The sequence below is a fragment of the Phalacrocorax aristotelis genome, chromosome Z, assembly GCF_949628215.1.
Source record: "Phalacrocorax aristotelis chromosome Z, bGulAri2.1, whole genome shotgun sequence".
NCBI classification, from domain to species: domain Eukaryota; kingdom Metazoa; phylum Chordata; class Aves; order Suliformes; family Phalacrocoracidae; genus Phalacrocorax; species Phalacrocorax aristotelis.
In genome coordinates, this window is record NC_134311.1 from 13,693,782 (window position 1) to 13,837,960 (window position 144,179).

General features: G+C 42.9%; 3 protein-coding genes and 2 long non-coding RNA genes across 5 annotated transcripts; 3 read left to right on the top strand and 2 right to left on the bottom strand.

The window, feature by feature from the left end:
• The first annotated feature begins 22,137 nt into the window (after positions 1 to 22,137).
• LOC142050445 (cyclin-dependent kinase 4 inhibitor B-like) lies at positions 22,138 to 26,125 on the top strand. The gene is made up of 2 exons (XM_075079095.1): positions 22,138 to 22,537; positions 24,111 to 26,125. The coding sequence occupies exons 1-2, from the start codon at positions 22,400 to 22,402 to the stop codon at positions 24,372 to 24,374; spliced, it is 402 nt and encodes a 133-aa protein (XP_074935196.1). The 5' UTR covers positions 22,138 to 22,399; the 3' UTR covers positions 24,375 to 26,125.
• Positions 26,126 to 35,141: 9,016 nt separating this feature from the next.
• Positions 35,142 to 38,892, top strand: LOC142050074 (cyclin-dependent kinase 4 inhibitor B-like). The gene is made up of 2 exons (XM_075078402.1): positions 35,142 to 35,285; positions 37,421 to 38,892. Exons 1-2 carry the CDS (start codon positions 35,142 to 35,144, stop codon positions 37,727 to 37,729), a joined length of 453 nt encoding a protein of 150 aa, XP_074934503.1. The 3' UTR covers positions 37,730 to 38,892.
• Positions 38,893 to 46,710: 7,818 nt separating this feature from the next.
• MTAP (methylthioadenosine phosphorylase) lies at positions 46,711 to 82,644 on the bottom strand. Its single transcript, XM_075078311.1, has 8 exons — positions 82,524 to 82,644; positions 77,765 to 77,851; positions 70,895 to 70,953; positions 68,376 to 68,543; positions 59,645 to 59,747; positions 55,792 to 56,031; positions 54,526 to 54,648; positions 46,711 to 49,144 (listed from the first exon to the last, which is right to left on the bottom strand). Exons 1-8 carry the CDS (start codon positions 82,539 to 82,541, stop codon positions 49,106 to 49,108), a joined length of 837 nt encoding a protein of 278 aa, XP_074934412.1. The 5' UTR covers positions 82,542 to 82,644; the 3' UTR covers positions 46,711 to 49,105.
• A 32-nt stretch (positions 82,645 to 82,676) lies between these two features.
• On the top strand, positions 82,677 to 86,434 carry LOC142050016 (uncharacterized). Its single transcript, XR_012657887.1, has 3 exons — positions 82,677 to 83,509; positions 84,758 to 84,876; positions 84,971 to 86,434. It is a non-coding gene; the product is annotated as an uncharacterized LOC142050016 (long non-coding RNA).
• An 8,648-nt stretch (positions 86,435 to 95,082) lies between these two features.
• Positions 95,083 to 109,694, bottom strand: LOC142050794 (uncharacterized). The gene is made up of 3 exons (XR_012658134.1): positions 109,638 to 109,694; positions 108,267 to 108,326; positions 95,083 to 95,477 (listed from the first exon to the last, which is right to left on the bottom strand). It is a non-coding gene; the product is annotated as an uncharacterized LOC142050794 (long non-coding RNA).
• Between the last annotated feature and the right edge of the window lie 34,485 nt (positions 109,695 to 144,179).

The following is a 144,179-nucleotide window of genomic DNA, read 5'->3' on the forward strand; positions in this document are numbered from 1 at the left end:
TACAAGTAAAACGACCTAGGTGCAGACACTGAATGCTGCTGTTCACAGAAAAGGTGGTTATGTATCCATCCCTAAGCACCCATCAGATATGAGCATCTGATCTCAGCAGACAAGTTTGCCATAAACATCCCCAAATCTTCTGACAGAAACACCTGGAATCCTGTAAACTGACAGACTATTTTCTAATTTGTAGTAAGGACTTAATAAGAAATTGCCTGAAGACTGATGACCTGGCATGGTGACCTAGCTATGGTATGAAAAAAGCCAGAGTACTAATAAATCAATGAACTTCAGGAACCTGGTCAGAAACTGCTAATGTTTTGATTACTTCTCCAGTGCTGTTTGGAGACTTTCCAATAGACCAGAAAACTGGGGAAGGTTGTGATTTCCTCCTGGCCAATGGAAGTTTACAAAAACAGTATCTTGAGATAGGACTCTCTTGTCTCTGACCAGAATCATGTCTTTCATCACAGTGAAAGAGAGAGCAAAGATAATTATAAATTCCTTGTTAATCCTTCCACAACAACTCCTCTGAAATGAGAATAAGCACATGCAACTAATGGAAAAAATTCAAACTGAGCAATTTGTTCAATGCCACACAACAAGGAATAGCCAAACTAGAACTTGATCCCATCCCTTTTTGTCTTACCTGACACAGACAGTTAAACTAATAGTGTTTGTTTATTTCACAGGAACTGTTGATTACAATATCTCTATTGCTTGAATACAGTGAGCATGGAGTACCTGTCTACAACATTATCCAGCAAAAACTGTTGCAAAATTAAACAAGGAGGTCTACAGAATGTACTTTTTTAATGGATTCTCTAGCTTTTAATAAACTGAAAAAGTCTCTAATTCTTCAGTCCCTCTGTTTCTGCTGTGACAGAAACCCTTACAAGTTCTTGTAATTTTAAGCACTTATTCTTCAGAATTCCCCTCAATCCCCATTTCCGATTTAACTTCGTCGATTTTATGTTCCGTTGTATTCTTCTATCATGCATTAAATTTTATTTTCTGGAAGAGAATTCTTTAGGCTCTAGGGATATCTGAGAAGCTATTTCAGCCCAAGCTCTCCCATGCTGAGCCTCATGTTGTTCATATCCCTCCTATAGGGCACCAGTGTCTTCTTGTTGTCAATCCTCTCATTGTTTCAGCTTACAAATCATAACCACAGCTCTAAGCACATAAAGATCCTTAAAACATGTAAAAAATTCTACAAATTTTTTCACAAATCAGAGCCAGAGTTAGAGGTGAAAGAGTCTGGGACATTTCAACGTCTCCCATTGAAGCTGCTCCGCTTTGTGAAGACAGGACAGGAACCTAAGCCCTGCCTCCTTTCCTGATGATACCTTTCCTTTCAGTACCAGAGATGTTGGCTGTGGTGTCACTGAACTAGGGGCTGAGAGAGAGCAACTGGAGAGTTGGCTGTTGCCCAGTGGTCAGAATACTCATCTGGAAATGAAAGCTGTGGTCAAACCCCTTGAAGAAATGAGAGAGGTATTCAAGTTCAGGTTAATGAACAGGTCTCTGACTCCATCACATCATACAGCTGTTTTTCTGTGAAATTCCTACATTAGTAACAATGCTGTGATAGTTCCTACTGCATCCACGAAGCACAGAAATGCCTAGTTTATTCCAGCAGGGATCAGTCATGGCTGACACATCTGACTCTCCAGTGTGTTTTAAGCTACAGATTGATCTGGTAATGTACCTAAAGAGCTTCAGAAATGCAAATTTGTGCATTGAGGTCCTCAGATATCTCTAAGGCTAAACAATAACTAAGCAAGGATTACCAGAACGTAAATTTGGCTGTCAAATAACCATGCCATCTTACTGTGGTCATTTAGAAATGACACCCAGCTGGTGGGAAATATGGAAACAGGAACACAATGGGCTGTGTCAAGACGACCTACACCTCCCATGTGTACACACAGCATGTGTGTTATTGCTTAAGGAAGTCTGATAACATTTCCAAATTCACAGAACTGTAGTTTTCACCAGGTTACAGAAGACTAATGACTAGCCTGCAAGAGCTGGACTTCAACCAGCAACTGGTGGACTTTGTTTCGTTATTATCTAATTGCTATCTCCTTTTACGGCAAAATCAAGCAGAATGACCCACAAGTAATAATGACCTAAGCACCTATGCTCTACGTAATATTTGAAGATTTCTTATTCCATTCAAGCTGCTTTTCAGACACATAGAGATCTGCCAACAGTACTTTAAAAATTAATAAAATAGAAATGAGAATGTAGGCACTGTAACATCATTAACTTTATGCATTAGCAGGTGATGGATAAAATCTTTAGGGAGGAAACAGTAGACTGGATCCATAGCTAGGGCCCGTCAGCTTAGGTCTGAGTTAATCTCCACCACAGTTTACAGCAACTGGGGATCTGTGCAGTGTTCTGCAGTGACACAGCCACTTCTACTTTGCCCACAAGCACAGCCTTGACACATTTTACTCACCACCGTGAGTAATATTTCTTGGCATGTAGAAGCATCAAAATTTATCATTGAGAACAAGATTGTCACAGTATTTACTCAGCTGTGATTGCAAAGCCAGCTGCCAACAGAGACAAGAAGAGGTGCTAATTCCTCTCTCTCCGATATAGGTACAGGAGCCAGCAAGGCAGACAAAGCTGCAAAAAAAAGTAACATTCCTCTCTCTGGAGCAACCAAAAGGGAGAAGAAAGTGTTTCTGGCCCAAGTGATGACATCTTCCCACTGAATTATGCATGTTCTAACAATCCTCACTGTGTTATTGGTGTATCTGAAATGGGTGGAGGAAAACAGTCTAAGCTGGACTGGAGGACTTTCACAGCAGCTAGTAAAGATGTTTCTCTGGAAAGAATAGCCAAAACTTGTTATTCCAGCCCATCCTTTAGGGCTAACTGGATCTATAATCTGGTTTCTAGTTTCTGAAGGTCCTCTTCTTCCAGCTGTACCACCAAATGTCCCACATAATGAAACAATAACAGCAAAAGGAAGAAGGATAAGAAGTTATAAGAGAGAAAACAAGAAGTTTCAGAAAAAGACTGTGTGAGAAGAAAGCTTTAAAAAAGGAAAAAGGCTTTAATACATTGCTTAGAAGCATATATTTTCTCTTAAGTGATTGTTTTCAAAGCAAGCATGCAAAAAGCATCTTCTTTCTTGTTTGCCACTCATTGTGACAAAATTTGTTATGGGGTGTTTTACAGAGCATGAATGAGCAAAAGTAAGAAAGCCTCTTGTGCTGGGGAATAAGGAGCAAAATTTGTACATGCAAGTTTCCAAAAGCAGCCAGTGAATTTGGACATTCTTCCCAGTACTCGCAAGATCTGATTTTGCTGGAGCCCTAAGCATGTACAAGTCATCAAAGAATGAGGAAATACAGTGGGATCTAACCATTGGTAGAGAGAAGACAACAGCCCATGTTGTGTGACCACTTGACAAAAAGGGAGCTCTCAAATCTAGAGGTGGAACCTGTTACGCAGTTTTGTAGTGTACAGTATCTGACCTCAATATCTTGCACACTAAAGACATTTTTTATGAGAATATCAGCAGACGGGGTGGTAGGTCCAGGCATTCAGAAAAAAATAATAAATTTCATCTCTCCCATACCAAATCACATCACTGTTATTGCCCTAAATTAGAAAGGTGTTTGTTATGATTCCAGCTCCCCTGCTGTCAAATCCTTTGCTCCTCCTTCAGCTGAAACCCACCAAGGGCTAAATCCAAGAATGACTGCTGAATAAAGCCATTTTGTGCACACACAATGAGGATTTTGTTCAAGCCATTTAAGACATATTTTACAATAAATCTTTTCATTATCAGAGGCATTTTTAAAATGTTTCACCTTTGGTCACAGTTTACAGATTCACTGTGTACAGTACTGAGTCTGGTATTTGATGCACAACATGTTCTTTTTTTTTTTTTTTTGATGCTTAATCATTTTTAAACCACGCCATGTTTCTAGAGAGGGGCAACCAGGGGTAAGTAAACATTTTTGTCCACAGCATGTTTTCATATTTAATCTTATTTCAGTATGCAATAGGTTCTTTCTCAGAATAGAAAGTGAGATGACAATATCTATATGGATACAACTGCTTTGTAACATTGGTTTCTTTATGGCATTTCCCTGTGAGTTTTTTTTTTTAAAAAAGATCAGTCATTGTGTATTCTAAAAGGGATCTGTGACTCCTCCTCGGAAACATTTTTCTTTAATACATATTCAACTAAAAAAATAGAGTTTTGAGATGGGCACAGACCTATAACTGATCATGACACTGATCTTGAAAAAAATATTTCCTGCACGGTGTTTCATTTTTCACAGTCATACAATGTCCCACTCACCTTGCTTGCAGAAGCAAGATTGGCTTGCTGGAACCAATGTTGGCTCATTTTGTTGAATGTTTCACCATTGTTGAATGTAACACCATTGTACAAACAGAAACCCTTCCTTAGACTTCAGAACAAATGTAATGTCAGCATACCTCTCTGCTGAGCTTTGTTTCTCTTGTTACTGCAAATCACAATAAAAACAAACTCCAAACTGAGCTCCTACTGAGCAACTCCTCAGGACTGCAAAACTACATGACCTCCCCGGGAGTCTGCTTGGAACTAATGAAATTAACTGACCAGTAGCAAAACTGTCTCCTCTTCAGGAAGATCTAGCATCAAAGTGACTCAGTTGAAAACTCTGCCTGCTGATGGGTTAGTAGAAGAACCACATTCCCCTGTGTGGGAAGCCTCTTGTATGTTAAAAAGAGAAGGGGACTCCCCACAACATCTCGTTTTTTATATTAAACCTGACACAGCAATGACTTCCTCAACAAAGGCATCTGACCCAAAGGTGCTGGGAAGGAATACAAGGTTACAGCCACCTCCTCATCTGCTTATGACTTCTTTACACATTACTTTACCCCTCATTCTCTAAGAAGTGAATTTATGCTTTATTCAATTCTAAGAAGTGAATCTATCACCATGTCATACTGGGGAGGCTGTATTTTTCTTCCTCCCTGCAGTGGGAAGCTGAACATTACCTCTCCTCTACACACAACACAAAAGGCTAGTGAGTTTCATCACACCAGAAAAACAGCAGACCCTGTGCTGCACACAGGGAAGAAACAACAGGGAGGCACCACTGCAGTGAGTACAGGCTCTGAGACTTGTTTTAGATTATTTTAGCTCATGTGGGTTCAGGAAATAATGAATTTGCTGCAGCATAATGCTGAGTACTTAGCAGCTGACAGCACTTTCACCCTGACTTCAATAACCAGGCCAGGTAGCTCAAAAGTACTGCGAGTACGTCACTCTGTGTATGTCTTCTGACACTGTGCAGAGATGGCCTGAAATGCCTGATGCTGCCATGAGGTACCTGCTTTTGCTAGCACATCTGCCCAGCATTGCTCCTCGCTGTTGTGCAACATCCCAGGTACAGAACCTTTTGCTGCTGCACAGGGTGGTACTTATCAGCCACAGATCTGGCCAAACTCAGCGGGCAGCGACCTCGATAAATAGCGCAAAGTAAATGAGGGGGTGAGGCTGCCTGTCCCTCTTCCACAGAGGGTGGCTTCATCACATTTACACCAGTTAGTGTAATGCAGTAGGAGACAAGCCACAAGTTGTCATCTGACCTCGCCCCACTGTGTTTGTACCTTCCTCAGCTTCTGCCAGAGAGAAAGTGCCTAGAGGCCAAAGTACTTCCCATTCATTGTTCGTTGGTTTGTAATTTGCAGTGAACACTTGGAGATCCATGGTGTCAAAGAGTTAATAGACGTTATAGAGTTTCCTTTTGAGTGAGGCCCTTGTGTGAGAGGTTGATGTCACCAAATGAGGTCACTGAAAAAAGCCAGGTCAGATATACTCTGACTTTGTTTAGTCATCCCCTAATATTAGTCACTTATCAGAGAAATCATGAAAGGTTTCAAAACATGGACAGAGCGTACTGTTTATTAACTGTTATTCCAAATTATTTTGTAAGCAATGTGACAATGAGCTTTGGGGAAAATTTTCAGTTCTTTAAAGCCATTTTCAGTCACTATAGCTTCTATTTAGAAATCTTCAAATCAGGGTTCAACACCTTTTAGTACAACAAAATCAGGGGAAAGTTAGCAAACGTGACAAGGTGGCCTTTGTTGTGGTTGAGCCCCAGTCAGCAACCAAGCACCACGCAGCCGCTCATTTCCTCTCCCCTGGTGGGATGGGGGAGAGACTCAGAACAGTAAAAGTGAGGAAACTTATGGGTTGAGATAAAGACAGTTGAACAGGTAAAGCAAAGGCCACATGCACAAGGAAAGCAAAACAAGGAATTCATTCACAGCTTCCCATGGGCAGGCAGGTGTTCAGCCAACTCCAGGAAAGCAGGGCTCCATCACACGTAACGGTGACTTGGGAAGATAAATGCCATCACTCCAAATGTGCCCCCTCCCTCCCTGCCCCCCCCCGCCCCGCCCCAGCTTTATATACTGAGCATAATGTCATATGGTTTGGAATATCCGTTTGGTCAGTCACGGTCAGCTGTCCCAGGTGTGTCCCCTCCCAGCTTCTTGTGCACTCAGCAGAGCACGGGAAGCTAAAAAAGTCCTTGACTAGTGTGAGCACTACTTAGCAACAACCAAAACATCTCCACATTATCAATGCTGTTTTCAGCATAAATCCAAAATGCAGCTTCATACTAGTTACTGCAAAGATAATTTACTATCCCAGCCAAAACAGGACACCCTGCATCACTGTCTACATTTTGCAGCAGCAGTCACGGAGTATTTTGCTCGGTTTCAGCTTGTACATGTCTCCAAGAAGCAAGTGTTCAGTAGATCTCCAATTAACAAGATCTACCTTCCCCTCTGCTCCTTCAGCTTGAACCTATGGCCCAGGGATGGTCCTGTTTCCTTTAACTAGGTCAGTTCACTAAAACACATCATCTGAAACCAGGGAACTGACCTTGTCAGGAAATGACTGCTGCACTGAAACCCTGCTTTGTGGTTCCAGCAGTGCTTGCAGATTCATGCCTGCAAATAGTTGAGGATGTCTTACCCACAAGAAACTTTGTGCACATGACTCCATGCAGAATCATCTCCTTGCTAGCTTAGGTCCTACTTGAACAAGTATTTATGGCATGGGGTTGTTCAGCCACACTTGAGGCTCTATATTTATGCAAAATAGAGTTTAGTCATCCCCCAAAATCTCACTACTGGAACTGCAGTGAATGGAAAGGAAAGGATCCAATCTCAGACACGGATTTTCCGCTACATTGCAAGATCTAGGGAGCAGGGAATGAAGTTATGAGGTTCTGCTTCTTGCTCCCAAGCTGCTAGCACACTTACAACCAACCATTAATAAATTAATTAATTAATGCAGGTGTTCCTGCATTCCCAACTTCACAAAGGGACAGGCATAGTAGAAATAAGCATTGCAAACAGAAATTTGAAAGAACAAGTTAAATGTCCTTACTGAAATCAGTCCTGTTCAGAGGTCAGTTCCTTGTGAGCAAAGTCCTGTTATGTAAACCACAATTTATGTAAGAGACCATCTGGATGCCTGTGACCCTGGTTCAGGAGTTGCTTTGTGTTTTAATAAAATCAGATATACTACAAGGAACTACATGAACAACATCCATCACAGCTGCCTTCTCTTGGGGAAGCTGTTTAGCAAAGGATGAATGAAGCTGCAGGAATAAAAGGCAATCACATTTGCCCGGTGAATTTCTTTGCTTTCACTGCCCTTTTTCTAGTATTTGCTCTTTTGCATTTGTAATTCCCATTCTTCCCTTTTTGATCTATTTTTTCCTCTCTTCCACTGTCTTATGTTTCCCATTCCTCACAGCAACCACTCTCATTTCCATCTGCTCCTCCCTGTGTGGCCTCATCCTGAACGGGAGAGCTCCTGAACTTTCTGTCAGCTGATCTTAGCTGGTACATGCCAGAAGCATCAGATCATGCAAGGTTCAAAAAACAAGGAGACACAAATTAAAGCTGAAGGTTCTAGCAAGAGGGAAGGATTAATTCTGGGTTTTGCCAGGTCAGAGCTGTTGCTTTCTGCATCTTTGGAACTAGACAGCAGTAACAAATGTCAGGACTGTTAAAATATGCAAACAAAGGCATTATCTCTTTTACTGGAACAGAAAAGAGCGCTGAGGCTGACCTCAGCCTCCTTTCCAGGGATATGCAAAACCTTTGCAAACACAGAGCCACAGAACTCCATTCACTGGTATTTTCTAAGGGAATTCAGTCATTGCTGGGTGTTTGGGGCTTTTTGCAGATCCCCCATAGGCATCGAACTTCAGGCCGACGTTTCAGGTTGCTCCATACCCGCCGGAGGCGGGCGGTGGGAGCACGAAGCGGGGTGCAACCCCCCCACCGCTCCCCGCCCTCCCTCAGCCCCGAAACTGCCGCACTTCCTCTAGGTGGCACAAACACCTCTCCTAAAATTCACACTGAGGCGGGCACCCGCCTCCGACATTGCATTTGGCAGCTTTCCTACGCGTTACTGCAATTAAAAAAAAAAAAAAAAAGGCAGGTCCGCTGCCCCGGCGGGGAGTGGGGCTAGGGGCTGCGCAGGGGCAAGGCAGGGCGGCAGGTGGGAGGTGGGGTATCGTGTTTGCCATCCCCAATAAAAACGATGAGTGCAAAGAGTAGATAGAGGTCGTCATCAAGCAGAATGCTCCTGAAAAAGTGCCGTTGGCTTTGAAACCTGTGGTAGCGCATGGAAACTGTGGGAATAGTTAAAGTCACACTTACAGAAAATTAATATTCAAATATAGCAACTGTGTGGAGAGTACAGGAAAGCCTAATACTGCCCCAGACCAGCCTGCCGGCTCCCACAGACAAGGTACCATTAACCCCAAATGCAGGAGTCGGGTCTGCTGGGGCTGGAGTGTGCCTCACAACTTTGTGTGTGCTGCCCCTGCCTGGCCTGTTTTTGCAGCCCTCGTGGTCAGGGGCTACATCTGTCACAGGTATGACCTCCATCCGCTACTCATAATAAAAGTGGTATCTCATTGCTTGCAGGCATTACCCACTGATGAATGGCACGTTCACACACATGTCCCGTTTCTCCACCACTGTGTGCTGCTGTCTTGCAGTAGTCTTGTTAACTAATTCATCACAGGACTCTTCCCTCTGTGTTCAGAGGTCCTGGTTCTTACTCCTGACCCTTGAATACAAGCTGTTAAAGATCTTTTCTGGGGGAAAGGAAAAACAAATAAGCAAAGACCCATATTATATTTATTGTTAAAGGCCTTATTCATACAGCAGTCAGAGTAGAGGTGCTCTGCTTTGCTGTCACCTCTAAGCATCACCACAGATTTAATTAACAACATATAAACCTAGGATTGCCACAGACCATGACCCAACATTTGTCATACAGATATGTATACAACCTGAAAATGCAAAAGGATAAAGTTAAGACGGTAAGAAGCAATTATCTGAGTTTTCCAAGATTGTCCAGTTTCTAAGTGCTGACCATTAAACAACCATTTCTTGATCTTTTAAAATTTGCTTTCAAAAACCACATAAAACTTTGCTAACCAGAAGCCCTCCCCATTCAGCTGAACAAATGGAGAAGCTACATCCAGCACATGTGGAGGAAATCACATGGCTGGTACGCACTGTAGACACCTGAAAATGCCACCAGCCAACATTAACCTGCTCTTGGGAGGCCAGCACTCCACCAGCTGCGGCAGCTGGCACACCCCTGCGCCCAGGGCTTTCTGCCTCTCTGTTTGGTACAGTCTCTGCTTTGGAGCCCAACCAGGAGGGCTGCTGCATACCTGATGAAAGATGTGACGAGCTGGCTCAGGCTGTGATATTAATGGTCTGTCTCTGCAAAGGAGGCTGTGCTGCCAGCTGCAGAAACCCTGTCACTCTTCACTGAGGTGTCAGACAGGGACCTGCCCCTCAAATAACAAAATTTTGCTGTGGGAATAACAGCAGAAGGGCTTCTGAGCTGTAAACTGTTAGACTTTAAAGGAGGCAGCCAGCATCGGGGGTATGATCAAGCACATGTGCTGCATTAGTACGTTAAGGATCATTGCAAGATTACACAGAGTCTTGAAGGTGTATTGAACACAGCAACAATCACTTACTGAAAGAAAAAAAAATCAACTCAGCTTTCCCTTACTGTAAATAAAGACTTTTTTTTTCAGTAGAAGCCAGTATTTCCAATCGCATTCCACTGCTAAATAAAACCTGGAGGTAAATAAATGCAGCTTTATAGAGGACTGCACAGTATTTAGAGGTATCTGAGACTATAGGAATGGTAACTCATGTATGTGTGGGCATAGTGCCATTCCAGAGGCAACAGAAAGTGAAACACCTGTGTTTCCTAGGCAATCGCCTCTTTCATGGATACATAACTTCAAAACAAACACATGCCCAAATGTGCTTGATAGCAGCCACCATATGCTGTCCCAAAAAAAAAACCAGAAAGGTGTGTGATAACTCATTGTTGTACACACTTGCAGTTTGCACTGCTGCATCAGCAGGTACACCAAAAACAAGCAGATTAGCCGCAGCCTCCCTCCATGCATGATAACTGCTTCTGCTGACTACTCAGCCTCTGCAAGAAAGCAATGAGGGAATCAGAAGTTATCCCTGTCCCTGAAAGGGATGCCACTAACCTGTTGTTCAGCACCACAAATCACTCTGAGCTGCTTTTGTTCACAGAAAAAAACATGCACACCCGTGCAGCGTGCCAAACGTATCATCTTCTCCCTGCTTTGAGCACCCACTGTGACTTATAGCCAGGAAAAACAGCTTTAGTGAGATTAATTTTACAAAAGGCAGAGGTGCTGTAGAGTAATGGCTGTATCTAACTGAGCTAATTGGAAAACTGTAGCAGCATGGGAAACAAGGCCAGTCAGTTAACTCTATTTTTAAGAGAGTATCTTAAGGTTGCAGTCAGTGAGGAGTCTGCTATCACCCCACAGATAGGATCCCCAGAGTCACAGTGCCTCTTCCACCATGAGAAGACTACACTTGCTGATAAAGAGAGACATCCTAAGACACATTTCTTAACAGGATTGTTCTTTGATAGTCTTATCAACCCTTTTGTAGGAAACACTGCATGAGAAGTTTCAAATGCAATGCGACATGAGTTTAATGTGCTTTACCACTGAAATAAAATATACATTTAAAAAAAAGAAAAATCTGCCAAAGTGAAGTTTTAATGACAGAAATGTTAACAGATAGCAGGGATCTCCTCAGGTAGGAACAGCTTCATTCTAAACCATACAACATCCTCTCTTTATTTATTGCTTAAAATGACCTAAGCTATACATGTATTATAAAATACCCCATTTCATTTTGTGAGCTCATACATACATTATTTAAATCACAAGAATCCCAGCATTGCCAAATTATAAATTTGAAGTTATTTTAAAACATTTTTTGTCAAGACACTCTGATTTTGCTGAGCTTGTCTTTGAATATTTGATACTAAAACACACATTTTTCCATCTACTCACATTTCACTGACCTTTGATAAATTACAAGGCAAATCTCTTCCATTATTCTATTAACAGAAAGCATCTGTGTTCTCATGCTAAAAATAAACCTACTATATCTTAAGTCCAAGGTCATGGGCTTTTAGAAACCAACAGAGTATCAAGGTAGGCCTTTGCTGACCACACAGTGTCTCCTTGCCTATCCATAATTGCGACAGCTTAGAACAATAGAAGTGTTTTTATAATTGAATCTTGGATTTAGAGATTCTTGTATAGAAAACTCTGTCAGTGAGGGTTAAAATATTTGTACACGTATAACACCAGATTTGATTGCCTGATTAGTCTTATTTTACTGGAGGAGATGATAACTTTCGCTATCAGATGCATCTACAGTCCTAATTATAACACAAGTATCCCCTGAAATTATTTAAACAGAAAAGAGTCTTACCAATAAAGCAGGGCATTTTACTATTTCCAAACCTGTAGAAAGGGTATAGTTCGGGTCACAAGGCATGAACCAGAAACACCAGTAAACCCAAAGTGGCGCACAGAGAGAGAATAAACTATGTCTTACAAATGCAGCAGGACTTAACAGTACCTGATTCACCCAGGATAAATATTTCAGCAGTAAGACAGACCTCTACAAAGCACATGTTGTAAGGACAGATAGTGCATGCATAATATAAGCTCAACATTTTACTGAAGGTTATTTTACTTGTGTGAACACTTTGCAAACAAGATAACTGAATAATAGGTCTTATCGGGTATTGTATATAAAAACTGCAAAACAATAAAGGAGTCCAAAAGCCAAACACCATCTCCCTGACAGTGATACAGAAATGCTGAATGCCTTCCATCGGGTCTACTATGTTGCCCTCCCCCACAGTTTTGGCCTTGGTCAGACTTAGACACAAAACTCATCCCTCGGCCTTCGACTTGGCCTCTCAAGCCGCCTCAATCTTTGTTTTGGCAGCACTCCCTGCAGCTATAATACAAACATTTTATCAAACTTATTAAGAAAGAATGAGACAAACAGTTCATAATCAAAAGTGGAATGCAAGCTAGTCAGAAGCAAAAGCTTCACCCTCTGCTTTTTTCTCTCCTGTACCATCCCTTCTGCAGCACAGAAACCTATGTTTCTGCATGCCTAACAGTGAGGTCTGAACAAAGCCTCAGATATCATCTCCATCTGCATCTTCATGGTTCTGCCTTCTAGCCATTACAAATAGGCTTTGAAAGACAAATAGCAGAAGACAAAGCCAATGGGCAAACTTATTTCTGATGTTTAAAAGACATCAGGTGAAGTTGGAAAGTAAGTTACTTTCCAATTACTTTTCAGAATGCACATCCCCTTTATTTCAGAAGGCTATAGGAAGCCTGGAGAATGGGGGGAAATTATGACACTCCAAGAAGGAAGGAACTGAAAGTTCAACATTTGGAACGAAACTGCTTGAGGAATTGAAAATATTATTCTAGTTTTCAGCTAAACATTTACTTCTAACATTTCATGAATGCTCTAGAGAAAGAATGCTGTGGTTAGAGTCAAACCATTGCTCACCATTCTGATGAACTTCTGAGTACTTTGGTGTGGCCAGTCTGGGGAGCAATGTTATCCTATTTCCTGCTTTTTTGACAGTCCCAATATCCAGACTTACTAGATTAGGTAAAAGAAAGATCTTAGCTTTGTGCAATAGGTTTGAAAATATGACCCCAGGAATGGATATAATTAATAGACAAGCTAAAGATCACCAAAATGTCTGGGGTTTATAGTGTGATAATTTAATGTGTTGTATGGCAACTCATACCTTGGGCTTTACAGTAGTATATAGACTCTTCATATCCTCAGGGGTCTGGCAGCCAGCTTGGGAAGATCAGGTTTGGTATTCTTAATAACTAATTTTCAAGATCATCTATCTACAAAGGAGAGTGGGCTAGAGGGAGAGAAAACTCCTAATGCTTTTCTTTTTCTTAAAAGTTCATGGGCTTCCAAAAGCAAGACAAAACTGATTTAATCCAAATTCTTTGCAGGTCAGCTTTTAAAAGATGTCTGACCTCCTCCCTGTGTTCCTTACTTAAAGGTAAGACAGGCACAGCTGCCAAGTGAAAAAAATCAGAAACATTCACTAAACTGTCAACTAGCAAAGCTTACTTTGCAATCAGCTGACAAGAGGTATGAATAAAAACCGAAAAAAAGTAATTAGTCCTTGAAATCCATGAGCTCAGGTAAATGAAAATTTCATATTTCAAGATTTCTGTATGTTGAAAGAGTACACCAAATTGCACTGCCTCCAAGACCCCAACCCTATTTGGAATAATTCACATCCTTCAGAATATGGGTTGACTGTAACTAGGAAATCTTTCTCCTTTGTTTCCTGCGGACATATAAATACATAGCTATAAAGGCACAGCAATTGATAAGGATAATTTACTGCAAGATGAGACTGAACTTACAGATTTCCAGCATGTCTTTATATGCAGCTAAACTGTAGTGGGAAAGTCAGTAACTTTTAGCAGCTAAACTCAACCACTGCAGAATGTGACTGATTCTCCAATTCATTTTGATAGATGCATGTTGTGGTTTAGCCGGCAGCTCAGCCCCACACAGCTGCTCGCTCACTCCCCCACTGGTAGATGGGGGAGAGAATCAGAAGGGAAATGCTCGTGGGTTGGGATAAGAACAGTTTAATAATGAAAATTAAAAGAAACAACAACAGAAATGCAATGTAAAGGAGAACAACGAGTGGCGCAAAACCCCGGGGTGGGGAGGGGGGGAAGGGAGGGGGGAGAGGAACGAACCACCGAAACAAACTGCACGCGATGCAGCCACCCACCGCACGCCACCAGTGAACAGGGCATACTGCTTTTCATCTTCTGGCAGTTTGTTATACAGTGGGGCTTCTTCAGCACGTGTCACCTCCTCCTCTGGTGATAATCCAAAGTCTTTGCCTCCTGGCCAGCCCCTGATCACTTCCAAGATTCCTGGGCGACTGGGGTTTCCTACTCGAGCCCACTGGGTAATCAGTGCAACCCATTTACTCCACGTAGCATCAGCTGCATGGTGTGTAGAGGGGATGTTTCCTTTGAACATCCAGCCCAGCACGGGCAGTCGGGGTGCCAGGAGCAGCTGTGCCTCAGTACCAACCACTTCTGAAGCAGCTCGAACCCTTCATATGCTGCCAATATCTCTTTTTCAGCTGGAGTATAGCGGGCTTCGGACCCTCTGTATCCCCGACTCCAAAACCCTAGGAGTCGACCCTGGGTCTCCCCTGGCGCTTTCTACCAGAGGCTCCAGGTAGGGCCATTCTCCCTGGCTGAGATGTAGCGCACACTCTTTACATCTTGTCCTGCCAGGGCTGGCCCAAGGGCTACTGCATGAACTATCTCCTGTTTAATCTGTCCAAAGGCTTGTCATTGCTCAGGGCCCCATTTGAAATCATTCTTCTTCGGGGTCACTTGGTAGAGAGGGCTTACGATCAGACACTAATTTGGAATATGCATTCTCCAAAAACCCACAACACCTAAAAACTCTTGTGTTTCCTTTTTGCTAGTTGGTGGAGACATAGCTGCTATTTTGTTGATCACATCCATTGGGATCTGACAACGTCCATCTTGCCATTTGATTCCTAAGAATCGATTCTCTTGTGTGGGTCACATCATCTTACTTTGTTTTATGGCAAAACCAGGTTTCAGAAGGTTTGGCTTCTTTTCCCTCTAATTCCAGGCTACTGGCCCTGTTAGCCCAGCATCGGAGCAGCCAGGTGGCAATTTGTTCACCTAGACAATGTCTGAAATCTTTTCGCATATCTTGCAACTCACTCAAGGACAGGGATCGGGTGGTCTCTATTTAATTTATGACTTCTTCCTCTTCTTCTTGTGATGGCCCTGCTTTTTCAACATCCCGTTCTAAACGAGTTGACGTCCACTAGCAGTATTTCATCTTGTGTATGGGGGCAACTGATACTGGTACGGGTTGATTCTCTGAGCCAGCTCCAGTACTTGTCGTGGGGGTTTGAGTGGCTGCAATGCCTGCCATCAGGGCTGGAGTGACCACAGTGCCAGTCACTTTGCATTTCAATCCAGAGACCTTCTCTTCCCCTCGGAGCACTGAATACTGTTGAGCAGGGCTCGGTACACATGGGCCCCAGCACATCCCAGTGATCTGTGTCTCTCTGGAGTTCCCAGTGTAACAACATACTTTCTCCAAATATTTTACTAGTTTTTCAGGATTCTGCACTTGTTCGGGGGTGCCCACTGCCCTAGGTATTTGCCCATGCTATCCCACATGCCCTGCCACTCGTAACTATCAGGCCTCAGGGCAGATTTCTGGGTGATATTCTTAAGTTGCTTAGTCAAAACCAAAACAACGTCCCCAAAAACTAACAATAAGTGCACCTTAACCACCCAAGGATGTTCAAGATACAAAAAGGTTGTTATAATAGAGGCAGAGACATCACAGAAAAAAATTGCAGATACTATTCTGTATTTACTCCATATAAAGTCTCTCAGAGGAGGAGGTATAACTGCTAATTGCCTCAACAAGGTGCTAGCCAAAGTACAGCAATGGTTTCAGCAAAAACCCCAAATACCAGATAAAGCTGAAAACGAGTGTTTGTGTAACAAATCTCGTAGGCAAAACATTACTAATCGCAGCAGAACACAGCAGACTAAACAAACCAACACCGATCTTTAACACCAACTGGAAAAAGGACAACATGGTGCTGTGACCAGCAGCTGTTGTTATCTCCTACCCTTGAGCCCCACGTTGGGCGCCAAAAAGACTGTCGTGGTTTAGCGGCAGCTCAGCCCCACACAGCCGCTCGCTCACTCCCCACCGGTAGATGGGGGAGAGAATCAGAAGGGTAACGCTCGTGGGTTGGGGTAAGATCAGTTTAATAATTAAAATTAAAATTAAAAGAAACAACAGAAATGCAATGTAAAGGAGAACAACGGGAGGCACAAAACCCGGGGGGGGGGGGGACGGACAGATGGACGGACAGACAGACGGATGGATGGATGGATGGATGGATGGATGGATGGACGGATGGATGGACGGACGAAAGAAACAAACTGCCCGCGACGCAGCCGCTCGCCGCCCGCCGACCCGACGCCGCGCCCGAACCGCAGCTGCCCCCCCTCCATATACTGGTCACGGTGTCACGTGGTACGGAATGAACCTGCCATTGGCCAGTCGGGGTCAGCCGCCCCCACCGTGGCCCTGCCCCTCCGCGCCCCCCCCCGCCCCGCAGCAGAGCTCGGGAAGCTGGAAAGGTAGCCGACCTCTCCCCCACGGTGAGGAGAATTAATCCCTTCTCAGCCAAAACCAGCACAATGCATTACAGCTTAAGCAAAAGAGTTGTCATCAACAATATAAATCCATGAACACACACCAGAGGACTGGATTAAATGTTTAATTAAAGACCTGCTCTTTGTGCATTTTAGGTAATTCAGTAGCATAGTCATTGATGGTAGAAAATGCCTGACATCTGCCCGACACGTTAAGCACTTCTTAGCTCTCAGACAGCATATTACCTGACTCATTACCTTCTTCAGACAGTCCAAAGATGACAGTTGCCTGCAACTGCAGAATCACAAAGCCCATGAACAGGGTGCACAGTAGCTTTTACCACTTGTCTTTATGTATTGAAAATGTCTCAAGTTCACTAGCCTTTCTCCTGCTGTCCCACAGGCCTATGAGAACTATCCTTACATGTGTAAGTGAGCCAAAAAGACAGAGTGATTTGCTCAGCACTGGACAGTTAAATGATGGGGACATGAGAATTACTACTTAGATTCCAAGTCATTTTGCTACACAGGTGCCACAAAAGCAAGCTGGGTCTGTGCTAGACTTTGTGAACTGGAGAATGTGTCCTAGATTCTGCGTTCATATCCTTGAAGTCAGCTAAACCTATGGATATGACAGCATCTGAAACAAAATTTAAAAAAAAAAATCAAGTACCTAGATCTAGAGACGACTTTTTCTGATGCTGTGGTTTATCAGCATTTCGATAGTACAAACCACAGGACCAAACCACTGGGCCATATATGGATCAGATTACTCTTTCTGGTGGAACAAAACGACGCCCCAAGTAACAAAATCAGGGATAGCTTACTGAGCAGATGGTCTGCTATCATCTGCTTGCGTTTTGGTAGCTTACAGCTCTCTGTCATTCTTTTGCTTTCTAGTTTGAGTGCTTCCTCTACCACTGATTCAGCTATTCTGGGAGAATATTTTGTCAAAGAGCCCCAAGGAAGCAAATGGCATATCTAACGTGGTAACCAAACATGGAAGCAAGTTTCAAGGTCTCTCTCACTGAATCTGCAATGCTTATACCTTCAGTAAGAGTAGTAAGAGTAACAGTGCACATAGAGAGCTCACTGCGAACACAGCTAGGCAAATAGCCATAAAATTGCCAGAAGTGTGTCTATGCAGTGTTTTGTAGTGCTCGTGCCCACATTGTTTGAAAGAAGACATGAAGAACAACCGGGTAGAAGAGAAAATCCACTTCCAAAATAGTGTCAGTACTATTAAAAAGAGGGACCACTAAATTTGAGTTAGTGTTTATACTTCCACTTGAAAGAAACCCAAAACCAGCATGTTTTCCTGTTCTGATTTTTTTGCATATTTATTTTGATCCAGACAAGGAGTATGAGGTCACCAATGCTGTCTATCTTCCTCCTTCCAAAAGAAAGAGACACAGCTAAGGGAAGAACAGAACTTCCTATGCCACATAATTCCCTAAAGGGTGTTAGCTGGAAGAAAACACATATGTGACAAACCTGCCAATAACTTTTTCCTGCCCAGTGATATCTAGCCTAATTTCTTGCCTGGCCAAGCAGAAGAAATCAAGGAAGAAACAGACTTTTTCACAAAGGCAGATTCTCCCCTGCTAAGGCTGATTCTCCCTGATATAAGCAATTAGTGTTTGAGGGGAGCACCAAATGACCACCTTTCACTTACAGGTAAGCAGACTGGCAGAGCTGGCACATGACTACTGTGAGGTGCAGGCAGTAGGAGAACTGGCTGGGGAACAGCTGATGTTTTTGGCGACTGGAAGCCTGCTGCTCTTGCAGTTATGTTACCACCCAACTTGATGATTTTAAAATCTTTCTGCCTCTTTTGCTTGTTTATATGATTTTGTTTTATTTTCAAATCCTTACCACTGTATCCCCAAATATTCCTGTTATCCTATGATACTCCATTCTTCTTGACTGACACCCCTGGTGATTTCCTACAGGAGTCAATGACATCTAATCTCCCCAGTGAAAGCAGTAAAATAACCGCCGATGGGGAATTTTACTAACATCTGCACCTACTTTATCAGAACATGATATGTAAAGATTATTCTGCAGAAAAAAAGAATTTATTGACAGGTTTTTCACAATCCAAAGCTCTTTAACCTGAGCTAAATTACATTTCATTGTGGCACTGAGTTGTTTTTTTCTAGCTGTCAAACAGTGTTTTGGAAGAACGTCCATTTCTCTGGAGTCAAATCAGTGAAAACTAAGAAAATCTGCTGTGAGTGACGTTTTCCTTTGTGGTGAGCTGCATTTGAGTAATATTGAGCTCATTACACATTATGCATACTAACAGTTATCTTCCTGAATCTCCTGACATTTCTCTTTTCTCCTTTTGACTATAGAAATTGGTATTATTGCTATGCTTGTAAAGTCTATCTCCTTGCCAAGCAATTTGTATTTATTTGGTGTTTTGTCATTGTCTATGTGCATATTTAATAGGCCTGCAGCACACATTTGTAATACAGTTATGAAAGGCGTGATGCATCCCTAAATGAGTGTTTTAAGGTCATGATTGCACAACTCATCCTTTTGCGATTAACTTTTAAACTGGAAGAAGTCACTTCCAACTGTGTAACGGCTTCTTTAAAGTTACCATCACCTGGACAGTGAAACTGTCCTTCAGCCAGCAGCTTCATATTCAGAGCAAAAGGGAAACACTGCCTAAGATTCCAGCTCCAAAGCAAGCAGTTTTCAGCTTAAATACTTTATTTTCTCTCATTGGTGGGTTTTCAGTTCTTGGTTGGGAGAATAAGCATTTATGAATTTGTAAAGGCAGCCTTTTTGAGGCAGCCTTCTTTTCCCTAATAGCACAGTGTGGGTTTTTCTGAACTGCAGAAGTCAGGAAGGACTCCTTACTTTGTCATTCCTGTAGGCTTGACAGTGCTACTTCTTGAGGTTTGTAAGGAACGCCCACCCCTTCTGAAAGCAGTGTGATTTTGGGGTTTGATTATCTTATTTACCACATAGCCTTGGAGTAACAAGTGAGTTAAACAAATAAGTAGAAAGCCTGTCTTTCTTCAGATATTATTTTCATGCTTTTCATTTGTTAAAATAGCATGGCCTGCTTAAAACCTCCACACAGTTCCAGTAGACACAGGCTGGTTTTGTTTACCTTGGGGATATATCATTGGCACCAAAGCCCTGTCAGACTCTTTTTCTATGACTAGTGCATTGATGTCCTGTAGCTGAGAATCAGGATTAGTATGCTATCTCTGCTGAACTGATTCTGCAGTATTGCTATTTACTCCAGCTGCTGTAGAAATTAGCTTTGAGCTTTTTTAATACTTAGCTATACCTTTCACTACTTGGATATTTCTGCTGTATAGTGGTCTACATACCAAGGTATATAGATTTAACTCTTCCTCTTGTTTCCTTTTTTTTTACTACAGAGGTCTGAAGTATCTTTATTGTCTCATTTTTATAGCACACGGTGCTTGAATAGCAAATTCATTAATAAAGAAAGAAGAAAAAAAACCAGCAACAGCAACAACAATAACAAAAAACCCAAAACAGTACACTAGGAAATCACCAGATTGTGTATAAATTCTCAATTATTTAACCAGAAGCAACTATTTATATCAAGAAGCTCCTTATCATGAGAGGAATTCAACCCATTTCTATGTATCTGAGCATAGAAATAGTACCAGTGTGAGTGAAGGAGCAGGATTTTGCACTAGGCAGATTCAATTACAGGAACATGCCAAGCATTGCAAATAAAACCACACTTTAACCATTACACAGTCTTCATTGGCCATGCCAGTTAGCATTCTTTTGTTTGCTGCTGGTGGAAATTGCCCGCACCATTTGGTACTGAAAACAGAGAGCTTTCTTGTTGGTATAGCTGTGCCTTTCTGAAGTATGAGGCCAAGAAAGTAATTTGATTGTGTTGACGATACGTGCTAAGATGCAGGCAAACGCACGGACAGCATGATTGGCAACGGATTAAAAAGCAGAGAATGGCGGTATGAGGTAGGACTATGACTGCAAGCTTCCCAAGAGAATAGCTCAGAGATCCCATGTATCTGTCAACGGTCACATCCATGTGCTAAGGTGAGGAAAAAAGCCACTTTCATGACACTTGACAGTGAAAGAACCAAGGGCGCTTACAAACCTCGAGAAGCAATGTTGCGAAACATACCTGAGTGAAAAAGTGGGGAGCTTTTATTTCCTCGGAGGCTTTGCACAACACCATGCACAGTAAGACCCGAGAAACCTCTAAGGCCCGTTGTAACGCGAGCACTCCCCATTATCGACAGTTACAGCGAGATCCGCACGCCGGTCTTAGGGGCGAAGGGGAGGATCGCCCGCCGCCACCCTTCACCGGCCGCTGGTCGGGCGGTTTCAGCGACGGCTGCTGTGCCAGCCGGCCCCGGGACGCTTGTGCCCCCCGGGGCAGGGGATGGAAAAAGGCGACGGCGGCGGGGGCCGGGGGTGCTCGGGGCGGCGGCGGAGGTGGCGGGAGAGCGGTGTGGGGGGCCGCTCAGTGGGGCGGCAGCGGCGGAGGGGTGGCTGGGGGAGGCGGCGGCGGCGGCGGCGGGGGGAGGGGGGGAGCTGTCCGTGGTGCTGCCACCGCCCAGCCCCGCCCCCATCCCCACGCCCCACCCCAGCCCCGCGGGCGGGGCCGCGCAAGCAGCGCGCCCTGCCGACGGAGGGCTCGCCCGTCCTCCCGGCCTTTGTTTGGAGGAAGGGTTCAAAGTCTCGACCGGTTGCACTCTTTTTGTTACAAAAAAGAAACGAAAAAACCCAGCCGGGTCAGGCGGAGGGTGGAGGCGTCGCAGCCGCGGCTCGTACCTCCGTGCCGGCTCGCTGCGCCCATTGCCTGCTACGAAGTGTCTGTGCCAACTAAAAAAGCTGGGAAGAGCTCGCAGTTCTCCCCAGGAAAAGGGGGAGGAAGGACGGCCACCGCCGCCTCCTGCGCCTCGGGTGCTTGTGGGTGTCCTGGTAGGGCGGGGGGCAGCGCCGGGGCGAGGGTGCCCGCCGGGAGGGGAGAGGAACCCAGCCGGGGTCTTGGGACCGCTCTCGTCCTTAAATCGCGCTCTCGTTAAATGCAGCCTTTTGCTCCCTTTGTTCCTACCCTTCCCCGGGCCTCTTCTCCTCTCGGGGCGGTCTCTTCTCGGGGCTGAGAAGCTGCTGCCCTTAAGAGAGGACCGGGGAAAAAAAAAAAAAAAAGTTAGACCGCCCGCCGCCGGCGGCCCGTCCTGGGGCCCGGCTCTCCCGGCCGGCAGAGTGCCGAGCAGGGCGCTCCGCCCCGTTGGGGCAAGGCCGGGGACCGGCCGCGTCTGCTGCCCCCCGCCGCGGTGACGGCGACATAGGCGCGGAGGCGAGGCGGGGCCCGCGGGCGGACCGGGGCGGACCGGGGCGGAGCGGCACCAGCTGCGCGGAGAAAACAAGCGGCGGGAGCCTCCGCCGCGTCGTCGCAGGTGGAGGCGGCCCGGCGGTAGCACCGCGCAGGCGCCTCCGGCCGGGAGCGAGACCGGGAGCGGGACCGGGACGTGCCGCGCCGCCGAGGGGTGCCGGGGGCGCGGAGCGGCGGGATCGGACGCTCCCATGGACAGGGTGCCCCCCGCGGGCCGGGATCTCTGCCAGCCCAGGGAAGAGCGGGGCAGCCGAGCGGCGACTGCAGCGCTCCGCGGCGCCCGACCACCGGCCGGAGTGACGCCGGTGCAGGCCGAGGCATGGCGCGGGCGGGCGGCACGACGGCGGACGAGCTGGCCAACGCCGCCGCCCGCGGCGACCTGCAGCGCCTGAGGGAGATGCTGGATGGCGCGGCGGACCCCAACGCCGTCAATTCCTACGGCCGGACGCCCATCCAGGTAGGAGGGATGGGGAGGAGGGGGGACGGGTGGGCTGCGGGGCGGAGGCAGCGGCCCCTCCGTGCCCGAGGAGCGGCGGTCCCCGGGACAGTCCCCCGGCGCCGGCCGCTCCCCGACGGCCGCGCTCGAAGGCTGTGAGAGCCGAGCGGCGCGGTGGTTCCTCTCGCCTTTCTGGAAAGGCGAAAGTCTGTGACGGCCGCAACAGAGAGGTTTTAGTCTTAGCAACCCTTGACTTTATTTTAACCAACTGGGATGGGATGACTCAAACCCGAGAACTTTAATGCTCATCTCGCAATAAACGCGCAATAAAAAGTAACGAGTCACCTTTTCAGAAAGAATTACCCTTCCATCATACCTCGTCTTCTCCTTTGTACATCGATTAGTATTTCTCCTCTCCCGTGAAAAAAAGTATATTCGCTGATTCTCACGACATAATCGCTGACCTTTACGGGCTCGCCGGGTGCCGATACCCATGCCATGCTACTCGATAGCCTTGCCCAGCAGACCCTGCAGGTACACAGCTAGCAATCCCTGCCCACATTTTGCAGTCGCGTGAACGTGTAGATAGATGAGGTGCCCGCAGGAGTTGTAAATACTAGATTTATAAAGCTAGGTTAATTTCCAAGGTAGGTAGGTCCAGCAAGATTCTTCTTAAAATTTCAAAATAAAACGAAACGGGGATAACCTGAGAAACATATATGTAAGTTTTACTGACAGTGCTTGCGAAACTCTCTCCTACAAAATGTCGGTGCAGCATTTTACCCGAAACACCAATCTGTTCCCGTCCTCCGACATGTTTGGTTTTTCGTTTTTTTTTTTTTTTTTTTCTCCCCTGCATCCTTGCGCAGCCGGGATTTTGCCTGTGCGCTGAACACACTACCGGGCGCGGTGGAGGAAATGCAGATCAGAAAAAGGCGAGCCTGAGAGAAGGGGTGCTCCCGGGCATTTTGGTGCTGCACTGGGCAGGGAGAGTCGGGCTAAAAGTACGTTTTCAGTCTCTACGGAGGGCGGGGAGAGCGGAGGAGCCGCGCTGCTTGGGGGGGGTGGGTGCGTGGGGGGGTGGGTGTGAGATTCCCTGCACACTAGTGTCCCCTTGCCAAGGACCTCCTGGAAATGTGTCCCAGGTGAGAGCGGGAGGGCAGCAGCCCCCTGAAGCCGCTCCGCCTTTACAAAGCGGTTCGGGTCTTGCCTTCGGTCCCGCCGGGGTGACCCGGGAGAAGGACGAGCCCCTTCCCCCAGTCCCCCGCCTCTGCCGCCCGCCACTCCGCCACCCCGCGGACTCCAGTGGCGGAGCAGCCCCTATGGGGTCCCGCACGCCCCGGCCCCGATGGGGCTCCCGCTCTGCCCCACCTGTGTCCCGCGGCGCAGAAGAGGAGGGTTTCCCAGGCTGCGAAACGTTCCCGCCGGCTCCGCGCTCTCCACCCTCCGCGGCGCCTCGGGGGTTGATCTCTACGCCGGCCTCACCCACGGATTTTCCGCGCCTTCCCGCGGGCGGTCCCGGCTTCTGCAGGGCCGAAGAAGAGCTCTTGAGCGGCGTGATCGTGCGCGGCGCTGACGCTGTCTCTCCCCGCAGGTGATGATGCTGGGCAGCCCGCGGGTGGCCGAGCTGCTGCTGCAGCGCGGAGCCGACCCCAACCGCCCCGACCCGCGCACCGGCTGCCTCCCGGCGCACGACGCCGCCCGCGCCGGCTTCCTGGAGACGCTGGCGGCGCTGCACCGCGCCGGGGCGCGCCTCGATCTGCCCGACGGCCGCGGCCGCCTCCCTCTCGACGTGGCGGCGGGGGGTCCCCACGGCCCCGTGGGGCGCTTCCTGCGCCACCCGCCGCCCCACGCCTAGCCTCACACTTGCCATCCTCCCCCTCCTCTAATTTATTACCCGCGCCTGCCTCGGAAGACGCGAAGTCGGGCGGCGTTCAGGCGTTGTAAATAACGCCCGGATCGCGTCTCCCCCCCACGTCGGAGGCACGAAGGAACAGCGGGGTTACGTATTGTTCTGTACGCTTTACTTTGCACGTGTCTGTATCTTATCTTGCACTTGAAACCCCACTCCCCTCAACGCCCCCCTCTTTTCATGCGAGAGGCCAAACACCATGAAAAGAGATCAATATGAAGGAAAACCCCCACACGGAGAACGCACAATAAACCCCTCCTGTTTTGACGGGACCGCGTCTGGGTTTTCTGTTACTCTCCTCCTTGGGGCTCCCCACAACCACCACTTCCCAGCCCCGTGTCCAGAGGGGACGGGAGAGGCTGCGGCCTCTCCCGGGCCCCAGACAACTGCTCCCCATCTGAATTCAGACTCGAGCTAAATCGGACTTAAGGGGCGCTGAAGAAGATCTCTGCCTCTCCCTAGCAAAACCTGCCGGGACAGCGGGGAATTGAGGCTTCCTGGTGCGATTGCGGCTTTTGTAAATACCTTCTTAAAACCACGTAAGATGCTGTGCATGTCTGTGCATGGGCCCGTGGCGCATCCGTGGCTCTTCTCATGAAGGTTGTAAACATGGGACCTGGAAGGAGAAAGTAAAGAGCGATTTGTGTCTCTGCAAGCCCGGTACCGCCCTCACTTGAAGTAATAGGTGCTTAACCGACTGGTAGGTGACCTTTCCTGAGTTACTGTAAGTTTATCAGTATTTTAAAGAAATCGTGACGGTTGCAAAACGAAAGCAGTGTGGAACGAAAAATTTTTAAATGTACGTCTAAGCTCTGCCCTAGGGTTTCCCAAGCTGCTCGAAGGTGGAATGTTTGCTAAAGCAAAGAACAAACCGTTGTAACATCGAGGGGTTGTAATGGCTGCGCTACTGGAGGAGGAACGGGGCGGGGGGTAGATTTAATTATCATACAGGGGATCCCTACTTCACTAACTGCCCCACTGGATCGAGCACCCCTCGATAAAGGCGCGGCGGCAGCCCAGTCTCTGCCGTGGGGAAGCCGGGGAGACCCGTTCCCGCCGCGGCGGTTCCCAAACCTCCGCGCGCAGCGGCGGGCAGGGCTCTGGGGCAGGTGACGAGGAGGGTGCTTCTAGTCGCCGTCTCCCACGAGTGGTAGACCCTGCCTTCCTCCCTCCCTCTCTCCCCGGACCCCACGCGGGGCTGTGCTCATACATCCCGCGCGTTAGGGACGGGGAAGGGGTAGCAAGGCGGGGCGGCAGGAGAGCTCCCGTCTCCTTCCCCAGCGCAAATCCTGGGCACTTTGCAGAGCTACCGGTAGGGAGTTGAAAGGGAAAAGATTTATTTTCGTTTTGCATTCTTACTGAGTGTCCAGTTCCTAGACATTTCATACGTAGACAACAAATATAATATATATACTTTTATATAACCTATTGGAATATGCAATCCATTCCAACACTATTTCGTACAATGTGTGCTTTACAATTACTTCTTTGTATATATTGGCACACTATTAATATGTAGTGTTGCCCGTTATGTATGTAATACATCTATGTAATACCAATATAAAAATATTAAAAACCCTGTTCTTATATATGTATCAAGCCTACCTATTTGCTTATCGATTATTTTTATATGTAATATGCTGGTGTTTAATTATAACTACACTGTATACGTATAAAATGTGGTTTTAAAAAATCGCATTACATGTGGTCTATTTCATCCTTGTTTACTATAAGGATGCCTAGAATATATATTTAAAATATCTCTTTAAATAGAAAACACATAGAATTACAATATGCGATGAGAACACCTTATGAAATTGTACCGTATTCTATCTCAGCGTGTGGCATAGCCATAAGCGAGCCAGGGACAACACTGCAGACACAGCAGCCAAGCACCTGCATCCCATGCCTGAGGGAACCCGTATGGAGCTGGGACCAGACACAAAGATCGGGTAAGGCTAGAGCTTGACCACCCTCTTTGCAGAAAAGTGAGGGTCTAATAAACAGTGCTTCCAACCTCAGAACTGGATTTAAGATTTTGAGTATTTCCACTAGGGTTTATGAAACAACACCACGAGCAACAACAAAACCAACAAAACCACCACAACCACTAATAATAATGATAGTGCATAATATCGGCAGGGGAATAGCAGGCTTTCCTAGGCTGACCGCACCCAATGAGCAGAATGTGCCTTCAAAACCCATCAGGGCTACATGCCTAACTGTGCTAAATCTGCCTCACGCCGTAGGTCGGGACCCCTGCCCGGCCAGGCCCATGGCGGGGGCTACTCACCCCGTGGGAGAATGGGGGTCACCGGCATTATCCCGCCCGGCCGCGGGAGCTTCCCGTGCGCTTCTGGCAGCAGCGTCGGCTCCAGGGCTTGTAGTCCTCCCTGAAAAGCACAGTAATTGTTTTAACAACAAACAGCAGCAGCGATACGCATTTCGAGAAAGCCCTAGAAGCATAACGTTTAATGTGGCAGATAACTGGCACTTTTTATTTTTAATATCGCAGCTATAGTTGCGCGCACCCGTGTGCGCACAGGCGCACAGGAACCCTCTGCAGCGGCGGGGTTCGCGCCCCGTGCGCGGCGCGGCGCTCCTCGGGCCCGGCTCGGCCATGCGTTCAGCGTTGGTGGGTATTTGGTTTCTATTGCCAAAACTGCCAGTTCATCCTCCCACCGCCCCCCGGCACCTGCATCGTGCACACGGGCAGGCATTAATTTATCTCAGTTTTGCCTTGCCTGTCGGGGAGGAGTCGCCGCGGCAGGGCAAAAGAAAAAGAAGGGGGGGGTGTGTGGAAACAAAACCAAAAAACCAAACAACCCCAACAAAACATATCTGGAAGAGCTGCTTTCATTTCGAAATGGCTGTTTTCACTCACCCATTTCCCAGGCTTGACATCGGACTCGGTCCAGGAGAAACCATTACAGGCTTTGCTTTATTAGCATTGTTGTTACGGTTACTCCGTGCCCAGGCAGCAGAAGGAAAAGTCTAATGACATCGGTGTTATTGTTTGTCCAGCCGAGAGAAGGAGGTGTTTGTTATGGGGGGGGTGTTGCACAGTCGTACATTCACCATTTTTCCCAGGGACTGTCGCGCTGCCTCCCCTGCTTGGAGCCTTCCCCGCCGGCTCCCTGCAGTCCCTGCGCACCCCGAGCTCCGCGTCCAGCCGTGCCAAGCCGAGCAGGGCCCCGCCGCTCCCGGTCCCGGGGAGGGCGACGATGCGCCCGCAGGACCGGTACCCTCCCTGCCCATCACCCTTCCCCGCTCCTCGCAAGGAGGTACCCCGCACGCGGGGAGGGGGGGAGGAGTGCGCAGGCAGGCTGGCTCCCGGGGAGGGGGGCGGGATGGGGGGAGGGGAGCGGGACACCCCCTGCCGCCCAGAGACTATCCGCCGGGCGGCCGGGCGTCGCCGCGCACCGTCTGTCGGGGGGCTCAGCACCCCTCCGGCGGTCCCCGCGGCAGCGCCTGCCGCAGGCCCGAGTAGGGGGGGAGCGCCGGCAGGTTGCTGCGGGCTTCCCTGCGCTCCTCCGCTGCTCCCCCCCGCCCCGCTCCCAAATCTCACCCTTCAAACGGAAAACAAAGCGGTCCGGCACCGCGGAGCACGACCGGAGAAGGAGGGCGGGGGCGAGGGAAGAGTTAATTACCCGTTTCGGTTACCGGCGGGGGGAGACGAGATCCGCTTTTTTTTTTTTTTTCGCTTTTTTTTTTTTCGCTCCTCTACGCAACGGCCCCGCGTCGCGTTCAAATGACCATGTGACGAGGAAATAACTGCTCGCCCGGGCCAATATTGGCCTGCGTTTTTAAAGCGGCAGGGATCCGCTAGCCGCCCCCTTGCCTCCTCCGGGGCACCAACGCGGCCCCCAGGGGAACGGGCGGGGGTCGCGGTGCAGCCGGGCCGCCGCAGCCCCCGCCCCGCCGAGTGGCTCCGAGGGGAGCGGCGTCCAAAACCAGCTCAACAACAAGGGGAAAAAACCCAACCCAAACCAAACCAAACAAAACAAAATAACTCCCCCCCTAAACGGAGCGGGAGGCGGTGTGTTTGGAGGGGACAGATGGGGGGGGAGGGCAAGGACATGTCGTCAAAGCTTTATTTGAAACCAGGGGAGCGCCTTGCGATTGGCCGGCCTCCACGCCCGTTCGGTGGTGGTGCTCCTCGGGGCGAGCCGGTGGGAGGGGAGAGGAGCCGACGGCCTCCCCCGTCCCCATCCCCCGCCGCCGGTCCTCCTTCGCCCGCTTTCGAGGCGGGAGCCATCATCATGGGAGGCGTTTAAGGGCGGGGGGGGTAGGGGAGAGGGGGGAGGGAGGTAAGGCGAAATGGGGAGTCGAAATTAGTCAAACGGAAAAGAAGAAAAAAAAAAAGAAGAAGAAGAAAAAAAAGAAAATCCTCTCCAATGAATGGAGGGTGAGAGGGCCGAATCACCGGTGGGGCCCCGCCAGAGAGGTATTTCTACCGCGGCACGCCCGGCGCTCCCCTGCACCCATGGCCCCCCGGATAAGGTGCACCGTCCGCTTTCGCCGCGCCCGCAGCCTGCGGCGGGCCCGGGCGCTGGGCTGGCGCATCCTCCGCGGCGTCGTCGGGGCGCTGGGGCGGCGCTGGCCGCAGCGCCTCGCTCTGCTGCTGGTCCTGCGGAGGAGGCGCCGCGGGAGGCCCGGGCACAGGTAGGGCCCCGGGGAGCGGGACTGCGCGGGGGGCGGCGGGGACTGCCCGACGGGGCGGCGGCGGCGGCCCGGGGCCGGGGGGTGCCGTCTCCTCGGCAGCCCGGCCCCGGTCGCTCAGCGCCGCGGAGCCCGCTCCGCGCCAAATGCTCAGATTGCAGCGGGAGCACGTGAGGTTCGCAGAGGCGTGGGGGTTTTTCTTTTTTTTTTTCTTTTTTTTTTTTTTTTTTTTTTTAAATGCAGTAGAAAACGACAGGTCCTTGAAAAGTTTCTGTAGCTTATTTCTGCCCTTTCCCCTTCCCCTCCCCCACTTGAGTTTTTCTTTTCGTTTTCTCCGTGGCTAACTTAATAAAACCACCACCCCTTACCAACATTTGCAGACAGTTCTTTGCCAACAAGGAACATAACTATTGCTCGGAAGAGAGAAAATGGCCACTGTTTTCCGAGCGTGTATTACTTTCCACTGTTGTATATGACAGCAAAATACAGTGGCTTACTTTGCCACCTCTTAGTGTTATATAAATGTGCGCAATGACGGTCAGAGCGGCCGAGCAGCGCCAGAAAGAGTAAAATACACACGTATAAAAGACCTTTAGAGACACCCGAAGTTCTGGCACCTTCCGAGACTTTTTGCTGATAGCAGAATGCAAAATCGTGTGATTGTGTATCTGCATGGCACAGCTTAGGCCTTGGTCGTCACACATAATCATACACAAAATGAAAAATAAAGCGAATATTAATTTTTATGAGTCTTTGAGGATTGTTCTGCAAAATCCTAATAGGAGGTCGTTAGAAGGGTCCATACGTTCTCTAATCCAGAGCACGGGCTGGAAAAGAACAGAGGTGAAAGAAAGAGAAGACAGAAATATTTGCCTGAATATATCTACAAAAATAGTGATTATGTATTTTTTATATATATAAAAATTTATATTTAAAAAATCAAGCCCTGTAAGCTATAGGACTCGAGGTGTAGAGACAAAGCAATTTACACTTTGCCTCCTCCAGCCTTTGATTAGATCACTTTCGGTGCTTTTTAAATAACAAGTGTGGGGAGATAGACACAAACACATATGTATGTGTGTATATATGTAAATATATATAAATAAGAAACAATATCCAGCTGTTTTCCTTATGACTTTCAAATCCCTGTTTCTTGCATTAGTAGTAGGCCTAATTTCTTCATCTTACACTAAATGGGGGAAAAAGAAACTATAAACTCTGGCTGACCTGAAATGCACATATCTCAAATATAAAACATAAATATGAAGGTGCTGATTATCTCGAAGTAAATTTACTGTAGTAAGGACAAAACCCTCTTACTGATCAGGCAGCGTGGCATTTTTTTTCTTTCAATTTCCACACTTGCTGTAAATACTGCTTCCCCTCCCCCCCGCCCCGCTCCCCGAGCTTTTCATCGGGTAAATCGAGGAGTTCTAAAATGTCAATTAGGTCTAAAATAGTCTCCCAAAAGTGCTGAAAATCTGATTCTGAAGAGGCTGGGAGGGGTAAAACAAGGGTGTGTGTTTAATCTAAAAAAATATGGGATTTTTCCCTTTTGCCTAACCTTACTCCTTTTTTAACAGGATGTAATAAAATTATAGTCATAAAAGTAATGCATAAATATTTTAGCAGCTCAGAGACAGCGAGCCCCGTACCCACAGCATTTGGGGACACAGTTTGCAGGAAGAGGGTGACTTTGTATTGGATTAGATGGAAATCTATTTCAGGGAGAAAATAAGTTTGGAAATAAAGAGAAAGCAGCTCTTTTTGCCCTCACTTGCTATTTAGAGAGGCAGGTTCTATTCTCCAGCTTTGTTCAAAATTACATTGCTTAATTAAATAGATGGATCAAAGACAATTTTAACGCCCCTCGAGCAGTGTTGGAGGGAGTCTTTCGCTGAAACTGCGTCCACGAAGCTGCTCCTGAACCCCGAGAGGGTGTGACATGGGGACGGACACACAGAAAATGGTAATCGGAGAGATACCCACTTGGGCAGAAAATCGAACACGCCATGATCCATTTTTCGTGCAACATCTAAATCTATTTGTGTCCAAGGAAGATGAGAGGGATTTTATTTGGTTTGTTTTTTGCGTGTGCTTGTGTGTGTGTGTGTGTGTGGTATTTGTTATTTGCTCTTGCTTTGCTATTTTTTTTAAGGAAGGGAATATTTTGTCTGATGAATGCTTTATCACTTTTTGTAAACGATAAGGTGGTTACCCAGAGCCATTAGGTCGTTTTAATTTCCGATTACTCCATAGAAAAAAATGAGGGGCCGAAATAATATGCATCTAAAATTTTCTAAGGAAAATGTGAAAATATCTAGGGATATTTTCACAGCTATTTAGTGCAGCATATTACATTCAGAAATGTGCTCTGCACAAGTTTCTATCACTCCACTCGGAAAACAGAAACCGAAGTATTTATTCTTTATTATTGCAGGTTGTTGGTTTTGTTTCGTTGGTTTTGTTTGTTTTATTTGTTTGGTATGGGGTTTTTTTTGGGGGTGGTGGTGTTTGGGTGGGGTTTTTTAGGGTTTTTGTTTGTTTGTTTTGGGAGGGGGGTTCGTGAGGTTTATTGTCATAATTTTTTTGTTCAGAAGAAACTTCTGTGGCACAACTTCTAGAGGTCTAAAATTGAGGAGCTAAATTTTCCTGTTTACCCAATATGTGTAATGAGGATAATTATCTTTGCAAATATACTGACATTTTAAGCTGAAGAGCAGAAAGATATTGTTCAACTATTTCTATTCATCACTTTTGCTTCATTTTTACCGTAACTCCAAACAACTGGTTGCCCCCCTGCCCCCTTAACTGTAAATCAGGTCACTTCCATGCAACCTCTCCATTGCACACACACCCCCCACCACCCACCCCGCTTTTTTTTTCTTCCTATTTACAGGCGAGGAAACACTAATATTATGTTCTCTATACTGTGTCTCTTTGTAGTATTTAACGCCTAAACTTATTACAGAAATACTTTTTAGATGATAAAATAATTCACATGAACGTTTTTAAATACTTCCCCCCCCCCCGTTTAAAAGTGTAGTACTCGCTAAGACTTAACCAGGACATAAGATGGCTCTTTTGGATAACTGAAAATTACCTTTTCTGTCCTGTATGCTATTATGAAACCATCTCAGGACTATTTGCAGGATTGCTATACTGTAGTATTAAAATCGATCTGTTTTCAGTGTCAAAGATTTGTATTGTCGAACAGTGACTGTAAAAAGAAAAAAAAGAGAAATATGGAACGGGGAGGCTGCTTAACGGGCATGGATTTTTTTTCTTCCTTCAGGAAAATATCTTTGCAGTAAGGTTTGTTGAGAAGGTTGTTTCTCCTCCCTTCCCCCAAGATACAATTGTAATATAAGTGTCGTTTTCAAAACACATTAGCGTGCTCGGCTATTATTTCCTCGACTTCAGATATGACAGTGCCTTGTTATGTTTCGATTAATTTAAGGTCTTTTGTCGGTACCAGAATAGTGCAAAATAGGATTTGCATTTGTGGGGGAAAATTTGTAGGACTTCAATAACAAAACTTGAAATTGTGTCGTTTAAATGGTCCAGTAGCTTGATACGTGATTTTGGAGGTTCAGTAATAGCTAGCATGGGATGGTATTTGCTGGTTTACACCATTCTGCAACTTAGTCACTTTTAACAGACTTTTAGAAGGCCCTCTCACTCCTCTAGTAACGTCTTCACTTATAAATACGTTGACGTGTGAGTGTATAATTTTTTAAACTTCTTTATTCACAAAAAGACACCTGTGCATATATTTATACACACACACCCAGATGCACAAAATCTACTATCAATTCTGCTTCACGGAAAGCAGAATTAGCCAGCCATAATACGCAACCCTGCCTCCCCTCAACATTGATCTGAAGCTTTAAGACACCTGACACACGTAGCCAAGGGGGTTTTGCCCTTGGATATATCTCTGCATGGCACAGAGAGCACGAAGGACCGGAGGGCACTTTGCTTGTTGGGTGGGGGATCCTTTCCTCTTAATTTCTCGGACTTTACGGACATAAAAAACCCCAGCTTTTAAACTTTGTTGATTTTTTTTTAAATCACCCACCAGCCCTGGGGTCCGCTCTGCAACACGTGCTGCAGCAAAACCCCGGTGCGTGGGAGCCCGCCGCGAGTCCCTGCGGAGAGGATGTCTCACCCCACCCAAAACCCCTTCAAATGCTGCACCCTGCTCCTGCGACGCCACTGTCCCCAGAAACTTGGCGAGGGAGGCTCAGAAAGCTCCCAGGTGATGACATTTCAGTGAGCCTCTGACTTGTCTCGCCAGGGATAAATTTGTGTTTATTTCTCCTTATCCAGGGATGCCTCTGCCTTTTGGCCGTCGGTACATGTAGACAAAAAATCGCCTTTTTTCCCCTTTTGCCACGCAGGGCTCTTCGTACGCCCGAGCGGCGCGGGAGAGTTTAATGCCGGGGGGAACAAAGGTGCATCTGCACGGCAGAGGCTGCTTCTGTGGCAATCGCATCGGGTTTCTGCTATTAAAAAGAGGAGTTTAGGGAAATTACATTGGGGAGCGGGAAAAAAAACCCCAAACGCATCCTCCCAAAAAAACCCCAACACCCAACCTAGAAACCTGTTTTCTCTATTTGCTCATTTCACCGCCCGGCCTCGGCGGTGGCTCCCAAACGCCCGGCTCTCCGGATCGCTCTGCGGGAATGCAGGAGCCCTAACCCCCCCCACCCCCCGCTCCCGCCTCCTCCTTGCCTCTTACACAGCTCTGCCGGTAGCTTTGAGGTGGCGGAACAGAGCGGCCGAGCCGCGGCCGTGGGCGCCGCGCAGCCCCGTGGGCGCTGGGCCCAATCCCGCGCTCCCCTCGAAGGGGCAGGGTGTGGGAGTAGTGTAGCTGAGGGGGGCTGTGAGGGTCTCTTGGGGCCCGCAGCCGAGAGCCGCTTTGTCCAGAAGGGGTGAGTGGGAGGACGGAGAGCAGGGGGAGGAGCCAGGTGCTTGTTTTTTAGAGACCTCCACGGAGGCCCTGCCCGGTGCCCGGGCTGCAGCCGTGCCTCATCCCGGCTGGGTCTCGCCGCGGTTTTCCTGCCCACCAGAGGCTCCCTCCGGGCCGGGGCGAAGCCGTCCTCCCCTGCCGGGTGCCATTAGGTGGATCGCAGACTTCCTGCGGGCATCGGTCTCTTCCTCATCCGGGCCGCCTGCTCCCGGCCGGCGGCGGGGCGGGGGGACAGACCCCAGACCCACGGCTCGAAGAGGCTCGGGACAGGGCAGGGCCTCCCCGCCGGAGGGAGAAGCCAAACCTACCCCTCGCACAGGAGTCCCTCTCTGCCCCGGGAAGGCTCTAGTGTGTCCCCGTGCCCCATCACCCGACCCTCCCCCCCCTCCCCCCCTCCCAGGCAAGTTAACCGCGGGGCGCGTTCCACCTGCCCGGGCCGGGGCGGCTGCGGCCAGCCCCGGCAGCCCGGAGGAGCCCTTTGCCTTTGGGGCTGCGTCCCACTCCCCTGCTTCACACCCCCTCCCTAATGGGGGAGGGCGGGCGGCGCGGGGCCGCAACCCCCATCCCCTTCCTTCTCCCGCACCGACGGCGCCCCCGGAGGGAGGCAACCCACTCGGGAGTCGCCCCGCGCTCTCGCGGGGGTGTGAAATCGCCCCTCCCCCACCCTCCTCCGCGGGGGTGCCGAGCCGCTTCCCCCAACTTTCAGCTTGCGGAGCAGCCTGCGGGCACCCCGCGCTCCTCCGCCGTGCCCCGTCGGGGAGGGTACGCGGGTTTTACCGCAGCCGCCGGCACCGCGCTGCCCCCGCCCTCCCCACCGCCCGGCCTGAATGAGGGGGGCTGCTGCAGCGCTCTGCCCCGCCCGGGGTGTGCGCGGGGGAGGGGGGACACGCAGGACCGCCTGCCTCGGAGATGGGGGGGGGGGCGGGGGACCGCCTGCCCCCGGCTTGGGTGGGAGCCGGGGGGCGGCCTCTCCCGAGAGGAGGAGAAGGAGGAGCTGAGGCGCCGCGGCCGGCGAGGTCCCGGCTAGGGGAGACGGAAAGGCACGGGCAGCCGTCCGGGTCGGGCCGGCGGGGGCGATGGAGGGGTTCCGCCGGGGCGACGGCTCCGGCGACCGGCTGTGCAGCGCCGCCGCCCGTGGGGACCGGGAGGAGGTGCGAAAGCTCCTGGACGCGGGCGCGGATCCCAACGGGACCAACTGCTTTGGGAGGACCCCGCTCCAGGTACGGAGCACCGCGGGGTGGGGTCGACGGGTGGGGTGAGCTGTCCTCTGACACGCTGGTTGGGGGTGGGGGGGCGGATTTCACGTTTTGAATGAATTTTTATTGTTATTACCCGACCCGGGCTCCAGCCGCAGCTGCCTGGCTGCAAGTGGGAGCTTTTCTGAACCCGCGCCCTTCTGTAAATACTGGATGGAGTTTAGAGGGGCATAACAAGCAGAAAACGAATTATGCCAGAGGGTACTTAAAAAGAGAAGTGAGACTGCAAAATCCTCTTTCAGATGGGTTCAGGGAATTGACTGCGCTTCGATCAACTTTTTCTTGTTTGTTTTAAATAAAGCCTTAATGGGTCTTTTTCCCAAGTGGAGTCCGTTACTAGTATTTGAATGTGAAACAGCGGCACAGAAGACGGTGTAGAAATTGTCTCTGTGTAGAAATTGTAACTTGAAACTAGGTATTCAGTAGTAATCTTCGCTATTATTGGTAGTATTTTTAATATTCACTATTCATCAACAGTGGTCGTATTCATTGATAGACATTGTAAGTACTGGTGTGTAGTGGAGTTGCTTTCCAGGCATTTTGAGAGCTAGAAGCGTGTTGTATTAATCGATATATTTAAACTGAAAGTTTTTAAATGCTCAGTGAACGATTACTCTACTGTGATTTAAACTGGAGTTTCGTGTTTCATGAAAAGCTTTTCTCGAGTTGTCATTTGAAGCTATATGTTTAATGATTCACCAGCTAAAGCTGAACAGCCATTTTGGTCATTGCACTTTACATAGAAAAGGAAATATTTTTCTCAAGTAAATCACTGAGAAAGGCAACGAGAAACTTATTCGTTTTGTTTCTGTTGTAGGTTTAAATTCTAGTTGAAAAGGGTCTCCAAATTGCTGTAAATTTTCTCTTTCCTCCCCTCATTTCAGAATGAGACTAAGCTGTTTCCCTTACCAGCACTCTGCAAAATGGCTGCCACTCTGATATGTGGGCTCTCTTTATCTTTCTGAAAAACTTAACCCCTGTTAAGTTAATCCCTGTTAAGGAGTTAATAAATGATTAAATTTATAAGCATTTTCGCACTTGAATTATAAATAAAACCAAATATTTGTAGTCCATAACCAAATTCTCCCAAGAAATAAAACAATGAGAAAACCTGCTCTCTCAGGTATTTTCTACAGTGTTAAGACTCAAACTATGGAGGTTAGAATTCCACTGGAAATGACCAGGACTATGCGGGAAGCAAAACCTAAAATGTAATTTTCTTTTGGTTGGCTGGTTGTTATTTTTGTTTGGCTGGTTTTGTTTTGGTTTTGTTCCATCGTTCACGATCAGACTTTGCCAGAAGCTTCTGCTCTTGGTCCAGCTGCAGAGTGGCATTAGGGTTCAGCAGGAAAGTTTCATGCGTTACCCTGGAGCGCTCAACAACTTTCCTTGCTCCTGTGAGAAGCAGCACGGGTTTAGCCGGATCTGAGAGAGAGAGAAACGGCTCCATGCAGGACTCAGGCGGGGGGAAATCCTTACCGGGCACCGAAAAGAGCCGAACCACTCTCGGGGCCGTTACACCCCCCGGGTGCCCGGCCGCGGTTGGTGTGCTGCAGCTGTGCTCTTCATCGATAGACCAGTCCTAGGCACGTCCTACGTGCCAGGAGGCTTAATGCAAGGCTCTTCAGGGCTGTCACAGAATACCTAGTGGGCGTGCATATATATATGTGTATATATATATACAAGCATATATGTACACCCACACTATTTATGGTATAATAAATGGTTCGTATAAATGGTATATATAAATGGTACGTGTAAATGGGGTATATATTGTGCAAGTGTGTGTGTGTATATATATTTGCGTGTGGGTGGGTATATATACACGGTATAAGATGTGGAACAGAGCCACACATATGTGGTGCCTAGTCTGGAGATCACAGACACCGTAGCTGGTATTTTAATTTACGACAGAATATCTCAGGCTGGAAAAGACCCGTAAGGATCATCAGCAGTGTGTATTTACCCCCGCCACAGCTACAAGCGGCTGACATGGGAAAATTGTCCCCAAGAGTCACCCGAGCCGCGCAGTCCCTCAGCCGTCGCCCCCCGGCTCCGCTCCGCTCCGTGCGCGGCGCTGACGCTGTCTCTCCCCGCAGGTGATGATGCTGGGCAGCCCGCGGGTGGCCGAGCTGCTGCTGCAGCGCGGAGCCGACCCCAACCGCCCCGACCCGCGCACCGGCTGCCTCCCGGCGCACGACGCCGCCCGCGCCGGCTTCCTGGAGACGCTGGCGGCGCTGCACCGCGCCGGGGCGCGCCTCGATCTGCCCGACGGCCGCGGCCGCCTCCCTCTCGACGTGGCGGCGGGGGGTCCCCACGGCCCCGTGGGGCGCTTCCTGCGCCACCCGCCGACCCTCCCCGCCGCCGCACCGGGAGCCGGGACGGCCGCGGAGGGGGCTGCGCGCTGACATCCCCCCCCTCCGCTGACCGCCGCCCTTCGCCGCACGCCCGAAGCCCCGGCGGAGGCCGCCCCCCGCCCCGCCGGGACCCGCCCCCCTCCTCTCCTGCGCTCATCTCCGCGGCTGGCACCGGGCGGCCCCCCCGCCGTCGAGCGCTCACGGCTGGGGGTGTTCCCGGGAGCCCGGCGGCTGGGAAGGGGCTTCCTCTTCCCCCCAGCCCCACACACCTCGGACGCTCCCTGTCCTGCTTCTGCGAGGCGACGCACGCTGCTGAATTTTCTAAGAAAAAGCGGAAAGAACCAACTCACGGCCGCGGGGAGGGCTTCTAGTCCTGCTCCCACGGCCGGGTCCCCGGTGGGCGGAGGACAAGCAGCAAACAACTCTCCGGTGCTCCGGGGGGAGGAGGAAAAAAAAACCAATCCAAAACCCATTCAACCCCCGCCCCGTCTATTTTTTTGTCAAACTGATGCCGTTTACAGAAGTGAGAACACTCCTTTTCCCTGAGCGGCTTGCTCGCTGCCCTGCAAGCCACTGCCTTGATCTCCATCAGACAGGTGTCTTATTCACGATGGTGCCGATTTCATTCATTGTCGCGCAGTTCTGGAGAGCTTTGCATTTTAGTGACACCTTGACATTCTTTTATACAGCACTCCGAGATAATGACCACCTTAGCCATCCCGTTTACAAATATAATCCGTCCTCAAATCTTCTCCCCTCATCACTCAGCTCAATTTAGAAAGTCTCAAAATATTTGACACTGATCGAGAGTACAATTTGGGAACAACTACAGATATTTTGTATAGATGTATTCAGAGAAGGCTATTCGTGTGAGAAACCAATTGGTAACCGTTCAGCTACTGCGTAGTTTTGACGTTTGGAGATACCCCGTTTATTCAGGAGATCTGGGCATCGAGCTCAGTATTTTAAAGACAGCTTTCCTGGTTTCTAAACAGGCTTTTGGACACACACAGAAAAAAAAAGAACCGATCTTCGTTATAAATCTCAATCTCTTCACGTGCATTGCCTCTGTTTTTCCAACGCGATTTCCATCGTCTACCCAGTGTTCATACAACTTATGCGAGACGAAATACCTGTTATTCAACAGCAAAATACCAAAAGGGTTGGCTTAAAAAAAACCCAGTCCTTGTGTTCAGCTATTAAACGGTTCTGTACGCAGCACTACTCAGTGTTGGGCGGTATTATTTATTTCGCCTTTGTTCGCCGCTTACATTTTTTTGTGCCTGTGCACAAATGCGTGCAGAGGCACAGGACGCATTCGCGCAGGTCGAACGCAGAGGGCTTACAGGCAGATGTGTGTTGCTCACACACATACATGCTCAAGTTAAAAACATCCATGAAACTCGTTGATTTCCTTATTTAGAGCAACCCTTACAAAGCAACAGGGAAGTTCAACTGCACTTTGTACTTTTGCGTGGCTTTACGAGCTTTTTGAAAAGCGGAAGACTTTTTTTTTTTTTTCTTTTCCTGCGAAAAGACCGATGGAGAGGGTTCACTGCAGAATAAGGCACCACGGGCGCATACTATGCCCGGAGACTATTTTTATTTCCGGTTCCCTCAGACACGTTGGTTTTTTGTCCTGCCTGTCCTGAGGAGCCTGCACTTTGCTGAGGGCACAGATCGCGGCGGAAGAAGCAGAGCTCCGATGCTCCCTCGTTTCTCCTCTGACTTACTAAGGAACGCCTGTCCGCCGCTGATTTCTTTAAATTGAAGGGTGAGAGGGGTTAAAAAAAATCACTCTCCCCTCAAACAAAAGGTAATTTCCCAGCTCTTTGGGGGCAAAACCGAGAGCGACCCCCGCCCCAGACGGGGTTTGGCTACCTGGTCATCAAATCTATCTGGGGCGGGGGCGCGGCGGCTGGGACGAACGCGGTTTTCGTTTTCTCCCCCTATCTCCCCCATTCCCCGGGTCGCCTGCAGGCAGGAGCCCAGCTCAGCCTAGCAATGCTTGGGCCTGAGGGCGGGTGAGGGTCGCGCCCGCCCAAGCTGCCGGTGGGCTCCGTGGGGCGCGGCGTGGAGCGGAGCACCACCTGCCACCCGGATCCCCGCCGCGCCGCAGCCCCCACCGCCCTGCACGCAGGCTGCCCAACGAGGGAGCCCCCTTCCCCGTGGGACGGAGGGGCTGAGCCCTGCGAGTCCCTTTGGAAACATTGCAGGGAAGCGGCATTCACGGTGGGATGCTCACGGTGCTTCCACGCAGCCTCTCCCTACCCGGGAAAGCCGTGCCGAAGGAGCATGACTTTCTCACGGGCTTTGGCCTCGGAGCTGTAGGGAGCCCAAAACGGCTTTGGGAAGTCGTCTGAAGAGAAAAGGATGAGGAGTTTTTGGGATGGAGTTGCATGCAGGGTGATTTCAGAGGTGGTGTGAGTGCGGTGCGTAACCAGACAGACAAAGCATTCACCGGACGGAGCACCGCTCCTTTTATTGCTGCCACCGTGAGCAGGGACGCAAAGGAAGAATTCGCACTGGTTAGGAAAGTATGGAAAAAGGTCTTCCCTCCAAGTGCCCAGCGCAACCTCTGTGAAAAAGCATTCACAACTTTTTTGTATCTATAAAAACTCTTTAGAAAGATAGGTTCATCACATCGAGGTAGCAGCTTTATGCTGCTTTCCTTTCTCTTGTAAATGTTCGCTCTTTGGACAAGGAGCCAGCAGCACTATGTGCCACAAAACATGCCTTCAATTGCGTCTGAACCACAGCATCTGACTAGGTATTTTCCATTGAGGTGTCCTCTGTCAAGCTTTTATTTCTTTAATAAAAATACCCTCAGGTGTAACGGCACTTAGAAACCCAGAGTGTTCTCTATTACACATTTTGGCAATTTACTCTTTGAGGACATGACTCCCAAGCAATACAACAGGCTCATTCCCTTTAAATCCACCTACATTTACTGAAGTTTATTGTGTCTGAGGGTCCATAGGCTTTGCATATTTTGTTCACAGTCTCTGAAAGCTTCATAGAGGTGAAAAAAAAAAAGCATTTTAGGAAAGAAGGTCATCACCTGACCTTGCCTGGGCCAACGGTATGGAAATACATTAACCACACTGCCTACTTACATAGAAAATGAGCTTCAAGCACTGTGAGTCTCAGGAGGAAAACGGAAATGCTCAGAGCCCTCGTAGAAGAAAGTGAGGAAATTGAAGATGGGGCAGGTAAGCCACAGGGACTGTTGCTGGAGAAAGGACCTCTGAAGACATTAATATCTTACAAGAGCTCTGGTGGAGCAATCGCCCAGCAGTACAGATGAGGGATGATCTACCTAGTGGTTCTAGATTATTATTATTTTTTTAATCAGGTCTCAGTCAATCCTAATCTGACACTCACTGAAGTACACTGAAGTAATTTGCTATTTCTTTCTTCCCCCGCCTCTCTCTCCTCTCCCCTGCCCCTTACTGGAAGAAGAGGTAGGAATACTTTAATACACTGTACGAACAAAAGTTAAGACAGGAGGCTTTTTCTCTGTGGAAAACAGACCAGAGGACAAATTTCTGCGCATTCCCCTCTCTTTTTATTACCATGTATTCGTAAGTACCTGCATACTTTTGTAGAAACACTTGCTAAGAAAGCGTTTCTGTGCTGGAGAAACCCCAGCAAGGGGAAGTGAAATTAGAAGTGGTCCTTAGGAGTTGAAACTCAAGAATCTTGCAGTTGCAGGCTTCAGGTTGCTTCACAGAAAGGTACACAGATGTTTGCCACTAGACCCAGCATCGTTCTGGGTAGTGAGTGTAAGCTCAGGACTGAGGGCGGGCTGTGAGAAGACCCGTTTGCACCTACTGGTCCAGGCAGGGGCTGTGTGACCAGGGAGAGGATTTCCACAAAAGACCAAAAGTACACTGTCAGCAGAGGTCATGGTATTAGAAATACCCTACTTCCTGCCACCCAGCTAGGTATCCCATGCTGCCATTGATGTAGTCACTCTTCCCAGGAAGCAGCCTCCCACATGTGATTTCTGAACAATCCAAAGTTTGATTTTTTTTCAGCCTAAAGTTTTTCTTATAGAATAGGGTCAATTCCAGAATCAGTTCAAGACTGCTGAAAACTAAATTGCTTTTCTTTTGGAATGCAGTTCCAGGGCAGCTGCTAGACTTAATTTTTCACAGGTACTATACGGAAAAGCCCTTTCCTCCTGCCACTTGGCCATGCAGCACTATTGTGATGATACCACAATGCACCTTTTGATGACCTGTTTTAAGTCCCTAATATGGTGGAAGCTGTTCCATTTGGGGAAAGGACTACTTTTTTTTTTTTTTTTTTTTTTTTTTTTTTAATGGTTCTGTGAACTGATGAAACCTAAAGAGGAGTTTGATGTGCATAGGAGCCAGAACAAAAATAAGCAGCAGGGAGGGGTAGGAGACATAGGGAACAGTGGATGCACTCTAGGGAACTGAAAAATCCCACCAATACCTGTGAATAATCCTAGATGGGGGTCTTTGTAATCTCCTAGATTCATGCAGCTGGGCCTCCTCTGTGACACCCTGATATTCAGACAGAAAATGTATTTCTAAGTATGTCTAGTCACACGTGGCTTTGCACCACAAATTGCCTGAACCAATACATAGCAAAGGTGGTGGAGAATTTCACGATTATCTAAAAAAACAATTGCAAACTTTTGCAAAAGGGTGATTAAATGTTAATTTCAATTCTCTTCAATGTCCTGCTTCAGTCAGTGCTGCAATGACAGTGGGGAGAGGAAGCAGTCGTTAAAACAGTTAAGCCAGAGTTTCCGCCTTAGAGGGCTGATCCTGCCCAGTGCTGTGCACCTCCTGAATTAATTCCTCTCCTTACTCATACTCAGCTGGTTTCAGTAAACAAAATACTCTCTTGCTGGTTACTATTCTGGGAACCTCAACTGCTCTCAGGTCTGTTTTGAATACTAATATAAGAGCTAAATTCTGATGTCACATGCCACCTGTGCTGATGCTGAGAGATGTTTTGAATGTTGTTAGTATGAACCAGTGCAAAGCATTAGCTAAGTGAAAATGAGATATGAGTGGGCAATCTTACATTAGCAAGATCAATGCTGGGCTGCCCAGAATGATTTAGAGGAAACAGAAAAGGGAGAAAAAGGGTAAATCTAATGGCCTGCCTCACAGCCTAGTTTGTACCATATTTGAACCTGCAATATTGCATTGGCATCAGTACATTACACCGTTATCACACATGCTGGAGGATGCACTGAGCAGATCTCCTCCAAGAGAAAAGGACTTTAAAAATGTTGGACAGCTGCGGTAGGCAAAACACAACATCCAAACAATCAGTGAGAAGCAGGGTAGGACACAATAGCAACTCCACAGTCAGAGAGAGCAAATGCTCATGATACAAGTAATTGTGGGGTGCTGGCTTGGAATATAGACAAGGACTGTTTGGGTCTGAATGCTACCGAGTCCAGATCTAGAAGTCTCTTCAGTCAAAGCGGAAGGAGAGCTGTGCCTGTGACGTGTGTCAAGATGAAGCAGAACTCCTAATGAATGCCACTGGACGGATGATCAGACAAAAGGTCCTGTGAGTGGGCGTATGTCTTCCTCTTGCATTTGTTATTTGCATGTTGAACTTATTCTGCAGTGACACTTCTGCTTGTGGTCTGCATGGATCTAGACACTTCATGTAGTTCCAAGCTCTGGCATTTCCTCTGGAGCCCAGTGGAAAATTTTACAAGGAATCAGTTGGCTGATACCGATTCTGTATTTCGCAGTCCTTGGCTAATACTGGCAGGCCTCCTGCTTTGTGCATCTGTGCTATTTACAGTCACTAACTTCCATTCAGCCTCCCCTCCATATACACAGGCAAGAAAACTAGGCTTTCAGCATTTATTTCTAATATACCCAGTGTTTCACAGCTGCATTTTTCTATTCACCCAGGGTAAATGCCACACAGGCGCATGAGAGACTGACCTGTTCTTCAGCAGCTCCTGCTAGCTCTAGGGGTGATCTCTTTCCCCCAAAAGGCATGAAAGCATTCAGGCCATACAAATCAATGAGTTAGTTTAGGACAATTCCACTGGAGAATGAGAAGTAGGCTTGAAAAACGTAAGGTTGAATTTCATTAGGTAGTAACTTTCCTAGGCTTTCGATGGTTCTAATCCATCTTGCATGAGACATGCAATTTACTCACAGTGAAGTTCCTTCATTTGCTTCAGTGCTCACTATTTAAGTACCTGTGTTGAACGAGTCACTGTTTAAATGAGGCTTTAAAATGTAGTGGTTCGGGAAACATACAGAGAAAGCAGTCAGATCCTGAAAGGTCCTGCTGAAAGCTTTGCTAATTTTTGTAAGAGACAATATTTGGTATAAGAGTTGCCAGTGTAAAACTGTAGCAGTAGGTGTATAACAGATTATGTTTAACACCTGGAAGACACAAGTTTTCTGTAAGAGGAGCAATGACAGCAGACAACCTTGACAGGCATTCATTTTGGAGTCTGAGGTTTTTGAAAACTAGGCAACAGCAACAATTTAAGGTCCTATTTCCTGGTAAGCTGTTTACCAAGCCAAGATGTGATTTTCCAAGAACCTCAGGTTAGTATTTAGCACTGATTCTGATGTTATGTTATAGGAGCAGTTTAAATACTATGCACCAGAAGGCACTCCAAATCCATCACGGCAAATGGACTGGATAATGGTCGTAAAAACCAAAATGTCACGGAGAGACAGTCAGAGGAGAGGTAATTTCCATCAGTGAAGTCCTCTGCATGTCACTGTCTCACTCTTGTCAAACCAGAGACATTCTGATTCTAAGAAGAGCCACTGTTCTCTGCTAGAATGTTTACTTGGTTTTAGCAATTACATTTGTAAGTACATTATATTTGTATTTTCTTGTTCTATATCATAGCTGCAGTACTTCCTACAAGAAATTTGATACCTTTCTTAGGACAGTTTAGAAATACAATTAAAACCAGTTATTTTGCCTGTCTTGATGTAATTAAACATTACCTATGCTTTTCTTGCCAGTTACCATCTTCATCATGTAGTCTGCTGGATCAGCATCTCCCAATAAATTTCAAACAGTATAAAATATATGCTAAACTTTGCAAAAACACACTATGCAACTACCACGTTACTGACTTTATATTAATTATGCATGAGACACCTTCAGATACCAAGCCTATATTGACAGAGCAAATAGGTATCATAGAATCATAGGATGGTTTGGGTTGGAAGGGACCTTCAAAGCTCATCTGACCCAATCCCCCTGCCATGGACATTTTTCACTAAATCAGGTTGATCAAAGCCCCATCCAACCTGACTTTGAACACTTTTAGTGATGGGGCATCCACAACCTGTCTGGGCAACCTGTTCCAGTGTCGAACCACATTAATCGTAAAAAATTCATGTCCAAACTAAATCCACCATCTTTAAATTTAAAACTGTTGTCCCTTGCTGCATCACTACAGACCCTGGTGAAAAGTCTCCCTCCATCTTATTGAGAATGGCTTTAAGTACTGCAAGGCCACAATAAGGTCTCCCCGCAGCCTTCTCTTCTCCAGGCTGAACAACCAAAACTCTCTCAGCCTGTCCTCGTAGCACAGGTGCTCCAGCCCTCAGATCATTTTTGTGGCCTCCTCTGGACCCGCTCCAACAGTTCCACGTCCTTCTTGTGCTGAGGGCTCCAGAGCTGGATGAAGGGCTCCAGGTGGGGTCTCACCAGAGGGGAGCAGAGGGGCAGAATCACCTTCCTCGGCCTGCTGGTCATGCTGCTTCTGATGCAGCCCAAGATACAGTTGGTCTTTTGGGCTACAAGCACACACTGCTGGGTCATGTCCAGCTTTTCATCCACCAGTACCCACAAGTCCTTCTCCGCAGGGCTGCTCTCAATCTATTCATCCCCCAGCCTGTACTGGTATCAGGGGTTGCCCTGACCCAGGTGCAGGATCTGGCACTTGGCCTGTTGAACCTCATGAGGCTCACATGGGCTCACTTCCTGGGCTTGTCCAGGCCCCTCTGGAGAGCATCCATCCTTCTGGTGTGTCAACCGCACTGCTCAGCTTGGTGTCATCCCACTAAATCTCACTATTTTATGTCATTGATGAAAATTTTACATAGATCAGTCCCAGCACAGACCCTTGAGGGACACCACTTTTTACTGGTCTCCACCTGGACATTAAGCTATTGACTGCAACTCTTTGGACACAGCCATCCAGTGAATTTCTTACCCTTACCTAGCATTATCATTTAGCCTTGTATGCAGATGAAGAATTTAAAACAGAAATGTCTTAACAGAAAACACTAATGATGGACCCGCTCTGTGCCATACTGTCCTGTGACATTAAGTACTCAGTATGTAAAACAAGGAAATTATCATAATTATCTTTATATGTCAGTACAGACTGTAAAAAAATAAAATCCAAGGGGGACTGAAAACGGAACCCAGAAAAAACTTTCCCTTGGAACATCCAAATACGAACTCCATGCCTCCAATCCATTTCACTAATACTGTCCAATGGGCAAAGATAACCACAATGAAAAGCATTTTTGAGGCCAGCCATCTTGTTTGGTAGTGAAGATAATAAAAGGCATGTTAGATTTGTAGCCTTCTTTCTGTCAAGCTTCAAGCTCTGACTCCTGCAATCTAAGTTCTTTAAAAAAACACCAGGAAGTATGGGAAGGTAGTTAAGGTATTTTCCCCAGTATCTGAAAAGAACCGGTACTGGTTTTGGTAGGGAGAATACATCCAAATCTAAAGGCTGGGTGTCTAACCAAACAAGACTAGCAAGCTAGTCTTGTACAGTGCAAGAATCTGTACATTCCATGTTTCTGAACTTTCACTTGCTTGGCTTTGATTGCATTCTGATCCACATCTCAGCAACCCCTGTTGTTTCAGGGACTTAGAGCCTTAAGTTCTACGCAGCACAGAATTTTATAAAGGTGATGTTTTCAAGGTATTACTATCAACCTGCTCCATGATTGGCAAAAGTCATTGTCAGACAATATTCATTCACTAATTACTAGAAGTAAATAAAAAAATAAATTTTCACACAGTTTGTAGAAGCATAGGTTTCATTTATTTACTAGACAAAAAGCAGATTATCATTTTATTGAAGTTAAATTATATTTAAAAAAATGAAATTCATACAAAGTGCTTCACAGCATCACAGAATGGCAGGGGTTGGAAGGGACCTCTAGAGATCATCTCATCCAACTGCCCTGTTTGAGCAGGCACACCTAGAGCAGGGGGCACAGGAACACCTCCAGGCGGGTTTTGAATGTCTCCAGGGAAGGGACTCCACAGCCTCTCTGGGCAGCCTGTGCCCCTGCTCTGGCACCCTCACAGGAAAGTAGTTTTTTCCTCATATTCGGGTGGAACTTCCTGTGTTCCAGTTTATGCCCATTGCCCCTTGTCCTGTTGTTGGGCACCTCTGAAAAAAGCCTGGCCCCATCCTCTTGACACCCACCCATCAGATATTTATATGCATTGATAAGATTTCCCCCTCAGTCTTCTCTTCTCCAGGCTGAACAAACCCAGGTGCCTCAGCCTTTCCTCATAAGAGAGATGCTCCAGTCTCCTGATCACCTTTGTGGCTCTCTGCTGGAGTGCCTCCAGCGCTTCCCTGTCTTTCATGAACTGGAGAGCCCAGCACTGGACACAGTACTCCAGATGTGGTCTCACTAGGGCAGAGCAGAGGGGGTCAATAACCTCCCTCGACCTGCTGGACACACTCCTTTTAATGCAGCCCAGGATACTGTTGGCCTTCTTGGCCACAAGGGCACATCGCTGGCTCAGGGTCACCTTGCTGTCCACCAGCACGGCCAGGTCCTTCTCAACAGAGCTGCTTTCCAGTAGTTCAGCCCCCAGCATGTACCCGTGCATGGGGCTGTTCCTCCCCAGGTGCAGGACCTTGCACTTGCTCTTGTTGAATTTCATGACGTTCCTCTGGGCCCAGCTCTCCAGCCTGTCCAGGTCTTGCTGCATGGCAACACAGCCTGCTGGTGTATCAGCCCCTCCTCTCAGCTTGGTATCATCAGCAAACTTGCTGAGGTAACACTATCCCATCGTCCCCGTCATTGATTAATATATTAAACAGGACTGGATCCAGCACAGACCCCTGGGGAACACCACTAGTGACAGGCCTCTATCCACACTCTGCCCCGTTGATCATAACCCTCTGAGCTCTGCCGTTCAGCCAGTTCTCTGTCCACCTCACTGTTCACTCATCCAACCCACACTTCCTTATCTTGTCTATATGGATGCTGTGGGAGACAGTGTCAAAGGCTTTGCTGAAGTTGAGGTAAACAACATCCACTGCTCTCCCTTCATCAACCCAGCCAGCCACGCCATCATAGAAAGCGTCAGTTTGGCCAAGCATGACCTCCCCTTGGTGAATCCACGTTGACTACTTCTGATAACCTTCTTGTCCTCTACATGCCTGGAGATGACCTCCAGGATGAACTGCTCCATCACCTTTCTGGGGATGGAGGTGAGGCTGACTGGCCTATAGTTTCCTGGGTCCTCCTTCTTGCCCTTTCTGAAAATTGGAGTGACATTGACTACCCTCCAGTCCTCGGGCACCTCTCCTGTCCTCCATGACCTTTCAAAGATGATGGAGAGTCAATACACTTGAGCATATTCATCACTTAAAACAGAAACTAAACACTGTTGAAATCAGTGAAGCAGCAAAAGGCCAGCAGAGTGTTCAGGACACTGGCAGCAAGGTACTTTGCTGCACAGTTCTGTAAGTGACAAAAGTACATCTTCAGGCACAAATTTGTCTCAGTCATTAGCTATATTTTTTTAATGGAAACATTAATTACAAAACTGCTGCTGAAAGAGTACCAATATAATTATTAAACCATGTTTTCTAGCACACAAAGAAAACCCACTGCTTTTAAAAAAAAAACACTGAAATAAAAAATATGGACAATGTATAAAAAAAGCAAAACTTCATATTTAAATTGCCAGTCAGTTTTTCTGGTATGTTTCTGAAGTGAACTGTAACCATTTGCCTTGTCAAAGGAAAAGACGGGAGGCAGAAATAGTAAACCAAATAGTGTATCTCTGAATTTGCTTTCTTAGACCTTATTTCATTTCTGCAACAGATTATTACCTAACCTTTCCTTTCTCCCGTCACTTAAAAGGCATCCCTGAATAGAGGATGACAACTTGCTACTGACTTTTTTCTTTTTTCTTTGGCCACTGTCTGATCGAGTTTCGAAGTAAAGCTATTCCAAGTTTAAAACATAGTAAAAATCTAACTTTAGATATTTTAACATTACCAAGCATGATAAGAATTACAAAAGCTGCATTACACATTATGATCTATTAATGTTTACTCCATTCTTTTATGGTTATAACAATTTTTTATTGTTAACATTTGGAAGTTCAAAAGTGATACACTCTTCCTTGCGAGTATGCAAAATTCAAGGTCCATGCAGGCTGCTACTGCTTTGGCAGGATGACCGAACACTGCACTGTTGTCTGAAATACAAAGTCAAAGTAGATGAATGCTTCCTCTGCCAACGCAGAGCAGAATTATTTTTCAATGTAAAGGCAGACTACATAGCTTCCGTTTGGATTACAAACCTGTAACTCCTTCCATGTACACAGTATCTCCAACTTCCTCCAACACCACAAAAGTTAAAAGAATTACAGCGAGGGCATACTCTACAACAGTTCATGGACTTGTCATTACAACTTTTTGAACTTATGTAACAGGTTTGTTAGTATTGAGAACAACAATCATATTGCAGAAACACTAAATTAAGGACTTTAGGCTCACAGGCTACAAATGAAAAATTGTGCAGCTTGCTTTTCGTTTTTAAGGTTAGCATACTGGATTACGTGCATCACATTCACAGAAAGCTCGTTATAAATATAATCAGAATGCTCTGAAAATGAGGTTCCTTAAAAACTCCAGTGATTTCTACATGTTTCTTCATCAGTTTTGAAGTCCAGCTATCAAGAACAGAAATCTTCCTCTAAAGGTGCAATGATTAGAAGTGAATTAAATACTCAAGTTACACAGGGACAGGCAACTTTAAGATCAGCCACATTCAAGGGTCTGAGAAACACTTCAGTCTCAGCTTTCTTGAGAGATCCTTAGTCTGCAAGGACCACAGTATGCAGACCAATGCAACTACAGTTGAATGCAACTACAAGTGAAGCCTTGATGAATTTTCCCCCTCCAACTTATTCACCTGAGCCAATTCACTCTAGTCACATAAGTACAATTGCTGATTTCACTGAGATATTTTTTGAAAAACATAATTACTCACGAATATTTACAAGATCAGATCTCTACACACATAAGTTACGAATGCCAGCTTCAGTTTGTGATAGACTAGAAAAAATGACTGAAATATGTTAACTTTTAGTCCTTCAACTTGTTAGCTATCAAACACATACAAGTATGTCAATGATGAAACATACCTACAGGTACCTTACTCAATCTAAACTATTCCACAGTATTCACTAACCACAGCTCTCTTACTGAAGTACAACACCAGTCCTTGTGCCAGCAGTCTGACAAATCTTTCACACAGGCTAGTACAGAAGCTCAAAAAAGGCAGGTAATATCAGCAGGTCTTCTCACAGAGTCAAGAAGTTTATCTGCAGAGCATTCACTGACACCTTACCACAAGCTGATTTTCTTACACCTATGCTGTATGAAAAATCAGTTCTAACATGACACTCCTTTTACCATTCCAGTACAGATTCTCTCCTGATCTTCATGTGATTGAACCTAACTGTAATACAGCTATAGAGCTCAATTCCCAGTTGTTATGAGTTAAAACTATTTTTAACAAGACAGTCTTTCCTCTCTCACCAATACTTCTCCTAATAGATAAAAAATAATCTACTATATTTGTTCCCCTTTGAAATTGTCTGATATCCCTAATTTATTTACTTAATTCAGCAATGAGCCCACATTTTACTTGATCAGCCTTTGATATCGGTGCAGTGGCTGAAGTTCTTGTTGCCTTTGATGTCCCTTCCAAGCATCAGCTATAGGCAAGACTTGTTTTTCCTGAAACCACCCCTACATGCCTGCTCTTGCTTCTGGATTCCTTCTTTGAGGCTTGTCCCTGCTTCCAACCCTTGAATGCTGCATTTTTGCACTGGAGCTCTACTTCCTGTTTAGCCAAGTCAGTCTCCCAGTTTATTCTGTGGATCACTCCTGTGCTTGGAGAAGGCCTTTGAAGACCTGCCAGCTTTCTGGAGTTCCTTGCCCCTTCAGAGCTGCCTCCCATAAGATGACACCTACTAGTTCACTGGTTAAACCCAAGTATGCTCACCTCCAGCATCAGTACTCTGCTAGTTGCCTTCCTCGCTCCCAAAAGGATGCTGGATGCCACTATTTCATGAGCATTACAGCAACTGCCAGTGATTATCACCTTGCTACACAACTCTTCTCAGTGAACAGCAGATTCAGCTGTACATCACCCATCATCCAGAAATTTCCCTGACACCAGCCTGACATCACTTGGACCACTGTGATCAATAGCATCACCTATGTTTTCTGATCCATGACAAAAATACGTTGTCATACCCTGTCCTGAAAAAGGGCTTTGTCCCCTGGCTGTGCCTCAAAATGACATGCTGTAGAAGATGCTGTGCCTGCAGAAAAGTTTGCTCCAAACTTTTTTTCCAAGCTCATGTAACCTGAGCTTACAAAATTATCTCTTTTTACAGCAGCAGAGCCAGGAAATACTGGCCTAAAGACAACTCATGCAGTTAAAAAATAGTAACTTTCAAACTACACTTAAACTCACCAGTGTATCATGGACGAAAAGCCACACAAAAAGGAACAGATGGCAGGCAGCCTATTGTTTAGCAGAAAAACAGTCCCTGGACATTCTTGCTTCAACACTTCATGATTTCCCAAAGACTACAGTGAAATTCAGAGCTGACACCCCACATATGTGGGGGATGCATACCTCCATGGGAGGGGTACAGGTAAGGGAAGCTGGGCAAGGAGACTGGCAGCATATTTTCTCCTGCCTGGTGAAGTTCCTCCAGTCATAGCAGCCAGATTACAGAGCTCAGCAGAGAAAAAGTCATGTCCATGTAGAGCTTTATGTTTTTCACATGCTTCCCCAACACTAGAAAGAGAGACTGGCAAATGCCCATTTGAGATGCGCAGCTGAGGCCTGGCCATAGGCTGGCACGGCTTTACACCATCACTGATAACAGAGTACCAGTGGCACTTTTGCTCAGCTCCTCCCTTGTCTGTGTTTCTTACTGCATTACCACAGGGCAGGCAAGAGGCGGTGCCCTCAATCTCTGGGAAAAAGTGCTGCTGAAAAAGATAAGTTCAAAAAAACCCATCATCTGACCTTCAAAATTCCCGAAGTAAAATATACAGAAGAAGACTTCACATCTACAAAGAGAATAGCTTTTTTAAACTCTTTACGGTTCAGCTATACTACTGAGGCACGCACATACATAGCTTTTTGCTGTATTGCATAATTGCCCATCTTCTTATTCACTAACACAGAAGCGTAGGACCAATCCATCTACTTTATGACCATTTAATGCGTCAAACAGAAGGTTTTTTAGTCTTTCCTGCCCTTCCTAAGTAAAATCAGAGGCAGCCTCCAAAGCCTCAGACTTTCCTGTCACTTTTCCAAAGTACTCAGTTGTGTTAAATCAGAAACAATTGTGACTCCCTACTCTCCTGACATAAAATCCCAAGCCCCACTGCCAATACCTAGTTCCCGTTTCCAGCTCTCCTAATGCCCTCAGATCAACTCCCTTTCTCAGTATATTATCACTCAAACCATGCCACTATCAGCAAAGAGCATAAACACATGAGAATTGCCAAGCCCAAGTGCAACTATCCCAGTATCCATCACTGATACCAGGTGGTAGAAGATGCTTAAGAGAAACAGTGTAAGAAACTACATTAAAATGTCATGACCCTTCCTCTGGTGCATCACAGTTTCTTTTTTCAGCGAACAGTAGTTCAGGGACGACTGAGCTGGAGGTAGCACCGGAATCAGTGTTTTAAACAGCTGACAATTAACTGAAAGAAGGGTTGGTGTTCATTAAAGGGGAACCTTGCAAACTTAGTGCCAGCTCTTTCTAGTCACCTGCTCTTTCAATCACGATAAAGAATCAAGAAAATTATGCAAGTGAAAGCAACAAGGCACTGCTTACTGAAGTACACCTACCAGAATTGAAGGCAGATCCTCAGTACCTAAGCAGTGTATACATGGGAAATTTCCTTGCATGCCAGCACGATCAAAGTAACTGAGGAACTATCTAGCACATTTTTTAGATTGTTTGTTCAAACTCTGAGTTTTTTTGCATAGCTAGGCATCTGTATTAAACAAAAAGTATGACCCAGTCCTCTGAAAATGTTTTCTGTGGATTAGAGGGGAGAAGGAATACTGATTCTGTTGTCTCCCTTATCCACCCATGACACAACTTCCTAAGGACTGCAAAGGGAAAAGTCGGTTACCTCTCACAAATACACAGAGGGGACATTAAATAGCTGTTTCAGATAACTGGGTGAGGAAGAGTCAAACATAATCCAAGGCCTCCTAACAAAAAGTAGTTTTCTGGTGAAGAATCATCAAAAGACTAATTTTGAGGATTTGTGTTGGAATTCCATGAGCCTGACCTGGTCAAGTATGCTGAAAAGTATCTGGGGTGAATTTTGCTTAATATGTGTTTCCTTTAGCACACTGACTAAACTAGAGATAAGAGTCACTGACAAGTGAACCGTATTGGAAATAAAACTGAAAATTTGATCCCAAAAGACATAGAAGATTTTTACAGCACATATAGTTGTATTTATAGTTGCATTTCAGGGACACACTTTCAGGTATATGAAGGTAAGACTTATGTCTGTGTTCATCTTTTTTACCCATTCAAATTTCAGTCAACACAGTGATTTTCAGAAAAGAGAAAGAATGAACCTACAGTGGAGAGAGTCATCAGAGACTGGACTCTCTCAAAAGTTTCCTCAGCGGACTTCCTCCTCAGAGTGCTGCTGCTTCCCCGAACAGAGATCCTTGTGGCCCCCTTCTGTCTGCTCTGTCTTTCACATTCCAGTTCTTTTGCCCTGTCTCCCACACCATCTCAGTGTAATCCTCAGTTGCTCTTGCACTTCATGCTCTTGTACTCTTGGAAGTGGCTAGCTGTCACAAAAAGCTTGTTGAGAAGTTGGATAGACATCCAAACTATTTTAACATTGTTATTTCCCTCTATGCTACAACCAGAAATGAATCTTAAGCATGCCTGTGAAATAAAGGTGATGTAAAACAAGTAAACTCTTGTCTAAAAAAATTCTGCTTAAAAATTCTGTCACCGATATATTTTGAAATATTCTTTTCCTTTTTTTTTCCCATGCACCGTAGATCTGTAACCTGTGGGAGTACACAGTTCTAATAATTTGAAACTGGTTATTACCCGTATCTTGTAACAGACTCCTCTGCTTCTACGTATTAAGAGAGCACAATGTTCTTGGTTTGGTTCAGTCTTCTCCGCTTGGCTCTCCGTTATTCTAGGATCTAAGCCAAAGCTGAGTAGGAGGTACAGATTTTTCATTTGGATAGTCACATAGATTTGTATCTTACCTGTGCTATCAAGGATAACACTTCATCAACCACATAGAGATGTCCTTAATTTTTTTACCTTTTGTAATACTTCTTGTAAAACTGAAGCTAGATCTTTGCAATTAAGCTTGTGAGAGCCTTAACAAATTTGTTGCCTATCTTGAATGGATGTTTTGCTTAAGCACGTAGTCTAAGAAGTTATGATTTAAGCAGAAACATCTTGCAGCATATATCTATATTATGTGTACACACGCATACGCTTTCTCTAGTACTCATCAGCCTCATGCGCATACTTACTTTCAGGGTGTGCAGGGTGTCGGTCCATTCCATGGAACCTATCTGAGGTATAGCAGTAAGGAGTATGCTAGTAGCCTTATTTGCATTCTCTTTCAGTGTCTTTAAAACTTTATCCACTGAAACCTAGAAATAAAATGAAACTGAGTGGTGTCTCTCAATTTTGATGCACAGATTTTAAATACCCAAATAAATTCATTTAACTCATACAACTCTAAGTAAAAAGGTGAAGCCTTAAAACGCCACAACCCTTTTAGCCTTACAAACTTTCCTCTGAGTGTGTGTCTGATTATATTTTACACGAGTAGGAGAACTAAATCAGATACATTGTTTTGCACAGAGCTGCAAAAGAAAAAACACCAGACCAGTTACGGAAAGACAAGCTCATACACAAAGCTCACGAGCTTCACACACACAGACTCCCTGATTCAGACAAGAGGAGACAAAAGGTTTGCTAATAGTGAGGAAAGTTTATGAAAATGAATGAAGTAGCAACAATTTATTCTGTTCTTACTTTCACTATTGTTCATCCAGAATAACTCAGTGATACTGATGTAAGTGAGAACAGATTTAGTTCAGTGTTGCAGTTTAAACCCAGGTGACAACTAAGCACCACACATCCACTTGCTCGCTCCCACCTGGTGGGGAGGGGGAGAGAATTGGAAGGGTAAAAGGGAAATGAGGGAAAACTCATTGGGTTGAGATAAAGACAGTTTAACAGGTAAAGCAAAAGCTGCAGGCACAAACAAAGCAGAACAGAAATTCATTCACTGTCTTCCCATGGGCAGGCAGGTGTTCAGCCATCTCCAGGAAAGCAGGGCTCCATCATATGTAATGGTTACTTGGGGAAAAAAAAAATATAATCACCCCAAACGTCCCTCCCTTCCTTCCTTCTTCCCCCAGCTTTATATGCTGAGCATGACATCATATGGTGTGGAATATCCCTGGCGTCAGTTGGGGTCAGCTGTCCCTGCTGTGTCCCCTCCCAACTTCTTTTGCACCCCAGCCTACTCACTGGTGGGGTGGGGTGAGGGGCAGAAAAGGCCTTGACTCTGTGTAAGCCCTGCTCAGTAGGAATGATAACATCCCTGTGTTATCAGCACTATTTCCACCACAAATCCAAAACATAGCCCCATACTTGTGACTGTAAGGAAAATTAACTCTATCCCAGCCAAAACCAGAGCATTCTGTATATCATCTCTTATCAAAACCTACAGGTTTTCATCCAGACCCCTCAGGACAAGATCCAGAGGAAAAAGTTTCACTCACTGCTTCTTCATGTTCCTTCCAGCAGTCGTAATCTGTTGCCATGGCAATACTAGCATAACTCATTCCAGCTTCTTTCGCAAGAATCACTTCAGGCACTGTGGTCATGTTGATAACATCAGCTCCCCAGCTGCGAAACATCAAGCTTTCTGCTCGAGAACTGAAACGTGGACCTTCGATTGTGATCATTGTCCCCTTGGAATGACACTGGAGCCCAAGCTTCTTGGCAGTCTCAATAAGAACCTGCAAAACATGCCAATATCAGGAAAAGGAAATAATTCCTCTAGTGCCTGGCTTTTGCATACCATCAAAAAACTTACGTACAAAAGAAATCAGTTTTATACAAAGCAGTCAAACTTCATATGGCTACAGCTGTCCAAAACTAAGGATCAGTTTCAATTTTAAAATCCAGCAAGAGAAATTAATGGTCCTACTAACAGGAATGATCCTGAACTCATCTGATTTTGTTAGTATCAGTCGGATTACTGTTTTCAGTGCAGACCAAGAAGTTTGGAAAACAGGAATTTTTGCATGATATTTAGCCTGTGCTTACGTTCAGAACAGAATGGTGAAAACACTCCACGGAGCACTAGATTACCGCATGGTGCAGCTGAGCCGTTGAGAACAGTAAAAGAAAATTTACTTTTTGAAGTAAAACTTTACAAGCATATATTTCAAAGAGTACCCTGGGAATCTGTAGAGGAATTATTACCTCATTTCCCCATGTCAGTGACTGAGCTGTACACTTTACATATACTATGTACTTCACATTAGCCTTTACAGTTCGAACTAGGATCTTGTATATGGCAGAATCATCATGATTTTCTCTCTTGGTAAATGGCCTGGGTAACACCAGGTGATACAGTAGGGATAAGAGAGTACCAGCATATGTAAATGGAACTAGGATGCCATAAATGTCCTGAGTAGGAAGGGGAAAGTAAATATGATGACATCTGTTTAAAATGACCACCAACAGAAAAGTGAAAAGAAAAGTAGCATGAAAAATTGTGACAGGACAGGAGAGGCCTTTGCAAAACAGCAGCAGTGAAAACCTAGTCTGACACCACTAGAAACTGCCTTGTCAGCATCATAAACTTCATGCTGGCGAGGTGGAGCAGCGTCCCTGCAAAATGCTGTGAGAAGCCTGCACTCAGGCTGGACAGTCGACCTGCCATACATGGGTGCAACAAACAGCGATACCTGGAGTGTGCTATATGACCTTGTGGGGTACCGCCTCACTGACATGTACATCAGTGGATTCTGTGGAGCAGCACCAGTACACACAAAGCTGGACCACCCACATCTCCCACTGCAGATGTGTGTAAACAGGTAAACCTGCACCCACAGAAGAGGGTAGGTGTGCGTGTAATCCACATATGCTGGGGAAGAGTATTTGTGCATGCAACTGTGTGAATATGCACACAGGGTAAAGCAGAGCTTCTGGGGATTAGTCATAGAAGGATATTTAGAAAATTGTAGGTGTTTATTAACATGCTGTAAGTTAATCTAATATTAATCACATCTAATACTGTGGTTTAATGCTGATATACATTCTGAATATGTGATTCACTTATTGCCAGTTAATTACATTTTGTTAATAAATCAGACAATTTCAATGGTGATGACTTAAATCACAGTTAAGCAGTATTTCCCCGAAAAGCTCTAAAGTTTCAACTTTACTCCCTATAAGATGTTGCAGTGAGCCCCAGTTTCTGAAAGCAGTAATAACCAAGGTTCCCAATGTTATTCAAAATTTGCAGTTGGAAAAAAGATAAACTCCTTTCAGATTCTTATTTCATTTACAGTGTATAAACCAAATAAAACAGTATTTTCATGTATTTGCAAAAATGTAATATAATATAAAGTTTTCATGCAAAATTCCTTAATTGGTTTATTACATTAATAGTTTTGGCTTTATTATTATTTCATTTATCTATGAAATTCCCTTGAATTTGGATGAATTGGGCTAAAATGATCCCAACAACTTTCAGGGATAGTTCCAGGAAAAAAGTTTATGTCACTTTTAAGCTGTATTTTCAAGTGAAGCAAAAGTATCCCTTTTCAGCCTTGCTAAGTACTCAAAACCACGTGTTCTTTAAAACATCTGTTAGGCTGATTAGAACACATAGGCTAATGAGATAATGATCACATGTGAGATTGGGAAGTACCTAAATTTTTTTTCTTTTTGCAAAGGAGCATTTCTCTGTTGGCTTTTCAAAAAATATAATAGCCAAAGAACATTGTCTCTACCTATTTAACAATTGAATGAAAACTAGCCTTGGTGTACATTTCCTGCAACCGCATATCTATTTACTTTTTTTAAAAAAATGAGAAAGAGGCATAGTGTGCAGTACTGCCAATCACTTCAGTAATAGCACTGTTTTTAATCAGTTTCAGAAACTGTAGAGTTAGCTCTCAATAAACTCCTTTTATCTGTTGTGACATGACATCATGCTCACAGTCATTAAGCAGCTGTATGCCAACTAATCTTTGGTAAGATCATGTGGCTAGGCTCTTGTTGCATGAAAAATGCAAAGTATTTTGCATAATTTGCTGCTCAGTGGAAGAAGGGCAAAAGCATGCACATGTATAATATGTAGTGGTTTGTTTCCTCCTGAGATTTAAAATGTCTTTACATCATTGCAAAACACCTTGATTCCTAGTGCACTGAAGCATTGTTCTACTAACAGTGCTGTGGACCTGCTGGTGGATATCTTGAAACCACACTGTGTCTGGCCAATTAACAAAAATATCCTTTAATGACGCTGAAGTGAACTGGTGACAAGACCAGAATAGCTCAGTAGTACAAATATTTGTACATGCTCTGGGTACAGATTGGGCCACCTGCTTCACAATTCAGCTTTGTCCTGCTCAGTGCAGTAACTGACTGCAGAGAGAACAAGCCTCTTAAATGGATATGACTGATTCTGTAAGCATTCCTGTGCCCCTGGAGAATACACCTCCTTGCAGCTTCTGATCAGAGTGTTCCAAAACAGGGTAAAATACTCAGTTCAATCTTCACCTTCCCTTTTCCTCAGATCTAAGAATACACTAAGATGGTATATTTAATCACAGATATGCTTCTTCCAGAAGCTTATAAAGGTGTTGAAAAACAAAGCAGTGTTTCACACTGCTTAGTCTAGAGCGTTTTGAAGCCTGAAAATCTTGAAGCGACAAAACTAAGAGCAACAGTTAAGGATAAAAGGCTACTGTAATTTGGCTTGTTTAACTAAGCCTTGACTCTTAATGACCATCCACTGCTACAAGGCACAGAAGCACAAATGCAATATTGTAACTTCTGTGAATGCTAAAGTACTATTTATTTAGTTCTTTGTATTAAGTATGTAGACTGCCTCTACCAAAGCTGCAGTTTTATTCAGAACAACAAAAAAACCCTAATTCCTAATTTTATGTTCCTGCTTTGTCCACTTTGTTGCTCTCTTGTAACCTTTGTCCTGTTATTAAGACCCTGGGGAAATCTAGGTTGCCAGCTGTCACCTTCTGCATACCTCCCTTAGGAAGACACCTCCTACAGACACAAGATCTTTTACTTCCCATGCCTTACAAATGTTACATTTTTCCTTAATACAATGATGTACCTGAGAAACAGGAATAAAGAGGTGCAAATTCCCTCCGTATCCTAAGAATGCATAATGCATAGAATGATAGAATCACAGAATACCACGTTGGAAGGGACGTCAGGGATCATCTGGTCCAACCTTTCTTGGCAAAAGCACAGTCTAGGCAAGATGGCAGAGCACCGTGTCCAGCTGAATCTTAACTGTCCAATGTTGGGGAATTAGATCACTATATCATAAATCTAACATTTCTAAATACTGTTATAGAATTTACTAACCTCTCTGGTTTTGGTGCAGAACGGCTCTGCCATTGGAATATGACATACTCCTGAAAGAGCGGAATGCTGCCCATTGTATAAAGTACAATGTCTTCTAGTTGTCCTAGAAAAGCAGAAAACATGCTCAGAAAGCAGAACAGGGAGAAAAGAGAAAGCAAGAAATTTACACAAATCCAAAAAACATAGCATTCATGGGAGGGAACAAAAAATATCAGTACGATATTAACGACCACCTGTAATCCTGTTTTGCCTCTCTTGAGCAAAAGAATTGAGCTCAAGAGCATAAAACTGTTACTCCAGTAGTGCACTGTCAATTAATCAAAGAAAATCTACTGTTAACAAGATGCTGAAATGATGGTTTTTTCCTAAATGACACAAACAGCCACATTATGCTGCGATTGTACCCAAAAGAAATCAGCTAAATTTAATAGCCAGGCAAGTAATCTCTGAAAAAAAGAGCACAGTGAGCTTTCAGGAAGGGAAGGAATCAAGTCTGAATTACCACAAAACTAGTCAAAATAGAGCTTGTTCATATCATCATATTCCTACACTGAAAGGATGATAATTTATAGGAACAGCTTCCTGAATAAAAGAGGTGTGAATCAAACCAGAAGAACTCTGGAACAGAATGTCTTCATATTCTCAGAAAGATTACACACATGCTTTGGCATCTTACAAGTAGAAGAATCCCTCTTCTCCCTTCTTTCAACTGAGAAACTGTTTCCTTGCATGGAAATGGTCAAACATGCTGCAGAAATTACCATCCAGCATGACATTTAGACAACTACTGGAACTGTTACCTCAAGCTAATTCAGCCAACTGGATGGCGAAAACCCTCTGGAATACAATGGAGACACTCCCTTCTTCCCCCCAGTGTGTCACATACTGTACTTTGTAGGAGAAAAGTGAGGCAACAGCCAAATTCAATCCACAGTTAAAAATAACAAAATTTCTGCTGGCAGTACTGCTCACAACAGTTACCCACCCAAGTCACCAACAAATATTTAAAAGAAGGTCTTAAACAGAAGCTACACGTTAGAGTAGATTTGAAGAAAAAAGAACCGATAGGGTAGCCTTAAGGATGAGATTATAAAATAGGAAAAGAGATCAGCAAATTAAAAACATACGCAAAATGGGAAAAAGCTGTTAAAATCAGTTGAAACACTAATATTAATTTTTCCTTTATGGGATACTGAAGAGCTACAATTAGCATGTATCTGATTTTACATACTTTTTTCAGTGTCTGCTAATGAATTATTTAGAATTGGAGGAAATGGGAAAAGTCATAATCTATTTCCTGCATTATAGCATTTCAGATGTTGTTAGTCAAGCCCTTTCACTCAGGAAAGCCCTGAGGAAAGATCACATATGTACAAATATTAATCTGACTTTCAGATACTCTATGTTCTTCGGAGAGAACGGCCACATCACTGTGTGGTCTAATGAAGAAATCCCACTATGTTCAGCGCCATACATACAAACTGCATCAGAATAAGCAGCAATGGTAAGACCTATGACTGCTCTGAGCAAGGGACCACACGTGTTTGTACTCAGAGTGCAACAATTTCTCTTCTGCATGGAAGGCTGCAACTCTGCAAAGGCCACAGCTATTCGATATGTGGCCAGCTGATTTGTCTGTACGTTGCTACGCTTAGGGTGAGAATAAAGGCAGATCTGAACCAATCTCTGATTCTTGCTATCCATGAAGCCATGGCTGGCACAGAGGAATGTCTTTCAGCCTCTCCTTCTTTCCACACCCCTGCGACACAAGTCAGGAGTTGGCCATCCTGATCCGTCCCACTCACCTGCCTGAAGGTATAGGGCAGCAGCATGTAATTTTCACTGCTGCAATATTGTTCCACTGTATCCCTTGCAGACAGAATAAAGGTTACACAATCACAGATGCTTTCCTTGCTTTACTCTCACAAAGAGCCAGAAAGCAAACGACAGTATCTGCCTAAGGCTCCCCTCATTACAGGAATTTCAAGACCTTCCCCACCTACCCTGACAGACTCCTTATGGAGCCAGCAGGAAACAAGAAATAAGGAACTCAACAGCCATTCTTCAAAGACAATCTACTCCTTATATCTCACCGTTTTAAATGCGGAGAAGTCTGCATGCCCTTCATCAAAAGGAGAGCCTGCTTAACAACAGAGCATGACTGAATGTTATACAATAACTGGATTGTTTACATTAGAACAGGAAGAAGTCACCAAGTGCCTGCCTAGAAACTAGCCATGCTATTTGTAGTAGAAGCGCACAATCCAGACGGATCAAGGATAGCATGAAGGGAAAGTACAGAGGTGCCCTACTGGGGGAGATCAGAAGAAGCACCTGAAAGCATTGGAGGTGGTAACTGCAAGCAAACAGCTAAGAGCCAGGGCTGCAAAGCTCCTGCTGTCCATCTGACCTCTGTAGGGCTCTAAGGAGAACCCCCACCAGACCCTCATGCTGCCTCTGTACCAAACAGTGGACAGTGATACAAGGAGAAAAGGGACTTCTTGCCCTAGGAAAGGAGCACATATGTTTTTATGCATAATCACATTATTGTACAGTTTTGCTGTGCCTGCCTTGCCCTTACCGGTTTTTCAAATTCAAAGCTACATGTACTACAATTCTGAAGGTGTGCCCAGAGTTTGTATTCCCCACCCTGCAGCAATAGTCACACTTTTAATCAAACAGTAACATGGCTTTTGCTCCTTCAGTTTGTTTTTATTACAGTAACACTAGATTTTGCTGGCAATGCTGACTACGACTAATGCTAGGAAGCAAAATCCAACTCAAATAAGTGAGCAAACCAATCATTTCCATCTGTGATGAACAGTCGTCTACCACTTGCATCATCACCTTACCCTTTCTTCCAGTAGCGTTGAATTATCAACAAGCTATTAGTATTTAAAGAACAAATGAAAATTCACACTGACATCTGCTGTATAAAAAGCAGTCTCAGCATGCTCGGCCTCTTCAGGGACACTGAAAGAAAATTCTCCCATAAAAAATTTTACAAGAGTGTAACAATACTGTAATAATTATAGTGGTGTATGTGACAGAATTCTAACAATAAAGTTGGCAATTGTTACAATATTTCTTTTATGAAGCTATTTTCTGCATCTTCCTGCCTGAGTTGAGTCACCTAAGTAGTTATGTTCTTACTTTTCTTTTCCTAGCATACATCAGCAGCAAACCAAACAGAAAGCATCAAAAAAAAGCCCCTAATCAGTCTGATATAGCCAGGTGACTAACAGTGCTGTAATAAACTAACAGGAGCCAAAGGAATAAAAAAAAAATTATTCCAGATTTATTTTCAGTCACTTATTTCAAAGATGTGAACAACTGTTGTAGCCTGTAATAGTACCTGTGGTTACTTCTGCATTTGGAAATAGAGAGAACACCATGGAAATATTTTGGTACTTATTTAACAAAATGTATCTTTTATTGTTTACACACACACTAATAGATAAACATGAAAGCAGCAGAGGCTCTATATATGAAATCAAACACTAGGAGTGCTAATGATCTGCAGAATTAAGCTCTCAAACGTTTGGAAATAGTATATAGTTCTAGTTACACCTATTCAGCATTTCTCACTGTAAGTTAAACCTATGCCCTAAATTAGACAGAAGTCCTAAACAACTCTATATATTGAGATATTGTCATTAACGCCACAGTGTGAATGCCCAAGGGGAGCAAATTACAACTGCTGCCTACAGCTTTCTGCTCAATTCTAGCTCTTCTCCCATTCCCATTCACTATTCCTTCTTCTTGCTTCATACCCAAAAGGCGAATCATGATGTGCTCCCTTACTGTGATACCAAAAGGTACCTGAACACTTAGAAGGCACTGATTTTAACAGCAGCTTGAGCAAATCCTTCCCATCTAGACCCAAGCCTCCTTCCTATGTAGTGCCTGGCATAGGTTAATCACTATATAGAACCCAGGTTACCTTTCAACAAAAATTAATCAACTGTTTTTGCAGCTTTAACAAGTGCCTTATTTCCAAGACTACTCACATAGTTTGTTTTCAGGACCCTGACCTTACATTAGAAGTTTTTTCAGAAAAACTGCATCTTTCCAGACTTTGGTGGGCAATTAATCTATTTTGCCCCGTGAAAGTATCTTCCTGTCAGCAGCACTGTTTTCATAAAATCATAGAATGCTTTGGGTTGGAAAGGACCCTTGGAGATCACCTAGTCCAACCCTCCTGCAGTGAGCAGGGACATCTTCAACTAGACCAGGTGGCTCAGAGCCCCGTCCAACCTGACCTTGAATGTTTCTAGGGATGCGGCATCTACCACCTCTGGGCAGCCTGTGCCAGTGTTTCACCACACTTATTGTAAAAAATTTTTTCTTTATATCCAGTCTAAATCTACCCTCCTTCAGTTTAAAACCATTACCCCTTGTCCTGTCGCAACAGGCCTTCTTAAAGAGATTGTCCTCTTCCTTCCTATAGTCCCCCTTCAAGTACTGAAAGGCTGCAGTAAAGTCTCCCTGCAGCCTTCTCTTCTCCAGGCTGAACAACCAAAACTCTCTCAGCCTGTCCTCATAGCAGAGGTGCTCCAGCCCTCAGATCATTTTTGTGGCCTCCTCTAGACCCGCTCCAACAGTTCCATGTCCTTCTTGTGCTGAGGGCTCCAGGCTCGATGCAGCACCCCAGGTGGGGTCTCATGAGAGCAGGGTAGAGGGACAGAATCAACTCCCTCAACCTGCTGGCCATGCTGCTTCTGATGCAGCCCAGGATATGGTTCACTTTCTGGGCTGCAAGCGCACATTGTTGGCTCATGTCCAGCTTTTCACCCACCAGTACCCCCAAGTCCTTCTCCACAGGGCTGCTCTCAATCCCTTCATTCCCCACCCTGTATTGATATTGGGGGTTGCCCCAGCCCAGGAGCAGGACTTCACACTTGGCTTTCCTGAACCTCATAAGGTTCTTACAGGCCCACCTCCCCAGGTTGTCAAGGTCACTTTGGATGGCATACCATCCCTCAGGCATGTCAGCTGCACCGCTCAGCTTGGTGTCATCTGGAAACTTGCTTAGGGTGCACTCAATCCCACTATGTCATTGATGAAGACATTAAACAGTACTGGTCCCAGTACGCACCCCTGAAGGACACCACTTGTCACCAGTCTCCATCTGGATATCAAGCTGTTGACCACTACCCTCTGGATGTGACCATACAGCCAATTCCTTATCCACTGAACAGTCCACCCATAAAATCCGTATCTCTCTAATTTAGAGAGAAGGATGCTGTGGAGGACTATGTCAAAGGCCAGAGAGATGACACCTGTTGCTTTTCCCTTGTCCCCTGATGTAGTCACTCCATCATAGAAAGTCACTAGGTTGGTCAGGCAGGACTTGCCCTTGCGGAAGCCATGCTAGCTGTCTTGAGTCACCTCCCTGTCCTCCATGTGCCTCAGCGTAGCTTCTAGGATGATCTGTTCTATGATCTTCCCAGGCACAGATGCGAGGCTGACAGGACGGTAGCTCCCAGGGTCCTCCTTTCTACCCTTTTTAAAGGTGGGCACAATGTTTGCCTTCTTCCAGTCCCCCGGGACTTCACCTGACTGCCACGACTTTTCAAATATCATGGAGAGTGGCTTGGCAACTACATCAGCCAATTCCCTCAGGACTCTGCAATGCATCTCATCAGGTCCCACAGACTTGTGTATGTTCAGGTTCCTCAGGTGGTAACAAACCTGATCTTCCCTTACAGTATGAGGGGCTTTAACCCCAGCTCCCACAGTCCCATCTTGTGGTCCATCGACTCACAAGGGATGAGAAGAAAGGTTATCTTCTCACCCCTGCAAGACTGAGGCCAAGAAGTTGTTGATTACCTCAGCCTTCTCCTCATCTGTTGATGCTAGGTTGCCATTCTTGTTCATCTGAGGGGTATGCTTTCTTTAACCTTCCTTTTCTGGTTGACATACTGTAGAAGCCCATAATGATTCATAATTCTCAATGATTTATGATATATAATGCAATCAGTCTTACACATGATACACCCTTGTGAAAGGTAAAAATGCAGACCCTACGTCCAAAGAACCAGCAGTCTAACACTCACCGGCAAAGACATCAGGGAAAAGGACTTATCACCGAAATCAAATTGTCAAATGAAACAGACTATTATGACTTGTCAGTTTTCTGAATTAAAGGGCAAACTAGTAATGATTTTAAAAATTCATATTACATATTGTTTTCCACACTGATACATTCTCACATGCTTTTCTGAGAAGCTTCTTCGTTTCCTGGAGCCATGAAACAAGTCCCTACAAGTTCCCATTCTTCTACATCAAAATGAAAACTTACTTGCCCATATGAAACACTGCTCATATACAAGCTATGCCATTACTACTGGTGACCATCTGAACAAACTCTAAATGAAAACACAGATCACAGAATCACAGAATGGCTGAGGTTGGAAGGGACCTGTGGAGGTTGTCTGGTCCAACGCCCTGCTCAAGCAGGGCCACCTAGAACTAGTTGCCCAGGACCATGTCCAGGTGACTTCTGAATATCTCCAAGCAGGTAGACTCCACTACCTCTTTGGGCAACCTGTACCAGTGCTCAGTCATCCTCACAGCAAAAAAGTGTTCCCTACTGTTCAGAGGGAACCTCCTGTGTTTCAGTTTGTGCCCACTGCCTCTGGTCCTGCCACTGGTCACCACTGGAAAGGGCCTGGCTCTGTCTCTTTGCACCCTCCCTTCAATATTTGTATGGATTGATGAGATCCCCCTTGAGTCTTCTTTTCTCCAGGCTGAACAGCCCCAGATCTCTCAGCCTTTCCACATAGGAGAGATGCTCCAGTCCCTTCAGCACCATCGTGACCCTTTGCTGGACCCTCTCCAGTATGTCCATGTTCCTCTTGCACTGGGGAAGCTGGAACCCGTCACAGTACTCCAGGTGTGGCCTGACCAGTGCTGGGTAGAGGGGAAGGTGGATCACCTCGACCTGCTGGTAACACCTGTACTAATGCAGCCCAGGATACTATTTGCCTTCTTTGTTTCAACGTACATGATCCCTGTCCTTTCAGTCATCTTCACATCAGATAAATATACTGATTTGTTCTATAACCTTTTTTTCCCCTTCTTCTTGAAAGGGACATGTTCTTAAAACCCAAACTTAACCAAGCTGATTATTTCCCTTCCAGCATAGAATTTATGATGCAGGCTGGCAAGTGCTGGGAAATTTAAAGCTGTGGGAAGAGATTAGGTAGCTTCAAAATGAATTGTTCATTTTGGTAATGACAGTTTGGATGAGAGGTGGTCTCAGATTTCATATCTTGGTTCATTTCCTGGCTCTGTTAATGTCTTTCTGCCTGACCTGTGCATGAGTTAGTTCCTCCATACTTCCACCCCTCATCCATAGCAGATAATAAATGCAATCGTTCCAACTGTTTCTTTTTTAAAACTGCAGGCTCTCTGGGCCAGAGGGTACTTCTTACCATGCATGCAATTCACAGCGCAGCACAGTTAGGGTCCCCTCACCTACCTGCTAGATGATAATGCTGTCAAAATAACTAGTGCTTTACTCGCAGTCATCAAAACCATGTTCCCAAGTATGTTTAATATCTTTCCTACATAAATCAATATTCATTCTAAAATTATTCATTTCCAAGTACTACTGGCAGAATAAGGATGATTATGATTTAACATGTATAAACAAAGTGATCAGCCTAAATACTTTTCGACTTAAAAAAAAAAAAAAAAGACAACCATTGTCAGTGGTACAGCTGCTCTCCACCCATAAATCAACTCTAGTAAAACAGGAAGCAGTTTATATAGGGCTTGCTTCTGCAGGGTACTTAAAACATACTCTCTTAAAAGAAAAAAAGCATTTCAATTACACAAAACATGTCAGTAAGTCAAAACTTGAATAGCACTGCACTACAGAGAACAAACCTAGGTATACATGTTCAGTTGGCGATGAAATATTTCCAGCAGCCTCACGAAAGCACAAAAAGGCCACGTAAACCATTCCAAACACTTAAAATTGGGTGGAACAACAATATGACTTCTAGATATAGTACACCTGTAAGTAGTAATAATAAATTTACCTCTTAAAATGTGTAACTGTATTTTTGAAATATTTGGTGTAGTTGGTGATCATTAAATGTAGCACTTTTTTCCTCCCCCTTTGCTTGAATTTTTCTGAACATCAGATAATCAAGGAGGGGAGGACTGACTGGAATACAGAATCTATGGAGAAATTTTACTTCCTTATGATTCTTAGCAATTCAAAAATGTTAGCATCTCTCCTTGTTTCAAAACCACCTCCTCTCTTTTCCCACTGTGTTACATTTTGTCTGTCTTCTGTAGAGCCTCACTATTACTGCATATATTTTCCTACCTGGCTCCTACTACAGTTTCTTGCACCTCTCCATCTCATTACAGATTCTTCTTAAAACTTAGAACAGCCTGTGCTCTTATCCATGTTTCTCCCCCACATCTGAGTGTAGATCTCTTCAGAAAAGTCTTCCCAAGGAGTTATACTTCCATTCATTCAAGGCTGTTCTTCAAAGGCTGGTATTTCTTCTATGGCTGTTAGAGCCGAACTTCTTGTAATCTCATTCCTGTTTCCTATCACGACTTGTATGAATCTCACTTTTTGCCATAAGAAGTGAGGCTATTGCCCCATTTCACAAAAACTTTATTTAACATTATGAGGTTATGATATGGTTTAACCCCACTTGTCCCCTTTTTATTCCCCCAAAACTAAGAACACAATGTTACTTACCTGTCTATGAACTGGTCAATTATGACAAGATCACCAGGTTGTATTTCCTCTTGTAATGAGCCACAGGCAGTAGTCACTAACACATGCGAACAATTTTCTTCTTTTAATGCCCAGATATTGGCACGGTAATTGACGTTCGATGGCATAATTGTATGATGTCTTCCATGTCTGCACAGATGTATGTTGCAAGAGAGTAAAATAAATCACACTGAAATTGCCTCCCTTCTCCCAGATAAAGAGAATTCCAGGAGATGTAATTTCCCTAACAACATTGTAAATGGAACTGATCAGTTCTGCTGCTTCCAGTGTAGCTTGTTTTCCTAACTGTATTAAGGTTCTCTTAGTATTTGATTTGAGAAGAAGTGATGTAGTTTCTTTTTAAATGTAAAATTTTTAAGTTCAAGACTGCAATGAAAAGAATCTTGAAAATACAATCCAAATATACGTTAGCAGCTTCAAGAGTATAAAAAGCATGCATTTTTCTCTGAATTTTGTAAGTCAGTTTCACAGATTCTGAAAACTCAGGTGTGGTAAGTTAAATATTTCATACACTACAACAAATTTGTGAGATTATATAAACCTCTACAAATTTTCTGCTCAGAAGTGCTGTTTGTATTCTCCTACCCAGAAAAGAACAGCACACCACAGGAAATTAAAAACAGAAAGAACACAGTTTTAAGCTGTCATCTTCCCAAAGAAAACAGCAGAATCATCACATTTTTCTCTTTGCTCTTAAAATCTGACAGCTTTCATAAATTAGAAGAATGACTTTATACTGTTGCAGTATGTTTGTTCTCTACAGGAAATACTTAGCCTTATAAGCATAAGCTTTAGCGTTATCTCAGTCATTGATACAGAGGTACATCACTCACATAATGATTAAACACATTTGAAAATTATTTTCAACTACTTAAGAAGTAAGGAGGAACTTAATTTCCCAACTGTTCTTTCACAGAGACCAAAAGGTCTTAAGAATTTGATCAACTGGAAACTGGTAGCTGCACACAACATGCTCATGCACTGTCAGGTAGGATCCCCATGTCGTCATTAGCATTTCTGATAAACTACTAGGCATCTAGATTTATTGTTTAATGTTGCAGCTGTTGTCATAATCATCTTCTAGAATATACATGCTTTTTTTTTTTTTAATCTGGCAATCACGAGCAACTCTTATTTTTCCCAAAACACAAAATGAATTGCAGGTATCTTAGCCCCAACAGTAAACTCATGGGGGTTGTATAGTAAGTGGTCATAAATCTCAGTGAGGAGGTAAATCGGAGCCAAGTTGCTCAGCCAACTGTAGATCAAGGCCTACCTTGATACAGCACAGCTATGAGACCTCAACTTAGCATTTAAGAAAATAAGAATAATATTGTCCAGGTGTAATAAAACACACGACCAAACTCCATGAAAGAGAAGAAAAGTAAAACCACAGATAAAAGTGTAGTTGCAGAGATGGTAGCAGTCACCAGCTTAATGGAAAAATACTGGCATGAAAAGAGCAGGGCCCCATGTATATCACTGGGTTGTAATTGCCCTGGTCAGACTAACCCATGGCCCCCACCCAAACACCCAGTGCCCACGAGCCTAGGTGCTCCCACTGCCAAGCTCAGACCCCAGCCTTTACTCCTGGCCTGAGCTATGTCACAGGTATGCCTGTCCCCAGCCCTGTCTCCTGGATGGCCTTCAGTATATGGCTATAGTTTGTCCCCAGACCTGTTTTCTGGATGGACTTTGGACACATGTTGCAGCCTTGCCTCCAGCCCTGTCACGTGCACCATCTCCTACTGCTCCTGCCTGGACTCAATTCATCATCCTGACTTGTCTGCGACTGCTGATGGACCCTCTTATCAGCACCTGGCTCTGCCCATGCTGTTCTGATGCTGAGAAGTGTTAGTGTTCTTAATCTAGTAGCACACTGGTCCTAGATATCCACTGTTACATCGGTGTGAAATTTCTATGCACTCATTTGTCAATCCTGCTTCCAGAGTCTCTTCTGAGTATACTAAGAGATGTCTGAATAAAAATCATCCAGGGAGGAAGAATTGCATGGAATGTAGCCTCCTAAGCCATAAAGGTAATAGCCAGAGGACTCAGTAATTAAAAGGAATGATCTGGAAGAGTCTGCAGCAGTACCAGAGGTAGAGTTCATCTGGAAGCAGGCAATTTCCCAGTTTCACAAAAGAAATTTGGAAACACAGGGAGCAGATGGATTACTGAGGTTATCAGGCACAACCCACCTACCGCCAGACCGGGCAACCTTGCAGTTTGCCGTTCCTCCTAGGGCAGCACCCCCTACTGGATTCCTCCTTCCTAACCTAGACAGTATTATCAATACTCTCAGTCCTTGCTGCATCAGATTTGTTCATGGAAAAACCCAGACTTCTGCTAGACTTTGCTAGCAGCCACACAAAGCAAGATGGGTCAGTGTAAAACTTGAGTTCACCTAATGTAAAAAGGAAAACTCTGGAGAGAACTTTAAGACACATAATATAAAACCGCTTAAAATACTCACTTACCTTGCCAAAAGCACACAGTCCACATTTTTAATCTTTCCCAATATCAAAGCATCCGATGGCTGCAAAACAAGCAAATAAGAATGAGTTACAGCCTGACAATCACATTAGAATCCTTAACTGCTACTTAAAAATAAGCAGGATAGTTATACAAGGGAATACTGGTTACCACTGTAGTCTGACATCTTCAGCTTGGAGTAAGTCTGTAATTTGGTATAGCAGATTAGTAAAACAGTCTGAAACAGGAAGATCAAACTTGACATCAAAAGGATTATCACAATTTTTCTGTGTTGGTACTAACACTAATACTGCAACCCTTTAGGGTTTGAAACAGTAATACCTTCAAACACTTTGAAACAGTATTTCAACAGTGCTACACAAACATGAACAAAGAAGCAGGTACATGTTGGCTTGAAATTGGTTAGCAGGTCTTACTCTCTCCTGTAAACTTCTGTTGCTTTTCGCTAAACAGGTGCCATTCCCTACTAAAAGCCTTCTCCCAACAAAGATCACAATTTATCTGTCCCTTTCCATAACACTCCCCATTATCTTCTCTGTCCCCTTTCTACCATGGCCACCCTAGCTCACACTCACGTTCTAGACTCCTCCAACCCACCCTTCGCTCCCTGCCACCTTCCTGATAAAATCCCTCTTCCCTGCTGCTGGGAGTCCTGCGTTTTGGGAAGTGAACTGTGATATGACAGAGAACTTCTGGTACACTAGCGGCAGAAGTAGTGTTGCTTCTGGTCAGCCTAGGGACCGGCAGACAGCATGTGCCCTGCTCTCACAGCTATACAATGAGAAAAGGCATTCCTCCTGACTAACCAACCAGCCAGGAAGCTGGAGCATTTTGTTTTTAGCTGCCCAGCTAGCACATGTGCCCTGCCTTAGAGATGGTCTTATTGCCCACATGGGGCAGCTACCAAGTCATGAACAGCCGCTACAACAAATTAACTGCTCTGTGGACTGTGGTCTGCTCCTGGGATACACGCATCAGGGATCTGAAATACACAATGCTTCTAGCTTGCCTTTTGTTAAAAAAATGTAAGGCCTCTGTTTAATTAGATGCTAAACTGCATTTGTGCTGAACAGTGGTGCAGAATGTGCAACTTCTCCTACCCAGGTCAGAACTGCATGCATTTCACTCTTTTTATTGCAGTGTAGAAGAAACTGTAAATAAGCTGGAAGTCACTCTGTGGCAATCTCTCCTCCTTGTCCTGGGATTTAAAGCTGAAATAGCTACTAACAAAATTATGATTTATTTACTAATCGTAAATTTGCAAGTATCTGGAAGGACTCACACATTTGCATTTAGAAATGTTCTGTTGCCTGCTACTTTATGCAATTTTATTTGTATTTTAATGCTAATTGCATGATTTCAAATATAATTTAGTTTTACACATGAAAACTTGCAGACATCTAGAATAAAGTAAGATGTGAGTCCAATACAATTGCATTTTAGAGATACAATTTCTAATAAAAACACCACTTTCTACTCCCTATTGCACAGCTCTTTTTGGTCATTTTTAGCGTGATATATCTTCAAAGCACCATAATTTACTCAGTCTCCTAGATTTAAGTTCTGCTAGATGCAGATTTACCACTTTTTTTTTCTTAATAAAGGGAACATTCCAAAATATTTATTTTCAGAACTGTAGTGTATTCTGCCTTCTTTTAAAAAGTTCCCATTTAATATTAACCCATTGACATTTAAATGTTCAATCTACTCACCTTACTTTACACATACTCTTCTGAACCAGACACGGCTTTAAAAGTGAAATTTCAAACGGTGAAAACCTTGCTGTCTATTTGCCAAGGCATTTTGATGTTGCAACATTCCATAGCAATGACGGCTCACAATAATTAGCATTTGGGGTTTTGTTTTTTGGGTTTGTTTTGTTTAGAAAGCACACATTTGTGGTGTGAAGTAATAAACATGCAACTTAGCTCACCGCAGGTTACAAAAATACTCTTAAAAACTAAAGAAGACTTCAGCCCAAATTCCTTGCCTCTTATAAAAATGTGAAGTAAAGATCAGAATGTTGAAGACTGGACCCTTTGCTTTACAAGTGACAGACTGAAGTTTATTGCAAGCAATAGATTCAAGTTTCTATCAAGTTCCAGAAGATTTGGGGTAGGAAGGTGCAATTTAACTGCTATTTGATACTCATCCCCACCACAGAACTCCGCTGACTTCTAGCAAACACTGATGACGCAGCAAGAGTGCAATAGCTTTGAAATCCTACAGATTTCAAAACCTAGTTGCAGCAGTCAGGGTTTCCTTCCTGAACTACTGCCATCCTAGTCACTTCAAAAGGCTTCACGGTGGCCATTTGTCATCTTTATACAGGTTTCCACAGAACAGGAAATTCAGGGCATCTTCCAGGTGACTGCTTGAATACCTGTTTGCACATGATTCCTAGAAACATGGCAGAGGAAAAAGAAAGATTTGGAACAAAGAATGCACTGCTAAATGATGAACTGACAGTTTAAGAAAAGAATAAAGATAAATCTGTGTGTACACTTACAAGGAAGCTAAATACACAGAAATTCCAAACTAGGTGTTAACCACTTAACAGAGCTGGTGTATGCTTCTGTTCTGCTCTTTCTCCCACAGGTTCTTTCTAGTGCTGTACCTCTCTACTCTTATCTCAGTTGCAGTCAGGAACTTTGAGATGCTGAAAAAATAATAAAAACTTCCAATGGAACAACCTTATTTTAAAGCTGTAGTACAGTATTTTTAAAGCTGGATTTAATAAAAGGCCAAATACGAAGTTCTCAACCATTAGTAATTCATGTACCTATTTAACTACTTCCCCCCTTCCACAAAATCCAAGTCAGATACATATTACTCAGTGTTGCAAAACAGAAAAGGAAGCAAAGAACCCTGGACAGTTAGCCCTAAATTATGACAGTAACAAAAAACGGACATAAATCCCTTTTGTCTGCAACATAACTATGCATAAAGTATTGTTCCTGTGGTGCTTACAGATTTCATTTTTTTCCACGGTCTCACGTCAGAAGCAAGCTGGAACAGGAAATAGACTGATCAAGCCAAATAACAGTCTAAGGAAAACTTGAGATGGAAAAGTATTTCATAGGTTCCCCAAGCCTTTATCTAACCCGTGATCTAGTTTAGGTCACAGACAATGCACATCGTGCTGAGGAGGCAGAAAAGGAGCTTAAGTGTTACATCACATCGTCTGATTTTCCTGATGCAAGCTTACAAAGCTCATTTACAAGGAGGACACCTCCCTGGCTTTGTCTGCTAGATATACCTATGACCAAAAAAAGAGGGGAGAACCTAAAGTAATTTTCTAGAACAGGAAGATATGTTGCTGATTTGGGCAAAGGGGATTCAGAACCAAGTTCTGTCATCTAGAAAGCAGAACAATCTAACGGAAAGTACATTCTGAATTTTAGTTTTATTAGTTTTTTTAGAAAAGTTTTATTAGTAGCTTCAAAATTCAATGAAGGAGGTATAGGGTAAGGAAATTACTTGCAACAGCATTTAAGACAACAGTATTTTCCACACCTGGAGATGGAATCCCAAAAAGTTTTAGGGTATTTTCCATAGAACACAAAATTTTTTATGCAATGAAAATGGTGGAAGTAGACAAGGGAGAAAAGAAGGCTGAAATATTTACAGCTGTAAGCATATTTATTTTTTTAAAGAAATAATGTATTGCATTTTCACTAGGATTACTAATGTGACTTGAAAGATCATGGAAGTACCAATGCCAATATATAGAATTGCAAAAAATTGTCATACCAATTTCCTTTTGACTTTTCCATATTTCACCCAAAAATAATACCCCCACATTCCCAAATGATGTAAGTTTTGTCATTAAATGATTCTTATGATTCAAGAAGGACAAAGCAGAAGATGCTTGAAGGACTCTATGTGAACAAAATGTAAGCTATTCTGCTTCTAAAAGCAAAGAAACAGCATTAAAGAAACGTCTGTTTTGTTGTTGTCAAATGTCAAAGGTGCCAAGGAACGTCACCACCAGTAAGGTTGTCCAAAAAAGGTTGTGTCCTTGCCAAGAAATCTTAGAATTAAAAACCAAAATTTAAGGAAAGTAGACCTATACACTCTGCATTTTTACAGCATAGAATGAAATGGACATATATTTTTTTAATGCCTTGCATTTTTCTTTTGGCATTCAGGCATTCATTTTCATTCTTCCTAGTTTTCCTTGAACTAAATAGACTTATGTTGCATCTCTGATTCTCTCAGCAATTAAAAGACCACAAAGTTCTGAACAGTTTTTTTAGATTAAGCCCTTTACCTCTTAAAACTTCAGACAGATTCTCTCTCCATTGATGTCACAGCTTTATGAAAAGGCATTTTTATGGCAGACAAATCCCAATTTGGTTTTATTTTCATAAGAATCAAGAACAAGACACTTTCAGAAAAAAATACTAACATAAATCACAAACTTCTAAACTTTTCCAAGCAAACTTGAAAAAGTTCCCATTTGCCCTTATGCATTCAGCAATAGTGGCTTCTCTCACCTCTGTTGTTCTAAAATGAGAGAAACAGGTCATAAAACACCTCCCTCCTGAATGCTAAAAAGTCTTAGCAGCAAAATAACCAAGCATTGATCCACCAAATGATACCAATTAAATTTTTGAGGTTTGTTTCTGCTTCAATTGAAGCCCATCAACTTGAACGACTCAATGCACTTTATGCCACTGTAACTTGTGGTCTAAGCCCCACACATCTTACACTGAGGCTGATTTACCAGTTGCTCAGTGAGAATGAAAACTGCATTCAAACATTGAAGTTAATGCGATTCTATGCAGGAGTGAATCTACATGAAGCAACTATCAGACTGATGGCCTGAATTCTTTGTGAGTTCAGATCTACAGGCAGAGAGAAGAGAGACAGGCCAGCAAGGGTAAAGACAAAAGCTTGCTCTTTGGCTGTGCTCCCTTTCACAGAGACAGAAGACCCATGAAGTTGCAGTTTTCCATACAGCTCAGCTTAACAGTCCAGTTCAGCTCACCGTAGTATGTAGAATCCACTCTTGGGTTCCTACCATGACATTACAATTCTACCACTCCCCTCCACCCATACACAGAGACAGAATACTCACAAGCTTCTTAAGTTGAGCCTATGCTAAATTCATAACAGGCAAGCTCAGCCACAGCCAGTCCATTGATCAAGGTTTCTCACAAACCACAACAGGCAATGAAGATTTATTTTCCCCATCCATGTTGCATTCTGCAGAGAACATGGAAAGACAGTAGCTAAGCTGCTTCCTAAATGAAATTTAAAAAGCCTTCTGCCTTGACCAAAGGTGCATGATTGAGGAAGCTTTTTCCACTCCCTTGTGGAGAAGACATCCTGCAGGTACTCCTACTCTTCTCAGTAATACTACATCCTGCTGTAGGCCACCTACCGCACTGCAGAATTTCAGCCACCCAAATCCTGTTGCATCCCAGAGCTGTGACAGAACAGCCCTCCAAACGCTGTGCTGCCACCATGCCCTTAATTCCAATCTGAAAAGACCACTGTGAGGGAGGAGAAGAGTGTTCATCCTTCCTGGATACGAAGACTTCAGTTAGTATCTACTACAAGAATAATGCTATTTTTGCTTTGTGAGCAGCCTCCAGACACCCAAGCTACAACCATCCATGACTCTTAAAAAATAGGGAATGCATTGGCAACTGGTTTGTTTTAGCCAATGGATTCTACTTCAGAACAACACTGGCTACCATTTGGAGAGCAGGGTACAGAAAATGGAAGAGGCAAGTTCCCTTCATTCGCTTGCAGTTTGTTAACAGATTTTGAAGGATGGTGGAAAAGTCAAATATATTTTTCTGATTGTGTTTCCTCCCCCCTTAATCTTAATCTCTTTCTCCTTCTTGAATGGTGTGCACACAAACTCCTTTTGCTCTTTATGCTCTTCCCCCTGAAATAATTTTGACTGGAGGCATGGATTCAAATTTTCAATCACACACCATAGCGCTGAGCTTTCTGGCAAGCTTCTACCCAGAAACTGGCTCTTGCTACCACATGCCAGATGTTTATTTGTAAGTACACTAGCTTACACTGGTATATTTCATAATTCCAATGGCAACTGTAAAGCACCCAGACTCCCCTGGTCTTATGACATTACAGAATATCTGAGATCCAGTTATTCTATGAACTTCTCTTGTGAACTAGAACCTCTTCCCTCCCTGATTTCCTGCCTACAACACTCTATCATCCTTTGTCTTGCCTGTTCCTACTATAAATGCTTTGGGGCAGGAATTACCTTTCACAACACACTCAGCACTGCATATAGAGCAACACCCCTAGCTTCCACTCCCCTTTGCCGAGGAAAAGGGATGAAGCAATGCGAAGGAGAGTTGGTAAAGAATACCCGTGCCACAAAAACAGTTTCAGAGCTTCAGTTTCAAATCAGTTTCAAATTATGTGGTTATAAACATGACTGTAAGGAGACCATTGGTATCTAAAGCATAATTCAGTGGTTACAGGGAAAGTGGTGGCCTATATACCTCAAAGAACAGTGTTCTGCAATCCAGAAAGGCTCCTGGAGCTATCTGACATATACAACAGGTCACACAGCAGCACATATTTGAAAGACAGGGTTTATCCTTCTTGACTGCAAATTCAGGACCAAGTTTGTAAATTCACCCAATCTACAAACAAAAAGAGGTGTAGTCTCCTTTGCACATCATCTTTGTAACACCTTGTTTCTACAAACTAGGAATCACACAATACATAGCAATTGAAAGGAAATAGTCTTGTGACAGTACCTCCTTTATGCATTCATTTAACAGCCTGAAAATTCTGAAAGCATACAAACATCTTTAAAACCAGCAAAAAGTCTCAGCGATAAAAAAATAGGTTATACAGACCTTGCCATAAGGAGTGTCCACATGTTTTTCTGTTCTTCCTTCTAAGATATCGGGATCATCCAGGCCAGTTCCACCAATAATTCCGATCTCACACAGAAAAGTATATATTAGTATTCTTGAGATGACAATCCATTTAACAGTATGACTGAAAAACAAACTAGGCAACTACAAAATGTATCTTCTGCTTGAGATGGGGCTAGACTACAGATCAATCAAACATAATACGACCAACGCAGTTTCCTAGAAATGAAATTTCAAATGACTGATTTTAAACAACTGTATTTAACTTGCCAATATCTTACACTATGATTCTCCCCATAAAAATACCAAATTTAAAAAGCTATGGAAAATGCACAAAGATGTGCCAATTCATCATTTATTCCCAATATAAAAATGAAGGCTGTTATTTGGGAATGCCTCTAATGAGTGAGAAATGCCTGTATAACGCATATTATGACAAAAGCTACTTGTTTATATGGGGAAAAACGTTCCTGTATGTAACGACCACACTCAATACCAGGCATTATTATACAGTCTTATACATACAAAATAATGAAAACCTTTTTCCAAAAATTGAGAGGTTTTTGTGTTGACACCAAGATCTAAGAGCTTCCACATTCCTCTAAGTTGTCTCTGCACAGCTTCTGTAAAAGGGGAAACTCAACAGCATCTTCACAAGTAAAATGCAAAGGTTTTCACCTGCTGTGAGCACTGCTGGGCTTCTTCACATATTTACAGTTAGGTCTCCTGGTACCTAAGAAGGTGTAAGTGCTCTTTCAAACTTTGCCTGCAGCTGGGTCATTAATTGCTTCCCCTGTAGAGGTACTGGTGTCAGGTTTTATACAACACACAACCTCTCCCTAAGTAGAAACTTAACAGACACTTTCTCCCCCTACATTTTTCCAACTACTTCTTTCCAAAGTTTTTATGAAATTGACTACAGTTTCAAAGCATAATGGGATGGGAAAGGAGAGGGTAAAGCAAAGGGCCACTTAAATAAAGTACATTTTATTTCCTTAGGACATCAGGCTAAAAGTCCTGTGTTGTTTTGATACAACTTGGAGTGAAGAAGCATGAAGTGACTTATAATTATCACCTATCTGTCATGCTTTAGTAATCACTGATTTCTTGTTCTTGCTCACTGCTCATCTGTTCTTTCATAAAAAGAAGCAAAGAAAAAGGTAACTTGAAACTTATATTCTCGCTGAGTCTAAACTCACATGTCATTTAATACTCCAGCTAAAGAAAAATGCATCTGAATTTTCTTGTTTCTAGTTCATCATGGGAAAGTGTCCTGTTTTCCTCTTTCTAGCGATAATTCAATTTTCAATCAAGTTTTCTCCTAAGTTCAGAACACTTCTAGCTCTTTGGATGGAATGGGTACTGTCAGGCCCTTCACTACCTCAAGCTTAGTAATGATATTTAAAAGTAATGTCACAATTTATCACACACTGAGAAAATGCTACTTTTTTTTCCCTTGAATTCCTTGAATGCGACCAGTAGTTTGCAAAGTTGAAGAATTCATATCATAGCTGAGTTGCTTATTATGGAAAAAAAAAATATTTGGAACCACTCTGGCAAGACATATTACTGCATGGTTCCACCATTTTTTAATTACTTTTAAAGACGGAACATCCCCCAGGTAAAACCTCCAGACTTCAACACATACACCTCCCTGACACAACACATGCCCAACTGTCTTACTCTAGCTTTTGCTTAACTTCCACATTCATAGACACCTTATTTGTTCAATTACTATGTTATAACGCTGTCTCATCAAGCATTTTGTTTCACCAAGCAGAGGCCCTGCAGTCTTCATTACACATTAAATAGTTCACTGAGAAAGTTTTCCACACCAGATGGTGTAAACGCTCATACGCTGAAGTGCTTTTAACAGACCTCCTATTTCCTTTTGCTACCCCCGTGTGGACCACGAGGAGTAGTGCAAAGGGAAATACCAGTAAAACTCCAACCCTGAATATACGCAAGCATTAGGGAAGACCTAGATCATTGTCTGCAGTAGTATTGATGGATCTGTTCCTGTGTTATTCATGTTGCTTATTTATCACAAACATTCAGAATATAGATGGCTCATGAAAATCTCGAAAACTATATACATTTTAGGATGAACAATTTTTTGCCTTAAGAATTGTGTAAGAACTATGCAACAGGAGCAATCATAAAACTCAAAGCCAACAAAAGACCACCTTTAACACTGTTCATGCATGTATTCAGTAAACATGGAAGATTACTACATTAACAGAAGCCAGGATCAAAATGGTAACTTTTTTTAATCTATAGGGAAAAAAATGTTTCTTCAGTAACTTAACTAGCTTTAGTTTGGTATAATGCTTGTTTTATTAGTCCCCTATGACTTAAGGTTGAGAATATTCAAAAAGGAATGCTTATCTGTTTGAATTTTTATATCTAGTGAAGTGAAAGTTGTTGGGACTGAGGAAAAGAGTGCAATGGTGGAGATGTCAGCTATGGCTACATGACATAAAAGCTATTTGGAACTGCAATGCTTTAAGGTCCTTATGAACGTACAGAGCCAGCACTGTAACAAACCATTCCTGTACCGGAAAGCAGCACACCTCATCTGTGGCACAGAGCATGTACTGTTCATGGCAGCATAGGCCTGGTGAGGTTGCTTTCACATGTGCTCTTGGGCTCCCTACTCCTGCTGCTGCAGCAGCATAAATATGTCCTTGTGCCACACAGCGCAGTTCCAGAGCAAGCTTTTACACCAATGGCCACGCTGTCAGAAATGGCAGCAGTTCAATGAGCTGGCAAAATATTCACAGCTCCCAGGGTGGAGAACCCATAGCGTGGAGGAAGAGCTAGACTACCTTGAAATTTGCTTTTGCCTTCTTCCTCCTTGCAAAACAGCTCAGCAGCAGTTTGGTCAACCTTCAAGCCACCTTAGGCGACACTGGCTAGAGAAATGTTGGGCTTACTATAATTCACAGCAGAGCTACTACAGTGGAAGGAAAGTTAGGCCAGCAGAGATTTGTTGAAATAGGTGCTTCTGCAACCAATGTAATGACAACTTGGAGCTGGCAGCTCCAATCCTGAAAATAATTTTACTTCTCTGCAAGAGAATAATTTTTCCTCCAATTTACATAATCTCCAGGAATATCTGCTGCATCTAGGGGCTGGAGACCCAAAAATCTGATTGTATATTAAATTCCTCTTTACTGACCTTCTAGTGAATTATCAAAAGGAATGCAGCTGCTCCATGCTCAAGTGGGGAGATACCCTGCCAAGAGAGCTGAGGCCTATTTCCACCTAGCAGCCCAGACACTGAATGCAAGGAATGGCAGAGAGGAGCTGACTCAGGGGTAAAAGTCTCACCTTCCTTCAAAAGGCAGAGACAGCCACATATACCCCATTCTAGACTTTGTACCCTACAAAGGCACATGAAGGACATAACCTGTAAAAATTATGGGAGACTGTAGCTATGGTTATCAAGAATTAAATCTAAAGTAAAATGGCATTGCTGTGGAATGAAACATGACATATTTTACTATGGTATAGTCCACCTCAAACATTGGGATGAAAAGAAACAGAAGTGAAACATAACGAACCACAAAAGTAAAAGCATTTCTCTGTGGAAGTCCAAATAACAATCACACTTAAGTGCATGCCTTACTTCACCTACTGTTTGGTGAAATTCCTCAAATAGGTTCAAGCACAAGACACAGAAGTATCAGTGCAGTAACAGTCTACACTTGTCCATCTGAGGGTCTTAAACAGTAGTACGTTAAGCATTGTCAGGATCAGCTGTGAGGCTTTGTGACAACTAACAATGATTAAATATATCTGCAATCTTTTATTTTGGGGGTGTTAAGGAAGAGGATGGCATTAAAAAAAAAACTTTAACTTCAAAGGAAATAAATAGCAAGCTGCATGCAATTTATAGTTAAGAGAATAAACTTGCTGCCTCTGTAAGTTAAGACAGCTTTCTTACTGTAACCGAATTCTACACACCGAAACAACAGGGAGAGTTACATCACCTCAGAACACTAATTCATATTGCGGTCAAAACACGAACCCAGAGTTTCAGCCTAACTGGCCTGCTCATCCCTGATGCAGGCCCTCACCATTTTAGAGCCATTTTTTAAACCTACGGGACGGACGAGTATTAGGTGAAAACCTTCTGTAGCGGCTCCCTTATGCCGCAGCTTCGGGGTCTGCGCACCCCGCGGTACTACAAACCCGCCCTGGTCCCTCTCACTGACTAATGCCACACACCGCAGCCGGGGCGGAAGCCCTGAGAAGCAGACGCCTCCGGCTAACATTGAAGGGGAAAGAAAAACAAAAACCCAAGAACCTAAAAACATTTCGTCCCTTCCGGGCCGGCTCCGGGGGAGCCAGCGGGGAGAGCCCGGGCAGCCGGCAGCCTGGAGAGAGCAGGGGGGCGGGCGCTCGGCCCAGCACCGCCCGCCATGACGACCCCTCTACCGCCAGGCACCGCTGAGGGCCGCTGCGCTCCCGGCTAGAGGGCGGGGGGGATGGGAAGGAAGTAGGGAAGGAAGGACGCGGCGGCAAGAGACAGCGCCTCCGCCCGCGCACTCGGCGGCACCAAGAGGGCAGCGGAGTGACTGATGCCCTCCCGCTCCACGCTCCGCAGCCAGCCCGGCAAGAAGAGAAGAAGGGAAGGAAGTGGCAGCTAGGGAGCGGTTGAGGGCGGTGGCGGGCGCCGCCGCCGCCGCCTCCTCCTCCTTCCCGCCCTATGGCGGCGCGGATCGCCACTTACCTTCACGGCGGCGGCCATGTTTGGCGGGAAAGGCCGGGGAGGGGCGGGGCTGGCAGCCGGCCAGCCCGTCCGCACGCTGGGGCCTCTCACCGCCTGGCCCGGCCCGGCCCCGCCCCACACCCGCCGGCCCCCCCACACCCGCCGGCCCCCGCTCCCGGCGCCGCGGGCAGGGGTCGGCGGCGCCTCGGCGGCGGGAGCGTAGCCGTCGCCCGCTCTTCGCTAGATGGCAGCGCCCGCCCGCGGTGAGGGGAGGCCGAGGCCGCCGGCGCCGTTGGGGTCCAGTCCCCGGATACTTCTGGCCCGAGAGGACGCGGGGGAGGCCCGGCAGCCCCGCGGCGTGGTGGATCCGTGCCTGCGGCCCGAGTGGGAGCGGCCGAGCGTGCCCGAGACTCCGCTCCCGCCTGAGGGACCGTTTCCGGCTGTGAGCCCGGTACCGGCTGTTTGGCCTAACGCTGGTCACGCAGCTGGAGTTCTTCAGGAAGCGATTAGGAACAACGACGCAGAAGAGCTCCGTGGACTGAAATCTGGTTTATCGTGGTTTTGTGTCACAGCACACGACATAACTGCTTTGGTTTTGCCTTTTTTCCTCAGGATAGCTCCACTCCAGAAGTGGATATCGCAATCCCATTATTTTTGAGTATTTCTGTTAATACGCTGTTCCTACGCTTCACCAGTGGCCTTGTCAGAACTTCTCTAACGTGCTTTTGAAACATCGCCAACGTCTGGTCCGTAAGCTCTGAAACGTTATTACATCCTTGAAATGCATCCTTGGTGAAGGTTTTAATACTTTTTAAAAAAAGCTTACATCTCGGAAGTACTTTCAATAAGTCAGTGAGAATGCTGCTATGTTTAAATACCTCTTGAAGTGGCAGCCAGGGTACCCATCCTGCCTTCTTTTTAATACCATTTCTGATCTGCATATTTACATGTGACTCTCCGGGAGTCTTCACTGACTGCTTGTAAACGGCGCGATGCTGCAGTTGGTGGTATGTAAATACTTTTCGAAGTTATGCTGTAGTTTCAGAAGCAGAAACAAATGTTGTGGTATAATAGAAATAATTTATCTACTCAAATGTGTAAGTATGTGCTAAAAATGATAAGCATTGGCTTGGTCTCTCTGAAAACTAACTTTCAGATGGTCTATATTTCAGCTGGACCACCTACCGTTTCCCTGGAGACACTGATTTATTTGACACACACACACACCCGCCCCCCCCCCCCCCCCCCCCGGTTCCTCAATTTGTCAACAGAGGGTGGAACTAAACAGCACACAATATCCCTGGAGCACCTAAAAAACCAGTGACATGAAGTAAAAAGTACTGGATTAGTCCTGGATTGCCAGAAATGGCAGAACAAGACCAAAATTCCAGCTCTAATCTATGTGAAAATTTGTAATTTATAGTATTTGTAGCTAAGTGGAAGAGGTTTGTTTTAAATTAAAACCCAATTCATTTAGTAGTTTGATATGATTTAAATTAAGGGTGGTCTTTTCAATATCCAGAAATGATTCTGAGAACAAACTGGAGCAAGTTTTGGGGAAAAAAAGGAGAGTTTTGTTTTTTTTCTGAAGTGCACATAGATAGAAAGTATATATATGTAGCTCTCCAAGCTAAATATAGCTTTCAGAGATATGAAAAGGTAAACACTATATCATTATATACTAATAATTACAGTTTTCCTATTAGTGGTATTTTTCTTGTTACCACAACTCCATACGTTTAAGCAGAACATTAATTTTACTATACACCTTACCTTTTGAGAAATATTGATAGTTTTGGTATATTTATGTACTTTATTTCTATGGACAGATATAAATATCAAGTGTAGAGCTTTCAAAACCAGCCAGTGTCTTGTTAATTGGAAGTACTACTTTTAAGAGTATTTGTTGCAGAATTTCTTCCGAGCAGCTTTACTTATCAGAGAGACCTCAGCCATCTAGGCATTACATTTTCATGTGCCTCTCAGTGCTACCTGTCTGTTAAAAATGTCACATATCTGCTAGTAAATGCAAGCTCGGATTCATTGCTGAGCATACGTCCTACATTTTATCGCAGCTGAGAAATCTGCTGGGATCTGTGAGGCAGCTTATTGTATACCAGAAAAAGGATACTCATGATAACTTAAGGCCGTGGCAGCTGGTGCTGAACTTGTGTTGCAACTGGAATTTGCTCTCGGTGCAGCTTTAAACTTTACCCTCTTGTCTTTGGTGTGTTCTAAGAGATCTTCACTCACAGGTGGGATGTTTGTCAGAGAAGCTGAAGACTTTTTACTGCAGTTCAAAATATGAGACTATACTGATGAGAAATGGACTTTGGAAAGTTGTAGTTTAACAAAGGCAGAAAGAAGGATATGGGTAAGATTACATGTTAACTTATTCACTTCGGAGCAGTATAGCCATAAGTATAGCCGCATTAACACTGAAATTTACCCTATTTTTCTCATTCTAGGTTGGCCCTTCTATTGAAGGTGTATGTTCTACTTTCAATGTACAGAATCTTCTAGTGAATAATTTTTGGCAATTCCTTCTGTTTAATTTTACTACAATTTTCCTCCATTGAATCCCTTTAAAAAGCTGTGCCAGTTGTATTGCAGTATTAATCTTCTACCACAACTATGTGCAATCCGTTTGCTTTTCCAGTTCTATTTTTTGCTTCTTTTTGAATATGGGAGCTCACTTTGTTCAAATAGTGTGAAAATATTCACTATTTGAACTCTCAAGGACCATATGAGAGAGTCCTTTCTTACTCCCATTTAAAACCTGTGCTAGCTGCTCCTGCACAGACTGTTCCCATGGGAATTTGATACTGTTGCTGTCCAGAGAGGTACCAGCTTTCCAACTTTGTGCTTATGGACTCTCTGTACTATATGTATTCTGTAGGAGTATTACTCTATATAGAGCTCTATATATATCCAGGGTAAATCTGAACACAGAACAGCAAGTGGAAAAGCCTGCTCACGGCGAATTTTTTGTGACGTAGATGTTTCAAGAAATGTTGAGCTGGAAGCCCAAAATAAAGCTTCATTAGATGGGGTTTCTGAAGATGTCTAGTCTGAGCCACTGTTTTCACACATTCCAGACAGCGGGTGGGAAGCTTATCCTCAGAATCAGAAAAAGGAGCTGAAAAACTGTATTTCTGCATACGAACTAAGTATGTTTTCAAATTTAATACCATGCTAATTGCAATCTAGCAGTTAACTAGTAAGTACAACCTGTATCAAGATGAAATTTTACACTTCTTCAAGTGAGCTCACTGTGTATCAACAGGTAGTGAATCCCCATTACTTAACACCAGCTTATTACTTAGGTTGAGCCATACATGCATTTAAGCCTTCAGGGTTATTTAACTGCTCAGTTAAATGGTAGGAGATAGTGCTTTGTGAAACAAACATTTTAAAATACTTCCATTTCTGAGGATAATACATTCTGGTAACTCAGTTTTGAATAACTTAAAATTAAAATCCTGTAACAGGACTGAGAGATAGAATCCAGTTCACTGGCTGTTAATCAGTAAACCATAATCTAGATATTCTTAATGCAGCATTTGTCAGTGTAGTCAGCTTTTTACAGCAGCCATTTGAAATTGGAAGCAGGTCATCAAACACCACCCCTCCAAAACCACACCATAATACTCCGGAAAACATTGTGACCATGGATGTTCAGGAAGAACGTACACTATTAAAAAGACACTGGTTACAGGATTACTAGAGAGTTTGCAATTTCAGTTCACAATTGCATTTACGACGTTACAGAAAACCTTGAAATAAAATAGTAGCTTTGTATTTTCCCAGAGGGTGCACTTTGTACTTCATATTCTAAATGATGCAATGTAAATCCATTTATCTGAATAAAAATGAGTAATGTACTGGAGTTTCATTTCACTTTTTCAAAAATAAATGCACAATGACTTGTAGTCTCTCTGCTTTGATTTCTCAGTATTTCAGGCAGCTGTGTCTCATGGGCAATGTGTCCCTGGCTTAAGTTAAAATACTACGTAAGAACTGAGTTTTATTTATACCTTACACCTCTCAAAAATACAAAAGACCTTTAGATGAAAATAAGTAATTTATACACCAGGTTAAGGTCCTTTGAACTTAAATGTAAAGTGTCTTTTTTTTTTTTTATGGCCTAAGAGAATTGTGGTGAAAGACCACATGTAGTCAATACCTGAAAACCCTGACCATAGAAGTACTGGCGGGAAGGTCTGACAATTTAAGGTCACTGCAACTATCTGAAAGTTCTGGCCATTTGTCTGACAGAGTTGTGAAATCTGCCAAATGAACGGAAACATTCTTGTTTGTGTAAGAAGCACTTTAATTACACAATGTATTATTTTGTTAAATACAGAAGACAGTCTATGTATAAGAAGGTAATTCTTCACAGTGCAAACCAAGTTTGGGAGAAGAAGGTCTAAAGTTGTGGGCAATAATTAGACATAGTGACCCTTGAGTTTTAATCCCTCTTCTGACATCAAACACTTTTGTGCGTTTAAGTAATTTAAACTGTCCCTCCTGTAAAGTCATAATCATGATGATAATCAACCTTAACTACCTTGAAGAGGTGTTCAGATTAGCTAGAGTGTAGTGAAAATGCTTCAAAGATGAAAAGCCCTGTATCAGGGTAAAAGGTCTTACTATTTTTTATTACAACAAAACTTGCTGTAAAGAAATAATAGTGCTGTGTACACATAGCTGAGCTCTGAAATGATTTTACTAATGCTACTTCAAAGAAACATTCACATTGAAGAGAGGGGGAAATAAAGGCTCAGTCAAGTCATGTTTGCCTTCTGCATTCATCCATGCAGATCTCAGTGTCTAGAGTTCCCACTATGCTGAACTGCTTGTAGACTTCGTTGGTTTAGTCCTACAAATTCACAGACTTTATTTTAATAGTGATAGGGTATTGCACACTTGTTAAAAGAAGAGCATCCTCTGTGTCCTTCTGTATCAACTAAGGCTTGACCTAAAGAGGAAGCCCATAGTTGCCATATGCTCTTACTGTGAAACTACCTCTCTCTTGCACATTGCATGTAAATTTTGTTTTCTCGTGTCTACTGAAAACAATTTGTTGGACCCTGTCCCCAAAGTAATAATTTAAGATTTCAACTGACTTCAAAGAAAAATTAATGTCTGTGTTTGGCATTAGGTCAAATAATTCTTAAGCATAAAAAAACTTCAAGGCTACTGCATGGAATCATCCAAGCATCATGTTCAGTAATATTTGAAAACATAAATTTTCAGCTGTTTATTATGATCCACTAGCTAGAGTTTATTATTTCTACAGCTCTCTTGCGGAGCAGAAAGCTCTGTGAACTCTCAAAAGTGTGCCAGCAAAAGGCTAACTGAGGAAGGTCAAGCAACCTTTATCAATAGCTGTAGTGAAGATGGCTGTCTTTACATTGACTCTGCTATGGGACTGTAACACTTCACATTGCTCCATCCATTTGCAAAATGAACAGTGGGCTTTTCCCTAATTTGCAACATGAGGAATTATCTTCAGGGGGCCGTTTCAGCAAAACAGAAACACCATAAAATCCCTTCTCTAGCATGGTTTTTTCTCAAGGAGAAACCCGTCAAGAAGCTGAGCTGATCAGCTTCAAAGCAGTGATGTGCTCCTTGAGCACTAAATAACCTTAATGAGGTGAAGATTGCCCAGTCCACAGACAGAGCAATTCTGCCAATCACAAGTGAAAGGACAGGTAATTTACTGATGTAGTTTTTTGGAAAGCTTCCATGCAAAGAAACGCACACGATATGAGATCAAGTATATAAAATCTACTACAAGATAAGACAGGCAGGGCCAGAACCTTGACATTTGCTGTTACTGACAAAAGTTACTTCAGAAAATAAAATCCGTACTGTAATTAAGCAGTCATACTTTTCTTCCCAATTGTAGTGTACAGCCTCAAAGTCCCCCTTATCTTCCATGATGCCACAGAGAAAAGGGAAACCCAGATCATGTAGGAAATGATTACAGAAGATGAGGATTATTTCAATTAATATCTGCACTAGTCTGCTATAATTAGAGGTGTATGCTTCTCCCTAATACTGCCCCCATACCATAGTTCTTGTGCATGAAGTACATGAGTGCATAGACATGCTTTCAAAATTAATCTAGGTAGCTATAGTATGAGCTGCATCCCTATGTGGCTCTGCTGGAACTTGCTTATCACATGCTTCTACTTCCAGCATTTTTTTTAATGTGTGCATCAGCTTAGCTCTACATCAATCACACAGGTATTAAAAGGGGAAGAATGAAAAATACTGGCATAGATTTTCCATTGGTTTATGTTGAGGTGTAGTTATTCGAACCCCAGCTGGATTTTGTTTACCCATAACTCCACTTTGACGGTGTCTTGACTTCAGGTGCCTCCTTGGTCCTGCTCAGGCATCACTTCTCTATGACTTTGATGACTAAAAGTTAGATCCCGGTGATTGTAAACTGCACCCCAGGGGTCTGGCCCGGGAGGCATGGTGACTCAGAGGTGTCTGACGAAGTCTGTCTCCCCGCTTCCTCCTGGCTGCGGGCGTGAACGTACCCACTGCTGGCCTAATGCATCCTGCAGTTTTTAGATGCCTGTCCCACACAGTCTTGCTGTGGATGGTGAGCAGTGGGAGTGGGGCCAGATCTTCACCTTGTCTGTGCCTCTGCCTGCAAGTGGGCTTGCAGACCCTTTTCTTTACAGTTAGACCTTGGGTCTGGCAGGTCCTCTGTGGAGGTGAATAGGTATGTGGACATTTAATGCTTCACTCTGAAGTTTGCTGGTGCTTCCAGCCAACACCTGGCTATGCTGTGCCAAACAAAACCCACATCACTTTTTCCTGTGAGTCCATTGCAGGTACAACTTATGTCCTTCAGCAATGTGATTTAACTCTCTCAGTGGAATAGCTCCTTTTCCTCACCTGAGCAGCTGATGTAGTCTGTGTGGCAACACTGGTTAAGCCGTGATGTATATGTCATCTTCTAGCTCATCATCCAGCTTTAAACAGAAATTAAAAACTAGGTCCATGCATGTTACCTGAAAAAGAGGAGGTTTATGTGTCTTCTTTATATTGCCATCTTCCAAAATAATAAAAGAGCTAAGAAGGTGACAAAAAAGAGTTTAATTCAGTAACTATTTTAAAATATTTGGAGTGAATCTGTAGAGGTATTTAAAAGTTTATACCTAATACTTTAGTTGGTCTCACTATAAGATGACTAACACAATGTAGTAAGAAGAATAAAATAAAACCCCTAAATAAAGGACATACTACTTTCCAGCTTAGTAAAGGGACAATGCTTTGAATAAAGGGTTCATGTCTGCTGGTGTCCATTATGTGTATGGCATTCATCTTACTGTAGTTGAGAAACATGCAGTATTTTAAAAGTATTTCTCCTAACAACACCCAGACGAGATGGGAAAAATACTTACAGATGATAGGCTAGAGGCTTGATAAAGAAGGTCAGGGTGTTGAAATACTGAACCCCTCAGCTGGTGCTCAGGTCTCTATCTATGTAATCAGTTAATGGGGAGAGCTGCACACCTCATAATGAGATCAATGTATCCCAAATGCCAAGAGAGATATCACCCAGAGCTTGCAGAGTAACTTCTGTGTTGTCCCTGCTACAGGTTGAGTCTCTTGGCAAACCCAAGTAGGAGGGCAGTGCAATTGCAGTGAGTTGTACTGCTACAGTCACATCCGCAAAGAGAAGGGAAAGAATTTCCCAAAAAGCCTTTTCCAGGAGAATTCTCTGGGTCTCAAGTGAACACAGAGGTGCATCTTGCGACATCACTGCCCAGACATCTGACTTCCACACAGACTCAGGCACAAGGAAAACAACTCTCCGATTGTGACAGGGAATCTCCATCAGATGCTCATGTGACAGAAAGAGTTTTCAGAAGCTGAAATTTTGTCTATGAAAACTATCTAATTACCACAGTCTTTGAGCAAGATTTAAGAGACAGCTATAAGGTAAAAATCACAGTTCTTGGGATCAACATCCTTTACTGCTGTTTTTTATCCGCTGTAATATGTAGAACATGATTAACAAGGGTATTATTGTGCCGGGTGTCTCTTATGAAACTATGCCTTGCTGTAGCCACCAATTTACTGTTGCAAGGAAAAATCTTCAATGTAGACAAGAAAAAGTGCTACTAATTGTGAGAGCTTTGCAATTGCACAGCATGTATTGAGATGCTTTCTGCTTCAAAGTGCTTACTGTTTACACAGATCCAAACAGGCAAAGAGGACATGAGGCAGAAACAGAAGCAACCGAAGCTACTTGTGCAATGAAAATATAGAAACAGAATCAAGGTCTCCTGACTCCTAATCCCATACCTCCGCTGAGCCAGACCAAGTTACAGCCACCGAGCTTCCTCAAGAAATAACAAGTTGTAGTGGCCCAAATCCTAGTTTTGAGCTCATATACATTAATAATTAAGCCTGATGCTGCTGTGCACTCATTGTTCCTCCACCCTTCTAATAGCTTCACCACCTGCTTAAGAAAAGGGCTTTTCCAAAGCTTCCCCAACTTTCCTCAGGACAATGCATAAGAACAGATTTAAATTTTTAATGGCTTCAGAGAATTCTCGAACAACTGTGGAAAGAAGGAAAGCAGCAGAAGACCATGACTGTCTCTAGAGTTAATCAGCCTGAATTAAATGAAATGGGAATAGTTTTAGGAGCCTAAAAACCCACATGGATAGAATGAACTGTTTAACAGGTTTGTGAACCCTGTGGAATCACCACTGTGCTTCTACAAATGTCCTGTTTTCTGATTTAATAGGAGTAGATTTATTTAACACGATCATCTCCCAGAGGTCCTTTCCAACCTCAATCATTCTGTGATTCTGTGATTCTTTTTCTAAGCAATTAATATAAGTCTTTGGATGAAGAAAGGGGAAGGGTTGTGCTGGGGTAACTGATTTGTCTTGTTACTATAATGCATTATCAAAATAATTTGAGTTTAACAAGCTTTAGCAAACTGTCAAAAGCTGTTAGCAGTGTAAAACCATGCAGACATAAAGAAGCTTCATGTGTTGGTAGTCCTGCCAAGAAGAAAAAGCAGAGGGTTAGAGGAAACAACACACTGCATAGACATACTGTGGGCCTCTCTAGGGATATTCACAGTGGGCCTGTGGTTGGGTTTTGTGCAAAATTAAGAGCTGTACAGTCTCAGATACCACATTGTTGAAGATCATTTCTTGGCAGCACTGAAACAGGATATACCACATTTTAGGAGCTAAAAGGCAAAAATATTGCTGTAGGATGCATTATGGAGCTGGGGTACTTCAGCTGCTAAATGAAGAGACATCTAAAGAAGTAATTCTCAATGCCTTATTTAGAAAGTACTTAAAGTCACTGCCTTTGGTGGGGTCTAAGGAACCATTTTCAACAAGTATGTAGGAAAACTGCTTACACTACAACAGATTGCATGATCCCATGACTCATTTGAATTGTGAAAAGGAAGGCTAACTGGGAGAATTATGAAAGATTACAGAATAACAAAATATGTATAAACTGATGTGTGAGCAGGCAGGACACAGTGCTATCCGGTGTGGGTGTACATTCTGATGGTCTGAATGTGCTGCTTGCTATTGTTGTGAAAAAGATGCTGGTTTAAAAAATGGCAGGAGAGAAGTGGGGTGGGGGATTTCAAAAGCTCTTGGCAAAGAGCTACTGACTCAGAGGGAACAGAATAACTTCAAACCCATTTGAAAGCCAGCAGTAAGTACTCCTTTATTTTTGGTATTATTAAAAGCTGTGTCATAGACTTCTGAGTGAAGTTAACCCCATGGTAATAGCTTTTTATATAAGACACAGAAAATAATGGCTATAGAAGAGAAAAAAAAAAACAAGCAACAAACTGGAATACAGAGCTAATATGGCTAGCTACTTTGGCCTGATTATCTAACCTATTTTTCAGCTGATATTCTTGTTAGGGGAAATCTCTATTTAGTTCTCTCTCTAAGTCAGTAAGGAACTTAAAAGAAAGAAAACTATTCTTGCCATGAGTTGATGCTCTGCATTGTTGGTGCTCTGATGTCCTGGGCCAAAATAGAAGATCATGAGGCCTATGGAAACAGAATTTGTGCTGGTTTTCTGTGAAAGGATCTTTGCACCATGCACAGAGGAACAAAAGAAATCCATCTTACTGGATGAGGTAAAGGCTGTGGATGTTGTCAGCCTAGATTTCAGTAAAGCCTTTGTCACTGTTTCCCGCAGCATTCTCCTGAGAGAAACTGGCTGCTTATGGCTTGGACAGGCATACTCTTTGCCGGGTAAAAAATTGGCTGGATAGCAGAGTCCAAAGCGTTGTGGTGAACGGAATTAAGTCCACTTGTCAGCTGTCACAAGCAGTGTCCTCCAGGGCTCAGAATTGGGCCTAGTTCTGTTTAATATCTTTATCAATGATCTGGATGGGGGGATTGAGTGCACCCTCAGTAAGTCTGCAGGTGACATCAAGTTGCGTGGGAGTGTGATCTCCTTGAGGGTAGGAAGGTTCTACAGAGGGACCTGGACAGGCTGGATTTGTATCATATTTTTATGAGGTTGAACAAGGCCAAATGCTGGGTCCTGCACCTCAGTCACAACCACCCCATGCAACACTGCAGGCTTGGGGAGGAGTGGCTGGAGAGCTGCCTGGAGGAAAAGCACCTGGGGGTGCTGGCAGACAGCCGGCTGAACATGAGCCAGCAGTGTGCTCAGGCAGCCAAGAAGGCCAATGGCATCCTGGTTGTATCAGGAATAGTGTGGCCAGCAGGAGCAGGGCAGTGATCATGCCCCTGTGTTCGGCACTGGTGAGGCCGCACCTCAAATACTGTGTTCAGTTTTGGGCCCCTCATGACAACAAAGGCAATGGAATGTGTCCAGAGAAGAGCAACAAAGCTGGTGAAGGGTCTAGAGTGCAAGTCTTATGAGAAGCAGCTGAGGGAACTGGGGTTGTTTAGTCTGGAGAAAAGGAGGCTGAGGGGAGACCTAATAAGGGAGCAATAGGTCTCTACAGCTAAGTGAAGGTTGTAGTGAGGTGAGTGTTCTTCTTCCAAGAAACAAGCGATAGGACAAGAGGAAACAGCTCAAGATGTGCCAGGGGATATTTTGATTGATATAAGGAAAAATTTCTTCACTGAAAGGGTTGCCAAGCATGGGAACAGACTGCCCAGGGAAGTGGTTGAGTCACCATCCCAGGAGGTACTTAAAAGACGCGTTGATGTGTTGCTTATGGACATAGTTTAGTGATGGACTTGGCAGTGCTAGATTGATGGTTGGACTTGATGATCTTAGATGCCTTTTCCAACCATAATGTTATCCCAAAAAGCGGGTTTGTTCACCTGGTGTGCAAAATGCCAAACTACACACAGAGCAGAAGTATTTTATTCAAGTCATTTTTGTGAAAAGATTGGTGCTAGGTGGTAGCCCACAAAGCTAGCACACCACACTGAGAAACTACAAAGCATTTATGTAGCTAAATGTGTCAGTCACAGCTATTATTCACACACCTCAGCTAATAATTGGTTAATTTCTTTCTCACTTTGATGTAAAGGTACAGCTCACTTTTTAAATTAGAGGGGGGGCAGTTCCTGGCCCATGGGCCTGATTTTTAGTATTATAATGAGGATAGTTCCCCTAACGTGCACTTTGTTTTAGTTTTTATCTATATCCCAATGACTTGTTCTCCTTGACTATACGCTTTATCACCCTGTTCGCAGTGGCTTCTGAGATGGGATGTTTGCTTTGATCAGTCTCTCAGCTCTCCTCAAGGATATAGTCGTAATACAAGTGCTTCTCTATCTCTCCGTCTCTGTCTCTGGCCCTCAACTTCTGTTTTGCCAGGCTCACATAGTTCATTCTTATGTCTTTAGTGGACAGTCCCAAAAATTCCATTTTCTTAGGGATATCATAATGATTCTATGATTCTAAGCTTGTGAATCTTATAGGCAAATATAGCCATTTAATAGCTTTTGGCCTTTGCATTCCTCTACAAACAAGAACAAGGAGACAGATGAGGACAGAAAAATATAAAGTAATGCTTAAGCTTCACATAGTTATTTAAGAGTATTTTCTTGGGGAGAACTGGACTTATTTGACCATTCTGCCTCTGTGTGTATCTGCACCCTCTTTTCTCACCCCTCCCATTAACTTTTGACATTACTCTCCAATGTCAATCCAGTCCAAGAGGGAGAGAATTTTCAGGCACTGGTTCCTTTTAGGAGATGTGAAAACATGTGGCTGGGCAAAAGAGGGGGAGCCAGTAAATAATCCCTTCTTTCCCACCTCTCCTTCCAAAAGAAAAAGCTAAAAACCTGTCCTTTTATTGTTAAACAGAAAATCCTCTGGAATGTACTGGAAACCAGGCTTCAGTGTTTCTGCTACTCAGATGGCTACTTTTTTTTTTAGTTAGTTAGTTACATTCTGGCCAAAGAAGCAACTGGGTACCAAAACATATTTTTAAAATTTACCTATAAGTGTGCAATTGAATTAAAACACAGTAAGCTGAAGTCAGCAGTAGTACATGCACCTCATCATTAAAAATAGGAATAACTGCTTTGAGAGGATTGACCTGTTGGGTCAGGCTCAGTTTTAGGGAGATGCTTCGAGTCTGAATTCTCTTTACCCTTTTTCAAGTGTGGTAATCTTTTTCATCTCTGCAGGATGTGATGACTGGACAACATGAAAGGAAATAGAAAGTCTGGAAATCTCATTTCTTGTTGATTTAAATCACAAGCTAAGAGGCACTTGGATCAAAAATGTATCCTTGGGCACAAGGAGTGCAGATTTACCACATAACTTTTTTTTTTTTTTTAATAGCACATTTTATTCCTGTTTGTACTTCTTTTTTTCTCTTTCATTGTAAAGCTTAGATCATATATTCCTGTATTCTTCTCAGTCTCCTTTGTTTCTAGGCTTCTGTTTTGCCCGTGTCATTCTGTCCTTCCAACTTGCCTGATGATTTTTATCACCTTTATTTTGAGGTTTCTGGAAAAAAAATAAAAAAAAAGTACAAGCTCAAGAAACTCAGAAAAAAACCACGTCTTCTTGTAATTACTTGATGTCACTGTGCCTTACTCTACTTCCAGTAGAGTGGTAAATACATATGTGCAGCAAGCTTTCTCCAAGAAATTATGTACTGGAATAAGTTTTAGTTTGGATTGTTCACTGGAATGAGTTCCTGTCACTTCATCATTTTGTGTTAATACTGTGTTGATATTCGGTCATATTGAGTCTAAATAAACAACTCACTGCCTGATAAGCTTTCAGGAAACTTACCTGGTGTCATTTGACTGGCCTTTCCAGCCCGGGAAATGCTTCTTGTAAGAATGCTTCTTACAAAACACCTTTTCTGACTAGGCTGAAGAAATGGAGTTGACATCCCATTTAAATATGCTGTCTCTCCAAACAGCTCTCAGCTATACTGCAATATCACAATATCATCCTAAACAGAATGTGTAGCTGTCACTTGGCTGATTATTAGTATTTGCTGATAAAAGTTTGTAAAATGTAGGAAATAATTATTATTCATAAATGTGCATAACCACATGTTACTTTGTGCATAAGCAGAAGCACTCTTCTTAAGGAAAACTTTTTAAGGAAAACTTTTTTAAGGAAAATTGTTCCTTAAAAGGAAATTTACTCATATATTGAATTTTATTTTATTTCAGTGGGTTTTTTTCTTTCATCCAAGACCCAGGTAATTACTTGTCAGACTTTAAAATAAAAAATAATCCAAGGGATAAGGTCTTTGCTTAACAGTTAAGAATGAGGCTTTCTCTAGTCAAGATATTTGTTACAGAGGGAGTTTAAAAAAGTGTCAAATGTCTCTCTTATTATTATATGAAGAATAAACTCAATAATTTTTATTTTGCTCTACATTAGAGCGACTCTTCAAGCTTCTGGCCAACAGAACCTGGTCCTTATGGGTGACTTCAACTACCCAGACATCTGCTGGGAGAACAATATGGCAACTTGCATGGACAAGTGCACTCTGCGCTGGATTAAAAACTGGCTGGGTGGCCGAGCCCAGAGAGTGGTGGTGAATGGAGTCAAATCCAGTTGGCGGCCGGTCACGAGTGGTGTTCCCCAGGGCTCAGTGTTGGGGCCGGTCCTGTTCAATATCTTCACTGATGATCCGGATGAGGGGATTGAGTGCACCCTCAGTAAGTTTGCAGCTGACACCAAGCTGGGTGGAAGTGTTGATCTGCTGGAGGGCAGGAAGGCCCTACAGAGGGACCTGGACAGGCTGGATCGTTGGGCCGGAGCCAACAGTATGAGATTCAACAAAGGTAAGTGCCGCATCCTGCACCTCGGTCACAACCACCCCATGCAACACTGCAGGCTTGGGGAGGAGTGGCTGGAGAGCTGCCTGGAGGAAAAGCACCTGGGGGTGCTGGCTGACAGCTGCCTGAACATGAGCCAGCAGTGTGCTCAGGCAGCCAAGAAGGCCAATGGCATCCTGGTTGTATCAGGAATAGCGTGACCAGCGGGAGCAGGACAGTGATTGTGTCCCTGTGCTTGGCACTGGTGAGGCTGCACTTCGAATACTGTGTTCAGTTTTGGGCCCCTCACTACAAGGAGGACATCGAGGTGCTGGAGCGTGTCCAGAGAAGGACAATGAAGCTGGTGAAGGGTCTAGAGAGCCGGTCTTATGAGGAGCGGCTGAGGGAACTGGGGTTATTTAGTCTGGAATGAGGAAGCTGAGGGGAGCCCTTATCACTCTCTACAACTACCTGAAAGGAGGTTGTAGCGAGGCATGGGTCGGTCTCTTCTCCCTAGTAACAAGCGATAGGACGAGAGGAAACGGCCTCAAGCTGTGCCAGGGGAAATTTAGGTTGGATATTAGAAAAAACTTCTTCACCAAAGGGTTGTCAAATATCGGAACAGGCTGCCCAGGGAAGTGGTTGAACCTCCATCCCTGGAAGAATTTAAAAGAAGGGTAGACGTGGTGCTTGAGGATATGGTTTAGTGGTGGACTTGGCAGTGATAGGTTAGTAGTTGGACTTGGTGACCTTAAGGGTCTTTTCCAACCTTAATGATTCTATGATTCTATGATCCACCAAGTTCCTGGAATGCGTAGAGGATTATTTCTTCATACAAATGCTAGATGTGCTAACCAGGAGTGAGGCACTGCTGGACTTGCTATTCACAAACTGAGAAAACCTGCTTTGTAATATGTTGGTTAGTGACAGTCTTGGCTGCAGTGATCACAATATTGTGGAGTTCGGGATCCTACTGAGCATGTGGAAGGTCAGTTCTAAGACAAGGGTTCTAGACTGTTAGAAGAGCAAACTTCAGCTCACTCAGAACTCAGTTGGGAGGGATTCAATGGGATGCTTCCAGCTAGTGAGTGCTGGGAGTTCTTCAAGAACTCTCTCTTGGAAGCACAAAACCAGTTTATCCCCTATAAAGGAAAGGGAAGTAAGCAGAGCAAGAGGCCCCCTTGGCTCAACCATGAACCCCTGGGTCTACTCAAATCCAAAAGGGAAGCGCACCAGAGATGGAGAAGTGGAGGATTATCCATTGCAAGCTACAAGGGTGTCATGGATTAGCCGGCAGCTCAGCCCCACACAGCCGCTCACTCACTCCCCCACCAGTAGGTGGGGGAGACAATCAGAAGGGTGACACTCGTGGGTTGGGATAAGAACAGTTTAATAATGAAAATTAAAAGAAACAACAGAAATACAATGTAAAGGAGAAGAACGAGAGGTGCAAAACCTGGGGTGGGGGGGTGGGGGGGTAAGCGGGGGTAAGGGGGGTGAGGGGAGGGAAACAAACCACATGTGATGCAGCCGCTCACCACCCACCGACCCAACGCCATGCTGCCCCCGAGCTGCAACTGCCCCCCTTAATATACTGGTCATGGTGTCACGTGGTATGGAATGAACCTGCCATTGGCCAGTTGGGGTCAGCCTCCCCCACCGTGGCCCTGCCCCTCCCAGCTCCCCCCCGCCACGCGGCAGAGCGTGGGAAGCTGGAAAGGTAGCCAACCCCCACAGTGAGGAGAATTAACCCCTTCTCAGCCAAAACCATCACAAAGGGCATTGCCAGAGCGTGCAGAGGTGCGGTTAGAAAAGCAAAAGCCAGTCTTGAACTGAAACTGGCTGTAGACATGAAAAATAACAAGAAAGGATTCTTCAGGTATGTCAAGCACAAGCAGAAACAGAAGGAAAACACAGGCCCACTGTTAAACAGAATAGGAGAGTCAGTCACCAACGATGCTGAAAAGGCAGAGGTCCTCAACACTTTCTTCACCTCTGTCTTTACCAACACTGTTGGCTTTGCGAATGAAATTCCCAGTTGATCCAATCATAAACCCACTATCAGTGAAGGAACAGTTAGTATGTGAACTATTACAGGAGCTTGACACCTACAAATCAATGGGTCCTGATGACATCCACCCGAGGGTGTTGAGAGAGCTGGCTGACATCATTGCAAGACCACTCTCCATAATCTCCAAGAAGTTGTGAAGAATGGAGGATGCCCCAGAGGACTGGAGGAAGGCAAATGTTACCCCTATCTACAAGAAAGGCTTGAGGGAGGATCTGGGTAACTGTAGGCCCATCAGCCTTACTTCAATCCCTGGGAAAGTTATGGAATGAATCCTCCTGGGGGCCATCACAAGTCAATTGAAGCACGTGACTGGGAACAGCCAACATGGCTTCACTAAAGGCAGATCGTGCTTGACAAATCTGGTGGCCTTCTATGACACAGTGACTTGCCTGGTTGACACGGGGAAGGCAGTGGACGTTGTCTACCTGGACTTCTCCAAGGCTTTTTATATGGTTCCCCATGGCCTCGTCCTGGAGAAATGAACGCATTATGGCCTAGACAAGTGGTCTGTGCAGTGGGTGGGGAACTGGCTGACAGGCCGCACCCAGAGGGTGGTGGTAAATAGCTCTTTCTCAAACTGGCAACCTGTCACAAGTGGCGCCCCCCAGGGACTGACATTCAGCCCAAAGTTATTCAATCTCTTCATGAGTGATCTGGACAACGGCATCAAGTGTAGCCTGATGAAGTTTGCTGATGACACCGAGTTGAGCGGGGAAGTAGACACTCCAGAAGGGAGAGCTGCTCTGCAGGGAGATCTGGACAGGTTGGAAGAGTGGGCCAGCAAGAACCTTATGAAGTTCAGCAAGGACAAGTGTAAGGTTTTGCACCTGAGAAAACATGATCTGGGAATGAAGCACAGACTGGGATCCACCTGGCTGGAGAGCAGCGCTGTGGAAAGGGACCTGGGGGTGCTGGTGGACAGAAAGCTCAACATGAGCGAACAGTGTGCTGCTGTGGCTGAGAAGGCCAACAGGATGCTGGCTTGCATCAAAAAGGGCATCGCCAGCAGAGAGAAAGAAGTCATTATCCCGCTCTACTCAGCGCTTGTCAGGCCACACCTGGAGTACTGTGTACAGTTCTGGTCCCCGCTATACAAAAAAGATGTGGACAGGCTGGAAGGGGTCCAGAGAAGGGCCACCAAGGTCATCAAAGGACTGGGAAGGCTGCCATGTGAGGATAGGCTGAGACAACTGGGTTTGTTCAGCCTTGAGAAAAGGAGGCTCAGAGGGGATCTCATCACCATGTACCAGTACTTAAGGGGTAGTTACAGAGAAGATGGAGGCTCCCTTTTTACATGGAGTCCCATGGAGAGGACAAGGGGGAATGGACACAAGTTGCTCTTGGGGAGATTCCAATTGGACAAGAGAGGGAAATTTTTCACAGTGAGGACAGTCACCATTGGAATAATCCCCCCAGGGAATTGGTTGACTCGGCCACGTTGGACACCTTCAAGAGTCGGCTGGACAGGGTGCTGGGCCCTCTTGTCTAGACTCTGTTCTTCCTAGAAAGGTTGGAGTAGATGATCCCTGAGGTCCCTTCCAAACTGTGATTCTAGGGAATGGCTCATGTTAGACATGGAAGATGACAACATTCCAGGCAAATTCGAAGGCAATTTTTGGCCAAAATGACAGTTTATAACATAGAACAATATTAACCTAAGCTCACAACTTACCCGTTAACTAAATCTAAGATTTTTAAAGAGAGGAGATTGCCTAACACAACTCTAGCTGGTGGATAGTTGTAAGGAAGTTAGTCTTGTTTGGGGTTTTGTAAAATAAAACATACAATCATCCAGCATTAGCAGACATTAAATGAATTTCACAGTTAATTACTACTTAGTAATGCCAATGTGACTGTATTCCTTATGCTAGAATGATAATATATCAAACAGACACAAACCCCAAATCCTCCTAATAAATATAATAATTTTTCATCTATTCAAATGAATATGGCAAGTAACTACCATTCATTTATGAAGCATGATTAGACTATTAACATTTGCAGCTCAGTTCACATATGCAAAGAATGAAATGATGCATTAAGGAAAGTAGGTGCTATAAAGAACTTAAAGGTTTCTGTCCACATAAATACAGTGTAAATGCCATGGTAAAGACTTGTGGTAAAGATGCTTCAGTCTATTTTAGTACGTAATTTTATCTCATGCATTTATAGTGGAGACAAATAGACCCTTCTTAATAACAGACTAGATTTGTGTGGGCAAAGAGCAACAATATTACTTGAAGCTTTTTGAACACAGTCCATCAACTGCTTGTAGAAGGGAAAGCTAGTGTAAAGAACCACACTCTTTTGCCTTTAAACTGGAGATATTTAACATTCAAGAAAAACTTATTACAAGAGGAATGGTTAGCAAAATAATTCAGGATCTGCTTCTCCAAATCTTAATAATTTCTGTAAGTTGGGAGTACTTTGGTCCAAAGAATCTGCCATCTTCAAAGTAGAAAACAAAGCCAAAGTTGCTTTAAATTTTATTAAAAAAAAATCCTAAAGTATTTCGTCTTCCCAATCTTTTGGCACTGAGCTCAACACACGTCATTTGCTAAGCATCCATTAGTAGCATGCCGTATTACTGAAAGCAATCAGCATTATTTGTGAGTGCCTTTAATTTGGTATCACAAGCAGTGGATGAGAATATTACTTCAGATTAAAAGCTAAATAATTTCTTCATTGACCTCTTGTGCAGCTTATAATTGCACACGTGCCTTACATTACTCTTCTTCAAGCCTAGCCACTGTAAAAATCATTCTTTTTATGAAATATCTGAAATTATAAGCACCCACAAGATTCAGATCAGATGTGTTAGGTGTTAGTTTTTTTCTGAAATACTTGGTACTTGTCAAGGATTTTGAAATACAAGTGGAAACAAGCATGGGATTCAAATTATCTTTTGCTCACTTGTCCAGATGATTGTTTTATATGACTGAGTCAGCATGAGTATTAAATCCAGATTGATCTTTAAGCATGGAAGTAGTCATGTTAGCTTCAGCTCTCAAAGTTACATGCTTAATCAAACAGCGCCTGTTCAAGCAATATATATTTGTGCAAAATTGGAGAAAAACCCCTATATATAACCACCACCGCTCCTCCTCCAAAGAGTATAAAATGTTGAACTTAAAGTCTGGTGCCTTTGATGAATACCATTCACAGCTATTTGAGAACCAAGCATTCAATGCCCACTTGTCAACTAGATGAAGGTTTTGGTGTCCACACTGAAATGTGATAGCAAACAAATTGAATGGGGGTAGGCACCATGGGTGGCCACCATGGCCAAACTTTAACTATGTGTGCCTCAGGAAATGGGGAGGTTCCTACTTCTGTTCATTTATCTGCTTTGCAATTAAATCAGTTTACTTTTATATTAGGCTGATCCCTGTGTCAGCCAAAGTGGGCCAAGGATGAAGACATTTGAAAAATCCTCTTTCACTTTACAAAAGTAATGGTGTTCGTTACTGAAATACAGTACTCCAGAGAGTGGCAGAGAGACCTTTTCATGTCTTTATGTTGATAGTTTGAGTACCGCTGGGTTAGTGGAAGAGTATGATGATGCATATGTGAAATGTTTTGGCAACTGGAAGTTCATTGTCAAGCAGACAAGGACCCTACTACAAAGTCAGCTCTACTTAGTCAACCACTACTTCTAGCAATGAGGCCAATAACTTCTCATCCCAGTATAAGGTCTCCCAAAACAGAATCATGACATATTGCCATAGCAGTAGGCTGCTGACTCTGTTAGGCTTGGCATGCATGTCAATAGGACTTTAAAGGTCTTAGGCCCATTGATAACGCTGCATTCACAGGTGGGCAAATAATCTCTAAAACAAAACCTGTAAAATGAGTCAATTGAATCTGTTCTTGTGCTTTGAAATGTTTAAATTAACTTCCTGAATAACTTGAAAACACTGTTCTGAATAGGGGGGGTGATAGAGCTTAGCAGTACTCATGTATCACATAATGTTTTATTGCTCTGAGCATTTGCTTTGATTACCAAAACACAGGGTGAAAAACACCAACACCTCAGGTCTAACAGTATATGCTTGTTTTCTCTCCTTTCAGGCTGATTAAAAAAAATTATTATTGATTGCATAATTTCACAGACTCTTTCTTCAGATTTCACTGGGAAACTCCTGATGAAATAGGTGTAGCTGATGCAGAGCAGGAAGCTTGACGAGTACTGCACATGTAGTTAGTACCCTTATACACTGGTGGGGAATCAGTAACTGGCAGCATGCTTTACAATTGAAAAATATGTCTTTAAGGAACTAGTGCAATGACAGTGGTATTGTACAGCCTCCTTTGCTGACCTACCCTGTCTTTTACTTAAAGTAGGCTGATCCATACCTTTTGATTTTTTATAGAATATATTTGCATTCTTTTAACAGCCCTAAAGAACTGGTGTTGTATTGTATAACAGGAACCTGCAGAAAAAAACAACAGTGTATTACACAGGATCACCTGTTGAAATCCTGCTTACACATAGGAAGAACATAATCGTTTTATGGCATGAAGAGCGTGTCATGCTACTTTTAAATATGAATTATTACCCATGGATAAACTACCCAAATGAGAAAGAACACTTCACATCAGTTAATGTATGGTCTTACGTATCTGAAAAACATTACTTAAACCATTAACCTAATAATTACCAAGTGGTACTCTGATCACTTTTGTGTTCAACTTGGGAAGGGCTTTTTCAGTCAGCAAATATTTCATTGCATCATTGGAGCTTAAGATATGTGAAGGAAAAGTAAGAATATCATCATAATTGAACTGCAAAACTAATACAAGAAAAATGTGCAGTTAATATAAGTTACCTCTGTATTAATGCCTAAAGCTCAAGAAAATGTGAAGGAATTGGAAGTCTTCATTCAGCACACAGATATATGGTTGTTACTGCTGAGATTTGTTAGCAGGACTTACATGATTGAAATGTTGAAACTATTGTTGGAGACAAATTGGTAAAAGGGGACAGAGGTGGTATACTGTTGATTTTATCCAGTTTATCAACAGCTTGGATGTCAGGTTATTAAGTCTGGTAAATGACTGGATAAAGCACTGGTAGAAAGCCTTTTTAAAAACCCCAGTTTTTAAAAAACTCTTCAATTCAGGCTGAAGAGCCAGTGCATTAAAATGCTCATCTCATCTCTGAGGCACCAAAATAAAATGGTGCCTTCTAGGAGAAGAGCAGTTATGAAAATGCATGCTAGAGAATTTGAGCTGCCACCACCACTAATACGGCTTTGAATTTTCTAAAGTTCCCAGAAGTTCCACTTCCTTTACCGCCAAAGTAATGTGAAAAAGTGACCAATGTTGTGTGACAGCTCATTCTGGTAATGCTGGTGTAAAATTTAATCACTAAATTAGCAGTAAGCGCCTGCAAATGATTAATTACCCGCTAATGACCTATGCAAATTGAATACATACCCATCTATTAATGTAGGTACTTAACACTATGGAATTGCAAGTGTTCCCAAGAAGAAATTATTATCGCAGGGGGACATTTCCACAAAAGTGTAAATAAAACATAGTTACGTTACGATACTGTATAACTGAAAAGAAAAAAAACACCTCAAATCCCTTATTTTTGAAAAGATTGGCTATTTCCTTCAAAGGCACCTTATTAAACTAATAGCTGTTTGAAGCCTGTGTGCAGTTCAAAATCTAATCAAGAAAATATTTCAGGATAAGCTTAATTTCCTACTCTTCTGTATGTTAAGATGGCTGACCTTTTTTCTACCAAATTTATTTTTCATTTGATGATTTTTTAACCCAATTTTTTTAGATTCAACTTTCTATGGAAAGTTTTTGTGATAAGGGGTAGGAGAGATAATCTTACTCAAAAAAACAGCTGCAAAAGGCAGCAGAGGGAGGCAGTCACACAAGCTGTAGGGCCCCTGGGAACACGGCTCAGAGGTGATGGGAGCTAAGGGGCAGCTAAATTATAGCTCCTGCATTAGGCCAAACATGCAATTTCCAGTTTCTGGAGAAATGGGGGGGTGGGGGTGGATGTGGGTGAAGTAGCGTGGTGGGGGAGAGGGGGAGGAGGAAGCAGTCAATTCTGGGGAAAACTTTCAGTTCATTATCCTTCAGTTTCATTAGAAATACTAGAAAGGGAAAAAAACCCAAACATCTTTATGGACATACATCTAGGAAATTATGTATTAGATACAATATATGCCATATATTTTAGTAGGTACCAAATATGCAGTTACTCTCCTAGAAATTATATTTAGCTTCACACAGGGATCATTACTGACTACAATTTGGAAATATATTCATTTCCAGAGATTGGGAAGAACAAGAAAAGTAATATCTGAATGCTGGAAGATCACATACAGAAAACTAGTCGCTCAAGTGTTGTCTCCAAGTAACACCATCTGGGAGGTATTCAGATGAGTTTATACTTTTGTTGTTAGGCATAGCATAACATAGCATAAATAACTGCATACAAAACACCACCTAAAAGTAGGTGAAATCAGGCTTGAAGTCCCATGGACCTCACTGGGTTCAGGTAGAGTGAGGGGGAAGATAGCCACAATTGAATTCAATCAACTGTGTCCTGAGGGGATGGAGGTCCTGCATCCTGACCCCTCCTTCCTGCAACCTTCAGTAGTAACTGCCTTGTGTCATAACAAAACCAAGCTGATGAATCATGACTCTCTTGTAGACGTTTGGCCCTGCTTAGCCACAACTCAGCAAATCCCAACTGATGGCAATTTATAGCAAATATGCTGTTAGCTTGCAAAACAGCAGCAAGAACAAATGAGTGGCTTGGATATGTGCCCAACTCTGTACAGGGCATACATTAGGGCAGAGGCAACCTACTTAGTCATCTTTTCCATACTTCCAGCCTTGGCTGATGAATTTGCACATGCAAATATTGAGGCTAATTTGAAAACCTCCCAGAGCTGTTTTGAGTGCTTTATAAGTCATATGACGGGGGTAACACTCTGTAACAAAATTAATTCAAAGTATATTTTCCCAAAAAGGCACAAGACTAACCCTCTTCTTCCTTCACACCTCAAAAATAATCCTCAGCATTTGATGGTAGATGTAATGGGACAAAACCACGTTGTTGTGAAGAAACTAGTACAGGCTGCAAAATTCTGTGGCTGCCACTTAGGGAGGATCAGTTCTGTGTCCGATTTGTTATCAATACTTAGGAAAGAAGAAACTCAGCCCACTTAAAATAGTCCATGCTATGTCATATAGCACATAAAGCAATAGAATCATAGAAACATAGAATCATTAAGGTTGGACAAGACCTTTAAGATCATCAAGTCCAACCACCAACCCACCACCACCATGCCTCCTAAACCATGTCCAGAAGTGCCACGTCTACATGTTTTTTGAACACCTCCAGGGATGGTGACTCGACCACCTCTCTGGGCAGCCTGTGCCAATGCCTGACCACTCTTTCAGTAAAGAATTTTTTCCTAATATCCAATTTAAACATCCTCTGATGCAGCTTGAGGCCATTTCCTCAGCCTTTTCCTTACCCTTGGTGGCAATGTTACCCCCACCCCCATTCAATAAAGGGTGGAGATTCTCCTTGGCTCTCTTTTTGTTGTTAATCTATTTGTAAAAACAGTTTTTGTTATCCCTTACAACAGTGGCCAGATTGATCTCTAGTTGGGCTTCTGCTTTTCTAATTTTCTCTCTGCAAGACCTAAAGAGATCCCTGTGCTCTTCTTGAGTTTACCTCCAAAAGCGGTAAACTGTCCTTTTTTTCCTGAGTCCCAGCAAAAGCTCCTTGTTCAGCCAGGGAGCTTTGTATTTTGTAAATTGTAAATTATACAGGTGAAGAACCAAAGCAAAGGAACAATTGTTGAATGAATTTGTAAGATGAATCACAGTGGCTGAAGGGGTTTCAGTCCAAAGCAGGGAAGAGGGGGCCACTAAGCCACAGTAAGGCTTTAATGTAACTTCTCCCATATTTCATAACAAACAGGTTTAGCACTGTCTATGGTGAAAGACTAAAATACTAATGTACCATTGGCTCAACCTGTAGTTAGTATAGCCTTAGTATATTGTAAGAACAAAATGAAATTGCTGACATGCATCATCATGAAGAGGTTTAGCGTCATGCTCATTTAACCTGATTTGTAGAAATTAGGACAAAAAGTGCAATAATGACATGGTTAGGATGCCTAGGGCAATGATGAAAACAGTGGTCACCTCTGAGCTGGTTTCAGGGAACAGACTCTCCTGGAGAAGAGCTGTAGGATGAAGACACAGTAATAGGAGGATGCTGTGACTGGTCACTTTTGGATTGGCTCAGCAAGTGACTCATTAATGGTGAATCTGTCCAGAAAATGGACAAAGTGAAGCCCAGAGAGCCATAGGTCATGGTGTCCTAAGCAGCTAAATGGCCAACCCAAGGGTGACAAGAGTGGGGTCAGCAGAAGAGGCCCAGAATAGGTGATACTGGGTCATGAGCATCAGCTGCTATGGTGGTTGTTCTCTTTTCCAGATCACCCTGGCCACATACAACACCCTGAGCCCCTGTGCCATCAATGTGGATGCTCTGGGACAAAAGCAGTGTCTTGCAGACCTTGTAGCACCTAGAGAATCCAGGGATTTGGGAGCAGCCATCATAACCATAGCAGTGTACTCCTAACTCTTCCATGACTGCATGCTGCTAAGCTCTTTGTAGCTATCCACTGCTGTCATGATAGTTACCATTGTCTTACAGTTGAATACTGCTAAACGATAACTGTAACCACTACTGTCATGCTTGCATTATTATATTTTTATATCACAGTTGTATTAACTATCACACTGCATCATTAAACATCATTATATAGATCTGAATAGTCATAGTCTCTTTTCTTGCTGGATAATACCTCTGCATTCTCCTGTCTCCCTGCCACCAGAGCTCCTCCAGGGCAAGTTGTGTAAAGGTTTCTGCCTGTCCCTTGTCCACCAGTCCCTAGAGGCACCTGTAAATTTTATCGTCTTTACTGTGTCAGCATGCACAGTGACATTTCAACACACCAGAGTAGGCAGATGGTTTGTAAACAAGGTCTGCCTTTCCAAAATTCCCCAGGTGATGTAAAAAAGGGAGATGTTAACCCATCAATCTGAAAAAAAAGGAAAAAATTATGAATCAAAAAGACTAAGAGAAGAAGGTGTGCTGTGAATACCAGGGATGGACCTACTGTTTTGCTTTATGGCATGTTAAATTTACCAATTTACCAATTATTTCTAAGTAACTAGATAAAAAAAGTAACTAGAAAAAAGGGAAAAAAATGAGAAAGATTCTGAGCCACCTGGAGCTGGATAGACAGATTTAAAAGGTGAATCGAACCACAAACATTTTAGGTGTAATTACTGTTTCGTCTTGCAAGTATATTTGCATGCTCAGAACTTATCTAGTGATTATCATGAACCCCAGCACCCTTAAGAAAAGGCATGGCTCCTCACCTGTATCCAAGCTGTGTCTGCTACATTGAGGGAAAGGAGGCTTGGCATTATGATCAGCCACTGCAAAACAGAGGGTGGCTTCACTTCTCCATGTCCATATTTCCCAGGGACATTCCAGTCACCCAGCCAAGCACTGCCAGGGCACAGCAATACCACGGCCATATCTGCTTCCTCCCAGCAATTCGTCAACCTCAGGGGTGCCTGGCACTCCTGGAGTAGCAAAAAAGACTAGCGCATACCGTAAAGAGAAGATAAGCCAAAGTATTTAAAAAAAGCAGTAAGGACATTTTGATTTATAAGAAGGTTATTTTCAAATTGAAAGGGCTGAGGGTCTGTGAATTGGTAATATCGAGTTTCTTTCTTGAATATTGAAAGAATTAGACAGTCTCCTCTTACATTACAAAACATACATCACGTCAAACCCAATACATGACTGGACATTTGCCAAGTGTGTTTTTCCATGTATGTCTAAACTTCTGTGATCTTTCTGCAGCAGTTCATCACCATTGTATATCATAAATTGAAAGCATCAGTAATTGTATTTATCAGCTGGATTAGATTTAGTAACTGGATCCAACTTAAATTCTATATCCTACTTATCCTGCAGATACATATAGTTCCAGTTCAGAGGAAGTGTTAGGGCTACTTTGGAGTGAATGATACCAATAGCATGATGTGTAGATAAGTAGGGACGGTGACAGGAGCAAAGCCCAAAATATACACCTTCACTTGTTCAGGAAGTTTGCTCCATAGTCCTCCTAAGAGTACCTGATGGCCTGGTTTACACACATCAGCATATACGTGTGTGTGTGTCAATGCATAGAAACCAAAGCAATCATCTGTAAGTGGGGGTTTATCTTTGCATGCATCGGTTCAAAAATCATGTTATGATCAGTTGGTTTGCAGTATCATACATGGCACATCAACAGCTATTTTCTCCCTAAACCACCCATTCCCCAGTAGCTGTGTCTCTCAGCCACTGGCATAACCTGAAGCATGAGTCAGGAATGGAAGATTATTTCTTTCCTTTTCTTGTTCTCCAGTACTGGACCTTCTTGACATTAGGTTAACAGAGGAAAGGGCCTGGAAACTCTTATGGGAGCTGTACATGCTACAAGGGTGCAGCTCATGCTGTGGTTTGCTGTCTGCTGAAAACCCCACAGCCACAGATGTCCTCTGGCTTCTTCAGCCCATGACATATTTGCACCCCACCTTGCTGCCTGCTGGTATTTTACTGGCTCTCTTGGGACAAAATCCTCCAGGGAGAAGGTAGATGAGTATTAGATTTATCTGTTCTGAAGAACAATTACAGCACTTCACCTTCATGAGTTCATGCGCATGCTCAGGTTTTTCCTACCTCTGTTTGCTTACCTGGCTCTCTCACAACCAGGTGTATATCCATAGTGTATAATGCTCCTTTGTGTCTGCTGGAAAACAAGAACAAAATGAAATTTGGTGATAATGCAAGGGGGCATGGCCTTGAGGCTGGAGACTAGAGGTAGTCTTGTCTTCGCAAATCTGTGTGAATTTGATCCCTAATGATGTTTAAAATTAAAAAAAAATGGAATTTGTTTTTCCATGGCTTTATATCTGGGGAAGGGTGCTGAATTCTCCAAATGGAGGGTGAAGGGGACAGCAGGAACCAGAGGCAAACACCACCTCCTGAAGAACCAAATGAGTGGTGGGCAGTGAGGAGCTTGGCTCAGCCCTCTGAGGCAGTCACCCCTGTGTTTCTGATGTCAGTAATCTAGCTGCATTGGATCTTCCAAAGGCACAAGCATTTGTGATGTCAGCACAGCTGCTGTGTACAGCAAAAGTCTGTGCACTAATGGGCTGAAAAATTCCTCTTTTCAAGCCTGTGTTTATAAGCCATCTGGATGCATGTCTGGCTGTAAAATTTGTTTTGAACAGAACTTTTTACATTTTACTAGATGCCTCTAAGAGTGTGATTTCAGCAGCATCATAATTGCAGATAAGTGAAGCTGATGACAGGAATTAAGTCTGGGACAGAGATGTGGATCTGTTTAAAGAGGGAATACTTGGCAGTACCTGAAGGTGTGGAGAGGGAGAGAGCAAAAGATGGGAAGACTTAATGACTGTTGAGAAAACTCTTCCTTCTCTTTTGGAAGCCTTTGATCACCATACTATATGGGCTATTTATTTCTCCTGATGACTAATTGGAGACCCCATACATGGCCACTGCACCTTTCATATCAGCCCTGATGCAAAGCCCAAGCCCACTGGGGATCCTCAGCCTTGCTGTAAAACTGCTACTTTGGGGTAGTTGCCCTGTGAGTACCACAGCTAATCATGGCCAGTTCTGGGTGGGGTGGGAAGCCATGTGCCCTTTGCCCCCTGCCCTCACACCCCATCCTCTCCCAGGAGGGAGAACCCTGGTTCTGATGGGAGCCCCGCTCCTGCTCCCTCCCTGGGCAGAGGACAGTGCATGGCCAGGAGGCCCCTAGTGCATTACTTGGACTACTGCAAGTGATGGCTGGTATCTGCAGTCCCCTCTGCAGTGTTACCATCAGCCTCCCTCTGCTGCCTGTATGACACACATCTCTGAACCTTCCTGCATCAGCTCAGATGTGGTCAATGGGTTATTAAGGAACGGGCAAAGAGATGAATTAGTACAGTTATTAAGCAGGGTGGCTTAGGCTCTTTTTCCTGAGACAAACCAGGCTTTACATACAGAAGAACTGCCTGCACACCTAAAACAAGTGAGGCTAGGCAGGGAAACAGTTCAGAGAGCTGCAGTGTCCCTTTGAGCCTCTCCAGTGCTATGCCTGCATGGCTTCCTGTGAACAAGGACATGGTGCATTTCTCTGTCCCCACTACTCCTTTGACCACATTTTGTGTTAGGCAGTTTTGCTTCCAGTAGCATTCAGGTTAATCTTTCCCTGGTTAAAACATCACTGACCACCTTCCACTTGTCCTCACTGCGTTCCTGTATTGGGTTACTGCAGACATATGTACTCACTAGTTGAGCTGATAGTAGGCTGTAGAATTTTTTTTTTTTAATCTTATAAGAGATATTCCTATTTAACCCTCAAGGTTACACAAAGACAAGGCTACATGAGAGATACAAGGCAACCACAGACTACTCCAGGCCAGTTTCATTCTCAAAAATGAAGTTTTGTCCTGTCTTTCTCACATCTCTTTTGGTATAGCTGGCTGTTGGCTCATGTTCAACAAGGTTTTGAGCCATGTCTCTGTCTTGGCAGGCTTTCCACACTTTCCTTTCTTTATGCTTACCTGCCACACTGACTCTCAGTGTGTAATATTAAATTGACAGTCTCAATGTCTGCTCTTATAAATCTTGGGCACTGTGCTGTGTAATGTTTTCTCTTTCTCAAGGATACGGCCATTCCAAATGACACATTTCATTTCTTCCACTCTCCAAATCCCACACCTCCATCACAACATTATCATCCCTGACTTTGGCAAGCAGGGGCTTAAATCAAACTTTTCCATTCCTCTTTGCTGCTGCAAAAGGTCACTCTCTTAGCATCTCAGCCAACCTCATTCTTTGTACCACAACACTGCTACCCTCTTCTTCTTTCTAACCAAATAGAGGTGACTTCTTGTCACTGTCAAGGTTCTTCATGTTCCAGTCTCTACTTCTCTTTTTTTGTATCAATAAGGTGATTGATACTTCAGAGTAGTTCACAGTGCCAGAGCTTTCTCTATTTCATTTTCAGGTGAATATCTTCAGACTTTCTCTCTCATTACCCTTTACACTCAGAGGAGATCAGCAACCACATCAGTGAGAAGTACTATCACCCGTCTCACACTAGCAGCGTGATAGCTGCTTCTGCATAATTGCCTTGCTGTGCTTTATCAGCCTTTAAAAAAGCTGTTATTTCATTCCATGTTGGCACAGAGTGCAGTGCAACTAAGGTCTCTTAGGCTCCCTGACAATACAAATGTAACTCAGAACAGAAGGAGCTGAGATCCAAGTTTTAGCCACTGGTGCTCACAGCCACAGATGCTCCTGTGTTTACTGTGGGAAGAACAAAACCGAGCATTTTCACTTCTGGGTATGAATTACTATCTTATGAATCCAGATCTGCACCAAGTCGACACATTACTCACATCATTAACCTTAAGCCCTAAGGCACTTTTCACAAGCTTAAAGCTGAGCATGTTTTTAAAAGGTTTCAGGAATGTGCCTGTAATCTTTAAAATTGCCAGTGTACTTTTATTTTTCATGAAATTTGATCATATGGAACAAATTCACAATTCTAGACTTAATTCCAACGATAGATGATTTCATTTAAAACATCATTATAAAGGTTTTATTTAAAAGGGACTTCAGGACCAGGGCAAGTTGAACAAAGTGAATATGTAAAAAGGAGGAAAGTTACATTTGCCAACAAGAGAAAAAAAAGTCTTTTTTTCTTTTGGCTGAGTTTTTACGTAGATTTGTTTTAATAAAAGCCTTTATGTGCACATGTTGTCTCTTCATTGTGAGAAAAAGGCATAGAGGATTTGTGTGATATAGCTGTGAATAAAAAAACTGGATCTGTCCTATGTGAATTTGGGCAAGTCATTTTACTTCTCTAGGTCTCAGCCTCTCCCACTAGAAAATGTCAATGCTTGCAAGGTACTATGGTCTAGGGAGGATGAACTGCTGCAGAGGCACTCGTTAGTATTACTGTTAGCAAGTTTCTGACAAGTCAGAACCTCTAGGAAAGCAGAGAAAAATGGTGAATATACTGTTATATCCATAATAAGGCTATGACTTCATTGCACAATCATGTGAGGGGAGAGGCTATCAGAAAATATCAGAGGGGTAAAGAAAATAAGCAAAACAAGGCATGTGAACTTTAGCATGTGCTGCTGTTGAAACACTCAGGAACAAACTCCGATCAACCTTTCAGATGTTTCAAAAACATTACGTTACCATTTCCATCTCCCCCCATGCAATGCCTCGTACTTCTTTGTGGTCTCTGTCCTCCTCCATAATGCATCAGAAATGTCTAATCACCATTGTTATCATCTTTTGTCAACTATGGCATTAGATCAGTTCAATTAGATGCAGACAGTGAGGTCAGCATAAAGTGTTCAAATGATGACAGAAGCAGTTTGCTATGCATAAAGGAGCTGGTTATTATATCACGTTTAACTTTATAGGTTCGGATCATCTTTAGCTAAATATCTAGTTATTTAACAGCTGTTATGAGTCAGCCAGAGAGAGGATTAGTTAAAAAAATGTGGTGGTAAGAAATGCTTTAATCTTGAGCTACAATAGAAGAGCAAGTCTGGTCAGGTCCTGTCTAATAAAGGTGGTTCTCCACTAGTACTTAGGAGTTTATCACTGTTCATAAAAAACAGGAGATGGTTTGATATAGTTAATACTGCCATCTTTATATTAACCCTAGCAATTTCAGAGATAGTTGTGAGAGTTTTTCAGGGCATGGTACCATGCTCAAACATTTTCAGATAAGATAATGTTGCAAATGGGTGCTAAAGTGTTTTGTCTTATGCAGAGCCTTGTATATTCATCATTCTGTCACGACTCAAGGTTCTTGGGATTTCCCATGATGGCGATATCTTAATGACTTCTTGCCAGTGTGTCTTCACATCACCTCTCTTGTAAAGGTAATGAAGACATTGAGACATGAGGCCAGTATTCCAGCTTTTGTCCATGTCCTTTAATTCTAGCTAAAAAGCATAAAGAGAATGTGAATCTGTAAAGCTGTCAGAACAGCTGTTGGAAGATATCCCAGTTTTGTGGGTTTCCAGTCCAATGTCCTCACACCATGTTTAATCCAGTTTGACAACCTCAGGTTTAAAGTACCAGGAGAACAGGCATGGAAGAAGAGCATATCCAGGCACAGCTAACCCATTACTCCTGAGCTTCACGTGGTCACTGATGCGCACTGAGATGTTAGAGCAGCCAGATAAGGGCAGCCCCAATACAACACAGAAACAAGGGTGTGAAAATGCTGACTTTAACTTCTCTCCAGACTAGAGAAATGGGGTTCATAACTCTGGCCTAACACAGTTGTGATGGGTGGGTGCTAAAGGTCTCTAAGTTGTGAGGCAGGGTATGAAAACCAACGCAGCATCCAAACAGCTGCAAGGCTGAGGATCTGTCAGCCTTGAACGCCTGCAGCCCATAGCAGTAGTGTCTCTGAAAAACTTTTCTGAAAACTGGAAAATCTGCAGAAACTCCCCTACACAGAATTGAAATCCCACTGCTGGGAAAAGGTTGACTCACTGAAGTCCCCATGGAAAAGGGGTGCTCCTAAGCATTTCAAGCACTTACTCTAGACTTTGTTTGTCTGTTTGTTTTTCAATTAAAATTACATAATATCCCATTTAAAAAAGCCAATATTTCTTCACAAGTATTTATAAGAATAAAGACTGCTTAGCCAATATTCAGGGACTCATGGAGGAGCACGCTACCAGCTGGAAGCTAAATAAATACAACTGAATTGCTAGTCACATTTCTAAGGATGTGTTAAACTCAAACTGTGGCTACCTAGGCAATTTCTAAAAACCCAGAGTGTACAAGGAGTCAATCACAAATTAGACGAAAGAACTATGAAGACAAAGCACTGAAGAAAAGAGAATCTTTCTGGGAAAGTACAGAAACTGTATAGTCTCTGCGCCACTTGTTCTTAACTTTTCCATTTGCTAACTGGGAAACAGTATGGTAAGAACCAGCAGACAGCAAACTGGTTTGTATTTGGACATGGAAAAAGATTTTCTGTAATAAAAATTCAACTTCAGTTCAAATATAAGCCCCATTGTTTTTCTTCTCTTCTCATGAATACACCAGTGGTGTCGTGAAAGAAATGTCTCATAAGATCTGTCAGAATTATTTATTTTCTGTAGTTATAATAATGCTAGAAACCTGCAAAAAATTGCAACAGTCAAACAGAAAAACAGTGAATTAAAATGGGGAAACCTATGCCGTTTAAATAAGAAATCCAGCTCTGTTCTTAAGTAAACTAGAAAGCCTGAGGAAAACCCCATAAAAACTGTTCTAAAAATAGGATTATGGTATTTCTATAGTAACATATGTTTCCAGTTTATAATTTTCCTTTTTATTGAGAATCATGTTCTGCATTCAGCCTGATTTGCAGCTTTGAATTCTTTAGAAGGAGCTTTGGTATTGGTTCTTATCATGGGGTCACCCCTGCCCTGCCCTGGAAATCAGCATACTAGCTAGAAATTCAGGACAGTCTGGAAGCTGATTTAATATCTAACATTTTCAAAAACAAAATCTATATATGTTTAATATATTCAGCATTTTTTTAACCTATCAAGTTCTCATCTAACCTTTTCACCATGAAAATTCTCAAAGATAGAGGGTAGCCAGCTCCATTCACACCAGCACCCAATATGAAATCATATTTCATTCTTGACACAGTTACAGAAATTACCTGCATCAGGAAGGAACAAGATAAAAGTCTATGCCAAGTTTTCACTAATTTTTAAGGCACTAATTTTGCACCTAGAAACAAGGAGAGAAGGAGAGGAAAACAAAGAAAAAATTAGTTGTGCAAAATTACAGAAATACATCCTTCAAGTAGAATATGTGCTTCTGTCCTTTGATGAACAGGGAGATAAATAAAGGATCACTTAAATGCTTTGCCATACTTTGCCTAAAGACCAACTTGCTCACAAATGCACACTTCAAGCACACCCGATTTCAATATATGCAAAAATCTAAGCCTTTCCTCGTTTTAGTTTATTTCTTTGCAAGACTATACAGAAAAAGATGTTATCAACATTCTAACTGAAAAGATAGTTTTAAAAAAGTAATAAAAAGAAAGTACATCCTCAATTCTCATGGAAATTTCCATGATTTCTTAGAGAAGAGCACAACAGTAAGCAATTAAATTCCTGAAACATTGATTTGGATCTCATGATTTAATTAGAAAATTACACCTTTGTAGAACTTTTCACAGATTGATAGAGGAAAAGAAAGTACGTCTTTAATTAGTCACTCTAAATTATCTCTTTATCAGAATTGTTATTTAATGAACACCTCTGATTAAGTTTGTTTCGTTAAATTATGAGATCTGAATCATACTATGAGACCTGTATAGACTTATGAATTTTAAGGGGGAAGGGAATTAGTCCAATATGTGTCAGTTTGACATGTAAATTATTCATCTTTTTGCTAATGTGCTTATGGTTGTTGACTTTTTATTTTAATAATAACCATACCATTGGATGGATGCACTCCTGTTGCCTTTGTCTTTAACCTGGATTTATGAAATAACAGTTAATACATAGGACCCTAATTTTCAGTCCCTTAGATGTACTAACAGCCCTTAATACCAAGTGATTTCACAAAAAAGGGTTTGAAATATTTACTTTGTTTTGGTCCATGTGGTGGGATTTTTTTTCTCATTGTATCTTTTTGATTAAAGCTGCAAGTTATAGAAAAACAGAAAAAGAAATTAAAATAGTTACGTGGTAAGAAGGTTTACTGTGGTGACAACCATAATGAGATAAAGATGGGTTTTGCCTTTCATTAGCAGATTAGCTGTGGCAATCTAAGCACCTTTATCTCAGTGGAATTCTGATCACAGTCATATTGCTTTATCTTTTCCATTAAGTGTTTAGACACCTTAAAGGTCTTTAAAGATCAACATTAAGCAATTTATGTCCCAGGAATTAAATGAAAAATGCTGCTGCACAGAAAATTCAGGATATATTGCATAGAACTGTAAGGCTAAAGATTAGAGTCATAAAGCTGAGGCATTCATAATAAAATGCATCTCGAAAAGCAATAAAAAAAGGCCCTTGATTCATTAACATCCTTACAGTTTTCCCTTTATTCATGCTGAGTAATAGTTTATTAAACTGCTTTCAATTCCAGTACTTCCACAGTAATGCAATGTACAAAATAAGTAAGGGTAAAAGGAGTAGTCCTTACTGATGAAGTTATTCAGAGAAATAAATAGGCTCTGCTTTTTCTTTCTTGGAAAGATTTAAAATTTAGCTTCTGTATTGTCCTCTTACTGCAATAGACATGTCTTAGAATTACTAGAATTTACACCACTGTGCCATTAGGGTTACTAGAATAACTAGGATTTATTAGAATTCCTCGAATTTACAGCATTCTCACTAGAATATGCTCCAATGAGAGGACAAGGAGCCTCTTCATTTACCAAATAAAATGCCTACACTATTCCAGATTTGTTTCAAGAAGCACTAGCTTGGAAAAAACACTATGAACACTAGAAAGAAATTTCTGACTATCACTTCTTTGATTTAAAAATAATTTTCCTACCCAAACAAAAACATACCCCTACACAAGCAAATCGGATGATTCTCCATTCATAACATCACACTGAATGGGTTTGTTCATAAGGTGAGTTTATTGTCGATTTCGTCACTGTCAGCTACTGCCAGAACAATATCCCAAATTTTCTGTCAAGTTTGGTCCTGTATGGGTAATTAGAGTCCTGTTCTTCTAAATGCCCTTGAGTCACTCTCATGCAACATTTAATAGGGCCAGTTTTAAGCAAAGACAAAGAAGTTACAGTGACAAAGAAACAATTTCTTAAACTCAAGTTACCAGAGAAAACTGCTTCCTGTTGAAATTATTAGCTTAATTAATCTAGTATTCTATAGAGAAATTTTAATGGGTGGAGAGTCTCCTATTCGCCCTTGAAAATAGTCTGGTTCTGGTCTAAATTATATTAACAAAAAGTTTCCTGACATACTGTGTATTATATAAGCCATTTGTATTTGCTATATGCTATTTGCATCGTTTTGTCTCTTCCTGATCATCTCGGTTTAAAAGAAAAAAAGTTCATGTCTATTTCTAGACAGAATTAATAATAAAATCAATAGGAAATGATTCAAGTTTAATTCCTATTCTATTAAAGATTAAACCGTAAGAAGATTACAATTTTATAGCAGAAAAGCTGAAACTAAAAATTTCTTCAGGATTATATTGCCCCATGCAAATGGTTTACTAGAGTTCACTCTATCCTCCAAAAAAACAAACTCCGTAGTTTGCAGCAGCGACCTGCTACACCGAACACTCAGCATTTATTTTATCCCTTGATTAAGCAGCAATGTAAGAGGAATTAGCTGCAGTGCTGCAGCACCTCAACATCTCAGCAGCAAACTTCCCACTTCCAGGAACAGCCCCGGTATGCTGGAGAGGGCACCCCACCAGTCTCTGCAGATCAGGTTCACACAACCCACTGCAAGCTGGAGCAGCAAAAAATCAGTTTCATTATCCTGGTTTACATATAAGAAACCAAAGATCCAGGAAAATAAGGAAAATTATATGAGGGGTCTTTGGCAGAGAGAGGATCTGAACTGGGATCACCCAAATTTGGCTAGCATTGGGATACAACTGTCCACATCTCCCTTTTATTACTGAGCAAAAGCAACTACCTTTTTAGGACAGTGAGCAACTGTCAGCTACAGTGGACTGTAGGGCAGCCCCACAGTCCACTGTAGCTGCCACAATCCAACATGTAGTCAAAGTTTTCATTCTGCTGGTTGGAAATTTAAAACTTCTGGGTAATGCCTCTGAAACTACTCAGCACAGGGTTATAATGGAAATTTCCCCTAGATTTCACTACAGAGTTATTACCATAGCTCCACAACATGGAGCTAAATGAACGTGTTAATGCTGCCTTAGGACACATTAAAGTCATACAGCAGCATTTTCTCTGAGTGGGTGTGTTCAGCTCATTTAATAAAGATCTTGAGTGACTGCACCCCTTTTTTGGCTACAACACAACTCAAGGATAGAGAAGTTTAATAGCATATTAGTCATCTGCCCAGAGGTGAAGTATTTCATAATGAACTGAAAAGTCAGAAAATTGTGTGTGTGTGTGTTAATATTACTCTGCTTCTGCTAATGAAATTTATGCAAAACACCACAAAAACTGATGAGTATACATCCATAAAGTGACTGAAAGATGTTGCAGGTTACATTAGGGTGAGATGTTAGGTTATTTATTACATGTCAAGTTTGGCTTTTTTCTTTTAATTGCTTTCCTGGTGTTCTGAAATTATTCCTGCTGGTTAGTATGAAGCTATTAGCATTAAGGTCAAGGAAAAGGTCACATGTTTTTGTTTCTGCTGTACCATCTACCTTGCCCAATGAAGAAGGCAAAGGCAAGATTATACAAGGAATATCCTAAAACATCTGTAGGCAGCAAACTTTGATTTTTTTTTTAATTTTCTATAAAACATTGTGCAGCTAGGTGTGTGTTCAAATGAGGGGGAAGCAGGGAAGGACATGGTGATTCAGAGGACTGGCAGTGGAATAAAGAATACACAGAAAATGAGTTTTGCTTTCGGGTGTAAGGATGAGTGATGGCATGGCTGAACTGCCTGCTCACCTTTTGAGCCCTGCCTGATACACCCACAGCCCTGTGGTTTGCCCCACGTACCTCTCAGGTGTTGGGCTTGGCTGTGGGTAATGCAGGGGCACCGTGACCACTGCTCACCCTGCCCTTGGCCATCCACCATGCCCACAGACCACCAAAGTGACGTTGCTGGTGAGCACCAGAAAGCTGGTTTTCCCACCACCTTGGACTTAGCATAGCTGGCTACACTCTGTGCTGTTGACCCAATGCTGAGAAGAAATGAAAATACGCCTTATACACCCAACTGGGACTTGAAATCAGCTCAGGGTTCAGCAAACTGAGAGGACCCAGCAGATCTGCAGTCCTGGTTCCTTCATCTGAGAGGAATTCTTCCGCTCCTACCTAAGTGTATGTGGTACTACTGTTCCTCAAAAACCTCCAGAAGAACTGGTCTGGAGTGCCTCACATGCCTGGTGAGCCCCCAATTCTTCCCATGGAAACAGCTGCTCATTTTGGGGTTTGCCTAGAGCCTGAGGGATGAGAGATGGTTCCCCTCAGCTGGAACGCATCCCCTGCCAAGGATTACTCACAGCGCTTGGGTGCCAGCAAGGAGCCAGATGGCAGGGTGCTGCCTTGCAGGTCTAGCGCTCCTCCTGCAAGTACAGATCTGTGAAAGCTGGCATGTTCCCTGCTGCTGTGAACAGCAGTCCCCAAACTGGGTTACCAAGCATGCTGGAGACCAAAAATGTCCACCTCTTCACCTGGCCTTCAGCTGAAGGCATCTGATGCATGGTTGGGGACAGGCTCACAGGCTGTCTTTTGTGGCCATCAGTTTTCTGTGACCAGGGAGAGAGAAAAAGGGAGAAAGGAAAAAAATAGGGTTCCATTTTTGGCTAATTTTTTTTTTAAAACTCATTGTGAGCACCTCGGGCACTAGATATTAAACTGATGTCTTTAGATTTCATCTGTCTGGATTCCTACTGAACAGTTTTAAGTAGGATTTTTACCAGTAGGTGTATTTTTGCCCAAGAACCTAGTGACTATGAAGCATTTTAAAACCTACAGTGATTGTCAAGTTTTCCTCCAACAATCTTCATGGCAAACTTTGTTCTTGTTGGCAGTGTGCAAATAAGAAGAGGGTAAGACTGCCTGGAATGGCCTCTTGTCCGTGTTACTGCAGAATGCTTTGAGCAGCTGCAAATTGTTTTAAGGAAAGAACAGTAAGTTACAGATCTAGATGAATGTATAAGTATGTACTGTATGCAGCTCTGCACATACTAAGAGAAAGGATGTGCTAAGGATGCGTTACTGGACTGAGATATGATGGTACATATTACTACAAAATTTGAGATTCTTAAACTGGCTCAAGTCATATGCTTGGTGTCTTAAGCACAATACTATCATAATTTATTAAAATGGGTCATATGGAAACACAAAATACTCAGGTTCTCAATCAACTCCATAGCATACCCTTCTATTTTTTAATTGTTGAGAATGCACATTTTGGCAGAACTAGGCTTGGTAAACCCAGAAAACATTTTTTAGTTGATTCTGAAATTTTTCAAAACCAGCTCTCCCCATCTTTGTACGCTTTTGAGTCATGCTTAACACTAAAGATCTTGCAACGTTGAAGGCAAACTCTTTGCTTTTTTCAGGTTTTGAGGGTTACATAAAACCTCTTTGAAAGATAATAGTCTTCGTCCTGAAAATTTCACATGCATGAAATTTCAGAGTACTTGAAGTTTTTCTGTCTCTAGTGAGGGCAAAGCAAACGCACTCATGAAGGAGAACAGAGAATTCTTTGGCTTGTTGAAAATCACCTTTCTTAATGCATGCCTGGGCAGAGGTATGTACTAAATTGCTCTTTCCAGAAACCAGTGGAAAAGTCTGTAACAATATAAAAAGAAATCATTTTCTTTTCATGTTAGCATGATATTCATGGAATTCTAACCCACCTGTTGCTGTTTTAGAACAAGTATATACAGTACATTTTACCTAACTGAAGGGGTTTGCTATCCTGATTTTTAATTATTGGTATGTAGAAATAGTCTCAAAGTCAAATCTGTGTAGCATCAAAGCACGATGCTACCAGGGGCCTGATCCTGTTATATATTGACTAACATCAGAGATAAATCTTACTGACTTAAAGCGGGATTGATATTAGCCTGTGCTTCTCTAAATACTGCTTACTAATAAAGCATTGTTTATAAATTATGGACTCCTACTTACAGAAACCATTTCACTTCATGTTATTGACTATTTTGCAAATCTTTCAGCTGAAGCCAACAGGGAAGGTGGCTGGCAAGATACTAGTAGGAAAGTCAGAGATAAAGCACAAGCCTCTAAATATTTTTCTTCAGAAATTAAGCAATTATTTTCCTTACATTCCCTGAAACAAAAGTGTGGGTCCTGGGGCTTACATTTTGCATGTCAAAACAGAGCTTTCTGTAATATTCCTCCTGATTTATGGTTTTAGGACTGACCCAAATGAACCCTATCTTTCTTTTCAAGCAGACATACCAGTATGAGGTTCACAATTTTTTCAATCTTGTATTTTTTAATTTGTATTGTGTTGTTTTTGTTCTGTCCCAAAATAGGTCATAATCATAAGGCAGTCAAAATGTCCTCTTTCCTTTTATAAAAAGTTATTTCGATGCCTAAGAAAAAATGTTATCATTGAGAAAGAAGAACTAATCTAAGCAAACTGTGTAACCCAGATCTAAGACAGTCCCAGACATTACAAACCACAACTTCTTTCATAAAGGATCCCACAGTAACTTAAGTTACTTATGAAATTTTTGTTAATATTGCATAAAATGTAGGTTAAATTTAATGTCAGCTTTTTTAAGTATTAGTAAGCTCTCATGAGTCAGTCTTACTCATCCAAGCCACCTGTTTTTAGTGTAAAGGGGTGGTACACTCATGCACTGCAATTGTACCTCTTTTGATTTTTTTTAAAATAAAATGATTAGCTTGATTACCATGTACCTACTTGTTAGGTGAGAGAAAATATGCCTTAAAATGTTACAAATTAGAGTGGGAATATGAAGTTCAGTCATAGTACTGCATGGTCTTATGGACAATTATGGGAGATATGTCAAACAAAACAATACCCAGTGACTGCTCAGCAGACCACCTTTACTCCTGCACAGGAATATTCTCTTTCGTTACAACAAAGGATGTATAATAATAAATGCTGTACATCCTATGATAACAGAGGATAAGGGAGACTTAGTGTGCAAATGAAAAAATATGCTAAATATAACAGGACAGAAGAGCATGCAATTATTTTTGCAAAGCCTTTGACCTCCCCTGTAAGTGCATTCACATGTCTGCATAGCTGTGTGTAAGTCTGATTAATGTATATAGACAAAGAAAGCCATAAGTAAAGAAAAAAAATCCAGCAAAAATACCATCTAAACAAAGTTCTTCTACGATCCAGTGTCCTGAATTTGGGATAAGATGGGGCAAGAACAGAATCATCTTCTTCAAATATATCAAATTTATAAGGACACTGGCATACCTGGAAGAAGCAAAAGAGGATCAGCTGTGGCACTTCAGAACAAACGCAGCCAACAAATTCACACCATAACCTGCAAACACACAGCCTGCAAATAACACAGGCTTCACCCTACAGCTCTTTGGGACATAGAACATGGACCAGAATCAGGGAAGAGACTGGGACCAGAACTAGACTTCCACAGACTGGCAGGAACATTTACATTTCATCTTGGATAGCACTCCTCCAAACCCAACAGCCTTGGAGCCACCGCTCTGAGGCATCCTGAGCTGTAGCTTTACACACATGGCTGCAGGCAACATGTTCAAGCTGGGAACAGTCATTTCTGTACCAGACACCAGTAAGGAGGGTCCAACGGAGCCACAGCCTGTCCCTGAAGAGCTGCCTACACCAGTCTGCTCAAACTGTGGTTCCCTTTGCCACTCTAAACTCTATCCATCTTTATGAAGCTCTATATGCAGCATTTTTCTTTGCAAAGTGCCTCTGAGCACTGCATAAGACCAGATAACCAATTGAAAGGAAAAGAAGTGAAATGAATCTTTCAAAGCTTCAGACACTACTGTATAGGAGGACTCCAAAATAACAAAAAGTGGTTTTGCAGCCCACAAAGTCCATAAGTCTCTCTCACTTCAAGGAAAAGACACACTTGTTTTTCATAGCCATCAAAATTTTACTGAGCTTTATAGGCCAGTCTTCACTTTTGCTATTTTATGTATGCTTATATATAAACATATATGTTTGCATGTGCATATTTATGTGTTTGGTACATACACAGAAGCACAGAAACCTATAGACTCCCCCTTTACTTTCGCTAGTCATACAAATGTTGATATAATAACTTATAAAGAAGCCTCTTGCCATAAATCTATTTTAGTGCTTTTATTTAAATTGATATCTAGAAATAAGGTGGACAGCCAGTACCATATATGCACCCTGAGAAACCTCTGCAGGGACCTCTGGCCTAAAATCAATTCAGTTTCCTCTAAAAATGGCCGAATACAGAGGAGCAGAGACTGCAGTGACAAATACACTGAAAGCAAGATAATTTGTATGAAATTTTTGTCAGTGTGAAACAGGCTCTCAGCAGTACTTCAGCATTGAGTTAGCATGCTAGTTTCTTGGTTTTTAAATGCTTGTTGAGCACGCCCACGGAATGTGTGAGACTTTTCATGTTAGGGAAATCTTCAAGCCTGGTTTTGCTACATTTGAACTTGAGGGGTTGTGTTCATCAGGCAAAAACCTGTGTAATGTTAAGTAGTCAATTCTAGAGTTCAAACTGGCTGCACAAATGTTTTTGTCCCAGCTTTACAGTGTCTCACCGTCACATCTGAATTTTGTGTAATATCAATATATAATTTATACGTGCTTACACATACACATGCATGCATTCATGTGTGTACATGCTTGTATAAAGGAGAGGGAACATTCTCATCCCCATGATTCTCTGCTCAAGAGGAAATTTGACGTAGGACCAATGGTCAACACACCTGCTCTACTTATTTCCAAAATACTAATATCTGTTTTGATGACTTACATGAGTCTTAGATGATCACATATTTTTACTGCACTTCTGTCCACCATAACCAACAAGCAAAGTGAAAATCCTGTGGATTATTGTGACACTGCACATGTGCAAGACTTAGTTTTCAGCACTGGGTACCTCTGTCAGTTCACATCCTTCCAATCCTCTTCTCAGTATAGACAGGAGGTACAGTGAGGCCTGGATTCAAAATGAGCTTTTCAGACCAATGCCTGTTCTTTTAAAAGCAACAGGAGTTTTGCCTTTGACAATGTAATATGCTTCAAATTTAACTCTGACATTACAACAAACAAGAAAAGTGCAGCTATTTTCCCATCACACTGAGCAATTAATCAAATGGACTGTTTCAAGTCATACCAAAAAAATAATTATTCTATTGCTCTTCAGCTGATTTCTTGCCTGACGGTATTTAGGGAAAAGCTTTAATTTTCTACAACATAGCTCATAAAAAACCAAATAAACATTCTGTTATAAATTTGACATTAAGCCTTGAATAGAACAACTGTACATATTTTGTCTACTCTGGTGTATTTTAAAAGCACTGTAAATGCAAATATTGCAGCTGTATACAGCATTTGCTCATGCTAATATTTACATTTGGAATGTGTCATATTTATCTTACTATAGTTTCTTTGAATTATGGGTACAGCATCAGGCTGGTAAGAGTGGAAAAGGAAGAAGAGTGTAGGCAGCAACAATAGGCAGCTAATTTGTATCAAGCCCAAAGAACTAAACAGTGATATTGCAATACTTGACTTTTGTCTACTTTACAGTCTTTTTTGCTGTTAACACTTGAACAACCCCTTCGCTTTTGGAAGTATTGAGTTCTGCATTCTCTCTCTGAACAACATGCCCCTCCCAGGCAACAGAATAAAACCCTTTTCACCAGCATGCCAAGCGCACAGGTAACCTTTGAGTTAAAGGGGATCATTGTAACAGTAGTGAGAATATCATCAGTCTCTCTCCCTCCTCAGTTTGCTCCACTCCTCAGGGCAACAGGAGTCTCAGCAGACTGACCTAATCTATTCATATTACAGAAGAATTTTCATGCAGTAAACATAGCTTTTGGGGTGAGTAAGGAACAGTGTGTGTTAAATATTTTTGTACAAACTTTGTAAAAGCATGGTCAAAGTAAATTCAAGCTGCTGAAAGGATGTCTGATTGTCTTCCAGGAATGAGTATGGTGAAGTGAGGGTATAGGAAGACAATTTTTTGCAACATTTTCCTTTTCTGTCCTATAGTGTACAGTAACTAGTGCTTCCCAGCAAGTGCATCTAAATGCTGCATTTCAGTAACTCATGTAATCCCCACCCCCTCTTTTCTTTTTTTTTTTAGGGTATGTTCTTTGAAGTGCAAATTGCACTTAGGAAGAGGATATAAATCACCAGGCAATCCAGTAGTATAGTTGAAGGAATTCATATAGGGATTACAGTGGATGACAATCTGAAAATTAGCCAGCAGGTCAAAGCTTTTGACAACTAAGGAACAAACCAACCAAGCAATCCACAAACAAAACAAATCAAAACAAACAAAAATCCCCTCTGAATTACTGTAAATGGTGGACCTAATGAAATGCAAAATTGCATTTATTGTCTTCCAAACCAACAGCTGCAGCTACTTCCTCCCGAATTTCACCTTCCCCCAAAAATACTTGTCGAACCCTCCCATGTTTTTCAAATCCTCCTTGTTATGCTTCTTTTTCTGCCTCACATGTCTAGGCAGGAGGAAGCCAGATATGAATTGTAATGACAGAGTGGACAGGATGTAAATGCCAACCCCACAACCAGTCAGGTATCTCTAGGAGGGTAGCTGAGCTCTCTATCATCTGCCCCACCATTGATTTTCACAAAAGTCTTAAGAACTATGTATCCTCATGCATTCTTCTGCCAAATTTGGTTGAAATAGACCAATATATTAAACATGTGTCCAGGAAAACTGGCAGATATAGAATGAGATAGGGCATAGCATAAGCTCCTTAGAATCAGAAAAAGGAACTTATCCTGGGATGTTATTCAGAGGAGTGGTATATAGCAGCCTTGGAAGCTAATTATTGTAATATTCATTACAGTTTAAGTGCTGTATCCTTTCTTGGATGTGACTTTTAAAGACAGATTAATTGCAAAGCACTCAGAAGAATGATAACAGCCTGGGGGAAAAGATCTATAGGTTAAAAAGTGAGATGAGTGAATATGCTTACCTTGGACATAGAAAGACAGAGATGGGAGGTTATGTAAAAAGTTTTTAATAAAGTGATCAATTGCTCTCCATGCCCAGGAAGGAAGAGATTGACTTAATTAGCAGCAAAAAAATCTGGATGAAACACTAGAAAAAAAGATGTGCTGGAGGAAACAGTCTAACAGGCTTTCCAAGGCAGTGCACAACCACCTACCATAGTGGTTTTTAACAGCAATTTACACAAGCACAGACTCATGTAGGGACTTTCAGCTTTATGTTTCTGTCACTGCATCTTAAACCTTTTTCTTTGGGGAGATTTTGAGGACTGACTGACAACCAGAACAGTTACAGCAGCACAGTTTGGGGTCCATTTGCAAAATTTGCTAGATTTCTAAAATGCAAATCTGTGCTCCAGTGATAAAGCTGAGAAAAATCCAGTCAAGAAAATGTGAATCTTGCCATAGGCTTCAGCTAATTTAAGTTCAGGATCTGAATTCATGAAGACAGTGTACTTGTGTATTTTAGCATCTAACCAGGAGAAGTGTTCTTTGTTCATGCTCTTTGTTTTACTAAACCAGTGAAACAAAATCAATTCAAACAAAGGAAAAAGGAAATATTTCTAAAGCTTTCCCGTTTTGAGGATTCCAATCTAATGATTAAAGCAATGAAAATTAAACTGTGGGTCCAAAGTCATGTAATCATTTCCCAATAAATATTAAAAACAAGCCTTGTTTTGTGGTTATTTCCCTCTTCACCCTCTCTCAAAAGACTTTTTTTTAAAACTCTTTGATGACTGTAGAGACACCTCTTCATTTATGGAGAAGTGTTTTTAGCCAGCCCTTCTGTATAGGGCAAACTGGTGCCAGGCAGATTTATTTTCCTTTTTGACTGGGACACAGTAAAGTTTCAGTACAAATCTGTACATCTGTGGACAATCTTCAGTCATGTAAATGCTTACTGATTTCAAGAGGGACTTTTGCATGAGTAAAAACCCATGAGCCAACATTTTCAAAGATCAGGACCTAGAATTACAATCTGAATATAAGAATGGAAAGGCAGATTCTTTCTTGCTTGTTATATCACAAAGGGGATTTTACTACAAAGTGCTTTATAAGATTAAAAAAATGTAGAAGCTGGAATACAGCTGTCATTATTTTTAAAAATTGGATTGCAATAAAAGTAATGTATAATTAATTTATAAATACTGTATTTCATTCATACAAATTCATCCAGTTATTGTAATACATAAACGTGTATGAAGTCTGGTTTTTTAGGTTTTGGAAAAAAGAAAATACCAGAATTATGCCCTTTCTTACATATCCAAGTCATATCTAAATAACACATCATTTTTTTGTCCTTAATATATTAGGTCTGACAATAAGTAATTTACTACTACAGTCCTGCAAACCAAGCTACTAAATGAGCAATCATTCCAATCTTCAATACAGCAGAAACTGAAATTGCCAGATAATCGGGAGAAAGACATATGCTCTGGCTGAAACCGCAAAGGAATAGATAGAATATCTCACGTGTTGTACTCAGCAAAAATTTTATCTAACACGGCAACTGAAAGGTGGATCAAATGATCAATGAGAATGCATAATATCCCAATTGTCTAGTGAAGTCTGCCCACATTATTCTCTTAATACTCTGTTTAATTTTCAGGGAGGAGATCTCTCTAAATCCAGCGCTTTGAAAATCACAACTAACAGTACATCAGTCACATTGCTTGGCAGCTTTCAAGTTGTTCTGGTTGGTAAAGTAATGTGCCTATCACAGTATCAGGGTTTCAGGTCTTGGGGACTCAAAACCCTTACCACATGCATTTCTCTGAGCATATGAGTAGTCCAATGGGAACAAATACAATAACTTCCATGCAAAATGTGGGGCTGGATCTGAGGCCAAGAATTACATGTATAAGAGAGGAAAGAGAGGAAATTCCACAATAATGACTGGAACAGTCAGAAGAAGGATAGAGGTGCCAAGGCAGCAGCCACTTCCTGAACCACAGCCCTGAGTTGCACCATTTAAAGTTATCGTGTTTGGTCCCAAGTCCGTTACACATAGGATCAAGGGCTGAAGAAAAACATCTCCAAGAAGGCAGTCCCAATTTGTACCATCACAAGAAGCCAACGCTACGTTTGCGCCCCCCAAAAATTAATGTATTGCTTGCATGTTCAAAAGATTTCAAAATCAGCAAATGTCTGTGTTTGCTACAAATTCTGGTGCCAGAAACCATACGATTCACTCAAAGCAAAAAGAAATTCAAGTGACTCATATATCCAGGCAAGCCCAGGCAGGACATTGTTAAGTATCAATTGCCCATCATAATGGTTCTCTCTCTTTGGGAACTTCACTGTCAACAAAACCCCTGGTAAACACAGACCAATTTCACATGCTGGGCCCAGACCTGTACTCTATCCCATAGTAAAATTCCCAGAGGCAACAGTATAAATTTTGCCTTAAGGTCTGGGCAGGTCTGCCATTCATGTGAAGGTCAGAGCTGAGTAAATAGCCACACACATCTTCATATTGCTCTGTGTTGTGTCCTAGCTAGAGAGCCTCCAACATCTGGAGAACAGGGAGTGAAGGAAGAGCAAAAATGTGGTCTCCCTCCCCTGACACAGTTTATGCATCAGCTTATCAACTTTCCTTCCTAACCACCCCTCCACACACATGGCCAAGTCACTCAACAGAAGTTTTGTCCAATGCTCAACATTTGTTTTCTGCTATTCTTAAGTGCCAAGTGGGTAATTTACAAAAATACCTTAGGAAAAATGCACTGCTCAGCTCTTTAGATTTGGAGGCGCTGGTTCTATGACCAACACACTGGGAATGAGCTCTCTGATCCACAATAGGCCAAAACTGACAGACAGCTTGGGCCAGTGCTCCTATAGCTAAACATCAGTAATTCAGGCTTATGGGCATATATCAGGCAAGATGGCCCTCTCCAATCATTAACTAGAACTCTATCCAATACTCCAATGAGGCAGGCTTTTTCACTGATTTCAGCCATAGGATTCCTTAAGTGGAAGTCAGCTGATGATGAGGTGGTTTCAGGAGCACTAGTAGAAAAACTTAACTGGTAGCCGTAGTATGGAAAACATCTAAAGTCAGCTGAAGCTGAGGAGGTGGAATTTTATCTGTTTGCATGTTTTTCTGTAGTTTCCGCCACTGGATTTCTAATATCATATTCATTCCAGAAAGCTAGTAGCCTCCACCTGCAGGACTGTCATAATATTTCAATAAGAACTGAGATATTTCTCTTCTAGCTCTGTTTACCTGCCCACTTGGAGGCAGTTGTCCTCACTGAAGACAGGTGTATAAGGTGGGACAATGCTTCACACATTTGCTATAAGTTGTGTTATAAGTGAGTTATAAGACTTACCCATGAAAAGTTCACAGATCATCAGGTAGCATATAAAAGCAAAATCTTGCTTACAAATAATAATTAAAAACCGCGCAGCTTTTCTTCCAAAGAGGAGGCGTCTCTGTTATTTCATTGGCCCAACTATCCTGCATTTATTGTCAACTGAAAACATTGTTTGGTACTCCTCCTAAAAATTACCACACAACTGTTTTGGTTCCAAAACGCTCCCATTTTCCACCCCACAGACAGTTGCAGCAGATAAAGATAGCAATGGCAAAATGCTGCCTTGCTTCCGTGAAATTACATGAGTAATTGGATTGTTTTCCATTAAGCTCTTTGGGATATTCATTGCTGAATCTGCTGATGGAAATCAATAGAAGAACTTGGACTGTTAATAAAAGTGGTCCAATGTAATCAGTCCATAACCTCTATTTCAGTATTTCTTAACATTGAAATTCAGTCATAAAATAAAAATAAAATGCATGTTAGCATTTTAAAATAATAAACAATCAACAACTAAAATAAAAGATCTTCCATGGCATGAAAGTAGAGTTTTAGAATGAAATAGCCATTGCACCACAAGTGTGAACAAAGCCAAGACCAGTCATGGTGAGTCACCAGACTACCAGAAGAGCTCTTGCTATGATCAGGTAATGATGATGTTTCACCTTGGCCTTCAGTGATTAGCCAATATGCTGGCTTTTGTAGAGTTATGCCGGTTAGGAAGATGAGATGATATGAATAATTTTCAGTTTTCTGGATATTTATTTAACAAATATATATATATTTATATACACAAAGTTGTTTTTCCTGGAATCTAACAGAAAGGAACGACAGCAGCAAATTTCAGTCAACAGTGTGCTCAGAAGGCTCTTCGTTTGACAGGACCATACTCACAATTGCTACTTTTGCTGGCTTAGTTGACAAACAATTCTCTCCTCCCTGTGTTTTCACAATTTGCACCAGTTAAATCCCTGGAACTACACAACTTAGTCCTGCTGCAAATTTCCAGCCACAGCTACTCAAAGCTGCATTTAATTACACCTTCCACTCAGCCTGGCAGAAAGAATGCCAAACATAGCTATTGTCCTAAACAAAGTCGCCAGCTGTCTCTAGTTCACCTTCTGATGGCTGTCAGGCATTGACACTCTCCAGACTAACGATTCCATCCCTACAACTGCCTTTTCTTCTACTGAACCTGGCAAAACATCACTAGGCCTAACACTAGAAGTGTAGACATTCGAAACAGGTTCAGGCAGCTACATTTTATAGACTGGGATGAGAAGAAAAACAATGAGGAGGTATGATATAATTACAGGGTAATAAAACTATAAACATTGTTAATACATTAATTTAATATTTGGCTTTCTCATCTGGGTGTACAAATCCACAGGTGTCCAATTGTTTTCATTTTAGGTTGGAAAAAAGTAATTTTTTTTTACTGCTGACCATCAGTAGATATATAAATTTTTCACCAGTGACACAGAAAAAAATGTATCAGAAATATTACTAAGGGAAGATCATATCCCCATAGAGTAAGCAAAAAGAATAAAATATAAACTCCTATTGTACTACAAATATTTATTTTGTCTGGATGTGAAAAAACACTACCTGGAAGAAAAATGTAAAAGTAGGGAGGGCAAAATGTTACTGATACTACAAAAAATGTCCCCAATATCCAACTTTCTGACTTCTTTCTGAACATCTGTGCTGAAATTCTGAAACCCTTGGAAAACATATTCTTTCATGGGAGGCCCATAAAAGCACGATTGTCAGCATTGTCCTGGCTAAAAGCTTCTCATGTTGAAAACGAGGTCTCTATAGACAACAGAGGGAAGACCATTCTACCTTTGATGTCCAGAAGGGCAAGAATGTCCCCTAATGACAGTGTGGCTGGTGAACAAAGATTTGCTTTTGTCCCTCCTGAAGGGATGATGCTTGCAGGAAGGGACAGCGTGACACAGAAGATCTTTAACTCGTGGCAGGAAGGGCTGGGTGGGAGGGAAGAAAATTGAAAGGAGAGAAGTGGGTGGCATGCAGGATTTGTTCCAGGTAAGGACTGAAGATGAGGACAAGAGGGAGACTGCAGGAAGGAAGGACAGTTATGTAATCTGGAGAGGCATCAGATGGTCATTCACCAAATTCAGAGCTGGACCAAACCTTAATACCAGTAGAAAACTCGCAGAGGTTTGCTAGTTGCTGGTTTGAATAAATTGAATAAACAAAATCCTATGAGAATATCAGCCATTTTTATATCTAGAATGAGCCTGTGAAACTTATTTTGATTTGCTTAATTTAAGCTACCTCTCCAAAGAAGAAGTTCTGAGACTCCTTGGGAACTATTGTTCTGCATTCAATATTTTTGGTACTTGAAAAAGTACAAGAAAAAATTTCTTTGGATGAAGAAACAAACACCAATAGCATTTAAATGGATGATCTTGAGGGTCAAAGAGAGAGCTTATGTGTCTTTTTCTTGTTACAACAAATGCAAAGCTGCCACAAAGCACTCCACCCCTTATTTAAAGTGAGAGTTTCTGAATATGAAAATCACCACACCAAAAGCTGTTTATGCCGCCTACAGAAGACTGAGATGTTCCAAGTACGCTCCATATCACTTATCAACAATAATATGCCTGCAATTAACTCATGGTTCTGCTGAAGTCTGAAAAGTCTGTTGCAGTTTTTCAGAAAAAAAACCTAACAAACAAACCTCAGTGAAATTATATTAAAACAATTGTATACATACACAGTACTGTAGGGAATTCTGTATATGCCTATTACAAATAATTTTGAACCACTGATAGGTAGAGAAGAAGCCTCTGAAAGATGACAAGTGAGATAAAAACAAGTAAAATAATATTGTTAGAGCAATAATGTTAAGGGATTACCCTGTGAGGTTTAGGGAGGTCATCCCATTTTGTCCAGGTGGGGTGGAATGAATGTGCCTTACTGTGGATCTCCCTCTGTCCTCCACAGCCTTCATGTTACTTTTCTGCATAACTGCTGTGTTGTACAAGTTGAGAACAAAGCACTGTGTTTTTCAGATGATCAAATGCTCCTTTGCAGATTATCACTTTGAAAACTCATTATTTAAGAATATGTCTGATCAGAGGACACATCCTGAATTCCTTCAATGCAGGCAGTGATCTTCTCACAAGCCATTTTACCCCAGATTTTCTTTGAAAAGGGTGAACTACTTGCTTAATTTTCTAACAACAGTATGATGTCAGCTTTGGGCAACATTTGAAAAGAATATGAAAAACTGGAAAAAAATGAAACCGTTGAAAAATTGCAATTTCTTATGTAATGGCTATAAAATTCTATCTTGTCAGCTCTGCAATTCCAAGTGTTACTATGAATAGGATCACAGGGGCCTTTGCTAAAATGAATTTTCTGAAAAAAGATTGTTACTGTTGCTTATAAGCATCACAATACTTTTGTACCATCCCACCTTAAAAGAAAAAGTAAACTAATTTTAAAAAGTTCTACAGAGAACTCAAGACAACAACATTTTTATAGATATTTCTGTATATATAATATATATACACCTAGATATATAAATGTATACATATTAAAAAAAATCCCATCCTTACCTACAGTGAAAACTTGCAGTCCTGTAAGTATGAAGTGAGATGAAGCCCTTACTCATAATGAGAATCACATCGTAAGAGGAAAGAAGGTGAAATCTGGAAGCTAGTTCCTACTCGAAAAACCACGACTGTGAGGAAGGCTGTAAGTTTCTCTATGAATCAGCCAAACATCTGATCTCTGGGGATAATTAGCTGCCTGAAAATAAATGCATCTGGAATCTTTTTGTGGAATAGGAGGTAGGAAAAAAATAGAAGCAATACAAATAACAAAGCTCAGGAGCTTTTGGTATATAGCTGCGGTAAAGGGTTTCACAATTCCTTCATAAAAATCAGTGACTATTGAACACGAAGTAAAGAAAGTAAAAATTTTAACAGCAGCCAGTACTTTTTGAAATACATAAGTAAAGGAAAAAGAAATTGCAAAATTACTGAAATAGTAGTATCACATTTTTTAAAATGAAAGTGCTGCAAATTAAAATTTTTATATGCTTTTTTAGCACAGGCATAATGACCAGCTGGAGTGCAGGCTTCCTGCAATACACAGATAACACGGATGTTTCTTTACAAATGGACAAACAACAGGAAATACAAATCAAAGCCGAGGCACCACTTCTAAATTGCATGACTGCAGCGAAAACATAAGCCCAGTCAAATTCCCCTAGGCCAATACGATGGTCTTGCTCTCCATGTGCTCTGTAAATATAGCCTAAATTTTGACTGTGACACTTATGTACAAAAGCAGTAGGAAATATGGTGTGAATGAGACATTTACTTGACCTACTACATAAACTGTAATATGTGTTTATGTATTATAGCCTTATCTTCTATAGAGTATTTTAAACTGCTACAAATAACTCCAAATATGAGAAATACTTAGAGATGTTTAGATATTTTAGAATATTTCTGATCCACCTTGCAGGCAGAGATGAAAAATACTCATGGAAGTAAATAGCCCTTTTATTGCAAGTTATTCAATTACTTCAAACTAAATGTAAGGACCAGAGCTGCACGATCCCAATGATGCACCTTCCTCTAAGCCCAAAAGCTTGCAGAACTGGGCTGTTTTATTTGCCCACTCCAGTCTACAATGTGGATGTTCACATCCTACTCTCAAATTGAGAGGACATTTGCATCCTTTAGAAAAATCAGATTCCCAGCCGTGAAGTGGCTATTATTTGACTTTGGAACATTCAAAGCTGTCTTAAGATACCAAAACCAACTGATAGCTGCAATTGCTGTATTATTATTTTTCATTTAATCAGCAAGTCCCTTTAAAAATTGTTAAAGAAATATAAAAAAGGATTACAAGGTACTGAACTGTAAATAGTACTTTACACAATTCTATAAAAAGAAAATTAAGATCTGTTCTGACCTGCTGAGAATGTGAATGTTCTGCACTGGGGATTGCTCCTGATGCTAATAGGTTTTAAGGGAAAGGCAGTGCCAAACACTGAGCAGCTACATGTCCTTATCATAGAAACATATTACAGCAGACAGCTATCACACAGAAATGGAGCCTAAACTAAGTTGTCACAGTTTCTGAAAAACATTACAACAGATGAATATAAGAAGAAAGAATGAAAAAAGTACTACGCAGAGGGCAAAAGTACACATGAAGAAGATCAGACTCTTCCAAGAGGAGATCATGAACGTTTGTCTGGGTGGTAAATATATCAACATTTGTTTCTCAACTCCTCCACCTTTGCATCTCCCACTTGTTTTGGCCCTAATGAGTGCATGGATGGCCATAAAGCCCTACCTGTCTGCACAGCATTACACAAAGACTTTCCTTGGGGTGCAAGTCAACTTTAAATAATTTTCAACTCCAGGCCATAGGACATTGGTAGAAGAAGCTCTGCAGGAGGATGCTTTGGTATGGCACCCCTGATGACTGGAAGTCTCTCTGAAGTACACTGAGTGCAGAGTAGTTATGGGATGCCACAGTGCATTGCTACAATGCAGGGTTGCCTGCACCACGACCAGGACAGAGGTTTGAGGTTAGCATGTCCTGTGGGACAAAGAACGTTAAGTTTCACAACCTAGCACCTCCCCAACAGCATGAAAGGAGGACAGCACAGAGCTCTGCAGTGGGAAAAAGGAATTCAACAGGAACAGTATGAAAACTAGTACCTAGGATTTAGTGCACAAAAAACGTGTTGAAATTTAACCCACGAATGCGAACTTGAAGGAAACATACTGAGCTTGCAGCCAGGCTAAAATAAATTTCTTTGGCACTCTTCCCTTAGGTAGCATAGCTGGAGACTGGTCCCTCTTCAGAAGAACTGGCATTGGGCAGTGGTGCAGGGTGGTATGGATACTATGCGGTTTTGCTTGTGTGGAGACAGGGCAGTCACAGCTCCTTTCCTGGACTCCTTATGGGCAGTGGCACCTCCTGAATGTGGTCCTGCCCTTGAGGCATATTCCAGTCCACATTTCATTAATGAAAAAGTTATTTCCTTTCAGATCTTATTTAGATCTTTCTTAGATCAAGTTCTCTCCTACCATAGTACTTCAGCCTACAGCTACGCTCCATTTATGTCTCTGACATTTTCATTACTAGTCTATTAGCTAGATTATAGGCCCAGTAGAGTTGTCTGTTAAGATATAAAATAAAACCTTCCAGACAACATCTCTGACTGTAGGACTTCAGACTGAACCTGCAGAGACCCAGACTCAACTGGATGCAAATGGTCTTAGAGTATAACATACCTTTGCACTCTGTGTAGAGTCCCCAGGTGGAGCCATCAGTTGGAAGGGACACTCGTTAAGGGATGGGAGTGGGGAATAAGCTTCCCTGCTACAAATGATTAAAATTATGGCATTCAAATATACTGAGCAGAAGCACTGGCTATTGGGGAACATCTTTCTGTGTTTCAGTCCCGGTGCTCAGAGGTGCTCCTGGAACAGATTGTGAAGCCGAAGCCAAAACCAGTGCACAGCAACGGGGCCCTCTACAGATAGCCCTGGCAGAAGGTCTGGATTTTATTTGTGCTTTATCAATAACTCCTTGCACATTTTCTCCCCTCTCTCTTTTTGACTGTTTATGTCTTCTGTGGGCTGGGATTCCTTTCTACAATATCTGTGTAGACCCTGGGAGACCAACTGGGGCTTCCACATATTTCTACAAAAGAAAGTAATATACATTTTTCAGCCTGATTGTCTAGAGATAACTTACCACTTTTCTACCTACTGTCTCCTAATTTACATACCATCACATCTATTTGCTTATACAGATGAAAATATCACTGGTGGCAGGAAGTCTGCATGTGGATCATAATTTCATCTGATTTATGAAATTTTTCTCTTATGGTCCCTTCTGTCCTTAGTACCATGATGATTTCCTTTTCTCCCTTTAAAAAGTTTTAACTGATGAGGAGACAAAAATGCTGTCATTCCAGGGACAGGGAAAACCAGACATCTGTTCCATTGGGCCTCCTCTTTTAATTTCCCTTAAAATTTCAGTGTCTTTGCAGTCTCATATTACCTCTCCTTTTTTTTTTTTTTTTTTTGAATAAGGGCCAGCCATTACTAAATGATGGCAGGGAGCCAAGTCTGAAAATGCTTTTTATTAATTGTTATTCCCCTCATCTGATTAGCAGCTGTTCTGGGAAGAAAGCAAGGAGGGAATTTTGCACATGCTGGAATTTTCAGAAGTGTGTTTACTGTATGTAATGACTTTTGGAGATTTATGACTTAACTGAAAAGAAAATTATCTCCTAACATCCAGGAGCACTGGAAATATTGCTCCTCTGACCATCTGCTGTTTAAAAGAAGTACATGACACATATATATATATACACACACACACACACACACACACACACACACACAAAACCACAGATGGGATAGATTCTACTCCAAAAGACTCATGGTTCAACCCAAAGAACATCATGGTATATATCTACTATTCTGGAGGTGCTCCCATGTACCTGAAGCCACATCTCCTGTAAAGAGACAAGCCAGTGCACAGAGGTAACATTATGTGTTTCATAGGGTCATAGTCTCTGGGATTCCTTATGCCACCAAGATTCCCGCACCTATTCTTTCCGAGTCCTAAGTACAAAAACCAACCATGTGCTCCCTAGCTTTGAAGGAGCAGCACAAATCCTGATTTCGACCTGGTGAATACATATGGGTTGTATCTTCAAGAGTGTTCCAAGGCCACTCTCAAGCCCAGGTCAGCTACTTACGCAAACAACAATTCTGTCAGTACAGCCACAAATCCAGTCAAGAGCTGCTTTCCTTGAGTCTGTCTCGTATGTGGCAGATGGACGTGTGCTGTCTGGAGGCCATGGGGTTCACTTAGATAGGCTGTCCACAAGTTGCCTTCAAAACAGCAATGTGGAGAGAAAGACCTGAAAGACTTGCTTGTCCCCAGGCCTCTCTCAACCACCTGAGTGTACCATAATGGCAAAAACCCGCCTTTGGCAGCTGAATCTCTCTTGTAGAAAATATTCTGGATACTCCCTGTTCTCAGCCAGGATAGTCAGGCAACACTCTGTAAAAAGACTAGCAAGCAAGAAATAGGCCCTGACATCCCTTAAATATCTCTATCAACATCAATTAGCAAACAATGTTCAGTAGATACTGGGTCTCTCTATAAGATTACTTCTGTTAGTCTAGGCTTTCTCTTTAATACTTTTAGGCTGCCACATAACTACTTCATTATAAAATTAAACTGTTCTGCTCTTCCTACCGCATCCCAGTACAACTCCACTGATAACTAAATGCTAGCTAGAGACAGAAATGTTCTTGACATGACTCGCTTTTCAATGGCACAGAGTTAACAAACCCTTTACCTTTCCACCACTGATATGCGACTGATAAGGCAGTTATTGACTGACACCATGTAACATAACAACAGCTCCAGTGCAATTGTCTGTGTCCTCTGACAGGCTCAGAAGAGAGAAATTACATAAAAAAAAGAAATAACCCCCTCTCGACTGTGATTGCTAGTTATAGATAAATGAGATTGTCCAAGATGAGAAAAACAGCATGATTACCAGACTGAAATCTAAATCTAATGAGTTGGATGTGCTTCAAGCCTTCTCTTTCTGTCCAAGGCCATGTACTTGTTGCTGACAAGTCACAGACCCAGTAACTGCAAGGTTTTCTAGTGATTCATATCCATGAAGATTCCTGGCATGCAACATCTAATGAGTAAATCCTCAAATGAGCTTGTTCATGGTGTTGCCAAGGGGGGCAGCTGACAGTCCTGCAGAAGTGTGTGTAAAAGACAAGACTGTCATGGGTAGCAGCATGTGGACATGGGAAAGTAGGTGAGATTTTACTTGGTTCCTTCCATAGGACATAGGAAAAGCTATGACTTCACTTGATTTTGTTAGCTAGCCCAGCTGGGTGAGGAAAAGCAGTCTAGTAGGAAGCCAGAATCCTGTTGGAGGGTGGGTAGGAAAATCAGCACCTTTACAAAAGATAGGGAGGTATGTAGAAATGGTCCAGGTATGATAAGCAGCAGACTTATAAGGTGTTATGGGATGGGATATCATGATATCTCCAGGGGAGAGGTGTCACGCTATGGATACAGCAGCTAGATGGCTATTGACTGCAGGAAGAGGAATCTGGAGTTCCAGATAATTAAAGGATGGCTTCAAAAAACATACACCTTACACATATTTGTAAAGCAGGTTGATCAGGAAGGAACAAAACTGGGAATTTTTCAAGTTGCTGCTTTTTTCATCGGAAAATAACAGTTCATTGAAAGCGAATATTTGCCAGGAAGAGGGCAAGTTGAGGACTGTCTGTTCACACAGTTTTCACCCAGCTTTCCAAAACATTTGGTTTAAGTTTGGAACTAAAAATATTTTATTTAAGTTGGAGAAAAACCTATATAGTAAGTAAAACTAAACTGAATTTCTTTAATTTCTTAAAATTTAAAAATCGTTTATGCTTAAGTAGTCAAAATCTCTGTGAAGAGCTTCAGTGCTATCAAAACATCTTGAATGGTATAAATCATTATTGGTTTTCAATGTTTATTAGTAAAATAAATCCACATGTTCAATTTTTGGGAGGAATTAAGTGCTATTTAGCTAACTTGCCAGCCATACTTCTGATGCTCTGGTTAGAAAATGTTACGGGGGGCAGGCAGGTTTTTCTGTTAAAGGACAAAGACACAAACATAACTTTTGTATCATTGCAAGGGACACTATCAGGTTGAAGATCTTCTAAAAGAGATGCCAGGCCCAAATAATTTAATTTCTTCACTACATGTCCACAACACCTCACAGCCAATATGCCTTTAGACACCTGCCTAGGAAAAAAAAAAAAAAAAAAGAAATAAAAATGTAAACGGAATTAAGTGGAGCTTGAAATGGCCCAATGCAGGTAAGTAGGGCTTTGTAAATAAACAAAAATATGGAGCAGAATTTTTTCAAGAAGATAGAGCGGGGAGGAGGAGAAAAAGCCTAACTTTAAGAAGCATTATCTCAGTCATCATGCAGTTAAAGTCTGTGGGCTGAGCTTGGGTCTGTTCCACCTGCTTTGCAACATTTCCAATGGTTTTATACAGTTCAAAACCTACCTCAGCTGTCCATCAAATTATGCCTTTCGTGTAAGGAAATTCCCAGGAGTCAATCTTTAGACATTCCCTCCTGGGCTTTTGTGTAAGGGGCAGGGCCGGTGAAAGGGAATGTGGTCTGGGACATCCACAGGGTCCAACTAGTTTTTCACTTCTGGGGTAGTCTCTTGGGGCCATAGGCAGTGGGCATTGAATTCACTAGCCCATGGCTACTTTAATTTACACTTGTGACTGTTATCAGGTCGCACCAAAGTATTGCACATAAGTATTACGAACCAGAGACCAACCACAGGAAGAAAGCAAGCTGCACTTTGTGCCTGCAGGTAAGACAAGTTCACTGTTCATGAATGCAACACTAATAGACTGATTCTTTTAAAACAAGTCACTTCCTTAGATTGCAAGCAGATATACAAAAGAAGCTGAGTTTCGACTGAATCCACTTAACTCATGCTGAGTCATGCAAGCGCAACACTTGGGGAAGGGATGTGAAAGACCAGAGGAGACAGAAGACAAAAAGGATGAGGATGATTCAACAGAATCTTTCTTAAAAATAAAGTGACACTATGCAAAGGCTGGGATATGTCTTATTTCTGTAAAAAGTTCACAACAGCATGAGTGAGCAATAAAAGGAAAGGAAACAAGGAGGGCAGTTTTGTCTGGCCACCAGAGGACTTTCTTGCAAACCTAGAAAAACATCCTATCAAAAGCCTTGAAACATGTGTCAGAAGCTGTGAGATGGCATACAGTATTGTGAAGGTGCCACAGAAACCTAAAGTCCATAGGACATCTTAGAAAGTTGCCAGTAAGCCAGAATGCTCCCTTAAGCCCAAATTTTGCCTGGAGAAAGGCCTTCCATTGCCCTTCCCCACCCACCAACAGGTACAGCACAAAACAGATTCCAAAAATCCCCAAAGCCCCATGCTCCACTGACAGCTAGTACTGAACTGTGCCTTCTAGAAAAGAAACAAGGGAGCTTTCTCGTAGTATTGAAAGTTTTATCCAAATAATAACTGAAAAAGATTATCTGAAAGAAAAAAGGAGAAGTTCTGTAATGGAAGCTGTATTCCAGTTTGCAGCTTTTGCTGGTAGTGTAACACATAGGAGCCTGCAATTTATTATTCCTCATTCTAAAATGTCAGTCACCACATAAACTGTTTGACATATATCAGTAATGACTCTGAACTGCATGCTTTTTTCAACTGCTCAGTTTACCCTGTCAGTGGCGTGAATATCTGCACCACTTAGCTTATACAAGGAAATACTAAAAATCTTAACATTTTGGAAGGATAAAGTGTGTGCCTGTGTATATATAATATTTTGATGTATATGTTCATACATGCGCAGACACATGCCTGAAAATACTTCACTGAACTGTAGTGAGTTTTGAAGAGAACTTGGCACTACTGAAAGATTTATATAAACAAACCTGAAAATTGGTTGTCAAATAATACAAACCAAGGCAAAGAACACCATATACTAAACTAAATACTCTGAGCTTACTGAGTTGCTTGCTTGGACTTGCAGGGCAAACTTGAAAACTGAGATACATAGTCAGTATGAAAAGGCACCTAGGAGTATGTGCTTTGCCTCCTACTCGTGCATATTTTATAATTTGTGTTATGACTTTTAATGATGGGTAATCTTTAAAGAGGTATAGGAAAATCTCTGAGAGAGAGTTTGGATACAAGGAATAGACTGGGTACAGCCACAAATCAAGGGGTGGAGTATGGAAACAACCTTGGATCTGTGGGACAAACCGTCAACAGCATGAGGGGGCTAAACAGAGACAAGGTAGATTTTCTCCTAGGGGAAAGGGAAGGGAAGATCAAGGACTCCGGTGCAGGGAGGCAATCTGGAAAGAAGAGTTTGTCTGACATGAAGAAGGAGAAAGATTTAGGAGATATGATTTAGGAGATATGTGGGTGGCAGAGCAGGGATGTAAAGCCATTGTTGAAATGACTGAAAATTCAGATTTTGAACCTGCAGGTCTAAGTCATCCTCTGGAGGCTTGTATCCCTCACTGTTGACTGTAGGTAGCATCTTAGACAACACTTACTTCAAAGTTTCAGTTAGGACCCCAAAGACAACTTGAAAAAACTTAGTTTCCACCAGATCAACATATAAAACACTCTCAGAAAAAATGGAAAAATCCTCCTGGATGTCATTGGTACAATGTATCCTAGGCCTGACCACTACTGTCTTAAAAGAAAGGAAGATAAAAATACCATCACAAGTCATAACATAAATACAAGACCCTGGCATTTTATAACCTTACACTCTCCATTAAGTAGTATAAGCACTCCTAGTTTCCATCAAACAGATGAGAATGAACTGGAGAAGTAATTATTGTAATCAAAAGGAAAAGTCATTGGCTCTTTACATCCATCTATAGTTTCGTTAAAGAGCAGAACAATATTGAGCCCTATTAAAGGACAGATTGCAACTGGCCTTATGTCGTAATACAAGAGACTGCAGAGAAAACTCCTGCCTGAACATGTATCAGTCTTCAAAAATTATCATGGTGTGTGATGACTATGGCATAGCCCCACTGCATTAGCTGGTGAAGTTGCACTGCAACAGAAGGAGAATAGAGAAAGAAATCAGAAATTTCCTGTTAGAAATGTTGCTTATAGCCTGAGCCCGTGGGAGTTGTTAGGTATCACCTCCTGCTTCTCCTGCTAAATCTGTGAATACTAAGGCAGATGGATGTGAACCAGAAACACTAGACAAATTCCCTTCTCACGCTTGGGAATAACAATTTGAGATAACCCCATGTCTCTTTAAGGAACTTAACTCAGAGCTGAATTTTATTGAATACTTATTGAATAGATGTTAAAGACGTGTTTGAATAATCTTCATCTGTTAAAATGAGGTATATTACTGTTTTAAATTTATGTATTCAAGCACTATTAGATGACTCATTTGATGAATAGCATCAAGTAGTTCACCTGATGTTTAGTTCTTCCTGACTTTCAATGCTGTGTTTTCCATCAATATCAGAAAACCTTCTATCATATGGAAATGCCATCCTTTGATATCCAGGAAATTTGGGGGTCAGAGTGAGAGGCACAATAAACCATCAATGCTGTGGCTTATTTTATTTAGTATAATGAAGAACCCACTCCTGCAAGTTCCTAAGAAAAGGAGTCCTGGGGGTTTTCCATGGGAAGGACAACAATGCCATGAGGCTCTCCCTTCGAAGAATACTGGACATCCATCATGCCCCTGCTCTGAACTGGCACCACCCCTCACTTGATTTCTGAGGATTCTAGAATTCATTACTGATCATTTGGAGTAGTTAGGGCAACCTCTGAAATCAAGTCCTTTGAACAGATACATTCCAAAGTGCAGAAAATAGTATAGTTGTGCAACAGTCTGGATTATCATATGAATACAATGCATTTAGAGGTAACCACTTTCTGTTAAATACAACCCTGCAAAAACAAAGAATCTCCTCTACAATTCCTGAAGAACAGGAACAGAAAAAAAGAAGTTGCATGTTCACAGCCCTTGAAGCTCCTTTATACTCTCATTTACCTCATGGAAATGTATTAATCCTGTTATGACTAAAATAAAATGGCTGAAGAGGTCTAGGGAATTGAAGTCAAATGCATAGGTCCATTGCTTTCCCTGAGCAGATTAGGTAGCATTTGGGAACAGGAATCTTTATTATGGCAAGGAGTGCTACTAGTACATTTACTTGGCAAGAACATGCAGCAAAATAACATAGAAAAAATTTCTGTCTGGTCACAAAAAAATTTGCTTTGTACAAAAGAAGAAATAATTATACTGAAGAGGTTCTTTGAGATAGGGCTCAGTGGAAGCAATCACTTCAACTCATTTGAATTTAAGAAATCTTTTAATTTAAACTTCTGAG

What these genes read in the sequence shown, in the direction of transcription:
- LOC142050445 (XM_075079095.1), top strand. Translation starts at nt 22,400, where the DNA reads ATGGCGCGGGCGGGCGGCACGACGGCGGACGAGCTGGCCAACGCCGCC. An exon ending in ACGGCCGGACGCCCATCCAG is followed by an intron (nt 22,538 to 24,110) that starts GTAGGAGGGATG and finishes CTCTCCCCGCAG; the next exon opens with GTGATGATGCTGGGCAGCCC.
- LOC142050074 (XM_075078402.1), top strand. Translation starts at nt 35,142, where the DNA reads ATGGAGGGGTTCCGCCGGGGCGACGGCTCCGGCGACCGGCTGTGCAGC. An exon ending in TTGGGAGGACCCCGCTCCAG is followed by an intron (nt 35,286 to 37,420) that starts GTACGGAGCACC and finishes CTCTCCCCGCAG; the next exon opens with GTGATGATGCTGGGCAGCCC.
- MTAP (XM_075078311.1), bottom strand. An exon ending in ATTGACCAGTTCATAGACAG is followed by an intron (nt 59,748 to 68,375) that starts GTAAGTAACATT and finishes CTGCTTTTCTAG; the next exon opens with GACAACTAGAAGACATTGTA. An exon ending in GGAAGGAACATGAAGAAGCA is followed by an intron (nt 54,649 to 55,791) that starts GTGAGTGAAACT and finishes TTTTATTTCTAG; the next exon opens with GTTTCAGTGGATAAAGTTTT.